The following is a 142,306-nucleotide window of genomic DNA, read 5'->3' as shown; positions in this document are numbered from 1 at the left end:
TGAAGCCTGCAAGTTAAATGAATTGTCAGTGATTCTGAATTTATCAAGATGGTAGATGGTTACAAGGAGCTGGATGCAGATATTAACAGATCGTGTTCACAGAGGTGGTTAAATGGGTGCCAAACTCTTACGAGTAAGCGTCACAGAAGCCCCCACTTCTGGAACCTGGGAAGTGAGAATACTAACCCATGTTAGAGAGTTCCAGGGGATGCTGAATCCTCAGAGGACACAGAAAAGCTAATCTGGAAGCGGGAATCTCAGAGGAAAACAGGTTTGTAGGCAGGAGGCTGGGGAGGGGACCGCAGCAGCAGAAAACCCTGACACTTCTTGTCCTTTATTTACCTTCCTCTCTACCTGCCGCTGGCCCGCGTTACACCAGCCCTCACAGCTAGAACACTCGCAGAAAAGGGAGCAAGCGCACCGGCTTTTTTCAACTCCCCGCGGAAGTACTCTCACCGGAACTCCTCCGTTTTTGCGCTTTCCCATTGGCGGAAGCTTCCGCCAGCTCCCAGTAGCTTCCGCCCACGACTAGGTTGGGCGGAGCTTTCCCTGGAAGTCACTTCCGCTAAACCCCGCCCCTCGTTCCCCTTTTGGCCACTTCCGGCATCGGGCCCCGCCCACTCCGTGTGGCCCCGCCCCCTTCCCGCCCCGGGCCGGCAACCCGGCCCCGCGGCGCCGCTTCCGGTGCGGGCCCCGCCCCGGCTGTGGCCCCCGGCTGCGGAGAACTCTGAAACGCAGCTGCCGCGCCGGGGCCTGAGTGACCGCCTCCTGCGCCGCCGGCGGACCCGGAGCGCCCCGCACAGGTAAGCCGCGCGGGGTCCGTCTGTCTCAGCCTGGGCAGGAGCGGGTGCTGTGGCAGGTGGAGGGAACGGAGGAGTAGAAGGGAAGGCAGGTGTGTAGCGGCAGACGTGAAGGCGCGGGCCGGCGGAGCACTGGGGGCCGCGGAGGAAAAGTGAGAGCGCTGGGAGGAGCCCAGAAGCGCCCTCGCCCATTAGGGTGATTTGAGATAAAGGGATGGGAAGAGTGAGGGGCCCTTGGAAACGGAGAGAGCAAAGATAAGGTGGCGTTGGGACGATCTAAGAAGAGCCAGCGGATTGGCTTGAGGGTGGAGGGGGGCTTGGTAGAGGTAAAAGGGATAGAGTTGGGTTGGGGGGATGTAAAGAATGGCGGGGTGATGGATGTATGGGGTAAAAGGGGGCTGGCAGAGGGATCTGAACGAAGGTAGAAGGAATGGTGGGCGAGGCGGGCTTCAAAGCTGCAAGGAGTCCGTTGCGCCCGTCTTGCAGGTCCGGGAACTTTAGGGGAAATGGGGGAGGGGGCCGTGTGAAGGGATGGAGTGGTTTAGATTTTTGAGACCTAAGTTTTCTAAAAGTAGGCAGGTGGTATTGTTGTTTGGATCTACTAGCTGCTTAGGCTCGGGGGGAAGATGGGCTCTTTGGGGGAGGGTGTACGCATCGAGTTGTAGAACTGAGTCATCTCAGTCTTCCTAAAGAGGCTGTGAGATACCCCCCCACCCCTCCCCGCTGGCGACAGCATACAGAGAAGATGGTGCCACAAGAGGAGAAACAGTTGTTCGATGACTGGCAGGACTTTTTTGAAAAATTATCCCGCTTGTGATCGATTGATGTTATAATGTTATAAGGAGAATGAAAATGACCACCGAATTCTTTACTTTTCCTTATTCTTTTGTTTACTTTTCTTTGATGCAGATTGTTTTTATCTTAAATGAACACTTTTGGCAACTGGATTTAACGTGGGTGTAAACCTTTTCATGCTTTGTTACGCTATAAAAAGGGCTATAGCAGAATGAAAGTATTGCTGCAGGCATAACTCACACTTTCTAAAGTGCGAAGAGAGGAAGTAGAGGCAGTAAGAGGCAAATTGGAATTTGAATTTTTCACAGAATGCAAAAGACGAACGAAGTGCTTCTAAGATTAAACAGAAAATGAAAATTAAAAAAAAAAATTTTTTTTTTGGTCTAGCTTTAAAAGTTGTACCTTTTCAATCTGTTAAAAAAAAATACATAAATCCAAGCAGTTGATTTTGCTAGGGGTGTGATTACTTCCCCGTGAGTTTTTGAAGATGCTAAGACATTTAGGTTTCTTTCTTTCTTTTAAGTCTTTCTGCCCAATCCTTAAACAGTGGAACAGGACATTTATCAAATGTATCAAGTCCCAACCTGTGCACCGCTGCTGCTGCTCTTACGTGCTGATAGTACTGCACGCCATGTTGCAAGTGCCGCTCACCTAAAATTTGCCCATGCATAGTGATCCATTCAGTTGCGGAGACTTGCTGAGGAAACATAACTCAAATGAGGTTTGCTGGGGGTGGTGGCCTGAAAAGGAGGAAGGGAAGAGGGGGGCTGGTTAGAGGAGGAGAGGGTGTGAAAGGGGTGTGTGTTTGGAGACTGATTGGTAAGAATGCTGATAAACCTGCCCCCAGAATACTTTTGGCCTGAAAGCCTTTCCTTTTTGTATTTGTCATAGAATGTCATAGAAGTGAATCAGAAAGAAAGGGGATGTGAAGAGACTGTTTTTAAAAAACTAGACTGTTTTTAAAAAGAAGCTTTAAAAAAAAATTAAAAAAATTTTTAAAGGAGCTTTGACTTGTTTAGATGATATTGATACCTGTTTCCAATTAATTAAAGCTTAAAAATCTCCAGAGGAATCCCCCCTCCCCCGTTTGTTTTTGAGTTGATGATTGCAATTTGAGAACTCTTGCCTCCTTTCGTGTTTCATTCTCTCATGTGGTTGAAATTGGATTCTTTTTGAGGCTATAATGTCCAGTTAGCATTGGCTCAGCCCACTCAAAAAGCAGGCTGGCCATTTATTCTGGGAAATTTTAAAAGTTTAAACCCAAGGGGAGTTTGCTAGGTTCTGCTCTTCTATGAGAAAAATCTTTGTGTCTGCCTGATAACTCTGTCTTGCTTTGATGGTAATATCTTTCTCTGATGGCCCTGGGAACATAAGCAATAGTCTCTTTCTTGTAGGCAGGCCTTTCTTTCCCTTTTTTATTGTGGTTTTCCTACTCACAACCTCTGTACAGTGCAAACCCAGTTGCTTTTTCAGTAATAAACAGATTAGTGTTTGATAATGTTGAGGAAGAGAGATCAGAACACAGATGTTTGCAGACTTCATGTCATCTAGGTTTACTTTGTTTTAAACCCGCCAGTTGTCCAGCACTACTGAGATTCATCCCATATTTCTCCTCTTAAATCCTGTTCCTCTTCCTCACACTTTTTCTTACCCACCTACCACCCCTCCCCAAACTCCCACTACTCAGGTTTACCGGCACATGTTTAATGTTCAGAATTCATGCCCTTTACTGGAGCAAAGAAGACATCTTTTTTCCCCTAAATTATTTGTGTATGTATTTTTGGCTGTGCTGGGTCATCGCTGCTACACTTTCTCTAGTTGCGGTGTGCGGGCCTCTCGTTATGGGCTTCTCTTGTTGCAGATCACTGGCTTCAGGGCACACGAGCTTCGGTAGTTGCGGCACGTGGGCTCAGTAGCTGTGGCTCCCAGGCTCTAGAGCCACAGGCTCAGTCGTTGTGGTGCACAGGCTTAGTTTCTCTGGGGCATGTGGGATCTTCCCAGACCAGGGATTGAACCCAGGTCTCCTGCCTTGGCCGGCAGATTCTTTACCACTGAGCCACCAGGGAAGCCCAGAAAACCTTTTTATACCTGTTTTACATCTTTTTTTTCCCCTTTCTTTCTCCTGTGTGGTTTCTATTAATCACATAAAGGTTTAGACCCCGTGTGCCTGTTGGGCTGTGCCCAGGTTCGGAGCCATGCCAGTTTGTGGGTGAAACTCGAGGCAGTGATGGAGCCACTGCACCCTCAGCAGAAGCAGCCGCCGCCGCCGCAGCCACCCCACCTGGCTCCTCGGCAGATGGATGCCAGAGAGAAGCAGGGGCAGCAGATGAGAGAAACCCCGTTCTTGTACACCCAGAAGCTGGTCACACAGCAGACTCACCTTTCTGCCACACCTGGGAGGCCTTCTGGCAGCCCTGCCCTGGGTCCCTCAGCCAGAGTTCCACCGGCCACTGCAGGGGCCCGAGTTTTTGAACAGAGCAAGGTGAACTCAGAGCCTGAGGAAGAGGAAGGAGGTTTGGAAGGTGAGGATGGGGATGATGAAGTTGCAGAGGTGCCTGAGAAACAGACCCAGGCTGCTTCAAAATATTTTCATGTGCAGAAGGTGGCTCGCCAAGACCCCAGAGCAGCTCCCTTACCTGGTCTGCTCCCAGCACCAGGGCTCGCACCCCATGGACAGCAAGCTAAAGAAGACCATACCAAAGATGCTTCGAAAACCTCCGCTTCAGTCTCTGCGGCAGGGCAGCCGGGCTGGAACCTGGATGAGCAGCTCAAGCAGGTCAGTCTTTCCTCTTGGGGGTTTTATTTGTTCCTCTGAAAGGCTAGCCAGGGAGGGGTACTGGACTGCCAGGGTGTGTGCCAGTCTGTGTCTTCTCAGCCTCCTTCAGTGACCAGCAGCCTAGACAGGGACACACCTTGAGTTTTTCCCTCATAGTTGTTTTCTTGATTAGAGCAGTGAAATGTGTAAGTTACTCCTAAAATAGATAGTTCCAGGTTTAATGGGAAAGATTGTCAATACAGTCTTTTTTGGGGAGGAGGGTTGAGGAAGAATGAAGTTGCAACTGTTATGAGGGATATCTAAAAATGAGATGTATGACTCCAATTTCAGTTTTTCTAGTAGTAGTATGATAAGAACTGTCTTGCCTAAGATAGTGTCTTAGCCCCAGGCTAACCCAGGATCAAGCTTTTTAAGGGCAATTATTTTGTTTTGCTGCTAAATGTGGCTGATGGGAAGCTGTTGCATTGTGTATATTTTCCAGCAAAGAGCCTTGTAGACATGATTTCATCTCACCCTTCTTAAACCTTCTCTGAAACATGGAAGGGTAAACCTCACAATTTTCTTTTTATTTTGCTGTGCTGCTCGGCTTGCAGGATCTTAGTTCCCCAACCAGGGATTGAACTCAGGCCAGGCACTGAAAGCACTGAGTCCTAAGCACTGGACCACCAGGGAGGCTCTCACAATTCTGTTTTAGCCAAGGCAAGCTTCAGTGATTCCTACACAAGGCAGAGCTTGAGAGTCATCTAGGGAGAGCTCCGGAATAGTTTTTAAAAATACAGACTCCAGGGTCCTAATGAATTAATTCAGGAGGCGGAGCCTAAGGACTCTGTGCTTTCTTCGCCTTCTGCTGCTTCTTGTCTTTCTGACTTGCCATGCTCCTTTTCTTCACCCAAAGAATGGGAGTGATGATCAGGTCTTCCAGGCCAAGTGACTTGGTGCGAAGGCAGGGAGTTCATAATAAAGCTGATAATATTTGGGTACTCCCTGTAAGCACATATACTTCTTTTTTTTCCCTGAAAAATACTTATTTATTTGGCTTTGTGGCTCTTAGTTGAGGCATGTGGGGTCTTTAGTTGTAGCATGTGAACTCTTAGTTGCCGTATGCAGGATCTAATTCCCTGACGAGGGATGGAACCTGGGCCCTCTGCGTTGGGAGCTCAGAGTCTTGGCCCCTGAACCTCCAGGGAAATGCGCAGCATATATACTTCTTGTGGTCCAATGATGCTGTTTAGAAATCAGTTGTGAAGAGCTATGGATTTACATAGAGCACCAAGAAGCCATATGAGAACGGTCCTTTGTAGGCTGAAAAATCAGCGTCTTTGTATCCAGGAGTCCTACCTATGCAGTTGATCTGAGCTTTACAGTAGCAGTGTTTGCAGTAGATTCCAGAGCCAGCAAAGTGGGTTCAAATACCCTCTCTTCCATCTGTTACCCTTGTGATCTTTCAGTAGGGCTCTTAATTCCTTTGAGCCCTCTGTGAAATAGAAATACCGAAGCGTACCTCCAAGGATGTTGTGAAGATTAACAGAACTAGCTCACGGTGGTAGCAGTGCCCCAGGTGCTTTTTCATGCACACAGTGCCATCCTCCGCTGCAGCTCCACAGACATGCTAGGAAGCAGGGGAGACACCGAGAGGCACAGAGGTTTCCCCTCTGATCACCAGGAAGGTGGTGGCAGAGCTCGGACTAGGATCAGAGAGTGCTAGCTTCCCCGACAGCAGCAGCCTGGCTGCCAGCCCAGACCCGCCTCCCGGCTGATTGCTTTGGTTTAGCAAAACATCTGTGACTTGCCGGCAGCCCCCGAACTGCTGTGTGGTTGGCAGAGTTCCACGCCGGCCGCTGAGTCAGCTCCTAGCGGGAGCCCGCCCTGACAGCACTGGGAAAGTTCAGGCCCGAGGCGGCTGGGCTGCCCCTGCCTTGGCAGCTGGCCAGCCTCTGCGTGTGTGCGGTCGTTCCTAGAAAGTGCAGCCTCGTGCGAGGAACAAGTGGAGCTCCAGTGCCTGTCTGTCTTCAGGAAGTGCAGCAGGTGTTGAGGTCAAGCCATGAGAGCGTTGAAGAAAGAAACTCTGCAGAAGTGGCCTGTGGGTGCACACGTGTGTGCCGTGGCCGGCACCCAGCGCCGGCTCTCAACAGCTTCAGCCCCGGGCCTGTGCGGCTCAGGGATCAGGAGGCTGGCTGTTGGCTTCTGAAACCTGAGTTCATTTTAAATTTCTGAGGCATGCTCACTAATTATAGACTGCCTGACAGAGCACTTGCCAGAATGTGTTTAAATGCCAGTGTGTGTGTGCTTAGTTGCTCAGTCGTATCTGACTCTTTGTGACCCCATGGACTGTAGCCCACCAGGCTCCTCTGCCCATGGGGATTCTCCAGGCAGGAATACTGGAGTGGGTTGCCATGCCCTCCTGCAGGGGATCTTCCCAACCCAGGGATCGAACCCAGGTCTCCCGCATTGCGGGCAGATTCTTTACCATCAGAGCCATGTAGCTGAAGCCTAATCTTTCACCCTAAATTTACCCTCCCCCTGAATTTGGAGATCAAGAGCTGGGTTAGGGGGTCACAGGGTAAGAATGACTTTAAACTTCAGACGTGCACGTTCTTTTCTCCTTTTGAATTTAAGTTTTCAACACTGATTTGGTCTATGCCCTCCCTTTGTCTAATCCTGCTTCTGAAAGTGGTAGTTAATGTGCTTGGGGATTTTAAAAACTTTTTAGTTGTGCTTTGGAAAGGGGACTAAAAAGATGATATTCCTAGGGAGAACCTGTAAAAACTATTACAAACTAAGACTAGCTTTTTAAAAATGTATTATTATTCCAAGTCTTGTTTCTTACACATTTAACTTCTAGAGAGCAGAAAAAGATCTTATTAATGTGTGACGGTGTCCATTCTGTTCGCTCACACAACAGACTTTTACAGAAGCTTCTTGGGTCAGGCCCGTACTCCGGGGGCTAAGGCCTCTGCTTCTCCCTTGAAGAGCTCTCCAGCTAGGTTTAGCAGAGGCAGTGTGGAAACCTCAAGGGGAATTGAGTCTTGGGTTGTAACAATTTTACTCTGTCCTGAGTCAGTTAAAGCCCAACTGCCCAATCTGAGCTCTGCTGCAGATATTTTAAAACAGTTTTGTTTCAGCTCTTCATACACCAAGATAAAGTTGATTTTGTCTGCAGCATAGCTAACATAGCTTGGTAAATCAACAGGAACACTCAGAAGTATTTTAGAAGATTTAAGGGTGCTGTGGGGGACTACAGCAGGCATCTGCCAACTACAAAGCAAAATTTGAAAAGTTTAAGGGCAAAAAAAAAAAAGAAAGAAAAGTTTAAGGGCTCCACAGCTTATCTTTTGTTTCTGAAATCATTTTATAGCCTGTAAAGCCAAAATTATTTGATGTTTTCTCCTTGAAGAAACTCTTAGAAAATAATTCATTCTGTATTCATGGTGGAATCCATTTAGATCAGTGTTACTCAAATGGAGACTATCTCCTCATCCCCTCCTGCTCCCAGGGGATGTTTGGCAATGTTGGGAGATATGTTTAGTTGTCATGACCGGGGCAGGTGGAGTTGTGCTGCTGGGACAGAGTGTGTAGTGGCCAGGGATACTGCCACACATCCTGCAATGCCTAGGACAATTCCCCACAACAAAGAATTACCTGGCCCCAAATGTCAGTAGTGCCAAGGCTGAGAAACCCTGCTCTAGATTGTGTAATTAGAAAGCGAACAGAGACACTCTGCTTTCATCAGACACTGCCCTAGATGCTTCCTTTGTGTCTTGATCTTGGTAACTGAAGTGTTTGGCAACCTGGAGTTTTCTTCACTTCTGATTTCAATATCCATGTTGAGTTTGTGTCTTCTCCCATCATCATGTGGGTGAACAGACTGTCCATTACTTGGAAAAGGATTGGGACCTACAAATTTATGCTCTGTCAGTGCGTTCTTCCAGCCCAATGTTTCATGGTATCTAAGATGTCAGTGTTGACTTGTGAGAGAACTTGGTTGCCCTTCTAGATGTGAACCCCAAAAGGTCAAGGCATAAATACTCAGCAACCTTGTTATGTATTAAGAGAGGTGATTATTAAGTCAGCATTAGTTTTGGAACCTAAAGATGTGGGTTTAGATCCTGTCTCCGCTGTTTGCTATAGCGCTTGAGATGGATGTCCTCTCCTACCATTCTGAACCCATGCTTCCATCTTTCCCAGAGGATGATACTCCTCTCTTGCTATCCCCGGGGAACAATTTTAAAGATATTACAAAGGTGGAGGAAGAGAATATGAGTGTGAAAAATCTTCCTAAAATGTATGCCATGATGCAAAGGTTAGGTTGAATTGTCACTAGCGCCTAAATGCTTTTTGAAGCTGTAACTTTTCAGTTTTTACTACCTTTAGAAGTACGATGTTGCATAAACCTTAGTGCTCTAAAACTGTGACCAAACTCTAGTATTCTGGGGTTCTCTGAAGCATTTCAGGATTATGTGAGCTAAAGCCATTGCATTTTTGAAGCTGCTTCTTTCCATGTTAGAATAGGGATATTTCTCCTTTAGGTAGAAGTAAGCTTTATGTTGAATTCTTAGAAATACTTGGTTAGGGACTTAATGACTCATCCCTTCATGTCTCTCTACTCCCATCCCTTCCTAATTTTCAGGACTTGTTCCATCAGTGAGCCCATTTCCCTGACTCTTTAAGTCTCCTTTAATCAGTAAATCTGCCCAATTCAGTTGCTACCAGGGAACGAGGAGTCAGTGTTTATTTTTTTAATTTTTGTTTACTTATCTTCTGGCTGCGCGGGGTGGCTTGTAGAATCTTAGTTCCCCAACCGGGGATCACACACAGGCCTCAGGAGCAAAAGCACAGAATCCTGACCACCGGCCTGCCAGGGAATTCCAGAGAAGTCACTTTTTAAAAGCTTTCTCTTGATTGCACATCTCCTTCCAGCGCGTTGTGTAGTCCAGACTGTCCTCCCACTTGCCATAACGAAGCTTCCAGAGGAATGGCTTGCACGCCTCACCTTGTTTGTCACCTTCTGCTCACTCCTCAACACACTTCCGTCTGGACTGTGTCTCTTGTGTATATATCCCTGAAGCTCCTCTGGGTAAGGCCTCCCATGGATCACCATGTTACTAAGCCCTGCCTGCCCTCACCTCCTGTGATTTCTCTGCAGTATTCAGGAGAGTTCAGTGGGCTCCTCTCCTTGAAACATTTTCTTTTTTGCTTTCTGTAGCCCCATCCGTTGGTTTATTTTCTGTGATCTCTTTCTCTTCTGTCTAAACCTCTAGAACTCCAAGTTCCTCACGGCTTAGTTTTAAACCCTCCTCTCTTTATGCTTCCCCTGGGCAATTTCTTTCACTTTCATGACTTTAAATACTACCCGCCATTGATTCCAATGTATATTGTTTGAGCCCATGTTTCCATTCTGAGTTCAGTGGGTGTTTTATTAGATGTTTTCCCAGCACCTCAAGTTTAATGTATATAACTCTTACTTTCTAACCTACTCCCCCACGATTATTTCCTCCTTTATTTTGCTTCACGGTAAAGGGCATTTCTACCCACTTGGTCATTCAGAAACGCTGACTGTCTTTGTATACCTCCTACTCTGTCACTCCATCTGGTGATGTCCATCACCAGGTCTTGTGAATTCTCTCATCTAAATATCTAGAATCCTGCCACTTCTTTCCTCCACCATCACCTGCTTAATCCCAGCGATTTACTGCTGTAGCTATCAACAAGTTTCTGTGTCTTCCTCCCCCAGTCTAATTCTCCACACAGCAGCTAGAGTGATCTAAAAACCAAATCAGATTATGTCACTCCTTTAATACCCTTCAAGTTTTTTGGCAGTTGGTGTAATTGTAAAAGCCAGAACCTGCATAATCTGATCCTGCCTGCCTCTCCAGCCTTATTTTTGCCAATATCCTGACCTATCACTGTACTCCAGCCACCCTGGCCTTTGCATATGCTGGTTTTTCTGCCTAAAATACTCCTCCCCAGCCTTCTGTTTTCACCTTAAACATCACTTTCTCAGAGGCACTATTAGTGTGGGTCATGTTCTACCTTGGAGATATGGCAGATTTGGTTGTGAATATCACTATGCAATAAAGTCACATGAATGTTTTGGTTTCCCGGTGCCTGTAAAAGTTGTGTTTACATTTTACTGTAGTCGGCTAAGTGTGCGGTAGCATTATGTCTAGAAGAAACAGTGTACATACCTTAATTTTAAAATGCTTTATTAAAAAAATGCCATAATCTGAGCCTTCAGCAAACTGTAACCTTTTTTGCAATAGTAATGTCAAAGATCACTGATCATAGATCACCATAACAAATATAACAGTGATGAAAAAATTTTTAATATTTTGAGAACTACCAAAATGTGACCCAGAAGACGTGAAGTGAGCAAAGGCTGTTGGGAAATGGCACCGATAGATGTGTTCAATGCGGGGTTGTCACAGACCTTCAATTTGTTAAAAAAAAAAATGCAGTATCAGCAAAGCACAGTAAAGCAGAGCACAGTAAAATGAGGTTTGCCTGTATTGGCTGTAACTGAACATTGTGCTTTTATATTTGTGTGGTTTATTTGTTTGATAGCTGATTCCTGTACTTAGTGGTGAGCGCCAAGAGGATGGGGATGTGTTCTGCTTATGTCTTGTGTCCCAGCACCGGCAGAATAATAGGAGCTATTATTATGCCCTGCATAAATATTTGTTTCTTCTACTTTCTTTTAATTTGCTCTGTTTTATTTTTTTATGTGAATAGTACCGTTTCATTTCTTTAAAAAAAAAAATACTATTTTTTAGAGCAGTTTTAGGCTCACAGCAAAAATTGAGCAGAAAGTACAGTGATTTTTTTCATACACTCCCTGCCCCCACACATGCCTAGCGTGCACCAGAGTGCTGCATTTGTTACAGTTGATGAACCAACAGTGACACATCATTATCACCCAGAGGCCATCGTTTTACACTAGGGTTCACTCTTGTTACACATTCTGTGGGTTTTGACAAACATGTGACATGAACCCACCATTATAGCAACATACAGACTAGTTTTGCTGCCCCCCAAATCCTCTGCTCCACCCATTCATACCAGCCTTTTCAGATTGACTTCTTTCACTTAGTATTAATAGTATGCATTTAAGTTTCCTCCATGTCTTTTCATGGCTTGATAGCACCTTTCTTTTTAGCACAAGTAATATTCCATTTTCTGGATGGCCACAGTTGATCCATTCATCTACTGAAGGACATCTTGGTTGCTTCTAAGTTTTGTCATGTATGAATAAAACTACCATAAACATCTGTGTATAGGTTTTTGGTAGATAGAAGTTTTGAACAACAAGGAGCACGGTTGTTGGATTGTGTTAAAAGAACGTGTTTAATTTTGTAAGAAACTGCCAAACTGTCTTCCAAGAGTGGCTGTACCCTTTTGCATTCCTACCAGTAGTGAATGAATTCCTGTTGCTTCACATCCTTATCAGCATGTGTTAGTATCAGTGTTGGGGATTTTTTTTAATTGACGTTTTCATTGAGATGATTGTATATCCACATGCAGTTCTAGGAAATAATTACGAGAGATCCTATACACTTTGTCCAGTTTCCCCAATGGTAACATTTCATAAAACTGTAATATATGATGACAACCTGAATCTTGACATTGATGGGATCCACTGATCTTATTTAGATTTCCTAAATTTTACTTGTATTCTGTGTGTCTGTCCTGCTTTTTAACCCTATTTCATTATGTGTTTGACAAATCTTCTGAAATTCTTGTTACTTAAAAAAAATGCATTTGAAGCTGCTGCTTTCTCTCAAGGTTGCGCTTTTGCTATATCCCACCAGTTTGGATGTGCTTCCATTGGTTAGTACAAAATCTTGGTTGTGATTGCTTCTTTAACCTGTGGGGTTTTTCAGAAGTATTTTTTAGTTTATGAATATGTGAGTTTTATCTTTTCAAAAATATAATTTTATAACTTATAATTAAGCTCTAACCATTGGTGTTAGAGAACTGGTGTAGTGTCAATTTTCTGGAATTCATTATGATGTCCTTTGTGTTGACCTTATATATGATCAGTTTTTATAAATTATTCATGTGTGCTTGGAAAGAATGTATGCTGTCTATTTGATAGACATGGGGTTGTATATCTGTTGGATCAAGCTTTTTAATTGTGTTATTCATGTCTTATCTTTAATTGTGTTATTCATGTCTTTCTTATCTTTACTAAGTTGTGTTTGTGTGACCACTTTCAGAAAGAGGTGAATTAAAATAATCCAGTATGAGACTGGCTTTCTTTTGGTTAGTATCTTGAGACCATATGTGAAAAACTTAAAAATCTCTGTCTTTTTTATTAGGTTAATTTAATCCATGTAGTTAGTGAAAGTGAAAGTTGCTTATGTCCCACGTTTTGCGACCCAGGCCAGAATCCTGGCGTGGGTCGCCTTTCCCTTCTCTAGGGGATCTTCCCAAGCCAGGGATCAAACCCAGTCCTCCTGCATTGCGGGCGGATTCTTTACCACCTGAGCTCTCAGGGAAGCCATGTAGTTAGTTATTAGGACTGGTGATGCCTGTTTACTGATTTCTGCCTTCTAACTTTGAATTTCCAGTTTAACTATGTTTTTACTTTGCTTCTTGTTTTTTCCTCTTCTGTCTTTTGTTCGTTTGATTGATTGGATTTTCTTTAATCAACCTTTTTCTCTTTTACTGGCTTAGAAATTACGCATTTTTTCTTTTAACCTCACCATTACTTCTTGCATGACATTCTTCCCCTTTGGCTGTCTTCTTTCCTTATGGCTCAGCTGGTAAAGAATCCGCCTGCAATGCAGGAGACATGGGTTCGATCCCTGGATTGAGAAGATCCCCTGGAGAAGGGAAAGGCTACCCACTCCAGTGTTCCGTCCTGGAGAATTCCATGGGCTGTATAGTCCATGGGGTGGCAAAGAGTCGGAAACGACTGAGCGACTTTCACGTTCGTCCTTTCCGTGTTTAGTAACTACATACAGTAAACTCAGTCTTGGTACTGAAAAAATTTCTTTTAGATATATATCTTCCTTTATCTTGCCTCTATTCTTGTACCATTGTTCATAGCTTTAGATTCTAGAGTGACCGTTATTTGCCTTAACACTTTGAGGATATGGTCCCATTTATCTCCTAATAACTATTTTTGCTATTGAGAAGTCTATTGTCAGTTTGTCACCTTTGTGAATCTTTTTTCCCTCTTTTTTAGCTTTAAATTTTTTTCTGACTCTGCTGTTGCCCTTGTATTATACTGGTGTTCTGGGTTTGAACATATTTTTATTTACCCCACCTGGGCCTTAATCTGCTCCTTCAACTTGATGTTTCCTTCCCACCTGGGCTCCTATTTTTCCTTGACCACTATTCTATGAGAAGTATTTGAACCTTCTCTTTAGCCTTCCTAGTAGCTTTTCTTGTATAACCTAATCTCTTTATGTCTTTCTCCTGCATTCTGGAATATTTTCACATTCTGTTTTCCAGTGTCTGATTCTCTCTTCAGCTCTGTCTATACTGCTTAACCAAAAAAGCAGTTATCTTAATATTGTGTTTTAATTTCTATTCTCTTTTTTGGTTTAAAAAAACAGCCTCTTCTTACCATATGGTTTCAATTTCTTCCTTTAGCTCTTTGAACTTCTTTAACTTTTAAAAAACTTTTTATGATGGGCTTGTTAAAAACTTTTTATTATGAGAATTTCATATATACAAAAGAAGGAAATGGTAATGAACCACCTGTGTCCTTTGCCCAGCTTTCAGCAGTTACCAGCATTCTGTCACTCTTTCAGCATGCTTGTTTTAAAGATGCTTTTAGATTATTATCTCTACTTTTCGGAGTGCAAGTTCTCCTTATGTCATGTCACTCTCCCCCCTGATGGTTTATTTCCTCTTGCAGCGGTTTGTTTTTGTTTTTCAACGTAAGCCTGTTTTGAGTTGGGATTAGTTTCCGTGGGATTCCCATGTGTTTTGGATTATGGAAGCATTCTGAAGGGGAGTTTTGTTTTCTCCTCTGCTGGGGCCCTACATATTTAGCTGGTTGCCATTGGTTTGAGGTGTGTGTATTTGGAGTCTTCATCTGTGCCTCCGCATCTGTATAGTCTGTGGGGTCACAAAGAGTCAGACACGACTGAGCGACTTACACTCCCTCTGTACCTGGCGAGAGCCCGAATTTCCATTTTCTTATGAACCCTCTTTTTCCGTGAGGCCCCTCGCAGATGGCAAGGTTCCTTGCTGCTTCTCCAGGTTGGTGAGCAGTTTTTTAGGCTCCAGTTCATGACGTGGGTGGGGCAGTGGTGTGGAAATACAGTCCTTCCTGGCCTCTAGCTTCAGGAATTTATCTCAGCTCTGGTTTTTGGCATGCAGGGGGCCTGTAGCCTGGACTCTTCTTCCTTAGGGGTGATTAAATCCCCAGTCCTCAGCCCTCTGCTTTTAAGAACTATATCTGGGTGCCTTCTCCCTTGAGTCCTTCAGCTTTGGCGCCTGCTCACTGGTTTCTCTGATTCCTCCCTTGTTGTTTATGACACAGTAGACTCCGCTTTCCTTCTTGGTTTCAAGCTTAGCTGCATGTGTAAGGGGTGTGGAGTGTTAAATTTTATCAAACATTTCTAGTGGGGTTTTCTTTGGAGACAAGAAGGAGGTAGAGTTGCTCTACATCAGATTATTCTCGCTCAAGATTTTGCTTGCTACTTCGGTTTTTCGTTGGTTTTTAATCGCTTCAGCATTTCTACCTCTCCTGTGCTGGGTGTCTGCCTTATTGCAGTGAGTTGTGTGAAGTAGGCCCTGATCGTCGCCCCCCTTTACATGTTTGTTTTATTTTACAGGTGAGGAAAGAAGGGTGAAATGGGCTACTTGTGGTCTCAGAGTTGGGAGGCTGGGCTGTGAGCACAGGTGGTCCAGCTTCTGCCTCCATGCCTCTTCTCTTAATATTCCAGAGAGAGCAGGGCAAACATAATCTTTTCTCAGTTGTTTCATTAGCTAAAAGTAACTATTTTTTCTGATTTTCCAAGTAATTCAGACACATTTTAGAAAATATGAAAATTTGTAAGGAAGGGACTTCCCTGGTAGTCCAGTGGCTAAGACTCCACACTCCCAATGCAGGGAGTTCTGGTTCAATCCCAGATTGGGAAACTAGATCCCACATGCCGCAGCTAAGACCCAGCACAGCCGAATAAATAAATATTTTTTAAAAAATTTGTATGGCAGAGGCCATCACAATATTGTAGAGTAATTAATCCTCCAATGAAATAAGTAAATTTTTAAAAATTTGTAAAGAAGAAAATATAGTCAACCACATAACTTCAGTATAAATGTTAACTTTTTTTGTATTGTGTGCTTTTTAAAAAATGCCTATTATAGGCACTTTGTTGTTGTTGTTTTATTTTTGTGTTCAGCTTTTATTACCTAATAGCCCATGAGCAATTTTTATAATTAAAATTTATTCTGAAGTGTTGTTTTAAAATAGTTTTATTTTTATAAAAGATATCACAAGTTATATTGACTCAATTTTTAAGATACAGAAACACATAAAGCAAAAGTCAGCCTAACCTTCCACAGGTCATTGTTTGGTCTATACCTTTGCAGAGTATTTTCTCTTCACAAATAACCTTTACTTGTTTTTAATAGATATAGAAGTTTTACAACTTAGTTTTTTACTCAGTATTATGACTATCTTTTCACACGTTTATAAAGATCTATTTATTAGTGTTTTTATATCATATCAGAATTATTGAAGTAATGTTGAATAGATGCTCATGAAAAATTGAAACAATATGGAAAAATACAGTAAAAATGCGGAGTAAACATGTATAGTTTTTAAAAATATAGTGTCTGGTTGCCTCCTTTGCTCTCTCCCAGCCGATCCTCCCATCCCAAGGGAGGCCGCAGTTAGGAATGAATCAGCCTCTGTGACTGTTTCTGTGTATTTACCTATTTAGTGTGTGACCACAGAATGTGTGAGTATATGTGTTAGGTATAAATGCAGACTGTGTTTGTAGATGCTGTTTGACCCTTTGCCCTTCTGTCTGTATTGCTGTGGTAGGCTGGATTAAATATTCTAGAAGTTAGAATCTGCTCACTCTGCAGGTATATGTATATGACTGTCTTTTCATATGTTTATTTGCCTTTTGTATTTGTTCTGTGACTTACCCTGCCTTTGCTCATTTTTCTTTTTTTTTAAAACTGAAAAACACAGGATTTACTCTAACACATTTTTAAGTATATAGTTATTATTATTAGCTCTAAGCACAGTGTTGTACAGCAGATCTTTAGAACTTTTCTCTTTTGCTTGACAAAGTTATACCCATTAAGCTTCCCATTTCTTAACCTCCCACCCCCGCCCCAGGCCCTGGTAACCACCATTCTACTTTTTCCTTTCTTTTCTTGAAATTTACTTATTTATTTGGCTGCACCACGTTATAGTTGCAGCCTGAGGGATCTTCAGTTGCGGCATGTGAACTTTTAGTTGTGGTATGTAGTTTCCTGACCCGGAATCAAAGCTGGGCTCCCTGCATTGGGAGCCCAGAGTCTTAACTGGTGGACCACCAAGGAAGTCCCCACCATTCTACTTTCTTCTTCACTGAGTTTACTTTAGATACTTCATACAAATGGAATCACACAGTATTTGTCCTTCTCAGAGTGGTTTATTTCACTTTATTTATGCTTATTTACATTTTGGTTGAAATGATTTTTTTTGTGCATGATATAAAATAAGAATCCATTTCTTGAATGTGGATATCCAGTTTTCCCAACAACATTTGTTGAAGGGACTGTCCTTTCTCCATTGTGTATTCTTGGCATCCTGTCAAAAATCAGTTGATCGTTGTGCATGGGTTTATTTCTGGGCTCTATATTCTGTTCTTTTGGTCTGTATGTCTGTCTTTATGCTGGTACCATACTATTTTATTATTGTAGCTTTGTAATATGTTGTGTAATCAGGATGTCTGCGGCCTCAGCTTTGTTCGTCTTTCTCGGGATTGTTTTAGCTATTGTGGTCCTTTGTGGTCCCAAAGAATTTTAGAATTGTTTTTTCTTTTTCTGTTAATATATGCCCTTGGGATTTTGGTCAGGGTTGCATTAAATCTGTAGATCACTTTTGGATAGCATGGACATTCTACAATGTTAAGTTCTTCCAATTCATGAACACAGGATGTATTTCCATTTATCTGTATCTCCTTTGTTTTCATTCAGTAATGTTTTGTAGTTTTCAGTGTACAAATCTTTAATCTCTTTAGTAAGATTCATTTTAGGTATTTTGTTCTGTTTGATCATTTGCAAAGTAAATGAGATTGCTTTTCTTAATTTCTTTTTCAGGTTGTTGTTAATTTACAGAAACAAAACTGATTTTTGTATGTTGATTGGGTATCCTGTAGAATTCATTTATTAGATCTAACAGTTTGTGAGTGTGTTGTATGTGTGGAATGTTTAAAGGTTTCTATTGATTCATGTAAGTGCGTGTCATCGGCCAGCAGAGGTAATGTTATTTTTTTCCTTTCCAGTTTGGATGCCTGTTTACTTCTTTTTCTTGCCTAATTGTTCTAGTTAGGGCTTCCAGTACTATGTTGAATAGAAGTGGTAAGAGTATGCATCATTGCCTTGTTCCTGATCTTAGAGGAAGAGCTTTTAGTTTTTCATCATTGAGTAGGATGTTAGCTAGAGACTCTTCATATATGGCCTTTAAAATGTTGAAACCATTCATTCTTTTCCTAGTTTGTTGAGTATTTTTATCATGGAATGGTGTTAAATTTTGTCAGTTTCTTTTTCTGCATCTCTTGAGATAATCTTGTGATTTTTATCCTTTGTTCAGTTAATGTGGTGTGGCACATTGATTGATTTTTGAATGTTGAATCATCCTTGCATTCCAGGGATCAATCCTACTTGGTCATGCTGTATGATCCTTTTAATGTGCTCTCAAATGTGGTTTGCTAGTAGTTTATTAAGGATTTTACATCTATATTCGTCAGATAGTTTTCTTGTAGTGGCTTTTTCCGGCTTTGGTATCAGGGTAGTACTGGCCTCATAAAATGAGTTTAGAAGTATTCCCTCCTCTTCAATTTTTGGGAAGAGTTTGGGAAGGATTGATGTTTTAATTCTCTAAATGTTTGGTAGAATTTACTTGTGAGGCTGTCCCTTCCAGGGCTTTTCTTTGTTGTGAGTTTTTGATTACGATGCAGTCTCCTTACTAATTGTAGGTCTCTTCAGGTTTTCTGTTTCTTCATGATTCAGTCTTGGTAGGTTGTAAGTTTCTGGGAAGGTATCCCTTTCTTGTAGGTTATCCAGCTTGCTTGCATATAATCATTCACGACAGGCTCTTACAACCCTTTATTTCTGTGGCATTGTCGTGATGTCTGCTGTTTCATTTCTGAATATGTCTTCTCTTTTTTTCTTAATTTAACTGAAAAGCTTTGTCAATTTTGTTTATCTTAAAAAAAACCTGTTAGTTTCATTGATGTTTTTCGGTTCTCTGTTTTGTTTATTTCTGCCCTAATCTTTATTATTTCCTTCCTTCTGCTAACTTTGGGCTTAGTCTGTTCTTCCTTTTCTGGCTCCTTGAAGTATAGTTAGGTTGTTTATTTGACATCTTTCTTACTTTTTAATGTAGATGTTTGTTACAACTATAAACTTCTGAGTACTGCTTTTGCTGCATTCCATGAGTTGTGGTATGCTGTATTCTGTGGCCTTTACTTGTTTTTTTCTGTTCTGTTATCTTTTCTTACTGATCTGTAGTAGCTCTTTTGCATATAGATCCTTGTCTTTGTGTTTCAAGTGTTTTTCTCAGTTGTTGCCTTTTCAGCTTAATTATAGTTCTTTCGCCTAGTAGTTTAAATTTTTGATGTTGCTAAACCTAGTTGACTTTTCCCTTTATGATTTCTGTTATACTTAAAAAGGCCCTCCCATCTCCCAAGATTATAAAATATATATATATATATGTTGTTATTTTATGGTTGTATTTTTATATGTGTATCTTAACTCCATCTAGAATTAGTGGGAAGGATGTGAAGTAGGGATTGAACTCTTTTAAGAAGCTGTGTTAAATGGCTACACAATGTTCTGTCACACGGAGAGAATTTTCGCAGGTTCCCTGTTCCCTTACTGTCACACTGTTAGGCTTCTGTGATTTTTTCTTATTATAAATAAGGATGTAGTGTGTTTCTAGTTGCTGCTTTCAGGTGGATTCATAGAACTGCACAGTCAGGAGGAGACTAAGAAGGCAAGGCAGTCTCCAGGCGCTTGCAGGTGCACGGCCTACATTAGCTTCTCGACCCCACACTCTTGGATCACTTGGCAGCCTTCTTCAAGTCATTTCCTCGGGTCTTCCTTGTGCCTTGGTTTTCTCATGTGAAAAATAAGGGTAGTAATACTACCTACCTCAGAGCATTGTGCTGAGGTTTAAATGTTTAATGCACATAAAATACTGGACTAGGGCCTGGGTTAGCAGTTATTATTAGTTGTTATTGCTGCTGTTGTTTTTATTGACATAGGTATTTTAAGGCAAGTGACTTTCAGAAAAGGTGCTGGTGTTTTCATATTTTCCTATGGGAATCTAGGAGATCCCATTGCCCCAGTCCCTTCTTATCACTGAATGTTATCATTGTTTAAAGCTTTTCTAATTGAATGTATGAACGAACTTCTTTTTTGCTGGCCCGGGATGGGGGGCGAACTACAGTCTCTTCCGTTATCTTCCTGAACTTTAAATTGTTTTCTCTCAGAAATGGCTTATATTGCCTTTTAGTTCCCTTTTATGGAGTCGTCCTTTAAAACTGGAAGTTCACCTGCTTTTCAGCATGATTCCCCCAGTCCACCCCCAACCAAATTCGTCGCTTGGCCCGAAGCGACTCTCCAAATGACGTTCCCTTGGCTTCTTTTTCAGGTACTGACGTCCATTTGAGCCCCTTCTGTCTGCCAGGCCCTGTGCCAGGGGCACAGGTGCCTCAGAGGAGTAAGTTACCATCTCCGTATGAGAGAGACTCAGCCTGGGAGAGGTGGCAGGCAGCGCAGGGGCAGCTGGCATCGGAGTTGCAATGTGTGCACCACAGTGCCATCCGCCTGTGGAGCGGGGGTGGGAGTGGGGTGGGCAGAGCCCTAGGAGAAGCTCTCAGATTGTCAATGGGGTTGATTTGTAAACGTAACACAACTATTCTGCCTGAGGAAACTTGCTCTGTAGAGTCCCAAACTTGAAGGGAAAGTTTTTGTTTTTATTTTTTTTACCTTATGAAGTAATTCATCATAGCATTTTTTAAAAAATTTGTTCTTTCTATACATTTAAAATATGTAGTTTGAAAAAAAAATTGTGAGAGCAATTTCTGAAGCACGGACTTCAGGCAGGTTTCTTGACCTCTTCAGGTCTCAGGGGAGGTGTTCTCCCGCTCGGCCCTCCCGCTCTGTCTTCCTGAGCTCTGCTGCGTGAAGGAATGTCAGCAACCGTTATGGACGGTCAGGTGGTTGGTAGCTAACAGGTTGAATAAGCTGTGCTGCCGACTCAAATACTGCAGAGAAAAGGAGCTGGAACTTTCCTGTGGGGCGCTCAGACTTTGCCTTGTCTGGGCCACTTCACTCTTCAGCATAGAGGTGTCCTCATCCCCAACAGTGCATTGGAGTTTTTCTTCCTCCTTTCTGTAGGAACACCCCATTTCTGGGCAGTCTTCTTGATTATGGCATGAAAGTGTGATTGTATGCCTAGATGGAAAGGCAGGACTGCCACCCTCTCTCCCTTGCTCCTCCCTTCCCCCTTTCTGCTGCTTAATCAGAAAAGGGTCCCTTGGCTCTTTTTCCAAGCCACCGAGTTTGAATTGACCTTTGTTGCGAGTAAGAACGTGGGGAAGCACTTTCTGGTTCCTGCTAAAGTTACCTGACAGCGGAAGGTGTGCATCTGATAATTATAACTCTAGTGCTTCCAAGGCCTGAGCCATTGAGCTAAGAGCAGTAATCCTGATCTTATCAGTAGGGTTTTGTAGTCCAACAGTGTTGCTTCTAACAGTATCTGTTTTACTTCCTGGGGCTCCCCTCTCCTTTCAGGATTCTCCTATAATCCTGCCCATTACCCCTTTGTGCCTGTCTCATTACCTCTTGGGATCAGTTAAAACTGGTGGGAGAGCAGAGGTGCTTTTTCTTTTCTTCTTGAGATCTGGGAATTGGACATTTAACATCACAACATTATCCACTTGTCCAGTAGCAGATAGTCACAAGTGTTAGGGGTAATACCTACAGAGACACAGGCAGAGCAAAGAGAAGGTAGTTCATGTGTTGCTTATTTTTAAAAAAGAACAGTACTAACAACAGCAGTATTCAGCTGGAATACTTTTGTTACACTTTATATTTCAAAATTACTAACTGATATCCTTGAGCTTGGGATCAGCCCTTTGAAGTCTACCCATGGAGCTGACTATGAGGTTCAAGTCCCAGGAATTTGCCCAGATGTGAACGGCGGGTGTGATTCAGAATCTATTAGATTATAGAGTAGACAGAAAGGAAACATGTTACTGTTGTGTTGCTTTCAGAAAACACCCAAGAATCTCTGTAAAGCTGTAGTGTGTGTGATGGTGTTCTAAGGACCGGACAGCTTCGTAGAGGTTTCAGAATATGGGGAACTCAAGTGAAGAGCTGGTAACTTAGCCTCTGTGTTTTAAACCTGAAGGAAAGGGTTAACTCTTGCCTTGGGGAAGAGTGAGGAATGGGGACTAAAATTGCTTTGGACATCTGAGCTGTGCTTTAATAAGATATTCCAGGTGGTCAAGGAGTAATCCTAAAATAGCCTAGATACTTAATTGCTTTTAAAGTCAGGCGCTCCTGTCTCTGGGGAGGCACAGCTCTAAGGAATGCAGTGCTGGCTCCTAAGGTCTTAGAGGCGTGGTCTGGTTGGGCTTTTTTTTTTTTTCTTCTTCCAAATCCCCAGTGAAAAAGCCCAAGGTATCTTTCTTGGGTCAGGAGACGCTGGTTAAATGTCTCTTCTCACTGGAAGTTTGGCAATAAGCCTTTGGCTCCTGCTGCTGCCAAGTGCTATAGCCTGGCTTCCTCCAGGGCTGTTGGATTGTTCTTGTCACCTGTAGCACACCCCCAGAGACGGTGGACTGCTTTCATTAGTGCTCCAAGGCGTCCTGCTCGGTCCCCTGCCCAGCGTCTCTCCATTTTCATTGGAACTGACTTTTCTCACATTAAGATTCAGATTCATCCTTCTTGTCCTGCTCCATCCCCTCCGTCCAGATCTAGCTGATTCTCTGACTTGGCTGGTCTAGAACAGTCGTTTCTCCCGGTTCTACTGCTCTCCCCACCCCCAACCCAGACTCTCAGTGTGGCCAGCCCCAGTGCTGGCTTTTCCTCTCAAATCTTCACTGCTGTTTACAAAAGTGATGTATTGACCTTGTGAATCATTACCGAGAAACATTAAAAACACATTTTATTAAGTGAAGAGTCATATTGCTGTCTTACCTGAAACACTAAATATTGTGATTATATTAGTTCATTATTCTATAATTTTAATGCAGTCTGAATTTTCTTTGTTGCGGGGATGGGTGGGGAGGAGAAGCAAGTGTTGGGTCATGACAGATGATGATTCAGCTGTTAATCTAGAGGAAATAAACAGTTTTTAAAATCATCTCTCTCTCTCTCCCCATTAGATTCTAACATCCAAGAAGTCAGAGGTTCTTATCTATCTTGTTCTCTTCCCCTTAGAACCTTTCACAGTATCTCGTATATCCTGGTGATCCAATGTTTGTATGTGAATGAATATAATGCAGAAATTGGAAAAAAGTGAAAATCTCCCATAAGTCCAGTCCAATTAGGTGGCTACAGACATTTGTATGTGTATATCATGCATTTTCCAACAAAAATGAGTGATTAAAATCAGCTAAAGCACTGATTTAATCATCTGTTTTCTGTTCAGAAAACATCCACAGCCTCCCCGCTCTTCACATTTCAGAGCTTAAATTTCCTCCTGGTATTCAAGGCATCTCACAGCCTCTTTCCACCTTAACTATTCAGACTTGCATCCTCTCTGCCAAAACATGCCTGTTTATCCCCCACTGCATGCTCATTGAGCCTGTAAACCTCTCAGCCCTTTCTTCCAGGCCAGCTTCGTCTCCACCTCTGAGCCACCTCCTTTCTTCCAGCTCCCTGGCACTTCGTGTTTTGGTACTTTGGCTTGCTCTGTCTATTAAATGCTGTGTGTGTTCAGCCTGTGTTTGTGGGAGAACTCCGGTGTGGGAACCACTTGGGGGGGGAGTGGTGATTCTCCTCAGCAGCCTGCACAGCTCTCTCAAGTGGGGCAGGTGCTCAGGAAAGCAGTGCTGAGTGAATGTCGTAGGCTGTTTGCTTCTCCTAGGGGCCCCGTCTCGCGTTGGATTCCACACCATGACATACCAGACAGACAGTCCTCTGGGGACAGGAAGCAGCCCACCTCCTGAGAAGGCCCACTCCATTACTGGGCTGTTCTGACTGTTGGAAAAGTCTTTCTTGTAATCAACCTGAAATCTTCTCTCGGTTAACTTCTGCTTAGTGACTCTCATTCTGCCCTCTGGGGCTTTAGAGGGAAAAGGGGAAAAAAGACAAGCCCTCTTCTTCTTCCACAAGGCAGCCTTTTCGATTTTCAAGGATGATGAATACATTTCCCCTTCCAGGGCTGAGGTGTTGAGGAGGCAGTATTTAAGTTTTGAGTGGCAGTTAGATCAGACTCTGATTGGTCATTCTTTTCAAGGCCTTTTATGAGCAGGCTGGGAGTGCTAGATGCCACATTCTTTCAGTCCCCTCAGAGCAATCAGAAAGAAAGGAGAGTCTCCCCTTCTCGCTCTCCTGCAAGGAAGGTGGGCAGCTCCTCTTAGCCAGGAGGTTCTGTTTGGAAGGTAGTGGTAAAAGGTGAGCTGTTCTTATTCTGGTACCTTCAGTAGTCCCAGATAAGTCCCTTGGGCAAGTGCTGTGTGAGGGCTGGGTTTCTGTTTGGCTGCACCTGCCAGATGAAACCAATGAGAAGAATCAAGGAGTAAAAGAATCTCCCATTGATAGAGCCGCCCAAGGCCAAGCAAGACCAGGCATTTGTAGGCATTCTGCATGTAGAGCATTGTTCTTCATTTCCTCCCTCCATCCCTCCCTGAGGTCCCACCCAGAACACTTTCGACTGTTCTTTGCACCCACGAGGCAGTGTGGTGGTGTACCACAGAGACAGGCAGACCTGGGCTTCAATGCTGATGCTACCACTGAGAAGCTCTGAGAATGCGGGCAAGGTGACTAACTTGCTCTGCGAGCCATTGTTTTCCCATTTCCAAATAACACCCTCTCCATTGTGGAATTAAGGGAGAAATTGCTTGGCTAGCTCCGGGTCCGGCCCTGGTTACACTGAAGATGTGTGGACGCTAGCTTCCTGCTCTGCTTTCTTCTTTCTCCAGCTTTCTTTCACAACCAATTTTGAGAGACTTATAGGCAAAACACTCTGTGGCCTCCCTGGGGGAAATGAGCTGAATGTGGGTATGGTAGGGAAAGCTAGCCTTAGGTGGGTATTTGGGAACAAACTGTCAGTTTCCTGTGAGCTCCTGGTGAGATCAAAGCTGGTAAAGTGAGCCCTCAAGTAAGGGAGGCTGAGAAGGTCGTAAATGGCAGCAAGCGGCCACTCTGGCTACTGTTGCTTCCGCACGTCTCTGGGCTGTTGAATCCTGGCTGCCTGCTGCCCACAGGGAACAAAGCCTCTTCCCCGGCTGCTTCAGCTGAAATGGTTTACGTGGGGGCCTCTCTTGATCTTTATTGAGCTGACTCTTCGGGGGTATATTTTCTCCACGTTCGCTTCTGCCATTCCGTGTGTTCCTCCTCCACCAGCTGCTGTCAGCCACACTCTACATTCAAGAATTCAGTCACTTCCGAGCTGAAAACTTCCCAGCAGCCACACCCACACCCTGTTGATAGGTAGAAACCTCCTGTACATAAACTTGAAGTGCGCAAGCGAGCTGTGTTTTGCAGCCATTGAGCAGAGTTAAGAACCAAGAAAATAACTTCTGAAGCCTGTAATCCTGCTAATGAAAGGAAGAGGGGAAGACAGGAGCTGTGGGGTTGGAAGTTCCATGGAGGAGCCCCTCCCTGTCTCTCAGCAGATGAGTCGGGGCTTTTCACGTGCTGGGGGCCAGGGATACCCTGACAGGATGCTTACAAACTGGGCACAGGCAGGGGCACAATAGAACACGAGGCCACACCGCCCAGAGGAGAACGCCACTGTGGGCAGAGGCTTCCCAGAGGAATCAGCCGGACTGTGAAGGGCAGGCAGGGTTTAGGAAGTACCCTCACCTCAGCCAGAAAATCCTGTGAATCAAGGTGGAACTTTAACTGTCTCAAGACAGAGCAATGCAGAGAGAGTGGACATGTCCCCGTCAGCCCCAACTGAATATTTTCAATTATAAAATGGTCCAGTTTTGCCTGGACAAAAGAAAATGCCTCCAGTCCCAGGCAGCTCTTTCCCTGTGTTTCCTTTAAACACTAAATGGACATTCCTATCTGAGGAATGGGTCAAACGGGGATTGCTCATAGGAATGTAGTATCCTGTTTCCATCCGGTTCTGACAAGCATTCTTGTCCTCCCTGGTCACCATCCTAGTGCATTTCAGGGTAAAATCACAGCTCAAGGCAGATTTTGAACCTGAGTGGTTCTCGGTGGGCCACGACTAGTCCACAATCTGACCGTCCCAGTGCTTGGACTGTCCTGTGACTCAGGCAGAGCTGGTGAAAACCAGTCACGACATCTCCATCCTCAAGGCCTTCTCCTCTGTTCCCAGAGCCGAACCCTTGCACTCGGGTGTTTATTTTCACACATAGTCACACCACTGGTAGCACTGGCACTGGCATGCTTGTTTGTACACTCCCTTCCTGCTGCGGAAAGCCCTGTCTGAGATTCTAGGCTGTGGATTCCTTCCTCCCTACCCAGCTGAGTTGTTAAATAGCTTCTGAGTGAGCATTCAGAGCGCCTTGAGGTTACTGTGATTAGCAAAAAAAGAAACTGTTTTTCCCTCTCTCTTGGTGACTGATAGAGAAAGAATCCTCCTGTGAACAGAATCAGCTTCAGATCTCTAGCTAGAGAGTTGGGAATTGAGCTGCCACGGTAAACAGCTGACATAACAGAAGCAGCAATGATCCCCCATTAAATGTCTTTCAGCTGATGGGGGCTCCCGGGATAATTGACTTTCCAGCAGGAATTACTGGCTCAAACGAAATCACTAGGCATTAGGGCGACCTGCTGCAGCCTTTGAAAGGAGACCGTAACTCTGTCTGGTTTTGCTGACCTGACAGGCATAATTCATCTTGATTATTCATTGTGCTAGTTGCCACCAGATGACACCAGGTTTCTGTTGACTGTAATTACAGCGTGGGTTTTAGCTTTTTTTTTTTTTGAAACAGTGTTCCACTTGGTTGTTGGCCTCCCTGAGCTGAAGGTGCTGTAGGAACGTTTCTACAGCCTCTGCCTGGGGAGATGATGTGAGCACAGCCAGATAGCATTTCCTGAGCACTTCCTTACACATGTCTTTCAGTAGATAAGCAGGGAAACAATTTGATGGAGCCTGTTTCATGTCAACTGACAGGGTGTCACTTCTTGGTTATCCTTAACCTGGTGTATGGTGAATTGCTGCTCTCACAAAGCTCAGCCCACTCCCCAGCCCGAGACGTCCTTCCCCAGCCACTTACACACCCCAGCCAGCTGGCTGGCACACGTGTGCTTGTGCATGTGGGCACTTTTGGCCCTGAGGGAGAGAAGAGAGAGTGATGGTCTCAGTGTGTCCAGTGCCATCCCTGGGTCCTTCACTGACAGGTGGGATGAGGTGAACAGGTGACTTCTGCTCTGACATTTCTTCCTCTCCACTAGCAGAGGGCCTTTCAGACTCTCCTGTGTGATATACGTGTCTGTATATTTTTTTGAAGAGGTGCTTAATTGGTTCAAATAATAAGTTAATGCCTTTTAACAATGATTATAGTTGATCAGATATTCACTGGAGCCTTAAAATTGTCAGGCAGTGTGTTGTGTGCTACAGGTACAAAGATGAAGACACTTTGCTTTCAAGGAGCTTACAGTATGTGGGGATGACAAATAATTCCAAAATAATATGTCATATTCTAAGCTCAAGATGAACAGAGAGTGCTTCCAGAGAACCTGTGCATCCGGCTGTGAAGGGAAAGCTCTAGGTAGAAGATGATGCCTGATTTGAGAAAGAAGAGTTACTCAACTGAATAAAAGCAGGAAGCAGATTTTAAGAACATAAACAAAAGCGTATTTGCCATTTCCTCCCAATCAGTTGAATGGTGTTGGTTTGACCTAATCAATTAAATTAGGATTAGGTTTTCATTACTTCTCTAATGAAAATGAACTTCACGCTAATGGAGCAGTCTCTTCTATATCTTGGGCGTAATCTCAGGCCCCGGGGGCCCTCATATCACTAGGCAGTTCTAATGACTAGAGTTAGGGCTTCTGGTGGTGAGGCTTGGCTGAGAGACCACAAGATCTTCGAGATCTTCATCTTGCTGCCTTTGACCCTTTATCTTCCACTGAAGTGTTGTGCACGAGGCCAGGCTAGGTATCTTCACAACATACCGTATAATTTGCAGGCACACCATAAAACATACAAACGTATGCCACACTGGACCTGCAGAAAAATGGTTCACCTCAGAATGATGGCTTCCGGAACATCAACTAGGGATGAGCCAGTTCTCAAAGCTAGGCCTTTGTGTCCCCTCTTCCAGGGTTATCAAGTATAAGTGGCACCTACTCCCCTCCAGCAAATGAAGACGATTCTTCTACCTGACTCCCTCTGGTATTGGAACCATAATTGAAAGCACAAAACCAAGATGTCCCTTTTAGGGGGGCAGAGGCAGTTACTCAAGCGGTCGGTCTTTCAGTGGGAGCCAGGAGAGCACAGTTGCTCAGGGTCCCCCTCTGTGCCCTAAAAGACTGCCTTGCCCCCTCACTCCCTGCCTACTGACCCTGCCTTCTGACCTCTTGCTTCGTTCCCCTTTAGAATGGTGGTTTGGCCTGGAGTGACGATGCAGATGGAGGCCGGGGAAGAGAGATCTCTCGTGATTTTGCCAAGGTCTGTGATGTTTCCTTCGTGATAACAGAAGGGGCTGTGCTGCAGTGGGTTATTGTATCTGCTCCCCAAGGAATGAGGATAGAAGTGGCCTGTGAGTCACATCTGTGGTCATTCAGATGGTTGTGTATCGCTGTTGTAAGACTTCCTACATAAGATGGAATTTATTTTCACTGTGGTGTGTTTTTTTCTTTTCTCTGGTGGGTTCGGAATCGCAGCTGTATGAACTGGACAGTGACCCGGAGAGGAAAGAGTTCCTGGATGACCTTTTCGTCTTTATGCAGAAGAGGGGTGAGTGTGCACCCTACTCATCATTTCAGTTCACTGAACATTTATTGAGTGCCCACTGTGTGCAGGTCACTCTTAGCCATCCTCCCTGTGGAGTGCCAGCATCTTAGCCCAGGAGGACAAGAGCCATTTATTGCCAGTTGGTCCCATACTTAGCTGAATAATTGACAGTCAGGTTGAAGAGGGCAGAGAGGGCCTGGGTAGAAAATGAATGGAATGATCATCCAAATTTGGTCCTGCTTTATTCTTGTCACTCTTCTGATTAACTGGTCTCTGGAGTCATTTCAAATTCAAATACACTTTTTTTCTTAGCCTTATAGTAAGTAGTCCTGGATATCACTTAAAACTCGTATATGGGGCTTCCTGCTGGTGCATCTGGCTTAATACAGACTTAGAATGGCCAATGAAAAAATGGAGGCCCTCCAGGTTGTGTTGGGAGGATTCTGAAATGATCCACAGGAAGGAAAAGCTAACTTTTTTTCCCCTTAGCCATTGGCTGTTTGACTTTTGCATCCACTGGCTTGGTTGGGGTGCTCCTGCAGTTTAAGTGTAGGGCACATAGACATCGCGCCTTCCTGCTTCTGGTCTTTGTCTCCTTCTCATTCTCCTGCACCCACCCACCCCCAGCCATCTCCACTTGGGACCATGGCATGTCTCAGTCTTAAGCCCACAGTGACTCAACTTCCTGGCTTTGTATTCTGTCACAGCAACGGGCTCACCAGCTGGCAGCCCTCAGGAAGCATGGTCAGAACCCCAGCCTCTCTAGGAGATAGTTCTCGGCAACCTGGGTGGCGACATCTTCTTCATCCTGAGGACAAAGCTTTAGGCGAGCTGCTCCTGCCCGCATGTTCCCGGGGACCCTGCCTGATTGTGTAGCCCTTGGTTTCTGTGTCAGCTCCTTTATTGAGACCTGGGAATGAAGTCCTCCTCTTTATTGTAGGTGGGGCTGTAATGACAGCCTCCAGCAATGAAAGATTCTGAGTTAACTCCTCTTCTTCCCTCTCTCCCTTTCCCCACCAACCTCATCCCTCTTTCTGTCCCCCTCCTTCCAAAGCCTCATTGCCTTCTTAGTAGTGTGCCTATTACCACTGGTTTGCTTGCAAAGGCAATCGAAAGTTTTGAGTCTCGGTTTCCCCTCATCTCCAACCCTATCAAAGCAGTCTAAGCAGCTCTAATTAGTTTACTCCTCCAACTGTTATCTGGAGCTGCATGTGTCAGTAAAAAACAAGAATATAATCCCGAAAGATAATGTGACTGGCAGCAATGAAACTCCCTGGTTGCCCTGAGAGAGAGAAATCCACTTAATACTTTGGTCTCCCCTTCCAATTACCTTTTAATTATTTACAAGCTCCACAAGCCCAGCTGGTGCAAACCCAGGAGCCGATCTCGTCTCAGAAGGGCTGCTATAGCAATATAGATTTTAATCAGCAGTGTGGCTCCACTGCTTTAGATTCTGCTTTATTGTTTTTCTCCCTTCCCAGAAGGATTTTTAAAGGAAAATGGAAGTTATAGCAGCCTAGCCAAGAGTGAAGATCCATAATTGTGTGTTTACTGCTCTGGGTCCCCACTAGGCGAGGCTCTCCTTGAGGGCGGCTGCTTTGTCATTTCTCCGTGTCCCCAGTGCCAGCACAGGGCCAGACCTGGGGGCAGCGACTGGGAGGAGCCCTGCTCAGGACACATTTCCTGTCGGAACAGTCCTGTTGGTTTTCCTAACTCAGCTGCCCCGGTGGTGGTGGGGAGCCTCCCCTCCCCCACCCCACCCCCAATTAGCTGCCTGTGATTGGAGGTCAGCAGTACAGAGGGATGTATGCTGAGTGTCCTGCTATTGCACAGCACTGGGGCTGCCAGACTGCGTCTAGTCTATTCCAGAGTGAACCCAAAGCAGAAGTGACTCTCTGTGATCCTGTCTATGTACGGTTATTCAGGCCCTGAGTAAATCTTTTTTCTTTCTTCAGCACTTACGTTCGGTATTTCACTATTTGCTAGTGTCAACAATAGAAGGGAAACAGTCGAGTCAGTTTTGGTACTTGTTAATTACTCTAGTATAAGGTTTCTCAGCCTCAGCATATTGATTTTGGGGACTGGATAGTCCTTTGTGGTGGGGCTCCTCCCCAGTCTTGATAACCAAAAATGTCTGCAGATATTATAAATGTCCCTGGAGGGACAAAAGTGTCCCCCTGTTTAGAACCACTGCCATAGAAGGGTAGGAAAGAAGTTGAAGTTCAGAAATTTCCTCTGCAGAGAAACTCTTCAGGGAAATCATCCTAGCTCCACTCAGAGAGCAGTTCCTGAGGGTGGCAGGGCCTGTGTCTGGCAATGGGAGGAACTTCCCGCCTGTAGCTGAGGGCCAGCGGAGTGGGTGCTGGTCCCCATCCAAGGCTGCAGTGCAGGGACCCGAGAGTTGCTGTAGCTCCAGCATGGCAAGAGTAGAGGCAGAAATGCAGTGGTGTATATGTGGTCCAGACAGGGCTGGAAGAACCCTCGTCTGGCCTAGATGAATCAGGTGGCATCAGATTGTGAAGAGCTGTGTTTGGCCAAGAAGGTAGCACTCCCAGTCTGTGACCTAGCCGAGTTATTGAAGGGAACACCCGGGGAGTGTCGCCAGAGCTGTGCTTTCAGGAAGCTCGCTGTGGCAAGCAGTGTGTAGTTGGGCTGAAGAGGGAAGACTGAGGCAAGGAGACTGTGGAGGTTAGGTTGTTCTCTTTAGAATCACAGTGATCTCCTCCCTGGAAGACTCATGTCTGATGGCCTAAATTTAGAATGAGTGGTTCAAGGGGACTGGGAGCAGTTTGTGCTTCTAACCATATGAAGCTTGCTGTCTTTCCTCTTTGCAGAATGGTGAGACCAAGGGCCCCTAGACATTTGTGATTTATTTGTCATTCCTACATTGGAGTCTGGGGCACTCAGGAGCCCACTTGTGTTAGCTGGCTGGGTGCAAGGAAGAGCCTCATAGACCTTGGCAGTGGGTCAGCAGCTCATCCTCCAGAGCTAAGATGAAGGATAAGCAGTTGATTTCAGAGGAGCCCCGGAAAGCAGCCATAAGCTGAAAGGCCCAGTGATGCCCACCTGGGCCGTGAGTGGGCTGGGCAGCTTTGACACAGAAGCTATACCACAGAGGAAGTGCACCGGGCTCCAGGGGAGGTGGCAACCAGCCCGTAGCCCCGAATGACTGGAGCTGCAGGTGATGAAATGGCTGTGCAGTGGGAGAGGGGCCTGGCCATAACTGCTGCTTTGTGCTGGGTCTCTCCGGCTTGTTAACATGTTTGGGTGAATTGACTGCAGCAGATGGGCCTTTCAGCTCAAGGTACCTTGGTTTCTAGCCCAGACTGGGTGACTTGTACCCTCGTGACCCCTTCCCCCACCCCCAGCAGAGAAACCTGCCCCAAAAGGCACTTGAGAAGAGGCCAAGGCAGTGCCCAGTCGGGCGCCTGTCCTGCCTGCCTCAGAACGGCTGCTGCAACCTGTGGAAGGCCTGTGGACTGAGGCAGGTGAAGCTGGGGCCAGCATCCATCCTGAGCAAACCCTTCTTCTTCCAGGGGCCACAGTTTCCTTATCTCTAAAAAGAGAAGGCTTCAGTTAGAGTCAATCTGGAAGTTTCTTCTGAGTTCTCTGTTCTGTATTATGTGTCCGTGGTTGTGTCTGTTGAGCTGTAAGCAAACAATGAGCCACCCTTCATAACCAAAATAGAAGAAAAGCCCCTTGAGCAGTTTTCTATTAAAATAGTTGTGTAAAAACTACACCAGGGAACCCCACCCCGCCGCCGAACCAAATGCTTCAGTCCCCTCCTTGCAGAATCATGTGTTTATTCTTTTGCTGAGTGAAGCCAGACTGAACTAAACAAGTTTCTTTTGCTTGTGCTTCCCACACAGACGTTTCTGTAGAAAGATGGGTTAGATTTCAGAACTCTGATGCCCCCTTTTCCTCACCTTTTGCCATGTGTACATGCTGGGTGTGTGTGTGTGTGTGTGTGTGTGTGTGTGTGTGTGTGTGTAAGACATACAATCACCTTCTTTTGAATAGTCAAATATTTGTAAACAAAATTCTTTGACTAATTTAACTCACTGTGGGTGATTTCTGAGGTGTTATTTATTCCCTGGTAGATTTTCCAGGGGGTACTATGGGCAAGGGGGGCAGGTGTTGATTTGAAAGTCTCATAAGCAAAGGCTTATGAACATTCTTCCCTCGTCACTGAGGGAGAAGAGCTTGTTCTCTTGTTCCCCAGGCAGTGAAGCTGAAGTATGATTTCATCAAAGAGGAGGAAAATGATTTTGCTGTTAATTTTATTATTGTTACCCTATGTACTTTACAGAACCCTTTCAACCCGTTATCTGATATACTGTTCCCCATAGCTCCACCTCTGTAGGATAGAGAGAGCAAAGGTTATCAGAGTAGCCATGAAGAACCAGCCCCCAGGTTAAATGACTCCCCTGAGGCCACAAAGCCGCTTTAGCACGTTTCCTCATCCCCAGGCCAGGATTCTTTGTCTCACCCGCACTGCCCCCTAGCACCAGCAGCTCCATAACTTCCCACTGGGGCAGTGGACAAGCCTCCGCTCTCCTTCAGCCTTCTAAGCCCCACAGGGACTGTGGCCCACCTCCACAGCTCAGGGCCCAGGAGGGTCTGACAGCATCCAGCTGATAAACATGGGGCACAGGTCTTCATGCAAGAAGAGTGTTCATCTCAGGGTGAGACAGCCTGTCTCTCAGGGAAGGGCAGATGTGACGGGTCACGGTGGCACAGAGGCTGCCGTCTGTCAAGGCAGGATTAGAGGGGCACGGGAAAAGCCCTAACAGCATCAAGGACCCCCTAACCAAGTGCCCGCAAGCGAGGATCTCTCCTCCAGCCCCTGTGCCAGCTTGGCACACCCGACGGAGGGCCTGCTTGGTCGCATGGAAGACAAGTTGTGTTAGGACTGCACTGGAGAATGGCCCTCCCTCCCCCACCAGTTCTGTTCAAGGCTGCACCCTGACCTTGGTTTTCCCAAATGGACTGTTGGATCTGTTTTTGATGTGTATATACAAAGAATTTACTGTGGGAAAGGGGCTTGGTCTGCCTCAAAGTGCAATTTGAGTGTTTTTCCTTCTGTTGTGTGCTTATCTATCCATCTCAGGCAAGGAAATGTTCGTGACATATATTGCTTTGCCTCTTGGTGGAGGGAGTTCCTCATATATTCTTTGTACCTTGCATTAAATGGTCTGTGCCATGGACACTCTTCCTGATAGACTAAAATATGTTTGTCTTTGTCAGATAAAATATGCTCTGGGGCTTCATTTTCCAACTTTATCCCCAAATGAAAGTCCAAAATACAAATCTTTGTCTCAGGATCAATCCTTTGCTTCAGGCCAGATCTTTTTCTCTCCCCAGGTGGTGGCTGATGTTCCAGTGCTAGGGTTCCCCTCCCACTTTTTTTTTTTTTTTCGTCTCTACCAGAGCTTCATTGCTGCATGTGGGCTTTCTCTAGTTGTGGCAAGCAGGGGCAGCTCTGTAATTGCAGTGCGCTGGCTGCTTATTAGGATGGCTTCTCTTGTTGCGGAGCACATGCTTTAGGGCATACAGGCTTCCGTAGTTGAGGCTCTCAGGTTCTAGAGCACCAGCATTAGTCGTGGCACACGGCGTAGCTGCCCCAAGGCATGTGGAATCTTCCTGGACCAGGGATTGAACCTGTGTCCCCTGCGTTGCAAAGTGGATTCTTAACCACTGGACCACCAGGGAAGCCCCATGTCCCCACTTTTAAATACCTTATTACTAACCAGTTATCCATGATAATAGGAAGAGATCCCTGGTTTTTGAAAGGCATGGTTAATTTGAATAACTCATTATTATCTTTAAATTCAGCCTCTTCCCCTTCAAAGTCATTGATTGGTACTTTTAGCACTTGGTAAAATTGGGTTGAGGGCTTCCCTGATAACTCAGTTGGTAAAGAATCTGCCTGCAATGGAGGAGACTGCGGTTCGATTCCTGGGTCAGGAAGATCCACTGGAGAAGGGATAGGCTACCCACTTCAGTATTCTTGGGCTTCCCTTGTGGCTCAACTGGTAAAGAATCTGCCTGCAAGTGGGAAACCTGGGTTCAGTCCCTGGGTTGGGAAGATCCCCTGGAGAAGGGAAAGGCTACCCACTAGCCTGGAGAATTCCATGGACTGATACTTTGGCCTCCTTTGTTCCAAAATGAGCCAGTATTCAGTAGGCCATCCAAGGACTGGTGTAGGGAAAGTCTGAAGAGAGAGTTTGACCCGCTTACACTGTGGGAACATCTGCTAGGTCTTGAGAGGCTAGAGGCACAGATGGGCAATGGAAGCTCAGACAGCCATGCACTGCTCAGGGAGAATGGCCTTGAGTTGTTGGGCCTCTCCCCAGTCACCCCTCCACCCTTCTCCTGGACAGCTCAGGCCGGTCTGTTGATCAGCAGCAGGTGAAGCAGAGACCCGACAGTCCACCTCCTTCTAACTCCTTAGTTTTCTTCTCTGAGCATAGTTTCTATGGGAGGAAACAGCACCACCATAGCCCTAGTTTTATTATCGGCCGTAGCAGAGTACAAGACTGCATGTGCTATTAAACTTCACCTAAAGCGGTTGGTCTGAGCTAGAGTATCAAGAAGGGTAGTGGGTCTGAAGTTAGCCTCTCAGATTGTGGTGCCTCCAGAACTCCACTCATTGCTGGTGGGACTATAAATGGGCATCACTACTGGAAATCTGTTCAGTGGTGTTTACTAAAGCTAAATGAATGCCAACCCTATTACCCAGCAGTTAAACCTCCAGGTGTATCCCCAATGGAAATGAAAGCTCTGGTTCACTAAAAGACACACGCAAGAGTATGCATAGCAACACCATTCATTATAGGCAAAAACGGGAAAGAACTGAAACATCCATCAGTAGTAGAATGGGCAACTAAATGGTGGCATAGTCCTCTGGTGCAGTAAATACCACACAGCAATAACAAAGAATGGATTACCGTTGTACCCAGCTGGGATGGCTCTCACAGGCCTAATGTGTAACACAAGAAGCCATTCACAGAAAACTGTATATACTGCATTCTTCGGTTTGTGTAAAGTTCAAGAAAATCACCTATAGTGATACAGGATAATGGTTACCTCTGAGTTGGGTGGTGAGTGGGTATTGATCGGGAAGGATAATGGAAGAGTTTTCTGGAGTGCTGGAGATGTTCTGTATTTTGCTGTGAGCAGTGGATAGTGGGGTGTACACAGCAGAAAAGATCTGGTGGGCTGTATCCTTAAGACACTCATCTAGGCTCTAGGCACTAAGCCCTGTGTCAGTCAGGCCTCCTCAGTGAGAGCTCGTGGTAGAGCGCTGAAGGGTGCGTGTAGGCCCAGTCCAGTATCGGGATATCTGCGCGTCGTCGCTCCACCCTGACTTGTAGACCAGTCAGCTCCACACACATGGCACGCCACCACTCCCTGCTGCCTAGTGTCCCAGTGGGAAATATTTTCTACATGAGCGAGTCACAGGCAAAATACCACCAGTCATTCCCCTACTTGTTCCTGGGGAGCAAGACTAGAGCTGGGCAGGAATTAATATGCAGAGGAGTAAGCAGGAGGCTTGCTTGCCTCTCTGCGTTCCCGCTTAAATGGGGACTTAACTCTTCTAGGCTCCCAGCTCTCTTGACATGCTGTGGAAATGATTAATGATCTTGTTCAAAGTCAGGAAAAGCAGCGAGGATCTTGGGCAGGGCCACGCCCTGGGTCCTGGGCTCTCACCCCTTCCTGTAGGCAGGAAGACAGCCATGTGCCTTCTGTCCTGGGTCCCTGCCCCCGATTGCTTCTGGTCATCCCTGGAACGTGCCCACTCTCTGTGGTGGGGAGGAAGCGGCCCTCCCCTAACCTGCCCACCATGCTCGAGGAGACCATCTCCCTGCTCCACCCTTGTCCCTGCTGTGCTGCGTTTCCAGTCCCGGTGCCAGGGAGGAGGCCGAGGACCAGGAGCAGGCTTTGCTTGGCTCCATCTGTGCTGACGGCTCCGGACAGCAGCACTAGGGCCAGCGCCCAGCGGCATGCCCACCTCCCAGGGTTAAAGCCCCCGGAGCCCCCAGCGGCTTCCCTGGGTCCCAGCCTCATAAAAGCCTTTTCCGCATCTCCCTCGGGCTGCTTCAGGCTCCTTGGCTGAAATCTGATAAGGGGCCTCTTTGTTGGAACTGTCAGTCTCCTTTATTGAGGAGGGAACTGGAGACCAGCGGCATTTCTTGGGGTACAGATAAGGCCCTGGATTGCTGTCAGAGGGACCATGATTAATTACCCTCAATCCAAGCGCCTGCTTTGATAGCAGTGACTGACAGCCCACAGGGTTTCCCGCAACGTGCTCCTGCCCACTCTGGGAGGCGTAACAGGGGGGCGGGGATTCGGGCCCCTGCAGGGCCAGTGCTGGTGACCCACGGAGAGTGCTCTGCAGTGGCTGCTGGCCTCCTTCCTGGCTCTCTGCAGGTTGCTTTAGCTTTTATTGTGGACGGAGGCCTGCTGTCTCTCAGGTGAAGAGGCTCTGTAGAGTAAGATGTAATCCAGCCCGTAGGGTCGGCCAGAAGCTCCCCTACTTCCCCCCACGGCTACGGGAAGAGGCATTGCTTATGGACTTGAACTTCAAGTTTTTATTCCTAGACTCATAGGACTTTGGAGCTGGAGTCATCTAGTCCAAATTCCCTGCTTCAGCCAGACAGGGAAACTGAGGCCTGAATATGTCAGTCTCCCGTCCCCACCCCCTAGTATGATGTTTTTGGATTTTTTTTCCTTGTTCAGGGAGGGAAACTCAGCTAAAAGTTCCTCTCCCCCTCTTTTCGTAGTTGAGTCTCTTTGGGACACAGGAGATGGCTGCTAGGTCCACTAAGCACAGGGCAGACCACAGAGCCAGACTAGCCTGAGGACCCTGCTTCTCTCTTAGTTGTCGAAAGAATCAAAACCAGGGCAGGTTTCATGTCCGATTGGCTGCTTAATGTGAGAAAGCCATGATGTCATCTAAAGTTGGCTTGCAGGGTATGGTCAGCTTTGTTTCTGGTGGGACTGAGGGGCCCCACCTGCCCTGGACGCTCCTTTTAGGGGTTTTGTGGAGGGCCATCCATGGGAGGAAAACACCTGTTCCTCTTACCTGCCGATTCCTGGAACTGGGGTGCTTGACCAGGCAGTAGGGCCCCTGCTGAGAGAAATCACGACCCCCGCCTGCCCAGAGTGGGGCTGGGTGGCAGAGCAGCCCTGGCGTAGGGGAGAGGTCACCCTGGGGACTCAGAATGCCACTTCGCTCCTAGCTCATGAGCTCCTAGCTCATGCCCGTTTCCCATGCCCCTGGGCAACTCCCAGCCTAACGCAGGCACTTGCTGTGTGACTATAAAGAGGCGAATATTTAGTGACATTTCCACATCTATGATGTTGTTCTCTTTGAAAGAAGTCATCTCAAATGACTAGACATTTAGTCCAGTGACTGCTCTGAGGGAATCTATAATTCCTCCCTGGGGAGTTGCCTTCAGAGGCAGTTTGAGCCCCACGAGGAAGTCTGTCATGCTTGATGGCCACACCTCATCTTCACACAAAATCAGTATAAACCGCCTGCTCACTTCGTCCTGTTTTCCTGGCTTGTTTCTTTGAATGACTGTTTCTAAAAATAAAACACACCCTTATATTTGAAGATCTACCACCTTGGAGAGAATCAAATGAAAATAGTATAAACTGAAAGCTATTCGCAAGTGGAGTTCCAAAGCCGTGTGTTAGCTGGCTCTCCAAGGAGACATTTCTGAAGGACAGCACACCCTCATCTGGGCAAGCCCAGCTTGGTGGTCACTGACTCAGCCATGCCTGTTCTGTGTATATCTCAAACCTGGCCACCTTCCCCTCTTTAACACTTGTCTCCCCTTCTCTGTGGCCCCAGTGAATGACTTCATGGTTTCTTTACCGTCTCAAAATCCCCAGCTCTCCATCCATTCCTGTGCTGCTGGTCCTCGTATTGTAAGACTCAGATGCCAAGGGCTAGAGTCCTCACTTCCCTAGTCTGTTTAATAAAGGTCGTGACACTCATGAACCTGCCAGTATCCAAGAAGAGAGGGTGACTTCTGTTCAGGGCTGTCAGCATTAGCCACTTAGAGCTAGTGGTGGACCCAGGCGGCCACACCACCGACAGGAGGAAATGCATTTAATATTCCCCGTTGGGTTAGCACAGAGCTGGTTGCTTTGACTCTGAGAAGCACATTGTTCAATCTGCATGGTAGTTTCGCGTATTAAACTTTATAATGTTCAAGACATGATGAAGGGAAAAACAGTCCCTGCTTTCATGGAGCTTACACTCCTCCTGGGATACCAGACAAGCATAAGTGAAATATGTGTAATTGTTTGTGGAACTTGTATTGGTTATAATAGATATTCGGAGAGGAAAGAAATATATTCGAACCAAGGTAGTTAGAAAATCTTTCCTGGAGAGAGTGAGCATTGAAGGCCCATATAAGGAGGATTTGAGCACATCATTTTAGAGTTGATAAAGAGGAAGAATAAAACCCAAAAAATAGAGGAGAAAGAATTTGGGTTGTGGGGTGAGGGTGAGAAGACCCAGCTGATTGAGTGAGAGTAAGTTATTGGAATGTTCTTGAGACACATCATACATAATCTTCTAAGTGGGGGCTTCCCTGGTGGCTTAGATGGTAAAGAAGCTGCCTGAAATGCAGGAGACCAGGGTTCAGTCCTTGGGTTGGGAAGATCCCCTGGGGGAGGGAATGCAACCCACTGTAGTATTTTTGCTTGGAGAATTCCGTGGACACAAGAGCCTGTTCAGCTATAGTCAGTGGGGTCGCAAAGAGTCTAAACTAGGAAGTGAGTAACGGGGTGAAAGTGGTGTTTTCATCAGATTGTCTGGCAGGAACATGCAGGTTGAGCGCGTGGATTCAAGGCTGCTGGGGCCTCTAATGGGGAGCCAGTGAGGGCCTGGCCCAGGGTGATGGCTGTAGAGAGCAAGCGAGCTTTGAAAGGTGCCTCAGAGGAGGAATCGGAGAGCCTCCAGACAACCTAAAGGTGAGGGAGAGAGAGGAGGACCAGTCTCCCTCTGAGGTTCCTGCCCAGGACCTCTCAGAGCGATGGTGTTGCTGAGTGAAGAGGCAAGGATGGGGAACGGGAGCTCGCCTAGGGGATGAAGGGGAGCTGAGTGTGAACATCAGACCTGGAAGTGAATGGGTCACATGTAAAGATGTTCTGGAAGCTTCTGGAATTGAGAGCTTCCGGGTCCTATGGGAGGGAACCTTGGAAGTGGTCCTCCCGGACTCTCAAGGCAAGGCCGTGAAGGCTCGGGCAGACCAGCCGCAGAGAAGGGAGACCTTAGCCCTGTTCTGCTGGGGGACCAATTTTGTTGCGTGAGACCTCTTGCTTAGGACGGGGATGAAGTCTGATGTGCAGACAGCACAGGGAGGCGTTAACCAGCATGCGCGCTGTTGTGTCTTAGGAGCATGCCGGCAGTCCTTTGGCATCTAACCAGTGATCCTTTGGATTCAGCTCCATGGCCTTTGTCAGGACAAAGGTCTTCGAGACCTCTGGCTCCCTCCTACACTGAGGAAAGCGGCCTGGGACCACCGCAGCAGTGCCATGTGTTTGCGCTCACGCTGCTGCTTCCTCATAATCGTGGGACCCTTCACTCTACTCTGGCTTGAATTACCCTATAAAAAGAGCGAGGGCAGCGTGCGAGGACTGAGATGAAAATGCCATTCCTTGAGGGGAGAGAAGCAGGAGCCGAAACAAACAGCCCTTCTCTAATCAAGCTGGCCTGACATCCACCAGGCAGTCAGTGAGACCGCAGCAAGCCAGAGTGGGGGTGGGAGGGGGTCTGGCGGGGGGGGGGGGTGGGCAACGCAGAGGAGGAGCAGCCGGTGTACAGTAAAAGGACTTGCCATCAAAAGGCAACAAGTCTCATACTGTGCCCCGGACGGTGACCCTTCCCGCTGGAATTCTCCCCTCTGACCTCCAGATCATTAATCCCGGGGCTGCCAAATGACAGTCATCCATCACGCCTCCTGACGAGCATCCCGGCTGCCCAAGAAAGGAGCCTGGCCGCGCCCTCCCTGCCGTCCCTGGGTGCTCATTAGTGGGCCTTCCTGCTCTGGGCCAGGTTTCCTAATCAAGTCCCTGACTCCTGTCACTTCCCTTCGGGGCCAGGGGGCGGAAGCAGCTCTGACCCTCCCTCTTTCAGAGGCCAGGGAGGGGGTGGAGTGATTAGTGGGGAGAGAATTGTTGAGTGGCTTTTCATCCCCTTGGAGACCTGTGTGCCCAGCAGCTCCTTTGACATGGTGGAGACACAGGAGAGGGAAAAAACCCATTTCTCTATCCTGCAGCAGGAGAAGAGATGAGGAGAAAACAAGGCAGGATGCAAATAAATTAAAGCACGGCTATAAACGGCGCTGAGAGCTGCAGAAGAGAAGCCCGGGGGCTGTCCAGGTGGACAGTGGGATCAGCCCTCCCCTGTGCAGAGGTCAGGAAAGAGTTAGTTCACTGGGGAGGCAGCCGAATGACTTCTGAAAGCTCTAGAGGACTGAGTTGCCAGATCATTCAGTTCAGTTCAGTCGCTCAGTCGTGTCTGACTCTTTGCGACCCCATGAAACACAGCACGCCAGGCCTCCCTGTCCATCACCAACTCCCAGAGTCCACCCAAACCCATGTCGATCGAGTCGGTGATGCCATCCAACCATCTCATCCTCTGTCGTCCCCTTCTCCTCTTGCCCTCAATCTTTCCCAACATCTGGGTCTTTTCAAATGAGTCAGCTCTTTGCATCAGGTGGCCAAAGTATTGGAGTTTCAGCTTCAATATCAGTCCTTCCAATGAACACCCAGGACTGATCTCCAAATCATTAGGAGTCATATTGCTAGCAAAAAATAAAATCTTTGAAGTCATGTAGTCTAGCTCTCTTATTTACAGCAGGGAACAGACCCAGAGAGGCCATGTGTTTTACCCAAGGCTACGCAGCCCGTGTGAGTTGGACCTGTCTTTCTGTTCTTCCGAGGAGACCTGGCAGCTAGTCTGATAGCTTCCAGGCTTTAGGAGTTTGACTCAAATTACCCTTCTGAGCATATTTGTGAACATATTTCCAACTCAGCAAAAGGTGGGCATGCACAGATGTCTTCTTTCTCTGCCTGAAGATGACCTATCCTTGTGTTTCTCTCCTTGCACCATTGCAGGGACCCCTATCAACCGAATCCCCATCATGGCCAAGCAGATCCTGGACCTGTACATGCTGTATAAGCTGGTGACGGAGAAGGGCGGCCTGGTGGAGATCATCAACAAGAAGATCTGGAGAGAGATCACCAAAGGCTTGAACCTGCCCACGTCCATCACCAGCGCGGCCTTCACCCTGAGGACCCAGTGAGTGGCCCGCGGAAAGGCGGCTGAGGCTTGCAAGAGGGAATTAACCTTGAGGCAAGGAAGGAAGGAAATTCCACCGTGTGGTGAGCAAGACGGGCGGAATGCCTGAAAGAGCCAGGAGCTTTCTGAGCTGAATCCCTCGGTCACCTAAGTAAACCTGAGAGTGCCTTTTCTCAGGCGTGTCCTGTGTGCTGTTGCTTCACCTTTCCGTGTTGTTTCACCTTTCCGTGTTGTTTCATTTCATTCATTCCGTTTCACTGGCAAGCCCACCAAGTAGGTTTTGTCCCTGTTTTCCAGATGACATGAACTAAGCCTCAGAGCCTAGATCGTTCAGTCAGGGCCGTATCAGCTAGTAAGCAGGCTGGGGTTCATACCTGGACTTCTGTCTCTGAAGTCCACAATCTTTCCAAGACATCTTCTCCTACACAGTACCCCCACTCTAAGCCTGGCCCTTTTTCTTGACATTCAGCTTACCCAGAGGAAAGCAGGCAGGCCTCCACTGGGATTAGTGACCTGTTTTTGTACCCATTTGAGTTAATTATAAGGGTGGCAGGAGCGGGGGGAGCATTGAAGAAGGGGGGCCAGAGGGCAATCTGTTCTTTGGGAGCTCGGGATGTTGCTCTGTGAAGAAGACAGAAGGATCAGCTGTGTGTGGCTTGGGTGGGCATGTTAAGGCCTTGCTGAAAAGTAGAAGGGTCTTATCTAATGAAATGGTTCCTGCAGAAGTTGGGAACGGAGTGACAGCCAGCAGAGCCGTCTCTCTCCCAAGGTTCTTAGGTAGAGAACTGCTTTCTTGGCGCATCTCACACGAAGCGGGACGGCACTTCTAGGCCTACACACAACAGGAAGAGTTGCGCCTGTCTGAACAGCTGACTCAGAACGGTTAGGAGATCGAGGAGCCAGAAGGACATTGCAAAACATGGCATTTCCCCTTTCTCCCAGGGCACTGGAAAGGCACCACACGGACACAGAACATTAGTGATGTTAGCTGTTTCCCTGATGAGCCATGACTCCAGTTCCAGCTGCACTTAGCCCTGGGTGCAGTTAGGGAGCCTGGGCTGGGGCGTCCCGCTATCCTGAGGGTTCCTCTTTCACCAAGTTCTCCAGGTTGTGCTCCTTTGTCCTGGAGGACAGAGCCTGCCCCACAGAGGCCCCTTGCAGAGGATCATCAGCTTATACTGGGCGGTCCTGGCACTGCATTTTGGGTGATCCTTCCTTCCTTCCTTCCCTCCATCCAGGTATATGAAATATCTCTATGCCTACGAGTGCGAGAAGAAAGCCTTGAGCTCCCCTGCTGAGCTGCAGGCGGCCATTGACGGCAACAGAAGGGAGGGTCGGCGACCCAGCTACAGTTCCTCCCTCTTCAGCTACTCACCCACCGCCGCCGCCGGGGCCCCTGCCCTCCTCTCCCCACCCAAGATCCGCTTCCCCATCCTTGGGCTGGGCTCCAGTGCTGGCACCAGTGCCAGTGGCTCTCGAATGTCCCCGGCAGCTCCTCTCAGGAAAGGTCTGCAGGGCTCCTGGGGGAGAAGGGGCACCAGGCTCCCCGGGTCCAGGGCGCAGGCGGGAGGGCGGGTTGTGGGCTGCGTCCAGCTCTGGTGCCTTTGTCAGGTGAGGGAGTCCCAGTGACCACCGTGCCCGTGCCAAATCGCCTGGCTGTGCCTGTCACTTTGGCTGGCCAGCAGGCCAGTACCCGGACGGCCACGCTGGAGCAGCTGCGGGAGCGGCTGGAGTCAGGGGAGCCTCCGGAGAAGAAGGTGTCCAGGCTGTCAGAAGAGGAGCAGCGCCTGGTGCAGCAGGCTTTCCAGCGCAACTTGTTCAACATGGCGCGGCAGCTGCCCATGAAGATCAGGATCAACGGCAGGGGTGAGCAGCAGCCTGTGCGCCAGGCCCCGGCTCCATTCAGGGTGGGTTCACGTCCGGGGACGGGGGTGGGGGCCTTCCAAGTTCTGCCCCCAGCCCTCTCACCCGATCTGCAGAAGGATCTAGAGACCAGGGAGTCACCTGGGGGTTCAGTGGCCACGGAGACCTCCATTCACCAAGCTGAGGTAACTTTCCAGGGTGCCTGCAGTTCCTCGGGCATGCCCTGTTCTGTAGCAAAAAGGAAAAGCAGTTGTTCAAGGAGAAGGAGCCGGAGACCCTCAGGGCCAGTTGCGGGGTCTTCCCTGCCCACCCCTGCCTTTTGATCTGTCTCAGTTTCAGGGCTCGCCTTTCCCCCACTGCCCCACCACCTGGAAGAAAGACTGCGCCCCACTCCCGAGGCCCAGCAAGGGGCCAGAGCTGCCTCAGGCCGGCAGCCAGTGGCCCTCAGGAGGGAAGGGAGGAGGAAATACAAGTTTGGCAGCATAATTGACATCTGTCCCTTGCCCTCCACATTTTTCAGATGCCCCACCTCATCCCTACAGCCACATAGCCCACACCCCTCATTCCTGTTTCTCCCCTTTCCCCCTCACACATTTCTTTGCCATTCTTGACTCTCTCAGGACAAACATGAGCAGGCTTGTGTTGGGGGAAAATCAGGTGTGAGGGAGCTGTGCACATTCCCAGGCAGCCCCTTCCTGTCCCACTCTCCCCTGGCGAGGAGCCCAAGGAAACTGGAGATGGTGGCCCAGAGCAGGGCTCTGCCCTATCCCCCTCTCAGGCCAGCTGCCCCTGGTCGTGCACAAGCCAGAGGCTGATAGATGAAGCAGCTCATCTGGAAGAATTCTTGGCGCTCGACATCAGGAACGGACAGAGTCGCAGGTGGGCCAGGCAGAGGCCTTGTGTGCCAGTGCCTGCCGCCTTCCGTAGACCGTGGATGGCTCAGATGGAGAGGGAGTGACAGGGACTGGATAGGCAGGCCCCCTCCTTGAGGACCTCCCAGTCTAATTAAGGGGAGGAGGGAGCCAGGCGAGTTCTCAGTGGATGGGGCTGGTCTTAGTGATCTCCTGACGCCGACCCCTCCCCCCATCCTGGCCCCCCATCTGGTGGATAATGGGTGCTCAGGGTTTGTTGAATCGCACTAAATGCATCAGTGCACAGCTGTGAGCCGAGGTCAGCCTCCTTCCCAATGTGACCCCTCTCTGAGAGCAGAGCGAGCTGGGGAAGTGAAGTGGGTCAGTGGAGAAAGCAAGCGATAGGATACTGACCAGCCTGGGTCTCCTGCCAGACCTTACACTGGGAGAAGGTTACACGGGTGCTTTCTAACTCTGGGAGGCCTCAGCCTGCTGTGGCCGGGCCGGGAGGGTGGCCAAGCCTCGGAGGGGACGACAAAACTGCCCAAGAGCTTGACCGGACCTGCCGTCTCCCTTGTCCCCAGCAGAGGACAGAGCAGAGGCCTCGGCGGCAGCACTGAACCTAACCACAAGCAGCATTGGGAGCATCAGCATGTCTGTGGACATCGATGGTACCACTTACGCAGGTGAGGGAGGTGCAGGCTGGCAGCCAGTCTCAGTGCGGCTCCCTGCAAGGCCCCCTCGCCCCCCTCCTGTCTGAACACCTTCCCAGGGGGCTTCCTTTCATGCTGTCTCAAAGTTCCGAAGGTCAAGTAGTTCTGGATGAGGAGGACTGAGGACTGCTAACAGGACTGCTAACTCCACCTGTGACGGAGTCATAGAGACCCCTTGTCTAAACCTTTTATGACCAATGGTTGGCTCGTTAATTAAAAGAAAGTCATTGCATGTAAGGAATCATAATCAACTCCATCCATGCCTTTAACATTGTATTGTAAACTAAATCGGGGCTTCCCAGTGGCACTAGTGGTAAAGAACCCACCTGCCAATGCAGGAGACATAAGAAACGTAGGTTCAATCCCTGGGTTGGGAAGATCCCCCGGAGGAGGGCATGGCTACCCGCTCCAGTAAACTTGCCTGGATAATGCCATGGACAGAGGAGCCTGGTGGGCTACACAAGCCATAGGGTCACCAAGAGTCGGACACCACTGAAGCGACTTAGCACGCATGCATGCGTAAGTTAAATGTGGCCACTGTTACAGTCTTCCGAAGCACAAGTCTCCTTTCTCTGACGGGTTCATCTCTAATCTTCCTAAACGTGGTCTGGGAACACTTCCCTTAGAGCCTTTGGGGCCTTTCAGCAAATTGACTGCCCGCCTTAGCAGCTTAGACGCACCTGCTGGCAGGGCAGTGTCGGCAGCAAGCGCACCTCCCCGCCTGGAGCCTCACCCAGAGTCAGGCAGCATGAGATGGTGAGGGACTGAACCCCTGCACCCATCTCTGCTCTCCCCATCTGCTCACACTGCCTTCTCCCCTCCCCGCTCGCTCAGGTGTGCTGTTTGCCCAGAAACCTGCAGTCCACCTCATCACAGGATCCGCCCCCCAGAGCCTCGGCAGCAGCTCAAGCAGCAGCAGCAGTTCTCACTGCTCGCCAAGTCCTACCTCATCCCGGGGCACCCCCAGTGCAGAGCCCTCCACCAGCTGGTCCCTCTGAGGGGCAGGACCCAGCTCTGCACTCCCCACTCTTCCTTCAAGAGCGGCGGAAGTTGATGCACAGAATTTACCTCATCTCACGGAGCCCACATCAGACACCATTTGGCCGGATGTTGAGAGTTTGGACATGTCCGTCTGCCCAGGCTCCATCAGGTCCTGCTGTACTCTAGAGGCAGGGAGAGGCTGGAGGGGCCTGACAGGGCAGCGTTGTCCAATCAGGGATTGTTCTGGAGAACTGGGCAGGGTCTGTGGGCGTCCAGCTTCCCCCAGGGCTCCCAGGCCCCCTCCCATCCCGGGCACAGTGTATCGACAATCTGTAAGCTGACACAGGGCTGGAGACTCTCCACACCCTTTCCCCTTTAATTTATTTCTCTTGCCCTGCCTTCTGCTATGACTCCAGGGTCGCTGGTCTCTTTCCCTGCTCAGCTCCCCCATCTTTAACTCCCACGTGGGGCTGCTTGGAGCCAAGAGCACACCTCTGTGGCCCTTCTCTGCTGAGCATGGGATGGGGTCCTCCCAGTCCACCTTGCCTACCATGTTTGGCTCCTGGAGTGTGGGCCCCTCAAATTCATGTCTTGAAGCAGTCCTCGGGGCCCCATACCCCTTTTTAATGGTTCCGAGCAAGGGCTGATAAGGGCAGTCCTCAGGACCCAGGGCCTGCTGGGGGTCTGCCCAGGGAGAGGCAGAGCCCCGGGGACGGCCCAGACAGGCCCTGGCACCCACCCCACTGGCCCTTTCCTGACCCACCCAAACCTCGTGCCTGCCCCCCCGCCCCCTCCATGGGTCCCTGCTGGCCAGCTCTCCCAGGAAACAGCCCGCTTGTCCCTCAGGCCCCTCCTTTCCTCGGCGAGGGGCCACCTCAGCCCCTACATCCCCAAACCTGCCAGTGTCAGGCTCATTGAAATACCTCAGATTTGTAATTGTTGACGTTTGATTCTTCAGGAAGTATTTGCATCTCTGAAATCTTTTTTATATGTGTTTGCTGACTTTTGTGGGTTTTTTTTACTTTAAAATTTTTATTGTTGTTACTGTAGTACCAAAGAAATGAAAGCAGATGTCCCCCAAAGCCGAGCAAATGGTTTGGTACCCCAGCCCCTCTGGCCCTTCCCCAAGTTCCCCCAGTGAAGAGGAGGGGGAGGCGGCAGGAGAGATGACTCAGGGATCACAGTGGCGGGAGGAGGTGGAATGGAGGGACCCCTCTCACGCAGGTTGGGTCCTGAAACCACACTGGGTGTCAGGATGGCCCTTGACCCATTTCCCACCAGAGTGGGGCAGTCCCTCATCGGGCCAGGGGCAGGGCATCTCCCCTTGACTCAGCATTCCCACCCCAGGGCAGGTGCAGGCATGGAGGCCATGAACCCTGCAGGGGTCGAGCTGCCCCAGAGGGTGAGGCGATGCTGAGAGAGCTGTCTCTCCTCTTGCACGCTGGGGTGAAACAGGCTGCTCCTGTGTCATGAAGAAGTGATTTTTACACACGGCTCTGCAGTGTTCACTAAAACCCTGCCCACTGTGACATTATCCGGCGGTAGCGGTGGGAGGCTGAGGTGGACCCAAGCCCACACATGCCCCACGCTCAGTCTGGCTAGGAAAGGAAAGGGAAATCAGACACTTGAGCCCAGATCACATACCTCAGCCCGATGAGCTGCAGCGTCACCGACTGCATCTCCTATCTCTCCCCTAGCCCCCAGCACCATCTCACACTCTCACACACACAGCCCCATCCGCTGGGGGCTGACCCTCTCCTGGCCTCACCAGGCCGGCACAGGGCTGAGGAGAGAGGGGCATCTGGTGTCTGTGTCAGGGAGGAGCCTGCTTGGCTGGCGCTGGGCCCGCTTGAAGGCATCACAGCCGTTTGGCCAGTGTGTCTTTCTCAGGACTTTGGTCACGAAGGATGGACCCTTGCCACCTGGAGGACACAGGGACCGTGTGCTGAGTCTTCCTGGTTGTTGGATCCTCTCCCTTTCCCTGGGCAGCTTGCCCAGCCTCACCCTCTCACCAAGGCCTCGCTGCCCTGAGGGGCAATAGCAGGGTCTCAACCTGAAAGCCAGAGGGTAGGCGTGCCGGCCAGTGCCCCCAGAATGGGGCCTTGGGCCAAGAAGAGCTCTCCGGACGGTGCAGCCCTGAGGTCACATGGCAGCCATTGACCGGGGCCACTTGGTCCCCTCCCCTTCCCCGTCTTGTATTTAACCAGGAAAAAAATGTGATAGCACATGGGTAGCCTAGGCAGTGGATGAATACCTCAGAAGTCCTCTTGCAGCAAGTGTCTGTATATGTTGTGGTTTTCTATCTACATGTTCTCGAATGTTTATATTTCAATAAACCTCTACCTCTTCACTCAAGCAGGACACAGGTGCTTTGGCTCTTTCATTTGACAGTAACAGGAAGAGGGCAAGGGACTTCGGAATAAAAGGGGCTAAATAAACTACTCCTCTGATCCCTTGATTTTTCCTGAACTTTCTCTTCACTGCTCACTCACTGTTTCTGCAAAGCGCTTACTCTCAGCCTGTCTTCTGTGTTAGCTGGGTGCCTCTGATATGCGTGACCACCTGCACTGACCCCTGGCATCACATCAGGGTCCCAGCAGGCACAGGGCCATGAGCAAGCCCTCTTTCAACTCCTGCTGAGTAAGTACAGTCCCCACACTTGCGGAGCTCACACTCTTGTCTGGAAGGCACACACAACTCTCGACAAAACATGATTGGAACCCATGGGCAGGTAAATGCTGGAGCAGCTCACTAGGGAATCCCTGGAAGGCTTCCTAGAGGTGGACACTTCAGCAGGAAGAATGAAGTTGCAAACTGAAGACATGAGGAAAAGCGGACAAACCGATCCATGTGGTATCAAAGGACCTGGCATTGGGAAACTGTGGATAGTATCGGTAGACAAAAGTGTGGCTGGGACCAGGATGGAGCCCAGGCTGAGGGACTTGGGCACTATCCTCTGAGCATCAGGACACTACTGACATGTTTTGAGGAGGGCATAGGCTTAGAGGCTTTTCTAGAAGGGTGACCTGGAACTGGGAGACATTCTAGTTGTGGACACCCTGGGACACTGCCACTGAAACTTAGGCCTAGACCCAGGCTGCTCAGCACTTTTCTCTACCGCAGTGCACATCCTGTGGGCACAACCTGGGACTAACAAAACTAAGAGAAACAGGCAGAGAGGTCAAGCGCTGGGCAGGTTTGTGATTGTCCTCCATCCATAACAGACACCTTGCCTGTCTGCAACCTTTCTCTGCCATTTTGAAGTGCTGGAAAGTGAGAGTGACATTGGGACAGTCTTGAACCTCTCACTGATATTTAAAAAATTTTTGAAAGAAATAACCAACCTTTTAGTACTTATTTACCCGTAATTGGGATAACACGTCACAACTTCCCGTGACACATCACAGGGCTCCCATGTGGAGATTCAGTGGGCCTGGTACAGGAGGAGGGCACCAGATAAGAAGCATGGTCCAAAGACACTGAAATAGAAACAACATGGAGTGAATGTGAAGTGACGCTGGGAGAAGTGGCAGCTGAGTAAAGGTCCAGTTAGAAATGGAGAATCCGGGAAGAGCAAGGCACCAGGCCTGCAGTTCCATTCCACTTTAACAGGAAAAAAAAAAAAAAAGATATATATATATATATATATATATATATATATATATATATATATATATATAATATCTAAGACCTTGAGAAGAGTTCTTCAAACTAGACCCTCCAAAAAAAGAGTTCATCAAAAGATACCAAAAAATAAAAAACTGGAAGGAGATACTTGTAATACAGAACTGACAAAGGAGTAGCGGTCAGAATTTTTTTTAATGTTTAATATAAAGACAAAAGCAGTCTTAAGATCAAACCAGTCAATCCTAAAGGAAATCAGGCCCTTATTGTACAGAGCGAAGTAAGTCAGAAAGAAAAACACTAATACAGTATATTAATGCATATATATGGAATTTACAAAGATGGGAACGATGACCCTATATGTGAGACAACAAAAGAGACACAGATGTAAAGAACAGACTTTTGGACTCTGGGAGAAGGCGAGGGTGGGATGATTTGAGAGAATAGCATTGAAACATGTATATATTATCATATGTGAAATAGATCGCCAGTTCGGGTTCGATGCATCAAACAGGGTGCTCAGGGCAGGTACACTGGGATGACCCTGAGGATTGGGATGGGGAGGGAGGGTCAGGATGGGGAACACATGTACACCCATGGCTGATTCATGTGAATGTATCACAAAAACCACCCCAACATTGTAAAGTAATTAGCCTCCAAGTAAAATAAAAAAAAAAAAAATCAGGCCTGAATATTCATTGGAAGGACTGATGCTGAAGCTGAAACTCCCAATACTTTGGCCACCTGATGTGAAGAACTGACTCATTGGAAAAGACCCTGATGCTGGGAAAGATTGAAGGCAGGAGAAGGGGATGACAGAGGATGAGGTGGTTGGATGGCATCACCAACTTGATGGAGATGAGTTTGAGCAAGCTTTGGGTATTGGTGATAGACAGTGAAGCCTGGTGTACTGCAGTCCATGGGGTCGCAAAGAGTCAGATACAACTGAGCAACTGAACTGAACTGGAGACAAAAGTGAAAAAAGAAAGCTTGAGCAGATGGGGCAAAGTCAAAAACAGATGTTCTGCAGAAGGGGAAATAAAATGACTGCACATCAGTGATCAGGGAAACATACAGAAAAAACATTCCCTGTCATCAGATTGTCACAAGCTGTAGTCTTAAAATACCAGGCCTTGGACTTCCCTGATGGTCCAGTGGTCCAAAACAAGAGACATTTGATCCCTGGTCCAGGAAGAGTACACACACTAAAGGACGATTAGACCTTTGCACCACAACTATGGAGACCTTACGCTATAGAGTGTGAGCACTGCAACAAGAAAAGTCACCGCAAGAGTAGCCTCTGCTCGCTGCAACTAGAGAGAGCCCGCCAGCAGCAATGAAGACCTGGTATGGCCGAAAAAAAATACACCAGGCCAAGATGGAGAGCTATGGGAGCTCTCAGATTGCTGGGAGGAGTGTAAATCAGCCTAACTCTGAAAGACACTTTGGCTTTTCCTAGTAAAATAGAACATGAACATGCCGTGGGGCCCAGCAATTCTGCTACCAGATTTGTACCCCAGAGGAAATCTGCACTTGTGCCCCAGAACGTAGGACGTGTGTAGCTGGCAGTGATAAGGAGGCTGTAAAAGTCCCAATTACTGAACACTGGTGTGGGCCAGGTGTGCTTTTAAGTTCTTTGCAGGAATTAACTCGTTTGCTCCTCTACACGTTTATGAGACGGGAGGTACGGAGAGGTTAACTAAGTAGCAATGAGGTTGCACAGCGGAGAGAGGAGCAGTCAGTGGCAACGGAACCCAGGGTCTGTGCCCTAACCACGAGCAAGGCAAAGCATTCTGTACTCCAGAGGCTCATGTAACACTAAACCCACAGATGTGTGAGGCAGTGACTTTGTTCATTCTGCGGATGAAGAAACTAAAGGGCAGAAATGTGCACGAGGGACATGTAGTGAACGGCAGGCTGGAAACAGACTCGTAACGCAGTTGTCCCACCTCTCCCGCATGTACCTATTTTCACTTAGGGCCGGGGTAACCCAGCGCGGTGATGAGAAGGAAGCAGAGCGTAGAGAGTGGGTCTGATTATCGCTCTGGCCCAATCGTCCCCACGCCGCGCACAGCAGGGAATCACCTGAGGGACTCCAGCATCCCGGGGACCAGCTTTCCCGGCCTCTACTTTCCCGGCCACTAGCCGCAGCCTCCCTCACCTCATTGGCCAGGGCTGGGTATGTGCTTTCCGCGCAGCCAATGGGGCGAGGGGGCGGGGCGACTGGGACAGTCGCTCGGCGAGTGGAGGGAAGTCCCCAGCGCAGACCGCGTCTCCGCCCGCGTTCCTGAGAAGTGGAGTGCAAGTTACTGCCCGCAGAGAAGGAGGGGTTGGTGGCCTGGGGCTTCTGGAAGAGAAGGTTTGTAGCCACCACCGGAAGGAAGGGGAGAAGGAACCGACCAGACCAGCAGGACTGGGAAGCGTGGGGCCACCCGGCTGCGCTTGGAGACGGCGAGTACAAAGCCCCGCAGCAGCCGGGACACAGGGACACCCAACAAGGCCAAGGGTGGTGGGGTGGTCTGTGCCAAGGGAACAAGCTGGAGCCGGGTCTAAGATAAGCCAGTGGAGGGCAATGTTCGGCCTCCAGGGAGGACCTTTGGGACAGGGGCCAGTCCTCTGGTTTGGAGGCATTGACGGTGTTTTCCCTGGTAAGGGATCCAAAAAGGTCCATGTGAGCAGAAAGGATGGGTATTTACTGTCCGACTCCAGAATGTGTGGAGAAGCCCGAGGGCAGTGAGACCTCAGGCTGGCCCCAGGAAGGGTCTGGAACCCAGAAGCACTGCCCATGGAAGGTATTTTGCCCTCCCAAAGACCAGCCCAACCTGCTGCCTGAGCTACAGAACAAAATGAGAGGACCAAACCAAAGGTCAAGTTTATGCCTTGTGCATACATGAGACCCCCTGGTGTGTGTGCTTAGTCGCTCAGTCTGTCAACTCTGCGACCCCATGGACTGTAGCCCGCCAGGCTCCTCTGTCCATGGGGATTCTCCAGGCAAGAATACTGGAGTGGGTTGCCATGCCCTCCTGCAGGGGATCTTCCCAACCCAGGGGTGGAACCCAGGTCTCCCATATTGCAGACAGATTCTTTACCATCTGAACCACTAAGGAAGCACAAGACCCCCTGGGCTGAAGCAAAATCTCTCTGTCCCAATTTAACTTTCTGAGACTTGTCAGCTCCATTTGCTCTTACTGAAATCCAGCTTTTTCCACAGAGAAAAACAGGGTCTCCAGTTTAGTTTTATGTGTCCAGTCTTCAGCCTTGGATGGATTACTCTTTTGTCCCAAGTCAAGTGGCCCTAGAAGGAGAACGTTGATTCAGTTGGGTTTGGTGCCCAGAGCTGGATCTCTCAATGGAGAATCTGGCAGCCCCCACAGTGGCCTGTTTATGTCAGGGATGGCAGAGAACATTTTGCAGAGGACAATGCTGGGGAAACAATCCCAGAGATGTTCTGTCCTGTCACCCTGCCAGAGTTACCCTCGGCAAAACCCTGCTTCATTTAAGGCAGTTGATGGAGGGAGTGTTCAGTGATGACATCAAGGAAGATTCTAGGGGCATGTGGCCCAGCTGACAGAGCTCTTTGAGAGAAGGAAGCATATAGGAAGGTAGGGAGGGAAGTTCAGAAAAAGAAAAACAGCCAGATGACCTCGAGGGGGATGTAACCCTAAGTGGTCTGGCCCGTGGGCATTGAAGGTGGCCCTGCTGTCAAGCTCAGAATAGACAGTGTGAAAGAAGAAACCACCCTTATGGGACAGGTTAGGGAACCAGGGGGCTTACGTGCTGTTTTGCTGTGTGACCTCAGGCAAGTTACTGCCCTATTCTGGGCAGTTTCTTATCTGTGAAATGGACACTGTAGACCACAAGTAAATGAAAACGCACTGTGAAAAGTCGAAAGCCCAGTGCCAAGGCAGTGAGACAGAGGGTCCTAGCCATCACTCAGCTGGCTCAGGGGCAATCAGTGAACCACCCAAGCCCCACAAGGATCCCAGAATCCCCACAGGCCACTCCCTGCCCAGCTCTACTCTGAGCCACAGGGTCCCTTTGGGAAAGGGCCAGGCAGTCCTCACCCATGAAGAGTCAGGAACCTTATGCCACATGAGCACTGCAGGCCCCATGGCAGGTGGGGGACAAAGACAGCCTCTGACTGTAGCTACCTACAATAGACTGACAGAGAGCTTGTCCTTGGGGGCTAAAGGCATAGCCACAGGGTCCTCCCCTCTCCCCAAGAGTCCTTGTTCCCGCTCCTTGGTTTCCTGAGGCCTGTCAGTCCAGATCCTCTGTGCTAGGACTGCCTGGATTCCGGGGGCTGGGCCGGGGGCTGACCTCAATCGCGTGCTGTAGGGCGAGGCTGTGAGCCTGTTCCCTGGTGGCTCTGGGCCTCAGTCTCCACACCACTTTTCTTCCCCAGCCTGGGCACTGGCCCTGGCCGCCAGCTTTTCTGAGATACTCCTCTCTTCTGTGGTTCCAGGGCTGTGGCTGAGGTCTGGGAGTGGATAAGGCAGAGGCTTCCCCCGACAGAGGGCACAGGGGCAGGGCAGGTACCAGGTATGGAGTAGCCTCAGGGAAGGCCGGGCAGCTGAGGAAGCCAGGTGAACTAGCTAAGGCCCACACTGGAAGGACCCTTCAGGCCCCTGACTTTCCCTCCAGTTTGCAGATGGAGAGACAAGGGCAGAGAGAGAAACTGGGCCTGGATCACACAGAGAGGTAGGGAGTGCCCCCCTGGAGAATCCCCAAATGATGCCTTCAGCTGAGAGCTGGCTGGAGGTGCCTGTCCTCCCAGCACTGGAGCCCTTGATGCTCGGAGCTGCACCAGCTCCTGTTTCCTGAGGACGCAGTTCCCAGCCTGAGGGTCCAGTGATGGACCTGCCCTGGTTTGCTCAGGATCCCCAGAGAGCAGCTGAGGCAAAGGAGCCCCCACCCAGCTCTTCCATGCAGAGTCATAAGGATGAGGCCCGATCACTGTTAGTAGGGTATCCAAGCACGAACAGTACATAAGCTCTAGGCTGTGAACATGCTACATTGTCTGTCATTGGTGGCTGCTCATTATATCCGATTGTTTCCTGAACTTAATAAGAAGTGGGAACAATGCTTTGTTGGTGGAACAATGGATAGATTATGTGGCTAAAGCCCCCCTACACAGTTGATCTTGGGTCTGTCTCTGGTTTTATGACTTTAATACTGATCCCCAAACTGGACCCCAGGTATAAGGAAGCTCAGGGGCACCAGAAATAGGCACGGTGATCCTCACATCTTCCTTCGAAGTAGGTACTGTCAGTATCCCCATTTTGCAGATGAAGAAACAGAGGTTTAGTGAAGGCAGACTTGTTCATGCTAACCTAGTCAGTTGGTGGTGGTCAGTTTTCTTCCCCTCCAAATTTTTCAGTGACTAAAAATTTCCCTGAATCCAAAAATATTGATGGGTGATACTCCCTCAGTGCTTCCTGTATGACTGATTCCACCCCACCGGAGAGCTGCCTGAGCGTAAGCCCAAGTCCCTAAATCCCCTTCAGTGTCCACATCCTTCCCTGTCTCCCCACATGCAGTCCCTGCACCAGGTCGGGGCCACAGAGCCTTGACCCTGAGGCATTTGCTTTGTGCCAGTGAGGACTGAGTGCCTGGTCTCCACCCAGGGCCACCCCGAGATGGAGCAAGGGCACCAAGGCTCAGATCTTGGCCCTCAGTAGAGACATCCTGATCCTGAGTCACAAGCCTTCTCTCCACCTCCATAGTTCACCCCACCTTCACCTCCCAGGTGGCCTCGGCCTCTGTCCCAGACCCTCTGTTTCCTGGGCACAAGGACCCAGTGTAGTCTTAGAGGGCCTGGCCCACACCATTTCATCCTCTGTCTGGGAGGCCCTACTTCCCGCCTCATCCCCAGCCCTGAGGGAGGGCAGCCAGGGCCAGCCAGGCCAGCTGTCACCTTCTGTGAGGGTGGGCAGGGGCCTGCTCCCAAGCTCTCCTCTCTGTCTCTGAGGGGGCCCACCCTGGACACTCCTTGGGTCCCATTGTGGGCCTCAGCTCTGGCAGCACCTGGGGCCTGGTGGGGACAGCAGGACCCTGGCCCCTTACCCTCATCCCATTCTGAACCTCATTAACCCAACCAAGGCCAGTGGGCCACTCCCCTGGGAAGCAAGCCATAAAGAGGTGGAGAGAGCATGACCGAGGGACAGCAACCCAGTGGGTAAACCAAATAGGGTCACGGTATCACCAGGAGTCAGAACCCCTGAGTCCCGCCAGCCCACTCCCAGTGCACAGATGGGGACCTGAGCCCAGAGTCAGCAGAGGGTTTGTCCAAGGCCAGCAGGCCACAGCCCATCTCTGTGTTCCTGAAAGCCTGCTGCCAAGAGACCCAGGGAGGATTCCACAGTGGCCTGCCCCACAGACAGTGGACTGGAGGCTGAGGGGAGTGGGCTTGGCTGGTGCCCACTCAGTAAATGCCAGTCTGGTCCCCAAAGAGAAGCCAAGCTGGGCCCAGACCTCCAACCGGCCTGGAGCCCACCTTGCCTGCACAGACTCTGGGAGGTCGCCTGGGTTCTCTGCTGGGGCCTGCCCCTTGGGAAGGGGGCTGGTGCCGAAGACTCAGGAACATCTGGGCTATTGGCCCCCCTTCTTGGCTGGCTGCACTGTCCCGGTTCTCACATTCCCTTCCTCAGGTGTGGGCAGACCTAGGTCATGCTCACTTGAGGGCACGGACCCTTGCCTCTAATAGCTCTCGTTACAGCTTCCAGGGCCAGCTGGACTCGGAGTCCCGCTCCTGCCCCCAGTCATCCCGTTCAGCCTGGAGTGCAAAGCCCTTGTCCATTTGTGAGCAGAAGGGCTGCCTCAGCCCAGGAGGCTCCCCACTCTGGACCTGAGCCCCCAGCTCTGCAGAGGCCCGGACAGGGAGTTTGGGACCTATTATGCAGACAGAAAATCTGAGGCCCTGTGAAGGGAAGGGGCTAGTCCCTATGACAGAGCTGGGGCTGCCTGCTTTTTTGCACCAGGTTCCTGGTTTCTGGCTTGGGGAAGACTCTAAAGCCTTCAGGAAGGGCTTCGTGGGAGTCCTGACTCCAGATGGGCCCCTCTTCCCCTGACCCCAGACAGCTCCCAGTTCCTTCCATCTTCCATCTGGATTCTGGCAGCCCTCTGGTTGTTTTTCTTCTCCAAAGCCTGCATCTTGCTCCTGTCGCTAGCCAGGGCCAGGCAAGGAAGGACAGATTGTAGCCCCATCTGAGGGGAACCTCACCCCCATCCTCTACCCCCACACAGGCTCCTCCATCTGGGCAGGGCCTGGCAGGCAGAGAGAAGCCCAATTTCCAACCTGGACTCCAATCTGCCTCCTCCACCCCTATGTGGATGAGGTGTCTGGGGGCTCACTAAGTGGCCCCTCCTGTGGACATGCCAGCCTCTGCAGCTGTGTCAGGATCCTGGAATTAAAGGAGGGGAAAAACAAGACAAAGAACATCTGGGTCCCCAAGATCCCAAGTCACATCCAACCCACCCAACAAGAAGGCACCAGGGGGACTTCCCTGGTGGTCCAGGACGAAGACTCCAAACTCCCAGTGCACGGGGCCCGGATTCCATCCCTGGTCAGGGAGCTGGATCTCACATGCTGAAACTAAGACCCAGCACAGCCAAATAAGCAATTTTTTTTTTTTTATATAAAAGGAAGAAGAAGAATGGAAAAGATTTTAAAAAGAAGGTAGCAGGAAGCACATTGGAAGGTGTCGTGGGTTGAACTGTACCCCCCGAAAGAAAAAGGTGTTTGCATTCTAACCCCCAATGCCCCAGAGTGGGACTTCAGTTGGAGTTGGGGTCTGTACGGAAGTACATTTAAAATGAGCTCATTAGAGTGGGCCCTGTGCTGTGCTCAGACACTCAGTCGTGTCTGACTCTTTGCAACCCCAGGGACTGTAAGCCAAAGAGGCTCCTCTGTCTATGGGATTTCCAGGCAAGAATGCTGGAGTGGATTGCCATTTCCTCTCCAGGGGATCTTCCTGACCTAGGGATCCAACCCTATAAATAGGGGAAATCTAAAAACACGGGTACAGAGAGAGTGCCTTATTCACGTGAAGGCAGAGGCTGGGGCGATGCCTCTATGAGCTAGAGTCTCAAAGACTGTCAGCATCCGCCAGGAGCTGGGGGTGCAGTGGGACTAGAGGCCCCCTCACAGCCTTTGAAGGAACCAACCCTGCCGACACCTTGATCTCAGACTCCAGCCTCCAGCGCTACGTTGGTAAGTTTCTGTAGGTTAAGTCCCACCTTGTACTGGGTTATGGCACCTCTTGGGGCTTCCCCCGTAGTTCAGCAGTAAAGAATTTGCCTGCCATGCAGTACCTGCAGGAGGTGCTGGTTTGATCTCTGGGTTGGGAAGATCCCCTGGAGGAGGACATGGCAACCCACTCCAGTATTCTTGCCTGGAGAAACCCATGGACAGAGGAGCCTGGTGGGCTATAGTTCATAGGGTCACAAAGAGTCGGGCACAACTGAAGTGACTTAGGAGGGAGGGTGGCAGCCCTAACAGGCTAACCCAGAGGGTACATAAGATCAAAGCCCCATGGCAGCTCTTTGGCCCTAAAGGGACCCTGATTCAGAAAGGGGACTTTTGCCTCAAAGCGGCCAGGCCTGCAGTACTGTGAAGTAACACTAGTAGCAGTGAAGTGTAACAATAGCCGCTAATATTTTAGGACTATGTGCCACGTGTCCAGCACAGCACTGAGCCTTTTACAGGCTTGTCCAGTTTAACCCTCACAGCCAGCTGCTGAGGGAGGAAAACTGTTACTCTTCTTGATTTTTACAGATGAGACCCAAAGAGGCTTCTCTGGTAGCTCAGATGGTAAAGAATCCACCTGCAATGCAGGAGACCTGGGTTCGATCCCTGGGTTGGGAAGATCCCCTGGAGAAGGGAAAGGCTACCCACTCCAGTATTCTGGCCTGGAGAATTCCATGGACTCTGGGGTCACAAAGAGTCAGACACAACTGAGCGACTTTCACTTCACTTCACTTCCCAGAGAGATGGAGTACACAATGTGGGCACATAATAGTGTAATGTGGGGTCAGGATTTAATAAGCTAGTGGTCAGGTTCCATAGCCCACAGTCTTTTTTTTTTTTTTTGCCTTCTTGGGCTTTTATTGTTGTGGTGCACCGATTTAGTTGCCCTGTGGCATGTGGCATCATAGTTCCCTGACCAGGGATCGAACCCGTGTCCCCTGCATTGGAAGGTGGATTCTTAAGCTCTATTTTGGGGATAGTGAAGCCCACAGAATCCTGGGATTGCAAAGGAAGACAGACTGAAGTAGAGACTCTGAGAAGAGGAGGGTGGAAGGAGCCTGAGGTGGGGGATGGGACTAGAGGTGGAGAGTGCTGGAGGCCCCAGGCACCCCTCACACCCCCTGCAGCCATGGGGTTGCAAAGAGTCAGACACGATTGATCGACTAAGCACAGCACACGGCACAGCCACCTTCTCTGGGGCCTGAGGCCAGCTCAGCGCTGCGGCGGAGACCCTCTGTCCCTCTGTTTCAGGCACAGCAGTCGAGCGACTCTGGTCCGGGTCCTGTCACACAGCACACATCCCATCCGGGTCCTCACAGTGCTCCACCCCCTGGCTCTCAGCCATCTCCTCAATGTCTGTATCTATTGCTCGGTGTCTGTGTGTGCGCGCATCTGGGAGGATGTGCGTGTCTCTGGGTGAGTGTCTGAGGTGTGTCTTGGTATGTGCGTGTGTCCCACTGTCTGTCTGCCTGTGCACGTGTGCATATGGCCAGGAGACTAAGGGAGGATGCTGGTCAGGAAGAGGCCCCCTCCAGGAGGAGCTGGAGTGGAAGTCAAGTGGACAGGGCCTGGGACCCCCAGGAGGAGCTGGAGTCGAAGTCAGGTGGACAGGGCCTGGGACCCCCGAGCCGGTGCTCTGGCCCCGTCCCACCCGTCACAGCAACTCCTCACCTACTCCACATTTCATCTGGATCAGGGACTATTCACAACACGCCCAGCTCCATGTCTCTCCTCTCTGGGCCTTTGCAATAGCTCTTCCTTCTTGTTGAAATGCCCTTAAAAAGGAAAAAAAAAAAAGGTTTCTAGCCATGCTTCATAGCATGTGGGCTCTTAGTTCCCCGACCAGGGGTCAAACCCACGCCCTCTGCATTGCACTCAGAGTCTTAACCTCTGGACTACCCTTTGAAGTCCTGAAATGCCCTTTTTGCTTTTGCTCCTTGAAGATGCCTGGTCATCCCTCAGTGAGGATTTTGAAGCCCAGAAGCCCCCTCTCTGGGGAAGACTTTGCTGTCTGCCGCCCCACCCGCAGCTCTGAGTGCCCCTCCCCTCATCAGGCACATTAAATTCTAACTGCCTGCCTGATGTGTGCCCCCTCCCATTCCAGAAGCTTTGGGGGGCAGGGAATGGTCTGCCCTGACTTCGGTTCTTCTGTGTATGAAAGAGGGCAGGTATGCAGTGGGTGGTTAGTGCATGCACACTGCATGAGACGACAAAGCGCGAGCGTGACTAGGAAGAGACAGAGGGAAAGAAGCGGAGCACAAAGCCAGGGGCATCCTGGGGTGGGGGAGGTTCATCAGCATGCCGGGGAGAGGCCGGACAGTGGAGATGAGAGTGGGAAAGGAGAGGAAAGGGGTGCACAGATTGCACGGATCTGGGGAGGCCAGACCTTTTTCTGCCTCTGAAGCCTCTGCGGTTCCTCCTCTGTAAATTTCAGGGCCACTGCTCCCTGCTGTCAGCATGCCCTCCGGTACTCAGCCACCTTCTCGTGAAGCCTGAGATGTGATTCTTGCCTCTGCAACTCTTTCCTGAGGGCACAGGGACCTGCTAGACCTTGAGTGTGCTAGTAGTAGGGATGGGGCGGTCTGGGCACCGCATGGACCTCAGATCACCTCGTTTTCACCCATGTTCAGTGATTCCCGTCCAAGTTGCATGGATGTTCTCACTATGTTCTGATGGCGGGGATGGGGAGTGGGGCAGACAGCTCCATCACGCCTCCCTGCACACATGAAGCCCTCTGTCCTGAGCACTTCCACTCGCAAGCATCCTGACTTGAGCTCCGCAGCTAAGGTTACCTCACCTCCCTCTGGCCTAGCCCTAGGCTGGCAGGTGGGGCTCAGCCATGAGGAGGGGATCCAGGACTTGTTGGCACTGACAGGTTTCCCACATGCTCCCAAGAATGATCCAGAATGTGGTATCCAGGAATACTGATACCTGGGAAAGGGCATCTGACCTTGGCCACATGATTTGGGGTTTGGGGCTCTAGTCTCCTCTCCTTTGCCTGTGTTGACAGAGGCTGGCCCACCTCCTGCCCACAGGCCATCCCACCAGTGTGAGAACAGCACCCGCTACCCAGCCCAGCTTGGACACTACAGGGTGGGCCAGCCTCCTGGCCCAGGGCTGCCCCAGCACTGCTAGCAGCACCAACTTCTCCCCAAGCAGCCAGACATGCTCTGCTTCCAGGGCCACACAAGGCTGTCTTTTCACCTTGCAGCTGCTCTTAGCAGGCTCCTAGCTGTTGGTGGCCCTGGCCCAGTTCCTCTGAGAGTCTCTTGTTCGCCTGTGTAGACCCCCACTCTGCCCCGAGTCATGATTCAGCCTCAGGGCCGGTGAGGGGCTCCCCTGCCTGGGATCTGTCTGCTCAGGCTAGCCCTTGGGCCTTTACCCCTGCAGCTCCCTCCTCCTGCGTTCCTGACCTCCACGTCGTCTGAGACTCAACTCTTCCAGGGCCCTCCTTTGACCATCACAGCCCACAGAGGCTTCTCAGAGCTCCAGGCTTCAACTCTGGACCAAATGATTTAAGGCTGGACAGTTCCTCGATGCCCACCAGCAGAGGGTGCTGTTTTGGTGGACCTACAATGTGAACGGTGCTCACCAGAGTAGAGCTGTGTAGGGGCCCTGCTCCAAGCTGTCCCTCCTGATCATTCTTTTCCATGGTGTCCTTAGGGCCCCTCAACATCAGGATCCCCAAGGACAGCAGGCCCCCCTGCTTCTCTTCCCGCAGCACAGGTGGGCACAGCCTGGCTGAGTTAGTACCTGGATTCCCTGCAGGGCTGACAAGTTCCCTGTTGTGGCCCCCCAGGGTGAGCATCAACAGCGGCTTCTGCAGGAAAGTTGAGCCCGTGGGCATCTCAGCTGCCCCCATCAAGACTCCATCTGGGCCCTGAGGCCATCCCACCATGGCTCCTGGCCTAGTACCAGCATCTCCTGCAGATACACTCAGTCTAGGGGCCCCTCCCAGTCTTCAGACCCACTGTTAGGGCCCTGAACAAGCTATTCCCTGCCCTCTCGACTGGTTTCCCATCTGAACCTGGAGAGGAGTCAGGTCTTCCCAAATGTAGGGAGAGGGTGTCCAGCATCTCCTGTGCCACCCTCCTTCCCTAGCTACTGCTCCAAGAATGAAGACCTGGGAATGAAGTATAGGGAGGGCTGAAGGTGTAGGGGGGCTAGTGTTCAGGGCCATACCAGGCTCCCACTTGAAGGGGGCCTCTGCTCATCCCTACCTCAGGGGCCCCCAGGGCCAGGGGACTGTCAGCTCATCTGATAGTCTGGCTCATCCGGTCCAGACACAGCTGGGCCTTTTCCACTTCTGTCTGCAGTAGCAGGAAAGTGGGAACAGAAGGGACTCTGCCCATCCTCTGCCACTCCACCCTCTCCCACCTCCCGGCACCATCACTGGGTCTTCTGTGTCCTTGTCTGGCCTCCTCCACTCCTCTGTCCCTGTGATTCCTACAGCTGGTGCTGCTGCTGCTCTAGGCAGACCTCAGAGCATTCCACCTGCTGGGTTGGTGGGGGCGTGGAGGGGAAGGGCTGAAGGCAGCACCAACCCCTAGAGAGGGTGGGTCCAGCCTCACCACACACATCCCCCACCCCCAGCAGGGCAGGGTCTGTAGCCCCTGATAAAGCAGGTCCTGCCTACCCCACCAGCTGTGATAAGCCTAGCTGGGAGCCCAGTAGGGACCTGTGCCCTGAGGCTCTGAGGAGCTGCCCAGCCGTTATCACTGCTAGCTCCAGATGTGAAACCCTCCACCTCCAGTTGGACTCAAGACACATCCCCTTTTCCACCCAGCTCCTCATGGTTCTGGAGCTCCAGGAAAAGTACAGGGGATGCTGTTGTGGGATGCTGGAGAGTTGACAGGCAGGTCAACTGGGTCCCCAGGGTCCCTCCTGGTCTGGTAGGGAGCCAGGGCTCTAGAAGGGTCAGTTGTGGGCTAAGACCCCCAGGCCACTAAAGGCTTAGGCTCCTAGGCCATTGAAGGTGGCTCCCATGGGGTGGGGGTGCTGGATATCTCCCCCAGAAGCCTCAGTTTGCATAACCTTCTCTGCCTCCCTGGGGACTGAAGCTTCACCAGGGCTGCCTGGGCTTCTGAGGAAACTCTCCTGTCCACTGAGCTGAAACCAACTACCTCCCTCCCTCCCTCTTACTCTCCTCGGGAGGGGAGGGGCAGAGTTTCCCCAGTCTGTCCTTTGCGTCTGTCTGCTGCTCCCAGCCTCACCAGACACCTCCGAGGGGTCCGTTCACTGATGACGCTTTCACCATGGTAGCCCTACTGGGGACTCCATTTCCCTGTCTCCTTTGGACGCCCTGGACCCTGACAAGATTTCTTCCTGAGAATATGACACCAGACGTGGGCCCCAGCCCTGACCATTCTGGGGTTTTCAGTCTAGTAAGGGGACTTTGTTTGCTCAGGCGACATCCTTGGGACTCTGGACCAGCAAGGAGGATCAGGGGGAGAGGACCAGAGTTTTACTTTCTGCTTCAGAGCCAGCAGCTCACTGGGCCCTGCTGAGTCCCAGCTCGCATTCCCCCCTCCGAAGCACCTGTGCTTGCTCAGACGGGCCTCCAGTGCTGCCCGCGGGCAGCCAGCTAGCTTGGCCCACTGCCACCTGCTCTCTGCCAACCACACCCTTCTCTGCCTCCAGGCTTGCTCAGGGGCCCTGTCTGAGCACCTGCCAGGAAAAGAGCAGCCAGGCCTCAGCAGGGGCACCAGAGACTGCCAAGCCCGCCTCCCCTACCTTCACCCGTATCCTTCAGTGGGGCTCAGTGGCAAGCACACTCCAGTGGCCAGGGGCAATGGGTGTGATGGGGACAGCAGGCAAGGCCAGGCATCAGTTCCTGGGGTTCTGCTTCCGTGGGTCCGACAGGACAGAGGGGAGGCCCTTCCTCAGATGTGGAAACTGAGGCCCTGGGGCTGAGCAGGCACTTAAACCCTTCAACCCCAACCTTTCGCCCAGTATGCTCCCTGGTGATTCAGATTTCAAATAAACACCAGCCTCAACCTCCTGAACAGTTCTCAGTTCCAACAGATTCCATGATCTGTGAGTGCTGACTATGGCCTGGCCAATGCTGAACAACTGCGGGTTCATTTGATCCTCCCGGGTTCGGGGTAGGGAGGCGCGGAAGTCCAGAGTTTGGGATTCATTTGCCCCAGGTCACACAGGTAGTCAGTCCACTGCGACCTGGGCCCACGTTCCCCCACTCTGCTGCTCTCCTTCCTAGTGTGGGAGTATAGCAGTGGCAGGGGCAAGGGAACATTTGGGGAGATGCTGCATTCTAGCTCTGATATAGGGGGTCAGAAGCCCTCAGTTCCAGCCCCTGCTTCAGCACCTCTCTAGCTTTCATGGCTTCACCTGGAGGATGGGGCCTTACCCACAACTGACCTGCCTACTCCTCACATACATTCCCAACCTGCCTCCGTCGGGATGTACCTCCACCCACCAGGCCCTCTCCCTTCTAGACACCTTGACTCTCCTCTCCGAACTCCAGGCTCAGGTTCCTATAGCTCTCTCCTCAGCTGTCCCCCTCGGGTTCACCATCACACAAATCATCTTCAAAATGGACCAGGAGGACCAGCTCATGGCACAGCACCCATAACTCCACCCTGGCTGGGTGCTCTCTGTCTTTCCCACTTAGAGGCAGGGACTCTCTATGGGCAGCCCCCAGCCATTACTGAGACCTTGAGCTTGCCTGGCTTGGTTTGAGGGTGAAGACTGAGGATTTATCACAGTAGTGAGTGGCACGGGCCAGGCCATTGAGCTTGTGTGGCCAGTGCAGAGAAAGCACAGCCACCAAGGGCTGCGGGAGCAGAGAGAAGGGCGCTTGACCCGCCCTGGGAACTCCCAGGAAGGCTTTCCCGAGGTGACCCTTGGGCTAAGGCCTGAAGGTGAATTAACTGTCCTGGAAAGGGCAGAGATGGATGTGGCACACCGAGCAAGAACAGCAGGACAAGGAGGGGGATCAGAAAAGCTGGGGTCTGGAGAGAGGTAAGTTGAGCCAAGAGCCCAGGGGGGCACAAGGGACATGAAAGGGGCTGGAGTTGCTGTGAGGCTCAGGTGGCTAGTGGCAGAGTGCGGGGCAGAGGTATCTCCTTGGTGTGGCACAGAAAAGACTGGGCGGGCACATGGGTTGAGGCTCTGAGAAAGAGCTTGGACCTAAGGGGTGGAGGATGTGGAGTAAACCTTCTCTGCAGGTGGCTCAGGCCCTGAGCTTCTCAGCCATCCACTGCCAAGGTCTCAGCCATCCAGCACTGGAGGAATGAGGGGTGTGGGTGTGTGAACTAGGGGTGAAGGAGTTGCCCATACTTTACTTTTTCCAAGTGCCTGAGACTCTGCCTCTCTTTCTTCTAGGTGCGAGTTCTTTTAGGAACAAAGAAACAAAAGAATGAGGCTCTAAGGTAGGATTTCAGGCAGGAGAGTTGCTGGACTTAAGATTGTAGAGAGGAAGTGACCCCATGGCCTAGCCTACCAGGCTCCTCTGTCCGTGGGATTTTTTAGGCAAGAATACTGGGGTCGGTTGCCGTTTCCTTCTCCAGGGGATCTTCCCGACCCAGGGATTGATCCCATGTTTCCTGCGTCTCTTGCATTGGCAGGCACATTCTTTACCACTGAGTCACCTGGGAAGCCCTCCTTTAAGTTAATTGCCTTCAATACTGCTACCAGAAAAGCCACATTCTGTTTGGCTGGGAGAGAATAGATACATGTACATGTATGGCTGAATCCCTTGTTGTTCACCTGAAACTATCACAACACTGTAAATTGGCTATACCCTAATACAAAATAAAAAGTTAAAAAAATAAATTATAATGCCAACCCTCTCCAAAAGTATAACCAGGAATTGAAAAGAGAAAAGAATTTTATAATTTTTTAATTCTTTGGTTGCACTGGGTCTTCATTGCTGCATTCGGGCTTTCTCTAGTTGCGGTGAGTGGGAGCTACTCTTCCTTGGGGTGCACGGTCTTCTCATTGCTTGGCTTCTCTTGCAGAGCAAAGGCTCGAGGTGCACAGGTTTCCGTAGTTGCAGTTCTGGGGTTCTAGAGCTCTGGCTCTAGCTCCAAGACATGTGGAATCTTCCTGGACCAGGGATTGAACCTATGTCCCCTGCATTGGCAGATGGATTCTTATCCACTGTGCCACCAGGGAAGTCCTCTATTTTACTTTTGAAACAGAAAGCTCTGTTTTTTTCCTGGGTTCTCCATGGTAGGAGGGCCAGTGGGAAGAGGGCCCGACTTACCCCCTCAGAGCCTGGTGCCCACAGCAGGGCTAGGGACAGAAACCTCTCTGAGCTGCTCCTCCCTCAGCTGCCAATGTGATCCAGGCTTCCAGGAGCCACAGGATCTGCGGGCAGCACAAAGGTGGTCCTCCCACCGCGACTGAGTGGATGAAACCCTTAGATGAAACCTGGCTGTTGTGGCCACAGGCCATGGGCCAAGCTTCGAGGCCCACGCAAGAATGGCAATTCGGACTCCTAAAGGCCCAGGATCTAGGGGCACAGGCTTCCAGGCTCTCGGGCACCAACTGCACACTAGAAGCGGTTCCTGAATTTTTATACTGGGGAGTTGGGTGCATTTGGTTGGAGGGGGACCGGGAGCCGCTTTCAGGCTGCAGTAGTATAGCAAGCACCCCGTTTTTATTTAACTTCGGTTGTTTACTTCCAGTAGGGATGGTGGAACTAGTGGAGATTTTGGGGGTACTAAGCACTCGCTCGAGCCACGCCGTCAGACACCAGTTTAAAGAAGAACCAAAGGTTAGACACTGGAGAGCTCCTTACTCCGAGGGGGCGGCTCCGCTCCTGCAGAGCTTGGTTGGCAGGGAGGCTAAGCCTCGCGTCACGGGCGCGCCCAGCTCTCATTGGGGCGGGACCAGGACTGGGCCACGGAGAAGGCTGGCGGGTACCCGGCTTCCGCGGTGTGGTCCGCCGGGGAGGGGCGGGGTCTGCAGAGATGCTGTGTCCCTGGCGTGGCGCGGGGACAATTAGAGGCCGCTTCGCTTAGCGACGCCAGCGAGAGCCCGGGGGCGGGGAGCGCACGCTCGCAAACCTAAAAGACCCGACCTCACTTTTGTCATCTGGAAAACAAGGCCTGGTTAACCGGCCCTGGCCGAGAGCGGAACTCTAGGTGGGCGGGGTTTTGGTGAGCCGCGGTAGAGAGGTTCAGCGAGAGACTCGGGGCGAAATTGCAGCCCATTCTGGCCGCGGCGGAGCGCAGGGCATTTCTTTGGTAGGGGCTTATGAACTGAGAAACAATGCTGGTCCACTTACTGGCATCCTCCAAGGATGCTCTAGGAAAAGGACACACACACCACCATCCCCTTTCTTCCAGACCCCGTCCTATCATCACAGACCCCGCGTACAAGACTGTCCGATATCGGCTCAAACTGCTGTGCACCTACACTGGGGCTTGGGTGTGCCGCCACGGCTTGAAAAAAAATAACCTGCACAAAGAATAAGGTCTCATTTGCTTCTTCCACATAACCGGTAGTTGGGACCGTCTGCTCCAGTCTCCGTGATCTTTAGCCCCCTCCTGGGCCCCGGAGCCAGGCGTTGCGCTCAAGCCCCGCCTGGTTTTCACCGAGGCGACAGCGAAACAATGCCCTCCTCCCGGCGCGCAGGAAGGGACAGACAGGCACAGGCGGGATTGGGGCTCCAGCTTTGGGCTCTCGGAGCCGTCCGCCACGGGCTGGGCCCCCGTCGCGTCTTTAGGGCCTACGTGCGACGCGACACGGTGGGAGGGCGGACCGCGGTCAAGGACTTCCCCTCGACCCTAGAGGAACCAGGTTCTGCCGCTGCTCCACGGAGCCGTACAGAGAAGACAGGTCCTCCAGAGCCTTCGAGTCGGGGGTTAGAGCGGCTTCGGGGCTGAGCCAGGTCTAGCCCGGGCTGAGGACGGCTGCGTCACGCGAGGGGCGGGGCTGCCACGGGCGGAGGCCGGAGCCGGAAGCGGAAGAGGCGCTCGGAGCTGGGAGTGGGGCCTAGCAGCAGCCTGAGCCTGGGAGACCGTGAGTGTGGGGCCCGGGCCCGCGACGGGAGCAGTGGAGGGCGGTGAGTCGGCGGGGAGGGCGCGCTAGGTGTGGGTCCCGGGGCTCTTGGTTCGGTCTCGGGCTACTCCCTTTCGTTTTCTTCTCGGCCCTTCTCAGGCCGCGGCCCCGACCTCTCACCCCTGACCCGCCGCTTCTTCCCCAGAGGGCGATTACCACAGACCCCGACCGCTCGCTCCCGCGAGTCGGCATCCGAGCGTGAGAGGCCTGAGGCCCCTGCAGAGATCCATTCAGTTTTGGCCCTGTAGCCTGCCCGCGGAGTGGGGTCGGGGCCCTACCTGGAATACCCTGGAGGGGCTTTCAGCCCTCCCCCTCCCCTCCCCCTGGCTCGAGGCTTAGTTCGCAGACACCTTCCCCGCGCGGCTTGGAGTTTGATTCCAGCCCAAGCTGGCCTGCCTCCCCCCACCCCCACCCGCCCACCCCAGGTCTCCCCTCGCATCCACTGGCGGCGGTTACGGGGGACGGGGCTCTGAGATCTCTGGGACCCGAGCGACAGGAAGGGACGCGAGCGAGGGCCGCAGGCCCCCTGCTTGTTTTGTTGTGATGATGGATCCGCTCCAGCCCTGAGAAGGGGCCAGGCCCAGCTGACAGTACAAATGCCCGGGCTGCTCCTCGCTCCGGGAGTCTCTGTGCTTTAGTTCCGGGTGCGGGTGTCCTGGCGTAGGGCTGGGGTGGGAATCGCCTGAGCCAGGGCTCCGTCGAAGCGGAGTTGGCAGCCTTCCAGCTCCCCTCCTCCATGCCCTTGAAAAGGAGGAGCGTTTCACCCGGTGGTGGCGGCTTGCAAGGTGGCAGGTTTGAGGTTGCAGTGGTGGGGCAGCGTCAGCCAGAAATAACCGTGGGGCGCTGGGGTGGCAGGGATCCGGGAGGGCAGCCGCTGACCTGGCTGGCTGCTCTTCTTGTCAGCCCAGTTCTCTGGCCAGGAGCAGCAAATGAGATGTAAGCCTGTGCTCAGAGAAAAGCTGGCATCCTCTGCCTGGTTTTCTTCGCATTACCTTTTTCTTCATTGTGCAGAGCAGAGCCTTCCAGAGCATAATTGTGGCCCTTACCTTCTTTTAACAACCTGTTTGCAGAGATCTAAGAATTAGAGATAATTGACGAGAAATGGGCCCTAGAGCCCTAGCTGGAAATAATGAGCATCTGATATTTCCAATATTTCAGCTGCCTAGCACGTGTTAAAGGAAGTTATATTCTCTATGATTGCTTTGTGTGTGGTGTTTTATATAGCTCTTATACTTGTCCTCTCTTTTGCCAAGTTGGCTGGGAGGTCGTGTTATCTCCTTTTTCCAGATACGGTAACCAAGGCCCAGAGTGACTTGTAAAAGGTTAAGAGACCAGTAAGCAGCAGCACTGGGATTTTGTTCAGGGTTTTCTACCCAGAGCTCTCCCCTATGGTTCCTTGGAAGGGACTTTTAAAATGTCCTTAGGTGGCGCTAGTGGTAAAGAACCCGGCTGCCAGTGCAGGAGATGTAAGAGACGCAGGTTCCATCCCTGGGTGGGGAAGATCCCCTGGAGGAGGGCATGGCAACCACTCCAGTATTCTTGCCTGGAGAATCCCATGGACAGAGCAGCCTGGCAGGCTACAGCCCATAGGGTCACAGAGTCAGACATGACTGAATTGACTTAGCATGCGCACATGCAATGCTCTTAAGGCATTTAACACAGAGTTACCTGGAACCTTTTTAATGTTGTTAGTGAAAAGCTGCCTTCAGTACGTCTTGTGGGCCCAGACCTGTGCTAGGCATTTGACCTTAAGGCATGTACTAGGCATGTTACTTACAGGGTGGCATAATTTAATCCTCACAGAGCTATCCCCGTGTTGCAAGAGGAAGCTGAAGGTTGCAGTGGTTTAATAACTTGCTTAAAGGCACAAGCTGGAAATGGCAGTGCCAGGATTCAGATTGACTTCTCTCTGACTTTGAAGCTATGCTGTTTCCATTAACGTGACCGTGTCTGTACATGAATCTTGTAGGTCCCAGGAGGGAGTCTTTGGCCTGTTGTGAACTAGACCAGGTCCTCCAGGTCTGATGCTTTGCCCAGTGAGGATGGGCAGTGCCTTTGTTCTGATCACTGGAGCATCTTCCGTGTCACTTAGTGAGATGTGAGATACTGCCTTCATTCCATTGCTTGGGGACCTGACCCAGCCATAATGGCAGGGAAACAGTGAAACATTAATCTGCTGATAACCAAAACAGAGCTGCAGTCTGAGCTCTTGAGCTGTTACAAAATATTTAGGGTTTTGAGTGATTTGTAAAAGGTTAAGAGACCAGTAAGCAGCAGCACTGGGATTTTGTTCAGGGTTTTCTACCCAGAGCTCTCCCCTATGGTTCTTTGGAAGGGACTTTTAAAATGTCCTTAGGTGGCACTAGTGGTAAAGAACCCGCCTGCCAGTGCAGGAGATTTAAGAGATGCAGGTTCCATCCCTGGGTGGAGAAGATCACCTGGAGAAGGGCATGGCAACCACTCCAGTATTCAAGGGTTGCTGGGGCCTAGACTTTCAGGTGGAGGGCAGAAGACAGCTGCTAGCCAGGAGATTGAGGGCAGTGACTTTCCTGGGATCCCAGGAAAGCTCCCAGGTGTTTTGTCAGATATGCTTTGGTGACCTGCTCATTCAAGGAGAGCTGTTCCATCCTTTTCTCCTCCAGACAGACCCTTCTCATGAGATGGGGCAGCCTCAATGGATTTTCCAAAAATGTGCTTCATCGGGCAAGCCCCGGACTGACCACCATTGGTTGACTATGGCCAAGTGAAGGATTGGGAGGGAGGCTGGCTACAGTCTCTGACCGAGCCCTCCCAAGGAGGCAGTATCGTGTTTTGGGGTACGGGTGGAACGGGGAGCTGGCCTCACAGACCACATGGCTGAACCAACCTGGCAATTTCCTGTGGTGAATGTAAATTCCCACTGAACTAGGAGTAATGGGGTGGGGCCCTTTTGGCCTGCCTCTCTGAACATAGAGCCTGTCAGACAGACAGCCTTCTGGCTCCTCCTGAGATGGGCGCAGAAGAGGGTACTGGAGCAGGGGATTTAGAGGAGGGAACAGTAATGGTCCTGCTGGGGGTGAGGCACTGCCTGGGCATGGCACCAGTGGCAGGTGGTCTAAGGGTGCGAAATAGGCCTCAGGCAACTAACTTGGTTGCTCTGAAGACACCTGGCATCTTTGCTGATTCTGAGACTGAATTTAGACCAACAAGGGCTGGATAGACCCCCATGTCTGCTTGACCAGACCCTCAGGTGGGCTTGGGAATGTTTTGGGGCCCCTCTTTGTCCGAGGACTAGTCTGCTCATTTCTGCCTGTGGCTCCTCACACTGATTTGTAGTCCTTACTCCCTTGAGTGGCGTACAGTTCAGGGCCTCAGCCAGGCAACTTGGCTTCTCAAACTCGAGGTCTTTCACCCCTTGCTCCTGCGTGTTGGCTCCCTGCCAGCAGCCTTTTGACTCTGACCTCTGGCTCAACAGAACAGGCCCTTCCTAGGACCCTACAGACGAGCAGGAGGGAGCTGAGCATGAGAGGCTCCCTTTCTTCCTGGGGGTCTTCTGTGGTGGTGCTCACCAGCCCCTTCCTGCATTCGGTCTCAACACCGGTCCTGGCTACCTGGTTCCCTGAGTGCTCAGGCCACTAGGCCAGAGCTGTGCTGGGGAGGCAGCTGTTTGTTTGTTCACCAGTAGAGAAGGGTGTTACCCATTGTCTGCTGTTTGACCAGTGTGACCTCAGAGTTCTTCATCACTTCATAAACCCCTGGGAGGGGCTGCCCCCAAACAGAACAATGGGCCTCTTCAGGAGTGCCTAGGCAGCCCAGTGGCTGGCTGCATGTTCAGCAGGGCTTTCTGTTTCCGTGGCCCAGATGCATCACTGTAAGCGATACCGCTCCCCTGAGCCAGACCCATACCTGAGCTACCGATGGAAGAGGAGGCGGTCTTACAGTCGGGAACACGAAGGGAGATTGCGATACCCGTCTCGAAGGGAGCCACCACCGCGGAGATCTCGGTCTAGAAGGTGAGAGGGAGTTAGGTGGGAAGGGAGGACCCCTTCCCCCTTGGGCTGGGGAGATGGTCTGGAGGCTTGTGACCCCTGGGCCTCTTCAGGCGGCTGCGCCTCTGCTTGGCTGCACGTGGGTCACCACCCTGCCCTCTCCCGTCTCCTCCTCTGATCTCAGCTGCATCCCCTGGCCTTCGTTCACCGCCATCCTGCCACCCCTTCTTTGTCTGTCTTTGAGTCTTCCTTCTCCTAACATGTTCCCCCGTTTTGTAGGCCAGCATCTCCCCTCCTAACCTCTGAGCCTTCCTCAGTGTGGGTTAGGAACATAATCTCAGCCCTTTCCAGAGGTTGGTCTCTGGTCTTATCTCCGCCCCTAGGCCAAACTTACAGTCTTAGCAGGCCACCGAGAGCTCTGTGATAGGGGAGCCCTCAGAGGCCCTCTGCCACGCTACCCGGCCCCCCCCCCGCCCCCATGCTCTGCCTCTTGCTGCCCTGGAAGGATGCCTTCAGGAGCCCCAGGTCTGGAGACTGGAGTTCACATACACGTGCTCCCCCTCCCCACCTCCCATAGTCCAGATGCCTCTGCTCCAACAGACGACCCTTGTGAGCCCTTTGCAAGCACCCCACCACAAGTTTTGCCTGGCAGCAGGAGCCTGCTTGGGGGGAGGAAATTCTGACCAGTGACTCTTGGCAGCCATGACCGCTTGCCCTACCAGAGGAGATACCGGGAGCACCGTGACAGTGACACATACCGGTGTGAAGACCGAAGCCCATCCTTTGGAGAGGACTACTATGGATCTTCACGTTGCCATCATCGCCGGCGATCACGGGAGAGGGAGCCGTACCGGACCCGCAAGCATGCCCACCACTGCCACAAACGCCGCACCAGGTCTTGTAGCAGCGCCTCCTCGGTGAGTGGTGGCCAGAGTGTGCTGGCTGGGGCTTGAAGGCCTCGTCTCTTTCTAGCCTTCTCTCAGGTGGCTGGTCTGGGTGAGTACTGCCAGCCGTACGCACGCGCGTTTGGTGTGTGTGTGTGTGTGTGTATGTGTTGTCTGGTCCAGTTGCAGGGCTGAGCAGGGGCCCAGCTCCTCTGTCTTCTGGCCCACTGGCAATGGCAGCTTAGGGGTTCTGGTTCCGGCGCTGGCTGGCCTCTGGCCTCCCTGTCTCCACACTGCTCCAGGCACAGGTCACGTGTGTGAGTGGCCAGGGTCACTTCTTCAGGATCCTTCATAGGGTTGCTGGTATGTGGTCCGGAGCTGTTTGACCTGGTCCTTCCCACCCAGAGATTGCCCCGCCACGCGGCTGAGTGCTCTGACTGGCGTGGACTGCGTCCACCTCTGCAGTCTCCTCTCCACACCCCTCACCAGAGGCCTGGAGGCTGGAGTGCCCATGGGCGGAGGGCTGGGTCCGTCCGTCAGTGAGCCTGGACTGGGACCTGCCCTCTGACCTTCAGGCTTGCCCTCTTCAGTCTAGCCTCTTCATGTGAGGGGCAGTCAAGGCGAGGGGGATGAGCTGCCTGTGGGGCGGGGCAGAAAGGCCCCAGCTCCAGGCCGTGTCCAGTTGCAGGTCACACGCCCAGAGCAGGGCCTGGAAGCATTCTTCTTGCGGAGTGTTGTACAGATCTCTGCTGAGACCAGGAACCTGCTCTGCGCTCAGCTCTCTGGGAAGGAAGGCCAGTTTGTGTCTTGGAGGGTATATGCCGTCTTGTCTTCCCTTCCCAGCCCCCTGCCTTGGCTCCCTGGCTCCCGGCTGCGAGGCCCTGAGGAGTGGTGGTGCGGCAGTGGAGGGGGGCCAGGTGTCTCTCTGCCGAGCTTTCCCGTGACTTCTCTGAGTGGCCGTGGGTTGAGGGTTGACTGGGCACGCGGCATGGCCTGGTGCCCTCTCTGCACACTGCCACAGGTGTGTGGCTCTGCTTCTTCTCTTTTTGGTGCCCTTTGTTGTCATGAGGCTCAAGTTGGGTCTGGCCTGTGAGTCGCCTCGGTGCCAAGGCCAGGGCAGGAGCTGGCTTGGGGCCTGTGTGGGCCGTTGTGGTGGTAGGCCTTGGAGAGTCGGCCGGCCCAGAGGATCCAGCGCTCCTTCTCTGCTCGAGGCTGGTGGTGCAAGGGCTGCCGACAGAAGGCTGGTTCTGCTGGTGATGCTGAGTCTGGCCACAGATGCTGTCTAGGGGCAGGTGGCAGCTGTCGGGCATGTGCAGGACCGCGTGGGCAGACAGACTGGGCATTCTGCAGCTGAACCAGAGTGGCCTCTGACCGTTCTGGATGATCTGACCAAGGCTCGGCCCGCCGTCTTCTTGCACCCTTCTCACTGCGTCTTCACCCTGGCCGAAGCCGACACGGGAGGGCCGGGAGGGGGAGACTCAGTGGAGGAGGGAGTCAGGCCTGCGACTCTCCACATGGCCCGGCCCCTTAGCAGCAGAGGCTGGGCGTCTTTCTGAGCATTTGCGGCGCCTTTCTTTTAGATAATGTCCGAGTTTTCTTTACATACCTGTAGCTGTTTTTACTTTTCTGTTTTTGAAGTCAGTTTGTGTCTTGACGTGTCCCTTGCAATATCCCTATCGTTATATATGCTGTGTGCCTTATGAAATGCTGGGATCTGGAAAATCCAATCAACCAACCCACCGGCTCCTCACCGTCTCCACCTCTGCCTTTGACTGACACCTCAATCTGTCAATCGGAACCGCCTACCATGCGATTGGTCGGATGGCGTTTCGGGGGGCGGTGCATGCAGAGAAGCCAACAGAGCAGTAAGCGCAGCAGCCGGAGTGTGGAAGATGACAAGGAGGGCCACCTGGTGTGCCGGATCGGCGATTGGCTCCAAGAGCGATGTACAGCCACCTTTCGTAAAACTTTACCTCTCTACTTTCTATCCCCCTTGTTAGACGAGACCTCTCCTGCCCGAGGGGCCGCTATTGCGCGTGGTGCCTTAGAGGGGCCACCAGTAATTGCCTGAATGACACAGACTCTAGCAGCTTCTGTTTTTAAGAGTGTAGCAGTGAGAAAGAAACCTTTTATGTTTTTGAGAATTTGAATGCTGTGAACTTGCAGGAGCTGCCAGCCCTCCGTCCTCCAGGCTCTCATGCCCTGTTTCTTTTCTCTTCTAGATGAGATCGTGGGGAACCTGGGTGAAGGCACCTTTGGCAAGGTGGTGGAGTGCTTGGACCATGCCAGGTGAGCTTTCTTCCTGGGAAGAGCTGGCCCGAGGTTCTTGAAGGTGGTGGCAGAGCTTACCTTTTTCTCTCTGAAGAGTAGCACCAAACTCCTGTGCATGTTGGGTTTTTGCTGATCCCCTAAAATAGGGAGAAATTCCTGGAATTCCTGGGCATGTGGCATCTCTGCTTTAGAACTGTTGGTCACTGAATGGTGCTGTTCCAGTTTCCCCACTTCCTCAGGGCTGTGGTGGAGATCAGAACAGGGCAAGACCCCGGCCCCTCCATGGTCTGGATCTGCTTCCTGTGAGCTCTTTTTAGCGGCCTGGCAGGGGTTTGGGCATACTGCTGAGCCCAACTCAAGCATGAGCCTCCACCGTCTGGAGGTCTGCCTGAGAGGCAATGCAGGCCCCCGTTGAGAGGAGCAAGACCCTGGGCTTTCTCGCCAAGTGGGCTGCTGCCTTCTGCAGCGTGGCTAGAGTGTGCTCGGGTAGAGCAGGGGTACACCTGTGTGTGTTGGGATCCTGCTGGGGGTCCCTTGCCCCCTTATAGACTGAAGAGTGAAAAATTTTTTTGTCCCTTGCCATTCCTTGAGACCAGAACCCTTGCCTCCTCTCCCTTAGGCTGGGAGGCTGCCGCCTGCGAACCCACTGCCTTTGAGCCTTAAATGGCCTCTCTTTGGTGTGGCACTTTGGCCAGAAAGTGCTTGTGTCCTTGCTGTCTCATTTGAGCCATGTGTTGCCTGTACGTGACTCTTGTATGATTTTAGGGATGAAGAAATATGCTCAGGGTCCGCCTGTATCCCCCAGCTCTCGAATGGAGGAGCTGGGTACTGCTGTACTTGGCGCTTCCACGTTGAGGGGTGCCTGGAAAGGACAGTTAAGCCTAGCAATTCAGCCCGCCATGTGACCCCAATTTAAGGTGGTGATTATTACCAACGAAGCCTCCCTGGGCACCCAGTTCCCATTTAAACACCCTTCAGACCCCTTGCGGCCCAAGAAGTTAGGGCTGGGGCCAGTGGGCGTAGGGACACGCAGAGCATACAGTGGTAGAGGTGGCAGATGTGAGAGCTGTGCCGCCTGGGGCTCTCTGTGCTGTCACTCTGAGCAGCTAGGTGGGAAGCGAGCCTTTGAAGTCACTAAAGGGCAGGCCCAGAGTTCAGGGAACCTGTAGGGAGTCCAGAGGGAGTTGGCCAGTGGGCTTGTTGTGAGAAGGCAGAATTCAGTTCCACATAAGGACGGGCCGCCCAACTCTGGCAGTAGCTGTGTGGAAGTGATGAGCTTGTCTCAAGGGTCGGAATGCTATTAAGGGATGCTGTTCCAGGAGTCTGGAGTTACAGCTTTTCCTCTGAGGTCCTTTCCTACCCTGAAAATCTGGAAAAATGGGATGAGAAAAATGCGTGGTATTCTAGAAGATGCCTCTGCCCTTCGACCTGTGAACCTTTCTGGCACCAAGGCCAGCTTCCCAGAGGCCTTAGGCCACACCCTTGTGGGCCAGGGCTTATCACTCTAGTTTCCCACTGGGCATCTGAGCACTGGCTCTCCCTTCCTGAGAGTGTTGCGCCTGGTAGCCTAACTGCCCCAGTTATTCTCTGCTGGGCACCTGCTCGTGGCATATAGGGGTAGTTCTGGGGGTAAGATGGGAGGTGTGGAGCAGGAGTTATTAAAATCCTCATTGGACACTGAATAAGGGTTCCTGGCACTCGGGGGTCTCTGACAAATGCCATGGCTGGTATTGAGGCAGGTGGGGCCAAGAGGTTCGCTGAGGGATCAGTCCTGGGGTTCAGTGAGGGGAAGAGCCTCTGCTGGCCCCTTTCCCTCCTGCCAGGCTCTCACACCCTCCTGGAAGCCCAGGAGGAGCAGTTTGTGTAGAGTTGGTGATGTGTTCAGGAAAGTCAGCAGGTGCAGCAGAGGGTTCTGAGTGGGTGGCCTAGCCAGGGTCAGACTGACTGGACTCCAGGTCAGGTAACTGAGCAAGCTCTAGGGCTGGTGCTGGTCAGCAGGATAGGGCTCTGTTCTCTGCCCACTCCCCCCAGGAGCTGGCAGCAGCTGAGATCATAAAAACCTAAGACTGGCACGGTTGTCAATAGCAGCTTTGTATTGCACAGGTAGAGGTCTGGAGTTGTGTGGGGCAGGCTGGGCATCAAGAGTCTGCTGTCTTCAGGGCAGCCCTGTTCCTGGAGTCCTAAGTAGCATTTGCCAGGAGTCGCTGGGTTGGGGTGGAGGGTGGGGGAAGGGCTGCATAGCTTTTCATGAGGACTGCTGCTTCCTTCCCCGGTCCAGAGGGAAGTCTCAGGTTGCCCTGAAGATCATCCGCAACGTAGGCAAGTACCGGGAGGCCGCCCGGCTAGAAATCAACGTTCTCAAGAAGATCAAGGAGAAGGACAAAGAGAACAAGTTGTGAGTGTCGGCAGGGAATGGGTGGGAAGCTTCCTAGGGGTCAGTGTTTTGCCGGGTTGGCACCATGCCTTCTCCCAGCAGCCAGAGCCGGGGGAGTCCGGCGAGTGAGTCTTGCTGGAAGGAACATCTGGGTTTCAGTCTAAGCTCCACTGCAATCAGCTCTCTGTTCTGAGGTGGCCTCCTTGCCCTGCATTTGTGAATTAGAGGCTTCACTGGGTTGTGGTGGGCATTAGACAAGATATAAACCCAAAACTGTTCAGGGTGCTCATATAGTCAGAGATAACCGAAGAAGCACACAGACACGGAGCATTCCCCTCCGCTAAGCACTGTGCTGAGCCCTGCAGACTCAGGAAGCTCGGCAGAGGGCACTCGTCCTGTGGAGTGGCCTGGTTAAGTCATCTCTCTCTGAGAGCAGGGACTGTGCCCATAGTTTTCTTTCTCTTTGTGAATCTGCATCCTGTGTGTGACCCAGCAGCCTGGGAGGGAGTGGGGACTGTCTTCACCTGAGGAAGCAGGTGGGCAGCCAGCCCCCAGCACAGACCCTGAGCCCCATCCGTCCTTCTCCAGCCTGTGCGTCTTGATGTCTGACTGGTTCAACTTCCACGGTCACATGTGCATCGCCTTTGAGCTCCTGGGCAAGAACACCTTTGAGTTCCTAAAGGAGAATAACTTCCAGCCTTACCCTCTACCACATGTCCGGCACATGGCCTACCAGCTCTGCCACGCCCTTAGATGTAAGTTCCCACCTCAAGTGGAGCAGGGGGAGCCTCCTGTCTGCAGCAGAGGCACCTGGTGGCCCTGCCCTCCCATCAGGTGCTCCAACACATTGCTGACTGTTCTGCTGGGCCTGAGACACTAGGGCCCCTTTGGTTGAAAGGCCTTCAAGTAGGAATCTGTGACGATGGAGAGGCTGCAGTCCCCTCCAGGGGCCTGCGGAGCTGGCCTCTGACCCCAGGCTCTCCAGAAGAGAAGGGAGAGAGCTGCTCTAGGATTAGCCCCGTACCATCCCCATGCCTACCTTCCTGCATAAGATGAAGAGGTCGCAGACTGACCTGGTAGATCCCACCCACAGATCCTGTCACACAGACACCATGTCTCACCATCATTTCCCATCTGTCCGCCAGTCTCTAAGGTGGTACCTGTGCTCAGTGCTGCAGGATTTGTAGTGCTTGAAACAGGTTGGAAAGGCTCACTGGAGAGGAGGTGGTTAGACCTAGAGCTAGACTAGCAGGGTCTGCATAGATGGCGGGACTGGGGAGAGCGTTCCAAGCCAGGTGAGCCACCCAGCGCTGGCGCAGAGCCTGGCATGTGCTGCAGCTCACTGTGGTGAAGAGAGGGCCCATGTAAAGAGAGACGGGCTACACCGTCGGGAGGGTCTTGAGTGCCAGATGGGAAAAGTGATGAGTGGCAGGGTACAACCGTCGGTGGGACATGGTTGGAGGGAAAAGGTAGACGTCCCCCTGCTCGGGGATGAGGGGAGAAAGGCAGGACTGGCTTCATTGTTTCATAGGGAGCCCTGTGCTTGGTTTAATGCTCTCCTACTACTATCTTTAGATTCTAAGTAACTTTTGAATAAGGAGACCTACATTTTCATTTTGCCTTGGGCCTTGCAAATTATGTAGCAGGTGCTGGGGAGAGGGAACCACCCCAAGACTGATCCTGCAGCTTTGGTGAGAGACCTGGTCCCCTGCAGACAGATGGAAGGAGGTTTTCTAAATGGAAGGCATCTCCCCTGCCCCCTCAAGAATTAGAACCCTCTGAGTTCATAAGTACAGAGAACCCCTGAGAGGGAAGCCCTGGCAGAGGCAGTGTGCCACTGCTGGGGTTAGGGGCTGAGGGCTCCAGCAGGCTGGCTCTGGAGGAGGGAGCTGGCCTAGAGCTGGCAGGAGGGCCAGAGAGGAAGCCCAGGTTTTCAGTGTCTGCTTCCCTCCTCTCCTGCTCCCCCAGTTCTACATGAGAACCAACTGACCCACACAGACTTGAAGCCAGAGAACATCCTATTCGTGAATTCTGAGTTTGAAACCCTCTACAATGAGCACAAGGTATTTATTGGTGGGGTAAAGATTGAGGCCCTGTTCGAGGAGTCGGTTACCTACCAGTACAGACTTCTGACCTGGCTCCCCTTCCCTGCCCTTCAGAGCTGTGAGGAGAAGTCAGTGAAGAACACCAGCATCCGAGTGGCTGACTTCGGCAGTGCTACCTTTGACCATGAGCATCACACGACCATCGTGGCCACCCGTCACTATCGTCCACCTGAGGTGATCCTTGGTGAGTGACTGCAGCTCCGAGCCCAATAAAGCAGGCACTGGTTGGCAGGCTATGAAAATGGAGTGTGGTGCTTGTCCACACCTGGAGCCAGTGTCTTAACTCTGTGGTTGTTGACTTGGTCTTAAGAAAGGGACTTCTACTGGGTTTGGGCCAGGAGTCTTGCCAGACAGCGTGGTAGCTGCCCTGTGACCTCTAGTCTGGGAGCACAGAGCGGAGTCTCATAGCCCACCCCATCTTGGCTTTCAGAGCTGGGCTGGGCACAGCCCTGCGATGTCTGGAGCATCGGCTGCATTCTCTTTGAGTACTACCGGGGCTTCACACTCTTCCAGGTAAGGCCTCTCCCTCATCACCCCCCAACCCTAAGCTGCAGAGGCCTGGTGTGGGAGGGACCCCCACCCACCCATCAGCATGTTGTGAGATTAGACTCCTGAGGGTTGTAGATGCTTGGGAAGGAAGAGGTCAGTCAGGGTAGCTGGAACACTCAGGGACTCCTGCAGTCAGTCATCAGGGACGGAGAACTGGGGTGGGAGGAGTGTTCCAGGCAAGGGGCACAGCGTGAGTGAGGGCACGGAGATGGGCCGGGGCAGGGCACTTTCTGGGGAGAGGGAGGAACTAGCCAGAATGAGTCCTCATGCAGCACACTGGAAGGGTTGAGAAGTCACCCTGAGGGAAGAGGCTGGCTTTCTCCCTGGTCCCAGGCTGCCACATCAGAAAGGCTGCAGCTGCTATCCCATTGGTGGGTTTGTACCTCCTGGGGCAGGGAGAAACCTTGACCGTCTTTCTTATCCCTTATACTCTGAGGGACCTTGAGGGGGTGGAGGCTGTCATGATTCCCACTTGCTGTGTCCCTCACCCTTCCACAGACCCACGAGAACCGAGAGCATTTGGTGATGATGGAGAAGATCCTAGGGCCCATCCCATCACACATGATCCACCGGACAAGGTAAGGATGTGTCTCGGAGTGACCTGGCTGAGCTGTTGCCCAGACCTTCCTGCTGGGTCAGGCCAGGGTCCCCTGCCTTGCTTCGCTGCTCTTCTCTGCACTGCTGCTCTTTCTGGCTTTAAGACTCCACCCTTCCTGTCTTTTGTTTTCAGGAAGCAGAAATATTTCTACAAGGGGGGCCTGGTTTGGGATGAGAACAGTTCTGATGGCCGGTATGTGAAGGAGAACTGCAAACCTCTGAAGGTCAGTTTCTGGCTTCCCTCAGCTCAACTCATGCCAAGGAGACCCCAGGCACTGGGCAGAGGCCAGACAGCTAAAAATGGCCTCCTCGTTCCAGCTCTGTGGGAGCCTGTGCCCAAGGCTGCCAGGTGCTGGCAGTGAGGCTTCTTGCAAACTGAACTAGAGGGGCCCTTAGCTCTTCCCCTTCCCCACAGGGTGGCTCTGATGTAATCAGGGGGCATCCGAAGAGCCAGATATCCGAGACCCTGTTACTTCCCATTCCCTTTTTTCTCACCTGGCAGGACTGAGGGGGGGGTGAGGGAAGACCTAGACATGGCCAGGAAGCCTCTGTCAACTGCATTTGGTGCTTGGACAAGTGAATTTCACAGAGGTGCTGTGTACCCACCTGTCAGAACTTTGCACATGGGGGCAGAGGCATCAAGTCAGCAAGATACCCGGTAGCCTGACAAAGTTCAGAGCAGACATGATTATAGGCGCGAAAAGCAAAGAGCTGTTCCTTGTCCAGGAGGGCAGTAGTCATCCTCCAGGGGGGCATGCTGCCTCCTCTGCCATGCAGCAAGGCTTCCCAGAGGCAAGGGGACCGGCTGTGGCTTCCCATGGCCCGCCATCACACTGAGGCACCTTGTGTCCCTGAGCAGAGTTACATGCTCCAAGACACTCTGGAGCACGTGCAGCTGTTTGACCTGATGAGGAGGATGTTAGAATTTGACCCTGCCCAGCGCATCACACTGGCGGAGGCCCTGCTGCACCCCTTCTTTGCTGGTCTGACCCCTGAGGAGCGGTCCTTCCACACCAGCCGCAACCCAAGCAGATGACAGGCGTGTAGCCACTGCACCGGAGATGGAGAGCGGGACTGGACTGCCCGGCCCCTTTCCTCCAACCTCTACCACCGGCCCCAGGGCCAGAGCCACGCAGTGAACAGTGCAATGTGAAGGAAGGCAGGAGCCTGCAGGGGAGGAGACCTGATGCCCAGCTGCCAGAAAGCACAGATTTGACCCAAGCTATTTATATGTTGTAAAGTTATAATAAAGTGTTTCTTACTGTTTGTAACCCCTGGTACCAGTTTGTCCATCTCCAGGCTCCTTGCCTTCTCCCCTCCCTACCTTATTAATAAAGTCTTTCTTAGCGGTGCTGCTTGTGGAGAGCTACGTGTGAACTGGGCCAGGCCCGGAAAGGCTAGCCAGCAGCTCGGGTGTCCCCCTGAGCCCAGGAGAGCAGCGGTAGGCCTGCTCAAGTCTGGAAAGGCACCTGGGCCTGTCCTGCGCCCGCTTCCCTGCTGGCCCCTGTGCCTCTCAGCCCCAAAGAAATGCCAGGACTGGCCCACCAGCTTGACCTTTCCTTCCAGCCCTGTCTGGCTGAGACATCAGGCTGTGTATGCCCAATAACTGGCTTGCTGAGGTCAAGTGTGAGGATCAAGGCAGGTTCTCAGGGCTGGGGATCCAGTGCCTCACTGCACTGCGGCCCACACAGCAGTGTACCACAGCACACAGGATTCCTGTCGTCAGCTTTATTTTAGTGCTGGTTTTTGGTTCCCCAAGAGCTGCATGAGTTTTGGCCACCTGACGGGCCCCGTGGGAGCTGGGCACTGTGGGTAGGATGCCTCTGAAAAGAGGTGAAGATGGAGGAATCATGCCATCTTTACCACCACTGGGGAAGGCCCAGGCTGAGGGCAGGAAGAGGCTCCAGTGCTGCCTGGGGAGAAAATAGAGGCTTGGGCACCAACTCCCAGTGGCCCCTCAACACAAGGCCATCAGCCACAGGGTCACCATGACTCACTGGAGCAAGCAGAGTCTTCCGGGCCAGGGTTCTAGCTTGCTTTTCACTGGACCCATTGAGGGGACCTCACTGCATTAACAGGCAGCCAGAGCCTGTTGAGTGGTTGCTTACTAAAATGCCTGTAACCCAGCATTGCTCCTCAAACTACGGCCCCACCTCTAAAGAGAGGGCCTCATTCAGGAGCTTCTCGGCCCTGAGAGTGAGCAGAGGTTCAGGAAGGATACACAGCATGGGATTCACAGTCACTGGCCTCCCTCTACTGCTGGAGACTATCTGAGGGAGGCTGGGAGGAAAGGAGGGACCAGCCCTCTCTGCCCTGCCTAATCTTCCCCAGCTATGCTCCTATAAGGAAAGTGATAAGTATCCTGAAACCCAGGGTACCAGGGCCTACCCTGCATCCATGATCCTTGGCAAGCCCTTCCACTCAACCCCTTAACCATACTGGGTGGGCATAGAGCAGAAGGAAGCCTGAAGCCCTGAAAAAGGCTTTAAAGCACAAGCCTCTGCAAGGGCCCCTCTCGGGAACTTCAGGACATGGCTCCCGTTCTGCCAACTTCCAGGGCCTGTGAATATCTAGGGGCTCAGTGCCTTAGGATCTGAGCAGCACTGTGTTCCTAAGGCTGAGGCCCACCAGCTAGCTCATCCAGAACTAGCCTCATTTTGGCATCTGTGAGACAGGGTGCTGGCCCTGAGCCTACACATCTAGAGAGGACAATCAAAGGGTTCAAGGCCCAGACACTAAAAGCTGGGGGGGTGGGGGGGTGGGAGGGACATGCGCCCACAGCTGCAAAGGACCATTTCAGGGGAAGGGCAGAGGGGGCAGGAGAGTAGGGGTCTGGGTGCAGGCAAAGAGGAGGGGGCGTGGTGGCTTAGGACAGAAGCACCAGGCTCCCCCAGGGGCCTCCCCAATACTGAACATTAAAGCTGCACCCTGAGGGGGCTGGCCCCAGACTAGGCAAAGGCTCAGTCCCCAGCTAGAGAGTATGGGATTGGGGGGCACTGCTGGCAAGATGGGCACTGTGGTTCTACAGTAACATAAGCTTATACTACCTGTGCTGAAGACAACAGAAAAACAGTTAAAAAAAAAAAAATCCCAATACAGTAATACCATTCAGACGCCACCCTGGCCGCCCCCTTCCCTGCCTCTCAGACTGATGGAGTGGAAAGGAGGAAGGACCCTTGGGGGAAAAAAAAGTCTAGCATAAAACTTGATCAGCTCAGGAGAAAGGGTCAAAGGCCCCATCATCTTACGGTGGGGCTCGGGGAAGGCCTCAAAGCCCTCAAACTGAACCGAAAATGCAAGTCTGCCCTCTAGCGGACAGCGGCAGCGCAGCCAGTTCTACACGATCAGAGGAAGGGCCGCTTGGGTGGAGGAAGCAGGGGAGACAAAGCCACAAGCTCTGAACCAGAGCAAGCACAGACCCCCAAACAGGACTGCCCCACCCCGTGAGGCATCGGCCCAGGCCCAGTGGCTGTAAACCTGACGTGTACGGTCTGTGAGCTGCCTATGTCTGTAAACAAAGCCCCACCTGACCATGCAGGGGGCCGAGTGTAGAGATGCCTGGAGCCACTGTGCACTTAAGCCTGCCACTCGCCCCGTGCCCCCAGCAGGGAAGCCTTCCCTGGCTCAGGGCACATGACAGGTCAGTTTTAGATATGATCTGTTCTTTCAAAGAAACAAAATGAAAAGAGAAGAAATTCAACAACAAGGTCCATGAAGCTTCACATCCTTAAGGCGTTCGCTGTCAAGTTCAGTGTCAGGAGCAGAAGGGGACTACGAGGTCCAGCCCAGCCAGAGCCCTTCTAGGCAGAGTGCAGTGGGATGACAAACTTGCAGCCGAAGGGCGAGTGGTAGTTGATGCCCACCTCCTGGAAGACCTGCTGGGGAATGCCGATGTCGCACAAATAGACACGGCCTGCATGCTCCCCCAGAGGCAGAGGCAGGCCCAGAGCCAGCGACCACTTGGCATCGATGCCCTGTTCACCTTCATGCACAGGAGGGTCTATGCTGAGTACTGGTGCCCGGTTCTGGTTGGCCCAGGCCACAGCTGCCTTGTACCAGGGCTGATCCCGCAGGAAGGCATTCTCGGGGCAATCCAGACAGTTGATCACCAGGTCCACAGGGCTAGTGGGCAGATCTGCAGGTGGAAAGAGTGCCATCTGTAACCCCTATAAAGTAGAGAGCAGTCCAGACTGGGACAAGAACCTCGGTGACCCCAACCAAGAGTGTCTTATTCAGACACCACTCCAATGCCTCTGCAGAGGCCAGGCTTTTCAAGGTTGGGCTGGGACTCAGGCTCCAGGAGTTCCAAGACCTGGTTGGGCTGGGTGCTGGAGACCAAGGGTATGTCAGCCCAATGGACCACTGTCCTCGTGGAGCTCCCAGGCTGAAGCACTGTCGTGCTGGGTGAGCAGAGCTCAGGACATGAGGCGCCTGCCTCGTCTGCACATCTAACTTCCCGGTAAATTATAAGCTCTGGGAAGGTGGGCTCTATTACCAAGTCAGCCTTGAGGGGGAGGATGTGACCAGGGCCCAGGAGAATTGGGCTGACTGCCATTTGCTGTCTAGCCCAAGAAGTGTGAATAGGCAAGAGCGTGCTCACTCTATACCGGGCTGGCCTGCTCCCACACTGGCCTTGCTGGTCCCCTATTATAGAAATGAGTCCTTCTTGCAGCCCAAACTTAAGAACAGGGAAGGAATCTCTCACTTCTCCCAGGTGTTTAAAAAGGCTTCTCTGCTCTCACCAAGCCTCTGGCACAGTGTAAGAACAGATGGCTCAATAAGCACGTAAGTCCTGACCAGCCTAAGAGGTTAAACTGAGACTAGCGGAAATCAGACCAAACTCAAGGGTAAACATCCTGGAGCAACTGGGATAGGAAGCCTTGTGGGCAGCTAAGGAAGAATAACTGCCTGAAAAAGGGCATCATATTACAGCTCTTATGAGGGGGAATCCACATATGAGAACCCCTCCCCAGGTCTCAGCCTTAAGTACTAACATACCTCAATTAAGAGTCTCAGAACAGGCCACCACAGGTGGGGATGGGGGTGTCCCTGTGAGCCCTGAGGCTTTTAAGAGTGGGAATGGCATCTTCCCTTCGAGTTAAGAGACTGAGGTTCTGGCCCTATCTTGCCATCTGATCCCTGGCAAGGCCCTTTCTCTGGGCCACATTTACTTGCTCCACTTCTCCCCTGTTCTCATTTCAACCCACTCCAATCAGACCACGCTTCACTGTACCACTGAAAACTGCTCCTGTCAAGATCACTAGGGGCGTCCACACCGCTGGATCCAGCAGTCAAGTCTTTGAGTCTGAGTGAGATGGAGAGTCACTTTAGGAATAAGTAGCAGAAAGATATAATCCAGCTCGGGTTCCAGACGATCATTACGTCTGTTGTTTGAGCGCAGACTGTAGACGTACACAGAATTATTAAGGCTGTTGTAATAATTGGATCGAGAAGTGATGGTGGCTGAAGACTTCAGATGAAGTCTCGATCTCCATCTGAACTCAACCTAGAAAGGCTTGCTGACACAGCTGCTCACACCCTCTTTTCTTTACTTGTCTTCCAGGTACCAGACTCTCCAGGCTTTCCTTCTCCCCACTCTTTCCCTGTCTCTTAGCTGGTCCCTTAAACTTCTATCCAAAGAACTCACTCTAACAACCTATCTAGTCTCTCTTCCTAGACGATACCTTATCCAGGCTCATTACAGCTTTAAATACCACCTCCCCACACTTGTAACTCCAGACTGGATCCCTTCTCTTAACTCCAGACTCATCTCCATCAATCAACATTTCCACCTGCCTATCCAAAGGGCATCTCCAACTGAGCTTCTGCTCTTCTTCCCCAAACCTCTCCCAGCTCTTCCCATCTCAGTGATGGCACCTCCATCCTTCCAGTTACTCAGGTTAAGAACCTTGGAGTCATTCTTTACCCTTCTCTTTCTCTTATCCTTTACATCCAATCTATAAACTCTTATCTTCAATACTGCTTCAGAAACTAACCACCTTTCATCACTTTCATGCTGTCTCAGCCACCATCACTTCTTATTCTAATTATTACAACAGCCTTAATAATTCTGTGTACATCTACAGTCTGCGCTCAAACAACAGACGTAATGATCGTCTGGAACCCAAGCTGGATTATATCTTTCTGCTACTTATTCCTAAAGTGACTCTCCATCTCACTCAGACTAACAGTTGAAGCCTTGCATAAAGACCCACAGGCCCTGTATAATGGGCCCCGAAATTAAGTCTACCGCTTCCCTCCACCCAGCCCTCCAACATTCTCGAGCTCCCTTCCCTGTTTTATTTGTCTCCATAACACTTACTACCATCTGACCTGAGAGAAATGTCACTTGTCATCTGTCCTAACCAGAATGTAAGCTCCACAAAAGCATGGATTAAGAAAAAAAAAAAAATCTATCGCCATATCCCCAGTGTCAGGAACAGCGCCCATTCTGTACTTATCTGTGAAATGAATAAATGGATCCCCACCTCTCCATCTGAGTGGTGGGAGGAGGAGGAAGGTGAAGGGATGGGAAATAGGCAAGTCGACACCAAAGGTATTTATTTCCTTAAGACTCTAAGACTACTCATGAGCAAAGTGCTCTTTACCCCTGTGGTGCTTTTCCGCCTGTCGCCACTGGGTGGCGCCACCAGACCATGAAAGCACTGAGGGCTCCCCAACCCTGTGCGAGGGCTCACCTTTGAGGCTAGACACTTGTTGGCCTTGGGTCTTGCTGAAGAGAGACAGCTCATTGGTAATGGATTCCAGCATCTTCACGAAGTTGGGCAGAAAGAGGATGACCTGGACATCGTGGTTGGCTAGATGCCTTCCACAACTGATACCCTGAGCCCCCTTCACGTGAGGCCCACATAGCAGGGCCACTGTAGGCCTCTGGTGAACGTTTTTGGGATTCAGCCTGGAACAGAAGGTAAAGAAGCATCATCAGCCAAGACCTGCCAAACCTTTGCCCCCTATACTGGTATACTGGACACCCCCTGGCACCTGCTGCTCTCAGGGCCAAGGTTCTAGAGGGGAGGACAAAGTCCACTACAGGCCAAGCTCACAGGGTGGGCTTCCCACTGTCCCAGACTTCATGTTTGGGTCCTCTTAGGTGGCGCTAGTGGTAAAGAACCCACCTGCCAATTCAGGAGACATGAGACCTGGGTTCGATCCCCGGGTCGGGAAGATCCCCTGGAGGAGGGTATGGCAACCCACTCCAGTATTCTTGCCTGGAGAATCCCATGGACAGAGGAGCCTGGCGGGCTACAGTCCACAGAGTCGCAAAGAGTCAGACATGACTGAGGCGGCTTAACACGCACTAGGTAGTTCACTTGACCTTGTTCGGTGAAACACCACTGCCAGAACACTGCTTGCTAACCAAGAACACTTTCTGTTCTACACACTGTAGGACCTATAACATCAAACACTTCTCGGCTAAGAGGTTTTCCCACCTCTGCGGCCTCCTTGACTCTTCTTCCCCAGTGTGCCTGCTCCGCTGCAGCAAGACTGGTCTCATCACTCTCTCTGGCACCTGAAGGCTCTTTCTTGCTTCTGCTCAAACTACTTCACCTGCCCAGAGAGCCCCTCACTTACAAATCTCTGACCCACTCCTTCTAGGGTTACTCTGGCTCAATTCCTAAGAGACTCACAGCAAGTACCAAAGAGGGTAGCTGTAAATCATACTCAATTAGTTGCGAGTCCAAGTTCTCGTCTCTGAGCTGCCAGTAAGCTAATAAAGGCAACGCTGGAGCTACTACATTTCATAGACTGCTGGGTGAATGAGTGGATGTAAAGCACTCTGAATAGGAACCAACACAGAAAGGGCTCAACTGATGCTGGTATCATTATAGTTCTGGTCACAGAGAAGGTAGAAGGCTAATGGCTCCCCGGCTGGGAGCTGCGTTGGACACTCACTTCTGATGAAGTCACTTTCTTATGCCATTCAAAGTGGAGACACCCCCCCACACCCCAAAAGAAAGGCTGAGACCCCTCTGGTCCAGAGAAGCCGTAAATAAGGGAGTTAAAATTAGCCCTAGAGCTATGCCCAACTCCCAGACAGTGCTGTCTGCCCCTGGGCAGGAAGGCAGGGGAGATGAACAGCCAGAAAGAGGCTTAGGTCCCTGCTTGGGGTGGAGCAGGGACAGTCACTTATGGGTTTTCCCCAAAGAGAGGAAGACAGATGTTGTCAAGCCAAAGAGGAAACCCTCTCCAAATAAATTCAGGGGCATTCGGTGATGTACTTTCATATACACCAAGTCATTCATTTCGCTCCACCATGTTTGCATCGTAAGGAAATATACGGTGAGTACTTCTTCCTGCTCACAGATAACTGCAGAGTTCATCTGACTCGCCCGGGTTTATTCCCTAAATGAACTCTTCCTCTCACAGAGGCATGCCCCATCCGAGAACTCAAAGCAGACCAGACACCCACAGACCCAACGGCAGGGGTCAGAGTCCAGGCACTGGAGACCGAGCTTCACCGTGAGCCACCAGTGTCATGTGGGCCAAGTCCTTCTGCTCTCTTGAGCCCTAGCTTGCTCATTTTAAAACCCGGTCTACTACTTACCTTCGAGGTGAAGCAATGGGGAGCAAATTAAATGCTATTGTGAAGGCACAGTGAAAAAATGCATGATACTTAACATACCATGGTATTTAACATCACTTAACAGATGATGCTGTTAAAGTGCTGCGCTCAATATGCCAGCAAATTTGGAAAACTCAGCAGTGGACACAGGACTGGAAAAGGTCAGTTTTCATTCCAATCCCAAAGAAAAGCAGTGCCAAAGAATGCTCAAACTACCACACAATTGCACTCATCTCACACGCTAGCAAAGTAATGCTTAAAATTCTCCAAGCCAGGCTTCAGCAGTACGTGAACCGAGAACTTCCAGATGTTCAAGCTGGATTTAGAAAAGGCAGAGGAACCAGAGATCAAATCATTAACATCCACTGGATCATAGAAAAAGCAAGAGAGTTCCAGAAAAACATCTACTTCTGCTTCATTGACTACACCAAAGCCTTTGACTGTGTGGATTACAACAAACTGTGGAAAATTCTTAAAGAGATGGGAATATCAGACCACCTGACCTGACTCCTAAAAAATCTGTATGCAGGTCAAGAAGCAAGTTAGAACCGGACATGGAACAACAGACTGGTTCCAAATTAGGAAAGGAGTACATCAAGGCTATACACTGTCACCCTGCTTATTTAACTTATATGCAGGGTACACTATGCAAAATGCTGGGTTGGTGAAGTACAAGCTGGAATCAAGACTGCTGGGAGAAATATCAATAACCTCACATATGCAGATGATACCACGCTTATGGCAAAGAAAACAAAGAGGAACTAAAGAGCCTCTTGATGAAAGTGAAAGAGGAGAGTGAAAAAGCTGACTTAAAACTCAATATTCAGAAAACTAAGATCATGGCATCTGGTCCCATCACTTCATGGCAAACAGACGGGGAAATAATGGAAACAGTGAGAGACTTTATTCTTTTGGGTTCCAAAATCACTGCAGATGGTGACTGCAGCCACGGAATTAAAAGACGCTTGCTCCTTGGAACAAAAGCTATGACAAACCTAGTCAGTGTATTAAAAAGCAGAGACATTACTTTGCCAACAAAGGTCTGTCTAGTCAGCTATGGTTTTTCCAGTAGTTATGTATGGATGTGAGAGTTGGACCATAAAGAAGGTGCCAGAGAACTCATGTTTTTGAACTGTGGTATTGGAGAAGACTTTTGAGAGTCCCTTGGACTGCAAGGAGATCAAACCAGTCAATCCTAAAGGAAATCAATCCTGAATATTCATTGGAAGGACTGATGCTGAAGCTGAAGTTCCAATCAACAGTTTGGCCACCTGATGCCAAGAGCCAACTCGTTAGAACGGACAGATGCTGGGAAAGATTGAAGGCAGGAGGAAAAGGGGACAACAGAGGACGAGATGGTTGGATGGCATCACCAACTCAATGAACGTGAGTTTGAGCAAGCTCCAGGAGTTGGTGAAGGACAGGGAAGCCTGGTGTGCTGCAGTCCATGGGGTCGCAAAGAGTCGGACATCACTGAGCAACAATTAACAAACATGAAAGTGATTATGGAGGTATCTTCTTCAAAGGAAAGCCAGCAACTGGTGCAAAGAACAGTACTGTTAGCCCTTCTGAAAGCTCAGACACTGAGAGAACAGACGGGCACAAGGACAGTCAACCACAAGAAGCTGACCAAAGAGGAATGGACTTGAGAAGGACATTCAGGTCCTGCCCTCAAACTGCTATTTCTGGGAAGCCACTTAATGGTCTCAAATACTTCCAGGAAGAGCTTATTCCAAGGGTTGCCCCTATGGCTGCTCTGGGAGGAGGTTCAACAGTCAGCAGACCCAAGAGCATGCTATACTGCAGAGGGCAACTTGCACTATGTCCTCCTTTGCGTCTCCATTGGCTCTTCCCCAGCACAGGCCAGGCCAGAGATCCGGGTGGGAAAGCCGGCCTGAGTCAAGGGGCAAGGTGGATGAACACAACTCTACAGGGAGAGGAGTGGAGAAGCAAGGAGGGGAAACCTCACTGTCAGTGTGATCACCTTAGCCACAACCCTCCCACAAGACTAGCAATGTCCTCCTCTTCGCTGACAAACCCAGCAGACACCTGTCCACCTTAAATGTGCTTGCTCGCTCAGCATCAGCACTGCTAACCATCCCTTTATTCCTCACACACCATTTCTTTGGTTCTTAAGCCTTGCCCTCTTGGTTCTCTTACCTCTCTGGCTTTAAACTTTCTTAGCTACTTTGGAAGGCTCATCTCTTAACTAGGCTTTAATGCTGATGTTTCCCAGAATTCCATCCCAGGCCCTTTCCTCCCTTCATACCTTCTCCTTAAAGGAGCCTGCCTATTCTTATACCACGTACCAGCTATGACTTCCGATCTCTATCTTCTGCTCAGACCTTTTTCTAAACTTCAGATCCAGATTGCTAATAGTCCACCTGCATATCTCACAGTCCTAAACTCAACATATCCAAAACAAAGCCTACCACCTCCTCCATGCCTGCTCCTCTGCCCACGTTCCTTATCACAGTGACTGCTGTCACTGTCTAGCCCAGTATCCAGGCTAGGATGCTTTAAGTTCAGTGATCACTGACACTATTTTCAATCAGCTTTCATATCCACTCAATACCCTGCCCTCTTGATTCTACCTTAAAAAGCTCCCTAGTCTACCCACTTCTCTGATCCCCGCCCTCCCTACTTGGGATTAGCATCACCTGGCCCCTGGCTCAGTTTTCTGTTACAATTTTCTAACTGGTCTCATGGCCGCCAATCTTGTCTCTGCTAATCTACTCAGCCAAAGTTTTTAAAACACAAAACTAATCATGTTATAGCATTACTGAAGTACCCTCAGCAGTTCCCTATCACTCAGCTGTACCAAAACTGGGTCTCTGGAGGTTCTTAGAAGGCAAGCTTCTGCTAGTTGGCAGGAGTCTTAAGAGTCAACTGCTACCAGGAAGGAAGAATCAAAGAGTGGTTTGTTGGAGAAGAGGCTTCCCAAGTGGTGCTAGTGGTAAAAAAAAAAAACCGCTTGCCAACAATGCAGGAGACATTAAGAGACACGAGTTCAATCCCTGGGTTGGGAAGATCCCCTGGAGGAGGGCATGGCAACCCACTCCAGTATTTTTGCCTGGAATCCACATGGACAGAGGAGCCGGAGGAGGGGGCTACAGTCCATGGGGTCACAAAGAGTCAGACACAACTGAGCATGCATAAGCATTGGAAGAATAATGAGGACTCCCAGGACAGGGTGAGAATGGCAAACAAAAGCTGTGTAGCGTCCAGGAAAGTGACTTCACACAGACTCACGTTAGAAGAGCAACAGCAGAACCCCTGCGTGTGTGAGGCACCATGGTGGTGCCAAGGCAGAGCAGCGTCATCCCACACTCAGCCCCCACCCACCTGGGGGCATTTACCTGTTGGGTCCTCCGAGCAGGGTCAATGCCATCTGACTGGCACACACGCCTGTCATCTCCAGTCTCCGCTCCAGAGTCAAGCCATGCTTCTCAGCCACAGCCAACAGCTTTTTATGCAGCTCGTAGGAAATACTTGGGACAACCAGGCCAGAGTCTGCAGTTTGAAAGGACGTGAGGAAAAAGGCAAAGTGATCACAGGAAATCAGTTCTTCAAATAGTGAAGTTGATCCACGAAAGCCAAGACTTCAAGACTGACCCTCTTCAGCCCATCTGCATAGTCCAAGACAAAGGCATGCTATGCAGCTCTCCAGAGCTCAAGCAGTGGATATGGAACTATGTAACAACCTGTTCAGGCTACCACAAAGCCGGGGTGAACTTAACCTCTAAGTTTACCTTTAGACCATGAAGGCCAAATCCACCAACATGTACCTGGTACTGTCAAGAAAAGGCTGCCAACCACATTAAAACATGCTTTTCTCAAAGTAGGGGAAATGCCACTCCCAGCTGTGAGGTTTTCCTCATAAGCAGACCCCTTATTCTTGCCTAGAGGGGAACAGACACTAGCTAACCCTCCTGACCCTCTGGTCCCCGCTATTCACTTTTCAGGCAGGATGACCTGTCCATCCAACCTGCTCCCCACATCCTCCTCCTCCTACTCTACTCTATTTACCCTTCTGTTTGGCCAAAGAAATTCAACTAGAAACTTGCTTTCTCGAATAATTTGTTGTTTTCTCCCCTTTTGGGTGACTGTAACCTAAAACTCTTACCAAAGAGAAAGAGTACATGGAAAGTAACCTATGGTTTCCTTTAAGCTACTCAGAAGAAATCTTTTACTCACTATAAACGAATTGCAACTCTATAAAGGTTAGGGCAAATCACAGTCACTGAAAGTACACCATCAAAAATACGTGGTTTTACAAGGTCAAAGTCTTCAGCAGCTTGGTACACTTCAAGTCTAGAGCCTTACATGTCCAGTAGCAAGGTGCTGTTTCAGAGCCCAGAAAACCAGGATAGGAAAGAAACAGCAAAGTCAAAAATTGTGATCTTTTGCCTTGACATCCAATGCCACCTTACAAAGGTTAAAGCCACTGGACTGGCCCCAAGGGAGCAAACTCTCTGCCTGGAAGACCGAGAAACACAGGTTCCAATCAGCAAGTTATCAAGGGATTTTGCATGTATCTAGTTTTGTCTGGATGGATCACATGCCCCCCACACCACTTTAAAAATGTATCTGCTGCTGGCATGTGGGATCTAGTTCCTTGACCAGGGATGTACTCTGGGGCCCCTGGATTGGATGTGTGGAGTCTTAACCACTGGACGCTCACCGAAGTCCCTCAGGTGCCTTTTTAGATCCTGTGTCCTCATCTGTACTGGACTGTAAACCCCTCTGAGTAGGGAAATAAGACTCTTCCTTCCTCGACCCCCGCCTCAGTTCTGTCATCTCAGCTGTATTTATTTACCAAAAGAGGCAAGATCTCATTAGGTACTCAAATGTATAAAACTCTAAGGCAGAAGTTTTCATCAGAAAGTTCATCACCATCCTGTTGGTTCCAGAGCCCTGTAGAGAAAAATTTCTCTTCCTCACTGATGATTTCAGGAGAAATTTCCTGAGGTTCTATCAGTTATCCAGTCCTGCCTACATAGATCCCTAAAACCACAGAGAATCAGGCTGTGGCTATACATTTTAACAACAGAAACCCAAGCATAAAGACTGAACTTACAGTACCCACGTCTGTATTCTCTCAAGGAAAGGCAAAATAATAATGTAATAATAAAAACCATCTCCATGTCAAAATGAACACTATCCTGTTGGTTAACTGAGCTCCTCCACCTGTCTGAGTCCTAATCCTGCTGGGGGCAGACATGACAGGCAGTGAGCCTCGCCTCGCCCCTTCTGAAATGTGAGCCGTTGACACCCCAGATGCTGATGCTGGAGGCTGTAGCCTGATTGCATGTCAACAGCTGATTAAACAGCCATTTATTATGGTCGGTTTCAGACATGCACATATTATCAGAACTAATTGGGAACCACTGATAGCAGTGTGAAAAGGGTGAATGAATTCTCAGGAATCCTAAGACACTAACAACCCTAAACCTGTCAGACAAGTCACGCACCTGCCTACTTCAAACACCCTCTTCACCTGCAGAGTCACGCAAGGCGAGCTTCCCCTTCAGTCTGTGCAGCTCTTTGCCTACTTATTCCCTTTCTGGTGAATCTGAAACAGGCCAGGGCAGTGCATCCTGTGCCTGGCACTCCACTAACCAAACTTCCTTTCTGGAACTAGGTCTTGCGTGACACATGCAGGTGCCTCCTCTCCAGTTTTGAGGGCTCTCCAGGGGCAGGCTGAGCATTTTCTGCTTTCTCCTCACAGTTCTTACAGGCACAAGACTGATGGTACAGCGGGAAGAGAGCTTACCCTACTCTAGATGGCTGGCTACTGCAGCTGGAAACCATGTCTATAATATCTCACTGATTTGTGCCAGGGGGAAGGGGCCCTGATGAACTGGCACATTTTGTAGCCCAGGGAAGGATCTGGCCAGGAATCCTTTCTGTTCAGTCTACCAGTCACGGCATCCAGGACTTCACCGTACTCTACTCTATCTCTAAAGGAACATGCCAGCACCACAAAATGTTCCTTTTCAACATTTACGCACAAAGTCCAACAGGCAGCCTGGCTTATCAGAAACAGGCAGAGGGAATAAAATAAACTCCGAAGGAAGGACACCAAGAACATAGCGTGTGAAGTGCAGACAATAACACTGCCGAAGCCTGAACATGGGCCAAGCCCAGTTATGTTTGGGTTGGAAGGTGGATGTTAATTGTTTGGGAACCAAGGCAATAACATTAGTGGGTAGGGCTTCTCAATATTAATATGTTCTTTACAGCTGTCGGTGAAATAAGAGAGATATAATTATAGCCAGTTCGTGACAAGCAGAGCCCTTCTTAGGATCTAATTAACCTCAGGGTATCAAGGAAAATGGCTTAAGCACACCCAGTACAGGTCAGGAGAGAAGACGCTTCCTCCCCGCACAGCTCGCCCCACAGATAGAGGCAGGGCATCATGTACGCTGCCCCTTCTTCCTGTCTCTGTCACTTTCACACTGCTCCTTTCAGCACACACCATCTGGGGCCTTTCCCTCCCTTATGGACACGCGGACATGTCCTCACACCCTCAGAAGCCTTCCAGTGCCATGCACGTCAAGTCTTCCTCCACAGCCTCTGCATGTACATCCCTCCCACTCCTTCAAACCTCCCAGCCCTTCTGTTGTGTAACAAGGCTCCCACGGCAAAGTGTCCTCTCCAGTCCAAACTCAATCCTCACACTGGCAGGGCCTTGTACTTGGAAAGGCTGTGTGTATCCCATGTCTTCTCAATGAGGACCAGAGCTCAGTTACAGGCACAGGGACTTCTCTAGCAGTATGAATTTTTATTCCACCCTGTGGTGGTCACATAACTGGGTGGTCATATCATGCGTTCCTTTTTGGAGTATAAAACCACTGGTAAATTCACACCTTCAGACCCACAATGTACAGACAGCCTCTGTAGACATATATTAAGGCTGCCATAAAACGCAATTTGGTGTCAGGTGTACCTTTGAAAGAAGAATTTGTTACAAGAAAGCTAAACACTCCTAATACTCTTTATAAGAGTCCACAAGGCCTCCCATGATCTGGCCCCGCATACTACAGCTCCTTTACCTTGGAGCTCAACCCTAGAGGCTCGAGGCTTCTGGCTGCCTTCTGGGTCCTGAGTGCTCCAGGTTCCGTGTGGGCTTAGGAAGCTCACTCCCTCGCGCGCTCCCCCTCTTCTGGCGCTCTCCTCTCTCTCCCAACGCTCCTCCACACCACACGTGGCTGACTCCTCCTTCTTCAGGTCTCAGTTTAAATACCCCTCAGTCTCAGCGTGTTGCTTACTTCCTTCAGTGTGCTTAATGCAGTTTGTGAATAACCTGTGCCTTCCTCTGGACTATCTACTCTGCTAGACTGTAAGCGCCACGCAGGCAGGAGCTCTGTCTGCCTTGCTCACTGCCATATCCCCTTTCCCACCGCGCCTTCAGTGCTAGCACAGTGCCTAGTGGAGGGGCTACAGAAGCGTGTGCTGAATTCACGAATGGATGGGAAGGAAACCTGTACAACAGCCTCGGGGCATTCCATTCTGCAGCTGGATAAGAGTCCAGCTGTAACCAAAGGCAAGTGTGGGTAAGATGTTTCTGACTCCCCACTTGTTCCTTCCTCCAGTAACAATAAGACCAACCTCCTAGCCTCACTGGACCTCATTCCTTCAGATTAAAGCTCTAGTGGAACAAGCTTTGGATTCAAGAGGTAAAGGACTTCCTGACAAAGATGACTCATTGATTACAAAGGGGAAAGTATCTTTACAAAGAAGAAATCTGTTGGACAACACCTTACCAAGTGATCAAACTTGCCTCAGGGAAGGACAAACTGATGCTGTGTCCTCTCACCATGTGATACCCCGCAAGAGACAGAGCACCACCAAACTCTGGGGAAAATGTTTAACAAGAAACACATCGGAAGGAAACAATCAATATATCAAAACTAAGGGGTATTCTATAAATCAACTGGTCTAGACTCTTCACAAATGTCAGTATCACAAAAGACAACAAAAGTTGTGGGAACTGTCCTGATTAAAGGACATGAAAGAGACCTGACAAATAAATGTAACACGCAATGGTTGATTAAAAATACAACTATAAAGGACGCAATTGGGACAACAGGAAAGCTTTGCATATGAAATATATATTAGATAATACGTCTGTATTAATTTTAAATTTTCTGAGGGCAAACCTGTAGTGTGACTGAAGAGAGCAACATCTTGTTGAATACATACGTAAGCAGGGGTGAAACGTAAAAAACGAAATATAATGAGTTCAACTAAATCTCAGGTTGTTCAGGGGTGTGTGTCCATTTCTATAAAGTAAATGTAGCAAAATGTTAACTGGTGAATCTAAATTTGTTCATTATATTATTCTAGTAACTTTTCTGAAATTTTGAATTTTTTTCAATATAAAAAGTTGGGGAGGGACTTCCCTAGTGGTCCAGTGTGGCTGGGACTCCATGCTCCCAATGAGGAGGGCCCAGGTTTTATCCCTGATCAGGGAACTAGATCCCACATGGCCACAACCAAGGTCCAGCACAACCACAAATAAATAAAAAAATGTTTTAAAGGTGGGGAGAAAAAAGAAAGATCCAAATATGATCAACAAATGTTTACAAATGTAATAATACATCAAGCCAGTGGTAGGGTGGGGAATGGCAGGAAACAGAATAAATAGAAAGAATATGAGAACAAACCACATTCTTAGTCTTACAATCTAGCTGGAAGAAAAAAATATATGTGTGCAAATCCCAGAGAACACAAAACTGTGTTAGCCTGACCACAAGTGTAAAATGTGGATTTCAAGCCAGGAGTTGCAGGTAGTGTGAAACCCTCAATCTGAACCACACTTGAAAGACAGGCAGAATCCTAGTCACAGTGATAAGAGAGAGAGCACACTGGGGTGGGGGAGGGGCTATGAACAAATCCAGGGGCTGGAACGGGTGTGGCAGGAGCAGATGAAAACTCCCTGCCAGGAGTCCAAGGCCCACAGGAGGACTAGCTTAGGGTGGTGGGCGGGGCCAGACGTCAGAAGGCATTATAAGCCGGGTTGTTTCATACAGGATGATGTTATATAGAACTAATTTCAAGAGACAAAGGGAGCCTGCAGGGTAGCACCATAAACTAGAAGATCATGACAATTTCAAGGGCCACACATGAAGAAGAGACTCTGGAGTCAATGAACACTGAGGATAAAGGTAAACTCCTTGTCAAAACTGCTGCAAAGAAATCAGTGTCTATTAAATTAGAAAAAAATGGCCTCCAGGGTTCTTTCTAGTCATGAATTTTTATGAGAAGGAAGAGGCAAAGATAGCCACAAAGTTTCACGCTGGACACTTAAAAGAATAGTGATTCCACTAAAAGAAATGGGAATACTAAGGAGTAAAAGATATGGGTGGGAGTGAATAACTAACTTAGCTCTGATATACTGAATTCAAGCAGGATGGTGGATACACTGAAATCAAACTCGTTCCTTGCTCTGGCTAGACACTTGTGGCTGTGAAATGGCAAAGAGCATATAATAGCAAAAAAGTCACATTTGCAGAGACCAATTCAGTTTTTAAAATGACAAACTGGTACCTTGATCAAAACTCAGGTGTCAGGCCATAATGTGATGGCTCCAGAACCCCAGCCCTTAGTTTGAACTTAAACTCAAAACTCTGGGACTTCCCTGGCAGCACAGGGGACAGGAATCTGCCTGCCAATGTTGGGGACACGTGTTTGATCCCTGGTCTGGGAAAATCCCACATGCTGCAGGGCAACTAAGCCCACAACAATTGATGTCTGCACACCTAGAGCCCATGCTCCACAACAAGAAACCACCCAACGAGAAGCTTGCACATCGCAACAAAGAGTAGCCCCTGCTTGCCACAGCTAGAGAAGGCTTGCACACAGCAAAGAAGACCCAGCGCAACCAAAAACAAATAAATTTTAAAATAAATACATAAAACCGTATAACAGTGTAATCCCAGAGATGTTACGAAAACTGTGATAAGCATATGAAGAGCTTAGAATGGTGCCCAGGATACAGTTGATACCCCCGAACATCCAATACTATGACATCGATCATAATGTTTCTCCTTCCCCTCCCCTTTCTGCCACCTCTAAATCTTGCATACACCTCCATAATTTACTTGTTTACATATCTGGTTACCCTATACCCTAAGGCCCCTGAGGTGATGGACAATGACTTATCCAGAGGATCCAGAAAAATTAGTGCCTAGTAAAAATTTTATAAATGTTGATGCTTTGAAGTAACTTTACTGTGAATGTCTCTGCAACTCACACTACTGACTGAACAATAATTATAAGCTGGGCACTGCACTAGCTGCTTTCTACATTTCCTTGACAGGAAAGCAGGATTTATTGGTGAGCATGAGTATGGAGGGGCAGCGCCAAGGCTCTTGTGAGTGCAGGGCCCACCATTTGTCCAGAGGGCCACGATTAGGGATGTATCTGACCCCACAACCATTCAAGAGCCGCTTTTCTGCCACCATGTTTTCAAATTCATCCACATTAAACTTAGCAAGTCCCCAATTCTTGGAGATATGGATCTTCTGGCGGCCAAGGAACTTGAATGTGGTCTTGCAGAGGGCCTCAATCACATGCTCCTTGTTCTGAAGCCTGGTATGAATGGACATCATGGCTTGGCCAGTGTGGACCCTGGTCACTGTGCCCTGGGGCTTTCCAAAGGCACCTAACATACAAGTCTGGAGCCTAGACTGATGACAGCATGGCCGTCACGAACGTCTACTGGAAAGGGCTATCTTCAAGGCCCCTTAGGGCAACACGCTGCACACACTACCAGGGAGGGCGCTGTTTGCAGCCACTGCACACCAGGCCCCCGGGGGAAGCGGGAAAAACAGCACGGTCAGCTTGATTGGCTGCAATCACATGACCTCATTTAAATGACAAGTAGTATCCCTTTGTAGATAAGGAAATAGGTTCAGGAGTCCCCACATGGCTACATAACTCAATTCTCTGACCCTACAGAAGCCTCTTCACTGAAGCCTTTAATGATTAGCACGTCCCTTAGTGTGGCAACACTACTATTTGCTTTCTTAGGGCTCAGCCAAAAAGCACTGCAGGAAGAAAATCACAAAAACATGTAGACTTGGCCTATTCTAAATTCATGCAATCTAACTACAACCAGACTCTCATCGCCATTAATGCCCCGCACATACTATGCCTTTGAATCCTCTTGCTCATTCAACCCTCTTCAATCTGTTTTCAATCATGAAATCCTATCAAATTCCCCTTTGTCACTTCTCTCACATGTCTGTCTTCTTTTCTACTCCTAAGTCCAAACTCCTGACACATGAGTTGTGTCATCAGCCTCACTTTTCTTCCTGCTCTGGTCTCTCTCCTTAAATTTTAACCTGAATTCTATATAAGACCTGTCTTCCTAAAGACTAATAAATCTTTCTAAAACAGATTTTTGGATCATGTCTTTTTCAGAATCCTTCAGTTGCTCTTCATGGCCATAAAACAGGGGACAGCATTAGCACATGAGGCTCTCTCTGCTCTGGTCTAAAGCTGTTTTCAACTCCCACTCCTCCCTCCACCTGCCACAAAAATCTCTACCCTGGTCAAACCAGCCAACAGCCAATCTCCCACACAGCCCTTTACTCACACTCTGCACCAGCATCTGCCCAGCCTACCCATAAATGTCTTCCTCTTCCTCTCTGATGAAATCTTGCCCAAGACTGTTTCAAGGCTTCTGCCCTGCCCCTTCTATGAAGCTTTCCCTGATCACCCCACCTTCAGGACCTCTTCTGCCTCTCAACACCCCATGGATTTAATGTCCACATTCTCACTGGACTTCAAGCATATATGGTATCTTTCCATTTCCCAGTACATCTTAACAACATGGGTGCAAGGACTGTCTTAGAGTGACTTACACATAATAAGCACAGCATTTTGACTGGCCCAAACTATCTTAAATATGACTTTTACAATATTATTACTGTTGAGCAAAGATTCTTCTCTGAAGACTTATCACTCTCCTAACTGGTGTTCTTCGGGGACCTCTCACCTCTGAACATAAGAGTGCTCACACACACCTTGCATTCTATAGCCAAACTTAACTAACATGTCTGCCGCCGCTGGCTACTATTATTTAGCAGGGTAGGTCCAAGCTGGAGCAGTGTCCGGCAATCTGCTGGAGACAGGAGCGCAGTTCAAGGACCCAGAGGGGCTTTCCAGAGAGAAAAGATTTGGGTTAAACAAAGAGCTAAATTTAGTTGCTTCCTGAATGTGTTTTCCCAATCAATAGACCTTTTTTAACACTGCCCCCACCACACACACAGTTGGCAAAGAGTACTGCCAAGAGGAATATGAGCAAGGAGAGAATAACAGCTTAGAAACTGTTGACACCACTTAGCATGCAGCCAATGTGTAGGATATCAGCAGCGAGCTGCCAGATTCCTGACACCCAAACCATTACCAAATGGGTAGTAAACATGTTGTTCTTTTGCAACTCTGGGTATTAGCAGGAAATAGGTTTGGAGTTCTAGGACGTGAATGCCACAGGCTAGACTGGGGAGCAAGCCAAGCCACTCTTCACAATTGCTGATCTAAGTTGGTCTACTTATAAGGGAAGAAAAGAGAAAAGACTATATTATAATCTAAGTGCCATTACACTATCCTTCTCATATCCTTCTTTCTCTTTTAACTTATCTACATTCAGAAAAGGAAAAGAAAAGTGACAGATAAGGTTTGTAAGTGCCCTTGCCTCTCTGGACCTCAATGTCCTCAACCTGCAAAAATGAGAAAATTACATTAGGTGATCAAGTAATCTAACTTTTTTGGTCCTAGCTTGTTTCCCCACATTTTCCAGACAGTTTGCCTCATTGGCAATGGCACCCCACTCCAGTACTCTTGCCTGGAAAATCCCAGGGATGGAGGAGCCTGGTGGGCTGCAGTCCATGGGGTCGCTGAGGGTCGGACACGACTGAGTGACTTCACTTTCACTTTTCACTTTCATGCATTGGAGAAGGAAATGGCAACCCACTCCAGTGTTCTTGCCTGGAGAATCTCAGGGACGGGGGAGCCTGGTGGGCTGCCGTCTATGGGGTCGCAGAGTCGGACACGACTGAAGTGACTTAGCAGCAGCAGCCTTATTCTTATACTAACATTTGGATAGGAGATCCAACTGGAAAAGTGCCCCCAGGCAGGCACTATGTGAATAACACTGAGTAAAAACCTGCTTCAAGACTTGTGCCTTGAAGCCGGAGCGGAGACAAATCACTTGTGGGAGAAATTGCTCAGCAAGATAACTGCGTGCTCGCTCTGTTTCCAGCACAGACCCTGCCTGACAAAAGGACTTCAATTTCACTCCTTATCACTGCTGAGAACAAAGAGAAAAACCAGACAGATGACGCTACAGGACCTCTTCTCCCCTCACTGTCGACGCTCCAGTGAAATCCAACTGGCTGCGACACACCACAAGCAGCCATACCTGAGTTCTTGGCCAACGTCTAGCACATGTGCTCTGCAGTATGTCTGTTAATCACAATTGTGATTTAAAAATATAAGAGGAGGGAACTTTCATTTCTTTCATTAAATTAAACAAAGTGTGAAGACTAAGCTGGGAAAATGAAGTACACAGTAAGAAAAAGTTCCCACCTCTCCTGTTGTCTACCTTGGTAAATGTTTTTTTAGGTTCTTTTGGATCTGAGAATCTTTCCTGATTTTTGCAGCTACTGTCTCCCTTTTAGCCACTTCACTCTGAGGCAGGCCATAATCTCCCCAAGCTTAGGAACCTCCGGGAAGTCACATACAACATGAGCCAACCACCTCAGCTTCCAGAGATTTACCAGTAGAAGCAGCTTATTTTGTCACTGAGGGCAGTAAAAAGGAGAGCAGTTAAAAATGGATGGGTGGCAGGATCTGAGTATATTGCTAGCCTGCTGAATGAAGTTATTTGCCTTAACACAGGTGGTTAAAAAGAAAAAAAAAGAAAAAATTAAAGGAATCCATCAAGTCACACTGCTGGTGTCACTTAAGTAATCTATGTTAGCAAAGAGGCATGCCTATCAGAGTCTGAAAGGTTAAGAAAGACTACTAATTTCTATCTTTTACTGACAATCTGCTTATTTTCTTTTCACATGGAACCTTTCACACACAGCAAAACCCAATACAACAGAGCCCCGCTGATGTCTACAAAAATGCCACACCGTATCTGATTTTCCCCAAAATGAAATTATGCTGTCTCCATAAATCTCCCGTAACTGCTACTAGCTTTCAAGCTACTGCTACCCTATTTTCAAGACTTCAAGCCAAAATGATTATTATCCTTATTAAAATGAACATGATTCCCCCTTTAGCTCCCAAATCACTCAATAACGATAGTTTCTATTTGTATTCCAAGAAGCCAAGTTAATAGGTTTGGGCGGAAGGGACAGAGACAGGGATGACACAGACCACCTGTCCCACAGCTGCCTCAAAGGCCACATTTGAAGAAAAGATTCTTATGCTAAAAGAGAGATAAAGACTTTAAAATTACTGAGCTAACAGACACAGTGACCTATACATAACTACCAAGGTACCAAGTATAGGTACTACTACAAGACTAATGTCATTGAACTTTACGACTAGCTCCTCAATGACCAGGGCCAGCAGGAGATGAGGACAGTATAGTACACAAAGGTAATTTATGGAAACCCTACTTTTAGCCAATGGTTTCAACCACTCAGCTCTGACCATTTCCTACCCCAGCAAACAACCATTGCAACAGAGCTGAAATTCTGGTAAAATCTACAGGCAGTAATAGGAAAGCCAAAGTGAAAACAGATCTAACTATGTATGTCAAGCTAAAGAGTTAGCCTCTATGCCTTTAGTTGTTAACCATAACCTACTTAATAAACGACAGACCAGATCGGCCAGGCACAGGATATAAATGGATATGTAGAAAAATCAGCCCCCATCCCAATCGAGCAGTAAGCAGGATGATAAATTGGCCACAATCTCTAAAAGATGATATAATGGGCCAATGACCATGCCACTTAAGCCACTTCCTACTACAAGACTCTGACTCAGAATCTGCATCACTCTGTTTCAAGCACCAAAAAAAAGTGTGGCGGGGGTGAGGAATAGCCAGTGGGGTGTGGGGTTAACGTACCTGTGCAGAATTCCTTGCTCACACTGTGGGGCACTGTGATCCGACGGTAGACAATGGGCTCTGACTCCAGGATGTTCTCATCGTGGCGGTACCGAGCAGGCCTCTCGTTTGGGATGCCCCGGGAACGGGTACCACTTCTCCTCTCATAGGTATCAATTTCCTCAAACACAGCTGCCTTGTCAAAAAGGGCCAAGTTCCCTTCAAAATCAAAATCTGTGTCTGGGATCTCCTCAATATCATCCCCAAAACACTCATCATCTTTATTCTTCATCTGGCCATTCTTTAAGCCACTTTTCTTTGGAGTTGCCTGGTTTGGGTGCCTGCTACTGGATGACCCTGCAGAAAAAAACAGGGACTAAAGTCAGTATGCTCACACAAAGTGCTCCGTGGAGAACACAAATTACCACAAATCTCATGGAAGAGTAGATTTCATAAAGTACCCAAGTAACAGTGAATATGAAATACACAGTACTCCTGAAAATCTGAAGTTCTGAGCTTCATAAAGGAATTGGTAATGATCAAGGCTTTTTTGACAACTGACTATATCAAAAAAGTGGAGGGCAAGAATACAGCAGTCTCTCCACACAAGTCCAGGTGGTCTGATTCTGAATGTCTAGCCATTGATTAAGAGAAATAACCAGAGTAAAAGAAGGCCAAGTCCTCATAGCTTGAAGTTCAAAGAAAGATTCTGTCCAACTGGCTCTGAATTCCATGCTTACCAAGCAAGCCATTTTCTGATTTTTTAACTCAGTCTCAGGCTAGACCTCAGCAGGAAGGGAATCCCTGGGTTTAGACAGATTACAGATCTTGAGACGGATATACATCTGCCACTATAAGTTGATGTATTCTGACTTACAGGCCTGTGTTTAGATCTTCTGGTGACCTCTTTTCTTAAAATTTTATCACTCTGGGTTAGCAATTTCTGAACCATCAAATGATGACAAGGACCATACTGACGTAATCCTGTAGAGGCCACACCAAGGTGCATATCAACACCACAGCACTCAAGTCACTCTCTGTCTCTGAGACTCTATCTGGCCACCACATGTCAGTCAATTACTCCTCCAGCAGCAAAGACCCCACAGAATTCTCCAAACCACACCTTCCCAGAGAATCCTGAACTGAATTTATAGTTTGATCCCCATCTGACCACCCCAAAAGGATGAACCAGGTGACTGGTATGCCAAATGGAACCTTCAACATAGTCTGAATAAACATAATGTACTTCTTTTTGTAAGACTGAGCGCCTCAATTTTTAAAACACTCAAGCAGAGACTGGGATGATCATGAGCAAACCCCCTCATACAGATCATCCCAACTATACTGCTCTAACTTCTCACAGCAACTCCCTTCTATCCAGTGCACCATGAGTCAGGAGACCTAGGACCTAGTTTCAGTTCTGTTATTAACAAGTTATATAATCTTATATCTATCATTCAACTTCTCAATTTTCTTGTATGTAAAATGCTCACTGTGGTACCCCTAACAGGGTTTCTAGTACACAGCAGTCGGTCAATAAATATTTAACAAATAAATCCACATCAGCAAGATTAATTACAATAATTATTCTGCAAGATGTATACTATGCATATGTAACTCATGTCTAAATCTTCCTCGTGCCAAATATTGACATGGAAAAGGGCTATGCTGGCAGTAAAGATGAGATTTAGGCCTCAGAGAAAAATCGAAGGCTGACCAAAATTATAAAAGGAAGGAAGTGGCTGAGTCACTATAAAAAGCTGAGATTACGAACCACTGAGAGGCTTGTCGAAGTGTGGGTGAAGTTCTAGTTTCAATAATTTGACAAAAACATTTAATGAGAGCATTTTGTGTGCAACAGCTAAGTACCTGGAATACAGTACATAATCAAGACAAGTTACCCGTAAGGAGGGAGAGATATAATAACTAAAATAAAATAAAATGAGAAGTTTACATAAAGTGCTATAGAAGCACGGATGAGAAAACAGAGCTGGATTAGGAATGGGAGAGAACAAGCATGAAAATACACGGTCAGGATAACACCATTAGCAATATTTGCAAGCAAGGCAAGAGAAAAAGTCCAGTTTGCGGACTGTCATTGTACTGCCTCTATATTAAGTCAATATTATTAAGTCAACATTAGGACATAGGTCTTTGGCCCAGTGGTCTCTCTCCAGTGGTTGTGTGCACACCCAGGAGGGCAAAGGACAACCCACTGATGACCCACAAAGGATGATGTGGGGAAAAGATACTGAGTATTTTATTTACTTTTTCTTCTAACTAAAAAGAGGAACCTAAGGCACAGATGGAAATCAGCACCCTTAAGAAGTTTCACACTACCCAGTCACTGGCAGTATTTGAGCTACCTGAGGAATGAGCAATGTTCCATAACAACAAGTGGATTTACATCAAAATGTTTCAACTGTTGTAAAATACACATAACATACAATTTACCATTTAAACCATTCTGAGTGTACAGTTCAACAGTATTAAGTACATTCATGCCGTACAACTATATACATTTTTAACTACTGAAGCATACAAAAATGAGTAAGTGGCTTTAAAAGATACCTTTAAAAAAAAACTATGCAATAAAGATAATGCCAATAACGCAACCATAAGGGAACCAAAGAATGGCAGAGATAACACTTCCTCTATTCCTCTTACAGGCCTTCTTTAACCAGAGTGTTTTTAAAAATTAACCAGACCTAAGAAGATAGCCTCCAAAATTAAAAAATAAACAAAGTTATTCCAAACATGAATCAATATGGATTACCACTTCACCCTAAGTGTATACTCTTTATCATAACCCTGGGGCCAAATCCAGCCCAAACATCACCTGCTTCTGTAAATAACGTTTTATGGGTATATGGTCACATTCCTTTGTTTACATATTGTCTAAGGCTACAAAGACAAAGTTAAATGTTTGAGACAGAGACATTATGGCCTATAAACCCTTAAATATTTAATATCTCACCCTTTATAGAAGAAGTTTGCTCACTCTGCTCTACATCATGCCTCTCAGAGGTATTTTCTCCAGCTAAGACTGCCATTAAAATTAAAAAGGAAAAATATTTTTTTCTTGAAATTAACTGAACTTAACCAGAATTCTCTGAATCTCTGTTTTACTCAAGGTGTTAAGTCTGTCACTTGTCATTCAGATCTGCCAGCCAACACCACGCCTACACCATAAGCATACCAAAAAAACCCCACCTCTGATGAATTTAAAAATCAAAACAGCCACATCAAAAAACAAAAACCCCCAAACAAACAAACAAAACTCAGGTTATAAAAGAAAGGGAAACCTGAGACTAACCTATGAGAAAGAAAGGGAACCATCAAAAACTACGCCAAGCATGCTGCGTGACTGAAAAGGACAGGAAGATGAAGTTGTCAACAACAATACAAGAGGGAGCATGAGGCAAGGACTTCAGAGGAAAGGCGTTCAGTCAAGTGCAGCGTGAACTGACATTAAACTGTCCTGAACCTATCTCAGTGACAGATGAAGACAAGCAATTAATCAATGGGAAAGAAGACAGAGGAAAAGCAGCAAAACAGGAGACCATTGGTGGCTTGACACAAACTACAAACATAACTCACAAACCCACAGTTCTTACTTTAGAAAGCATCAGCTATTTTCTCATGTTCCCGCTGAATACAGAACTTCCATTCACTCATTTGACAGAGATACACTAAGGATCAGCTATGCTCCAAATGCTTTTAATAAAGCAGAGAGCAAAAAAAATAATTTCCTTCTAAGAGGAAATACTATGACATCACATATTAGCAAGAAAAAGATAAAGAGAATGTAAGGTAAATTAAAGGCAGGCTAACATGCTTAGTTGTCCCTTATTCTTCCCTTCCCTCATACTTTAAAAAAAATATTAGGAAGTCCTAGGGGAATAAACTATCTCAAAACTTGGCTTACTCACCCCAAAGGGCCTGGCTCTGTATTAGACTGGCCTTTGGCCCCTGGGAGAGAAAAGCACTTCCCTTGGAAAAGATAAACAGTGCTTCCCAGATTTCTTCACCTTTCAATTACCAGGGCCAAGTGTGTTAAGACTAGAGGCTGGCCGCCTTCCTGTGCCATTTTGCTGCCAGTCTTTGGCACAGAGGCTCTTTGGCCAGGATAACTTATAACAAACCCATTGTTGTGTAACACTCAGTGCTACTTATTTATTGGAGTTTGTCACACACATATTGTAAAGGGGAACTCTGTCCTGCACTTAGCACGCTAAAGGGCACTTGAAGGTCAAATTACAAACGTTTTAGTGCCAGTCTCAATGGGCTTTATGAGGAGGTTCCTGAGAGTATCTAGTACCTTCTTTTCAACTCCCAAATTCTAGACCCTAGTAATCAATCAACCTCTTGGGTTCCAGCAGCAGCACCAGGGTTTTCAAGTTTGCTGGATATATGAAGCACATCCAAGGAGGTAATGAAGTCACATTAGGACCTCAGAAGGACCATGAAAACTTAGCAAAAAATAATCTTAGGACCTTAGATGGTGGGATCACTGTTACATTAAACAGACCACATAAGAGGACTTAAGAGGTTTCCCTCTGCTCTGTGGAACTAATGTTCCATTCACCTACTTGACAAATAATCAAGTGTTAGTTCAGCAATCACGGTTATAGAAACTATTCTTTATAACCACCCTCTCAACTCTCAACCTAAAAGAAGAGATTAAAATCTGCCCGTGCTAACTCTCTCATCAATGTTGGATTAGGTAACTAGAACCAACAAATCCTTCAACAACTCATTACTAACTTTGAGAGACAGTTAAAAGCCAGAATTTATGAGAAATTATATTTTTATAGCTTTATCAATCTACTAGTCTCAACATCAATCTACACACACCAGAAAAAACCTGATTTATAGCTCTCTAATGAAAAAAATACTTAATCTCCATTTCCATCAATGGAAAAAAACATTAATAATCTACAGTTGTGGTGGGAAGAAACCAATATACTTCCTTGACATCCTTAAAATGCTACATAAATGCTAAATCAGTCAATTCCCAGCAGACCTTTCTTCTTATTTTACAGGGTTTGCTGATTAAATAAATTTACTCTGCTTTCCATCACAAACCAATTCTATCACATCCAATCACCGAACTCCCAGGCCATGGCCATCTTCCACACAAATCTGGATTCAAAATAAATTTTTGGAAACAGAACCCAACATTTTACTGTCCATGATCTCTTAACCTTATTTACATGCAGTAATAATCTAGGAAATGAGAATGGATCAAACAGCAAAAGCAAAAGAAGCATCAACCAACCAGAGTATACTTCTGAGAGTGACCCCACTTTTTACTAGATCAGAGTGACTTATTAAAGATCAAATAAATTACTTGTTTTGAAGTTAACTGTACTCTTCAAAAGAGTTGCTATAACTGTTAGTATCAGGGGAAAAAAGAAAAAGAAAGAAACTGATAGTTTCACCATACATCCAGCAATCATACTCATGGGTATTTACCCAACTCATCTAAAAAGTCCTGTCCACATAAAACCTGCACACAAATATTTACAGCAGCTTTGTTCATAATCACCAGAAGCTAGAAGCAACCAAGATGTCCTTCAAAAGGTAAATGGATAAACAAACTGTGTTATATCCATACAATGGAATATTATTCATCAATAAAAGGAAATAAGCTATCATGCCACAAAAAGACATGGATGAATCTTAAATAAATAATGTTAAGTGAAAGAAGCTACTCTGAAAAGGCTATATACTGTGTGATTTAAATTATGTGATTAGAAAAGGCAAAACTACAGAGGTAGATGGTAAAAAGATCAGTAGCTGTTTGGAGGAGGGTTGCGGCAGGCAGTCAGGGAGGGAAAAAGGGAAGGACTAAATAGGTGAAACACAAGGAATTCTGCTTAGTATTGTAAAGATATTAGATATAAGATATGTATTTGTTAAAACCCACAGAACTTTTTCTAGAGTACAGAGTGAGCCTTAATGTATGCAAAAGAGGGAGGAGTTTGGAGGATCCCCAGATGGGATGCAGAATGCAGGGAAACAATCTGTTATAAACACATGAAACAAATCAATGAAGGGAATGGGGGTATACCTTAGGGTTAGTACCGTAATTCTGATACATATACTGGAATTGAATAATTTAAGTCAGATGGCAGATAGTATGGGTTTCTCACAGCTGGAGGGAGAGGTTACAGATGAGGAGGAGGCTAGAATGATCCATGTGGTAATGGATTAAACTTGGTCACATCATGAACTCATTTAGCTTAATCTAGTAGTGATGGTTACATATAGAAGTATTTATAGATATATGTATCTATGCTGGTTAAGTATACACATATATATTTTCCTGCTCTGTCAGCCTTTGAAAGGGTGACACCCGGTAGCAAGGAGCACACCTAGTACCTAGACAGCAGTTTGTAATGCCATTCTCCAATAAAAGGAGACAGGACTCCCTGGAGACATGGCTGAGTCTAGGGCTGGGGCAGGAAATATAGAAGATAAACCTGGAGCATCCTGTAGTGGTAGATAGTAAGAAGTACTGGGGGAGGGGGAACCCATCCACAATGATGAGAGCATGTCCAAGGGACACAGAAGCCAACTGCAAGAGCTCACAGTGGCCAAAGTCGGAACAACTTGATTACCAAAATAAAGTGGCATTGAATTATAAGCCAAAGTGTAAAATAAACACTTGTAAGTCCCTGTTGTTGTAGTTCAACTGCTAAGTTATGTCAGACTCTCAGCCACCCCAAGGAACTGCAGCCGACCAGGCTCCTTCTGACATGGGATTTCCCAGGCAAGAACACTAGAGTGGATTACAGTTTCCTTCTCCAGGGGACCTTCTCCACCCAGGGATCGAACCTACGTCTCCTGCATTGCAGGTGGATTCTTTACCGCTTAGCCACCAGAGAAGCCCTGTAAGTCCATACTGATAAAAATAAATAACTGAACAAATAAATGAGAAAGAAGAGACGTATCTCTAGTGGAGAAGAATTCCAAGTAACTTATGTAGATAGTCTGCATAACTCTCCACTCCTTAGGTGTGAGCTGCACATACTGACTTCAAAGAGAAATCTGACACACACCACCTCAATCAGGCAATCAACGTCAGTGTCAGAAGAAATACAATGTGGGACTTCCCTGGCGGTCCAGTGGTTAAGCATCCACCTGGCAATGCAGGGCACATCAATTCTACCCCTGGCCCAGGAAGATCCCACAAGCCACGGGGAAACTAAGCCCGTGAGCAGCAACTACGAGCCCACGTGCTGCAACTACTGAGGCCTGCACGCCCAGGAGCCTGTGCTTCGCAAGACAAGCCACCACCATGGGAAGCCTGCCCGAAGAACACGAGAGTAGCCCCCATGCTCTGCAACTAGAGAAAGCCTGCCTGCAGCGACAAGACCGAGGGCAGCCAAGAAAAAAAGTCGTATCATGCTGACGGCACACACTATTGATATGGTGCAATGAAAATGACACCCTCTCTATGTGTCTTCCTTCCCAAAACACATAACCTCAGTCTAATCATGAGAAAAAAACATCAAATACCAACTGAGGAATATGCTACAAAATATCTAACCAGTACTCATCAAAACTGTCTAGATCATCAAAAACAGTGAAAGTCTGAGAAACCGTAAGAGCCAAGAGAAGACGTGACTACTAAATGTAACGTGGCGTGCTGGATGAAAGCCTGTAACAAGGACATTAGGTAAAAACTAAGGGAATCTGAATAAAATATAGACTTTGGTTAATGTATCAAAACCGGTTCATTAAATGTAACAGATGTACCACAGTAATGTAAGATATTACTAATGGGGAAAATATGTAGGAAAAAATAATTTGAAAATTGCTAATGAAGATTATCTTCCTGCATGAGAGATTATAAACTGCTTGAACATTCAAACTTTTAACAAGCAAGCCAATTTTTTGGTAAAGAAAAAAGGCGTTTTTTTGTTTTGTTTTAAAGAAAGAATAAAGAAACAGAGAAGGTTAAAGTCTAAATGGGAAAAGTCATTTTCTACCCAAGCATTCTACAGTTTTTCAAAGGACAGAGAAGAATTAACAATTCAATTTCAGTCTCAGGTCAACTCAGATAGTTATTTAAGAAGCACTGAAGGAAAAGTGCCTTGAAATACCTTTTTAAAAAAAAATTTTTCCCCCAAATTTCAATAGTTTATACTCATGGAAATCAGGCATCTTCAAAACTTAAAAAATTTTGGCTTCTGAAGGGCCACATAAATTTCTAGTGAATCTGTTATAATTCACTACTATAACATTATTCCAATAAATACATGAAAGAGCATACCTGACTCAGGGTGAATTAACTACAGTTCTGTAATAAGCAAACGGCACTCAACAATTTGTCAGTACCACGCAGAACTGGACATCCACACACATCAGTGTATGCTCTCCTTGGTGGACTGGCAGGGAGAGTGAACACAGTAAATTTAAAACTGTCAGTCTGTCAGAAACTGTAAGATCACAGAGATGTCTAGGCCCATCCCTTCCTCTCCTCTAACTGAGGATGGGAGGTAAACCACAAGAACAAAACGTATTCAAGAATCCCCTAGAACAGCCTGAATGCAGGTTCAACTCAGACATCACTACCATTTACCAGATCAAAAACATCACTTCTGTCTATGTGAACTCGAGCCAGATCACTGACATTTTTTGAAGAAAAGGAAGTGCTGGGAGAGGGCAAGGAGCAGGTGTGAGCCTCAACAGCTTATTTCCTTTCCCTTTAACATCTTGAGGAAATAGCACCGGAATAAAAGAACCATGCTATATTTTTGTGAAACCCTGCCAGGATCTTTTATTAGAGTAATAAAGGACTTATTTAAAGAACAGCAGTGGATAAGTGGACATGAAACATCAAGCTAAGAAAACACATTAACTTAATCCAACTTACAAGAGTTGTGCCGACGACGGAAGCTTTTGGACTGACTCAAGGATTCCGTGTGCCTGTCCACATAGCTCTTTGAGCACTGTTGCTGCTGGGGAGAGATGGCAACATCTTGGCTCTTCACATCTGTCCTCTTGGGGATGTTCTGAGGGACACTGCTCGAAGAGGCTGGCTTCTTGACCAACTTGCCTGTGCCATTTTGATTGATACCAACTTGGCAACCAACACCAGAGGAGCCTAATTCTGTCTGATGAAGATCTCCAAAATGTTGGGTTTCTCCAGGGCCTGGTATCTCCAGAATTTTTAATTCTGTAATGTCACCTGCCCTGAAATACATAAAAGAGTCCAAGTCTCAAAACTAAAATAGTGATAACAGTGATGAAACTGAGATCATCAGCAACAAGCCACACCTTTGGAGGGCTTCATTTCAATGAGTCATCAAAGGCAAAACCTAAAAAAGATGGTGGCGTACTTAAAGACAAGACTTAGCCACCAACATTCAATGGACACAGCACTGACCTTTAAAAGAGACCTATTGTTATATCGTATACTAATACATGTATATGGAATCTAGAAAGATGGAACTGATGAACCTATCTACAGAGCAGCAACGGAGACACAGACATTGAGAACAGGCAATATGGACACGGCTAAGGCGGGGAGGGAGGAGGGTGTGATGTATGGAGAGAGTAACACGGAAACATACATTACCATATGTAAAACAGAGAGCCAATGGGAACGTGCTGAATGACTCAGGGAACTCAAACCGGGCTCCGTAACAACTAGAGGGGTGGGATGGGGAGGGAAGTCGGTGGGAGGTGCAAGTGGGAGGGGACATAGGTAAACCTACAGCTGATTTATGTTGACATTTGGTAGAAACCAACACAATACTGTAAAGCAATTATCCTTCAATTAAAAATAAATAAATTTTTTAGAAAAGAAACAAAAATAAATTAAAACCTTAGAAAAGGAAAACAAAAAAGAGACCTATTGTTAAGGGAGTGGGAAACGGATGGACTGGGCATTTCAGGTTAGTAGATACGAACTATTACATATGCATGGACGGACAACAAGGTCCTACTGTATAGCACAGGGAACTATAGTCAATATCCTGGGATAAACCATAATAGAAAAGAACATAGAAAAGAATGTGTGTGTGTTACTGAGTCACTTCGCTGTACAGCAGAAATTAACACAACATTGCAAATCAACTATACTTCAATAAAGAGACCTATTGTTCATCATAAAACCATCATTAATATCTTAGATTTCTAGAATGCTTAATGGTTTTTTTCATTCATTTACCTACCTGCTCACTCAAAAGGTATACACAGAGTACTTACTATGTGGTAACCCCCGTAGTAGAAGCGGGGTATATAAAGACGAAAAGTAACATATGCTCACACAGAACTCGAAGTCTGTTCAGCAGAAAATTCAAGTAGGTAATCAAAAGTGTTGAATACTATGACAGAGGTGTGTACTGGGGACTAGAGCCTCCCAGAGCAAAATACATGTTAGTCTGGTAGAGATGGATGAAGCACTTAAGCCAAGTCTGGTTGGGGAGGGAAAATAAGAGTTGGCCAAGCAGAGTATGGGAGGGAAAGGGGCACCTTAAGCCAAGGCTCAGAGACTGAGGCCATGTGAGGAACTGCAAATGTTACTGTTGTTACTGTAAATGTTATAGCGTTACTAAAGAGACAAATGCTTGTAGAGGGCCATCAGAAGCTAAGGCTGAAGAGAAAATTAGGGATCAGATCATAATCACACTGGGCTTTTCTGGTGTCTATAAGAACAGTGAAGAAACTAGAGGCAGGGGCACCAGTTAGGAGATGAGGCAGAAATAAGAGGGGATGTATAAGATCATGGCATCTGGTCCCATCACTTCACGGGAAATAGATGGGGAAACAGTGTCAGACTTAATTTTGGGGGGCTCCAAAATCACTGCAGATGGTGACTGCAGCCATGAAATTAAAAGACGGTTACTCCTTGGAAGAACAGTTAAGACCAACCTAGACAGCATATTGAAAAGCAGAGACATTACTTTGCCAACAAAGGTCCATCTAGTCAAGGCTATGGTTTTTCCAGTGGTCATGTATGGATGTGAGAGTTGGACTGTGAAGAAAACTGAGCGCTGAAGAATTGATGCTTTTGAACTGTGGTGTTGGAGAAGACTCTTGAGAGTCCCTTGGACTGCAAGGAGAGATCCAACTAGTCCATTCTAAAGGCGATCAGCCCTGGGATTTCTTTGGAGGGAATGATGCTGAAGCTGAAACTCCAGTACTCTGGCCACCTGATGCGAAGAGTTGACTCATTGGAAAAGACTCTGATGGTGGGAGGGATTGGGGGCAGGAGGAGAAGGGGACGACTGAGGATGAGATGGCTGGATGGCATCACTGACTCGATGGACATGAGTCTGAGTGGACTTCGGGAGTTGGTGATGGACAGGAGGCCTGGCGTGCTGCGATTCATGGGGTCACAGAGTCGGACACGACTGAGCGACTGAACTGAACTGATACAGCAAGCGACAAGGCAAAGAGAGAAAGGAGGATGGAACCAAAAAAAACATTTGGAATCCAAAGAATTTGGTGACTAACTGAACATGAAGATCAAGAGAACGAAGAATTCATTATGATTCCTAAGTTTCTAACCTGGGTGAAAGGTGTCCTTAGTCAGGGAAATACAGTGGACTAGTGGCAAATGCAAGGTGTGTGCGCTTAGGGGAGGAGTGTTTTTACTATGGGAGAGGCCTGGGAAAGTTAGAAAGTGATGAGAAGAGAGACAGTATAAAGGTTGAAAGGGAAGACACAAAAGAAAAGGGGTAGGGTCTCAAAGGATACAGAAAACGATAACACAAAGCATATGTGATAAGGTTAGCCTTGAACACGAAGGGTATACCTTCTGTGAAGACTTCAGAGGAGGTAAGCAATAAGGAGGGATACACACCTACAGAAAAGGTTAGGTCTGGGTGTTGTTTAGGAAGTCAAGGAAGCTCTTGCCAGAAAGTGTTTTTTTAAAAAAACGTTAAGAAAGGAAGGTTTCTGTGAAACTTGTGAAAAGAGGGATGTGAGGACAACATCTAAGCTTGAGATCTATTGGCAAACACTAACGAAAAAATACATTCCTATAGCTAAGGACTTTAGCTACTAGTTAGAGTGTGTCTCTGGAGATAAATTATAATACAAATCTACAAAGAGAGATAGTTATGTGGGGGGACGGGAGGGGGGAATCAATAAAGGCTTTACATATAAGAAAGAACAAATAATACAAAACTGAGAAAGGAAATCTGAAACCGTAAAAGAAAACAAAAAGATGATTCTAAATCTGACACATTTAAATATAATATTGCATGTCTGACAGAGATAAGAAAAATGTTTCACAAACCCTGAATCATCAGCTGAAAGCTAATCACTACACAAAGTCTGCTGAAACAGCAACAGAACTAGAAGATCTAAGGTGGTAAAATCTACCCCCTGACAAAAGTAGTCCTAAGCAAGAGAATATTGGCAATGAGACCTAGGTCAAGCTCCGCAGATCACCAGACTGGATTTGAAGAGTCAGTTAGGACACTCACCTGAAAGTGACTTCTGGCACAAGGCACTTCACTCCGTTGTGGAAAGGCCGGGTGAGAGAAATCGTCTGGCTGACCTGATCCACTGCTGACACTCTTCCCTGATAGACACCCAAGCTATCTCCACAGTTGATGGACACAATACTACCCAGCCAATCTGTAGCCATGTTTCAGATGTGAGATTTCCGTGGAGAGAAGGAATCATGCAGTGTACCTTGAGAAACAGACAAATCTCCAGTAAAATTTAGCAAACACTGTATCAGGTTATATAATAGGTGCTGCTTAATAACACATATTCTATCACAACCTTAACTGAGGTAATAAAGCATTAAAAATAAAGCTTTTTTTTTCCCCACTAGGAGTAAGCATACTGATGAATAAGCAATATCATTACGTATATAGTTCTTTTAAGTACTTTCAACCATATGTACTAGCTACTTACCTAGACATCATTTAAATGATAATAAAAAATCCTGGACAAAATTTATTTTGAAAGTTGACTGAAGGCATTACAGAACACTAAACCTAACAACTACGGGACATAGACTCTTTTCCAGTTCACCAACATATGCTGGGCCTTAAACTAGTATCAATTCATTTCAAAGGACTGAAATCTGACAGAGTATACTTTTTGTCCAAAACCAGAATTAAATTTGAATTCGATAATAAGATTTTTCAAATCTCTCCAAATAACTGTAAATAGAGCAAAACATCTCTACATAACCAATGAGTCAAAGAAGAAATCAAAAGGACAGTTAGAAAATAGTCCAATGTTTGGGAACGCATGTACACCCGTGGTGGATTCATGTCAATGTATGGCAAAACCAATACAGTATTGTAAAGTAAAATAAAGTAAAAATTAAAATTAAAAAAAGAAAACAGTCCAAAGTCAAGGAAAATGAAAATAGAACACATCAACATTTGTGGGATGTGCTTAAAAAAGTGTCTGAAAAGAAATTTATATATTTATATTTTCTAATATAAATGCTTATATCAAAAAGGAAGAAAGGTTTAAAACCAATGATTGAAGCTTCCATCTTAAGAAGCTAGGCAAAACGGAGCAAATTAACCAAAGGTATTAGAAAGAAACCAAAGAGTAGAAATCAATGAAATAAGAAACAAGAAAAATACACAAAACCAAAAATCTGTTCTCTTGAAAATATCAACGAGGCTGATAAATCCCTAGCTAGAATAACCAAGAAAAAGAGAGAGAACATATATTGTCAATGTCAGGAATGAACAACAGGACATTACAGGCATTAAAAAGATAGTTTTATGTCAGTAAATTTGACAACTCGGATGAAACAAAGAAATTCCTTGAAAAACAAGTTACCAAAAGTGATACAGGTGTAAAACAGACACAATCACTAACACAAAAAAGCTAGAAATAGATCCATACAAATATGCCTAACTGATTTTTGACAAAGTGGAAAAGTAATTCAAAGGAGGTAATGTAGTTTTTAACAACAAACGGTAATGGACAAAAATTACTAGAACTGATAAAACAAATTCAGCAAGGTGACAAGATACAATTAACATACAGAAACTGGCTGCATTTCTTTACACTAATAGTGAAATATCAGAAAGGGATATCAACAGACAATCCTTTTTAAAAATCACATCAAAAAAGATTAAAAATAAAAACTTCAGAATAAACCTCATCAAGGAAGTGAAAGACGCTGAGAACTACAGAACACTAATAAAGGTAACTGAAGATGATTCAAAGAAATGGAAAGATATCCCATGCTCTTAGACTGAGAGAATTCATATTGTTAAAGTGGCCATAATTATCCAAAACAATCTACAGATTTAACGTGATACCTATCAAGTTACTCATGATATTTTTCACAGAACTAGAACAAACAATCCTAATATTTATATGGAACCATCAGTTCAGTTCAGTCACTCAGTTATGTCCGACTCTTTGCAACCCCATGGAGTGCAGCATGCCAGGCCTCCGTGTCCATCACCAACTCCCAGAGTTTACCCAAACTCATTTCCATTGAGTCGGTGATGCCATCTAACCACCTCATCCTGTTGTCCCCTTCTCCTCCCGCCTTCAGTCTTTGCCAGGATCAGGGTCTTTTCCAATGAGTCAGTTCTTTGCATCAGGTGGCCACAGTATTGGAGCTTCAGCTTCAGCATCAGTCCTTCCAATGAATATTCAGAACTGATTTCCTTTAGGATGCACTGGTTTGATCTCCTTGCAGTCCAAGGGACTCTCAAGAGTTTTCTCCAACACCACAGTTCAAAAGCATCAATTCTTCAGCGCTCAGCTTTCTTTAGAGTCCAACTCTCACATCCATACCTGACTACCAGAAAAACCACAGCTTTGACTAGACGGACCTTCGTTGGCAAAGTAATGTCTCTGCTTTTTAATATGCTGTCTAGGTTGGTCATAACTTTTCTTCCAAGGAGCAAGCATCTTTCAATTTCATGGCTGCAGTCACCATCTACAGTGATTTCAGAGTCCAAAGAGAATTAAGTCTGTCACTGTTTCCACTGCTTCCCCATCTATTTGCCATGAAGTGATGGAACCAGATGCCATGATCTTAAGTTTTCTGAATGTTGAGTTTTAAGCCAACTTTTTCACTCTCCTCTTTCAATTTCATCAAGAAGCTCTTTAGTTCTTCGTTTTCTGCCATAAGGGTGGTGTCATCGGCATATCTGAGGTTATTGATATTTCTCCCAGCAATCTTGATTCCAGCTCTTGCTTCATCCAGTCTGGCATTTCTCATGATGTACTCTGCATATAACTTAAATAAGCAGGCAACTGCAGCCTTGACATATTCCTCTCTCAATGTGGAACCGTCTGTTGTTCCATATCCAGTTCTAACTGTTGCTTCCTGACCTGCATATTTCCTCAGATTTCTCAGGAGGCAGCTCAGGTGGTCTGGTATTCCCATCTCTTTAAGAATTTTCCACAATTTGTTGTGATCCACACAGTCAAAGGCTTTGGCATAGTCAATAAAGCAGAAATAGATGTTTTTCTGGAACTCTCTTGGTTTTTCGATGATCCAACAAGACACTGGTGATTTGATCTCTGGTTCTTCTGCCTTTTCCAAATCCAGCTTGAACATCTGGAAGTTCACAGTTCACGTACTGTTGAAGCCTGGCTTGGAGAATTTTGAGCATTACGTTGCTAGCATGTGAGATGAGTGCAATTGTACAGTAGTTTGAGCATTCTTTGGCACTGACTTTGTTTGGGATTGGAATGAAAACTGACCTTTCCCAATCCTCGGGCCACTGGTGAGTTTTCCAAACTTGCTGGCATATTGAGTGCAGTACTTTCACAGCATCATCTTTTAGGATGTGAAACAGCTCAACTGGAATGCCATCACCTCCACTAGCTTTGTTTGTAGTGATGCTTCCTAAGGCCCACTTGACTTCACATTCCAGGATGTCTGGCTCTAGGTGAGTGATCACACCACCGTGGTTATCTGGGTTATGAATATCTTTTTTGTATAGTTCTCCTGTGCATTCTTGCCACCTCTTCTGAATATCTTCTGCTTCTGTTAGGTCCATACAATTTCTGTCCTTATTGTGCCCATCTTTGCATGAAATGTTCCCTTGGTATCTCTAATTTTCTTGAAGAGATCTCTAGTCTTTCCCATTCTATTGTTTGTCTCTATTTCTTTGCTTTGATCACTGAAGAAGGCTTTCTTATCTCTCCTGCTATTCTTTGGAACTCTGCAGTCAAATGGGTTTATCTTTCCTTTTCTCCTTTGCCTTTAGCTTCTCTTCTTTTCTCAGCTATTTATAAGGCCTCAGACAACCATTTTGCCTTTTTGCATTTCTTTTCCTTCGGGATGGTTTTGACCACTGCCTCGTGTACAACGTCACAAATGTTAGGTCCATGAATCAAGGCAAATTGGAAGTGGTCAAACAGGAGACGGCAAGAGCAAACATCAACATTTTAGGAATCCGAGAACTAAAATGGACTGGAGTGGGTGAATTTAACTCAGATGACCATTATATCTACTACTGTGGGCAAGAATCCCTTAGAAGAAATGGAATAGCTATCATAGAAACAAGAGAGTCCAAAATGCAGTACTTGGATGCAATCTCAGACAGACAGAATGATCTCTGTTCCTTTTCAAGGCTTAACCTGGTACTCTGTTACAATAGGTGGGGTGGGGGTGGTGGGATGTTCAAGAGGGAGGAGACATTTTAGGAGTTTAACCTGGTACTCTCACAAATAGTGGGGTGGGGGTGGGCAGGAGGTTCAAGAGGGAGGGGATATATGTATAACAGATGATTTATGCTGTTGTATGGCAGAAACCAACACAACGTTGTAAAGCAGTTATCCTCCAACTAAAAACAAAATTTTAAAAAAGTGCTTCCAATATTATCTCCTAGAAACAGTATTATCTCTATCAGATTCAGTTCAGTTCAGTTCAGTCACTCAGCCATGTCCGACTCTTTGCGACCCTATGAATCGCAGCACTCCAGGCCTCCCTGCTCATCACCAACTCCCGGAGTTCACTCAGACTCACGTCCATCGAGTCAGTGATGCCATCCAGCCATCTCATCCTCTGTCGTCCCCTTCTCCTCCTGCCCCCAATCCCTCCCAGCATCAGAGTCTTTTCCAAAGAGTCAACTCTTCACTTGAGGTGGCCAAAGTACTGGAGCTTCAGCTTTAGCATCAGTCCTTCCAAAGAAATCCCAGGGCTGATCTCCTTCAGAATGGACTGGCTGGATCTGCTTGCAGTCCAAGGGACTCTCAAGAGTCTTCTCCAACACCACAGTTCAAAAGCATCAATTCTTCAGCGCTCAATTTCTTCACAGTCCAACTCTCACATCCATACATGACCACTGGAAAAACCATAGCCTTGACTAGACGGACCTTTGTTGGCAAAGTAATGTCTCTGCTTTTCAATATGCTATCTAGGTTGGTCATAACTTTCCTTCCAAGGAGTAAGTGTCTTTTAATTTCATGGCTGCAATCACCATCTGCAGTGATTTTGGAGTCCCCCAAAATTAAGTCTGACACTGTTTCCACTGTTTGCCCATCTATTTCCCATGAAGTGATGGGACTGGATGCCATGATCTTCGTTTTCTGAATGTTGAGCTTTAAGCCAACTTTTTCACTCTCCTCTTTCACTTTCAGCAAGAGGCTTTTTAGTTCCTCTTCACTTTCTGCCATAAGGGTGGTGTCATCTGCATATCTGAAGTTATTGACATTTCTTCCCCTATCTTGATTCCAGCTTGTGCTTCTTCCAGCCCAGCATTTCTCATGATGTACTCTGCATATAAGTTAAATAAGCAGGGTGACAATATACAGCCTTGACGTACTTCTTTTCCTATTTGGAACCAGTCTGTCGTTCCTGTCCAGTTCTAACTGTTGCTTCCTGACCTGCATATAGATTTCTCAAGAGGCAGGCCAGGTGGTCTGATATTCCCATCTCTTTCAGAATTTTCCGGAAAATTCAGAATTTCGGAAAATTCTGAAAATTCTATCAGATTACTTATCACATTTTTTTTATTGACTGCTTTTTGTTCCTATCTGCCCACTGCACACATCATCTCCCAATGTGAGATGATGTGTGAGAAACTCCTTTAAGGACTCATAATGTCATTACTAATGTGAATGACTAAATTTCTGATTATTTCGCTAAAATGTTATGAGTAATAACCAAATTATCCATATTATCTTCGGGTATAAAATGCACATTTGTGCCCCATCTGTGTTTCTATTTTTTTACATTAAAATTTCAAAAGCAAAAAAAAGATGTTTAAATATATGTGTGTGTATATATACATACACACATATACAGTTGAATGTTACTCAGCCACAAAAAGAATGGAATAATGACATTTGCAGCTACATGGATGGACCTAGAGATGATCATACTAAGCAAAATAAGTCAGAGAGACAAATACCATGTGATATCACTTGAATGTGGAATCTAAAATATGCTACAAATGAACAGATCTATGAAACAGAAATAAACTCACAGACACAGAGAACAGACTTGTAGTTGCCAAGGAGGAGAGGAGGTGGGGCAGGGAAGAACTGGGAATTTAGGATTAGCAGATGCCAACTATTATACATAGCAGAGACAAACAACACGGTGCTACTGTGCAGCACAAGGAACTATGTCCAGTATCCTGTGATAAACCACAATAGAAGAGGTAATGGAAAAGAATGTATACATGACTCAATCACTTTGCTGTACAGCAAAAATCAACACACTATAAATCAACTGTAAATAAATTTTTTTTAAGTTGAACAAATTATATAAATAAAAGGAATGAAAGGGCTGCAGTAAAAACATCAGATAAAAGATTAAGGCAAAAACATTAAAAGAGTTAATTCATGCCTAAACAATATATATTATCACTGAGGGTACAACTCACTAATAATAATATATTGCTATAATTTTCCATTTAGGTAATATGATTATGTCAAAACATAATATAGAATATAAAACAAGTATATAAAATATTCAAGAATAAATTTTTAAAGTCAATAGAAGAGAATTAATACAATCTTCTGTAATGAATCAAGCAACAAAACAAGTATTTTTAAAAATAAAATAATCTAGATACTGAGTTTAATAATCTTATCAGGCTTTGTATTTCCAATGAAAGAATACAAATACCGTATACCTTGCTTCAGTTGTTAAGACAAATGGTAATGGATATTCATCAGTAGAAAATCAACCCTGATTTAAGTTTCATAATTTATATACACATTTAATCAAAATGGGTCATAGACTTAAACCTAAAATGTCAAACTATAAAACTTTTAGGAAAAACATAAGAGAAGCCTTCAGGATCTAGGGTGAAGCAATGACTTCTTCGACTGGACACCAAAAGTATGACCTATTAAGGAGAAACTGATCAGACTTCTTGAAAATGAAAAACTTTCATTCTGCAAAAGGATCTGTCTTTTTTAAAAAAGTTACAGACTGGAAAAAAATATTTACAAATCATATGTATGACAAAGACTAATGACCAGTATCTAGAATACACAAATAGAACTCTCAAAACTCAGTGATGGAAAAAAAAAAAATCCAATCCATAGTGGGCAAAAGACACAAAAGACATTTCAACAAAGAACTAAACAGATGGCAAATAAGTACATGAAAAGATGTTCAACATCACTACATTAACCACTAGGGAAATGCAAGCTAAAACCACAATGATACACTACATGCCCACTAGAACAGCTAAAATAAAAAACACTGACAACACCAAGTACAAATAAGGATGTGGAAAAATTGAGTAACTCATACATTCATACATACTCATATATTCATACACAGCTGATGGAACTACTAAATGCTGCAGCCATTTTTTTATTTAAAAAAAAAAAAAAAAGCCTAAACATGCAGACATCTCTGGTGGTCCAGAGGTTAAGAATCTGCCTGCCAATGCAGGGGACACAAGTTTGATGCCTGGTCCAGGAGGATTCCACATGCTGTGGGGCAATTAAGCTCATCTCCACAACTCCTAAGCCAGCACAGTGCAACCACAGAAAGCCTGCACGCAGCAACAAAGACCCAGTGCAGCCAAAAAATAAATAAATAGCCAAAATGGGGGCTATTAAAAAAAAAACAAACCTAAACACGCAACTCACGTGACCTAGCAGTTGTACGACTGGTCATTTATCTCAGAGAATGGAAGACTTAACTCACAAAAAAACCTGTACTTGAATGTTTATATCAGGTTTACTTCTAATAGACTCAAACTGGAACAGGCTAGATGACTTTCCATGTGTCAAAGGTTAAACACAAACCGTAGTATGGAGAAAAAGTGAAAAGAGCCAACCCCCAAAGATTACATTCTTTATGATTCCATTTGTGTAATATTCTTGAAATGACAGCTATAGAAACGGAGAAGAGAAGAGTGGTTCCCAGGAGTGAGAGAAGGGCCAGAGACACAAGGAGAACAGGGATGGCTATAAATGAGCAACATGAGGGATCCCTGTGGTTAGGGAAACATTCTGCCTCTTGACCATATGATCTCAATATCCTGGTAGTGACACTGTACTATTGTTTTGAAAGATGTTACCAATAGGGAAAACCAGGCAGGATATATGGAATCTCTCTGTCTTATTTCTTATAAGTACATATGGATCTACAGCTATCTCAAACAAAAAGGTAAAAAAAAAAGAAAAATCAATGTCTTCTACCACATTAACAAAGCAAATGGGAAATCATGTATGATCACATCAACAAATGCAGAAAGATAATCTGACAAAATTCAACATCATCCATGATATAAAAAAGGAGCAGCAGCATCTATAAAACAATTATAGATAACATCATATTAATGGTGAAACAATGAATTCTTTCCCCCGAAGACTGGGACAAGGCAAGAATATCAACTCTCACCAGCTCTACTTCTTATTCAACATTATATTATAGGTATTAGCTACTGCAGTAAGAAAAAGAAATAAAAAGCATAACTACTGGAAATGAAGATGTATAGTTGTTTTTATTTGTAAACTTTATTGTTGACTGTGCATGTAGAGAACCCTAGGGAATGTAACCCCTCCCAAAAAACCCTACTAGTATGAAACTTTAGCAGGGCTTCCCAGGTGGCGCTAGTGGTAAAGAACTGCCTGCCAGTGCAGGAGACATAAGAGACATGGGTTCGATCCCTGGGTCGGGAAGATCCCCTTCCCTGGAGGGGGATGTGGCAACCCACTCCAGTATTCTTGCCTGGAGAATCCCATGGACAGATGAGCCTGGCGGGCTACAGTCCACGGGGTCACAAAGAGTTGGACACAACTGAAGCAACTGATCATGACTTTAGCAAGATCACAGGATACATGCTCAATATAAAATAAACAACTGTATTTTATATAACAGGAACAAACAACTGAAAATAAAACTTCAAAATACTATTTAAAATAGCGCTAAAAAACACAAAAACTTAGGAACATATCTAATGAAAAATGTGCTGGACCTCTATGATAAAAACTACAAAAGATTGCTGAGAAACAGGAAGAGAAGATCTAAATAAATGGAGAGATATACACATTCACAGACTGAAGAGCTTAATGTTGTCAAGTCTCCTCAAGTTGGTCTGCAGATCAAATATAAATAAAGATCCCAGTTGGCCTTTTTGGAGAAACTGGAAAACTGGTCCTAAAATCTATATGGAAATGCAAAATACTTAGAACAGCCAAAACAATCATATAAAAGAAAAACAAAGGCAGTTGTTTTACACTATCTTATTTCAAGTTTTACTGTAAAACTATAGAAATTAATGTGGTACTGGTGTGAGGAGATAACCAGACGAACCAAACAAAGTTTAGAAACAGACCTAGACACACATGGTTAACTGACTTCTGATCACAAGGTATCAACATAAATCAATGGAAAAATCAAAAAGTATTTTTCAATAAATGGTGCTAGACCAACTGGATATATACGAGAAAAAATATCTTTCTATTCCTATCCCATACCAGATACAAAAAATTAATTCAAAATAAACTATCTAAATATAAAAGTTGGAGAAGGAAATGGCAACCCACTCCAGTACTCTTGCCCAGAGAATCCCATGGACGGAGGAGCCTGCTGGGCTACAGTCCACAGGGTCACAGAGTCGGACATGACTGAGTGACTTCACTTTCATTACAATATAAAAGTTAAAACTAAAGCTACTGAGGGGAAAAAAAAAACAGAACATCTAAGTGACCCTACAGTAGAGAAAGATTTCTTAGACAAAACTGAAATACGTAGTACTAATCATAAAAGAAAAAAATCTGATGAATTAGATTTCATCAAAATTTAAAAGTCCTGCTCATCAAAAATCATCATTAAAGAATACAAATGGAAGACGTGTCAAAAAAAAAGACGCTGGGAGGCAACTAGAGCAGTCTATTTAAGAGACAGTGGTAAGCTGGAATAGGTAGAAGCAATGGAGAAGGGAAAAAGTTGAGATTCAAGACCAAGACTGATATAGGTGATGGCCTGAATTTGGTAATGATTTAATATAGTAATAGGTAACAGAAAGGGGTGGGGGGAAATCACCCTTAATAAAATAAAAGGTGAATGGAACACATGTAATCCCACGACCTTTACACACATACCATCATACTGTGTAACAATAGCAGCAGCTAGTATTTATTGCTCATTTACTATGTCTCAGGACTGAGTTAAAACTTTAAGGGCCTTCTTTAGGGGTCTTCAATCTTCATGACAACCCTATGAGACGATTACTTTACTAACCCATTTTACAGATGGGGAATTTACAACAGAGAGATTATAGTGGATATTTACACACTTATAATCAGAGCATAAAGGCAGCTTCTTAGTAAAATAGCATATTCACCATGTGTATGTGCTATTCCACTGCATTCACATGGCAGTTTTCTCCTCAGTGGACATTTAGATAATTCAGTTTTTCACAATTATAGTTAATGCAGCAATGATCAATTTCATTCAGTGCTTATCTTGAATAATTTTCTCAAGATAAAGCCTCAGTCAGTCAAAATGTAAAACCACCTAGATTTGATTACAATACACCATAGTAGAAAACTATCTTTTCTCCAAAACAAATCATTTTCAATTTTTTTTCAAACCGAATCATGCTCTGGATGGGTTAAGATAATCATACATTTAAAACAAAGGTACTGTAAAAAAAAAAAAATTTAGGGAGGTATTCCATATAATCTAGCCCCATTTCAACATCATCCCAATGAAGGCTACCTCCAAAGATCAAGAATTTCAAGAAAACTCCCAGATTTATGATGGCAAAAAGATGTTTCTGCCCTCTATTATAACCACACCAAAACAAGAAAAGAAAAAAAGAAAAGGAAAGTCACAGTTAAGGAGAAAATATTCCCAATAGATAGGATCCAGAATTTATAAGGAATATTTACAAATAAATAGAAAGAAAACATCAGTTTCTTAAAGCAGGCAAAAGAAGCTATATGAATAGTCAATAAACATATGAAAAGCTGTTCAACATCATTAATTATCAGGGAAATGTGAACTGAAACATAATGAGACACCCAAATGTCCAACATGGATGAATGCATAAACATTCCATAAAAATGGAGTATCATTCAGTCTTTAAAAAGGAAGGTTTTGATATATGTTACAACATAGATGAACCTTGAAGACATTAAGTGAAAATGAAGTAAGACACAGAAGGACATATCTTATATGATTCCACTCACATGAGGTCTCTAGAATAGTCAACCTCACAGGGGCAGAAAGGTTTCCAGGGCCTGGGAGAGCACAGAAATGAAGTGTTACTATTTCAAAGGTACAAAGTTTCAGTTTGATATGATAAAAAAGTTCATGATGGTAATGATTGCATGACAATGTGAGTGCACTCAATGCCACTGAACTGTACACTTAAAAACTGTTAAAATGATACATTTTATCATTTGTATGTAAATGATAAAATGTATACCTTATCATACAAATGATAAAATGTATACTTTACCACAATTTTAAAAAGTATTAGACTGGGAAAAGACCACCATAGATATTATATCCACTACTACAGATCAAAAATGAAAGCACCAAATGTCTGTGATAATGCAAAGCACTGGAACAACTCTTAACTGCTGATAGTGTAAAACGATACAAGCACTCTGGAAGAGAGGTTAGCAGTTTCTTATAATATTAAATATATATCTGTGACCCAAAATTTCCTGTCTAGGATTTACCCAGGAGAAATAAAAACATATATTAACAAAAAGACTTGTATACAAGTGTACAAAGTACCTTTATAACAGTCAGAAACTAGAAACGAGGAGAGAGGAAACAAATCATGGTATTAATTATACCACAGAACACCACTTAACAATAAAAAAGAACAAACTACTTATGCTACTAATACAAGGTTGATGATACTCAAAAACTGAAAGTGACAAAGATACATTTATATGAGCATATTTATAAGAATTTCTACAAGAGTAACTATAGTGAGAAAAATCCGAAGTCGTCCACCTATAGGGTGGAAAATTGACTAGAAAGAGGCAGAGGGACTCGTGGAGTAAAGAAAATGTTCTTTGTTTTTACTGATGCAGTAGTTACAAGGATGTACACATCTAGCAAAATTTACTGAATTGGGCATTTAACATCTGTGCATTATTATTGTATGCAAGCTGTATCTTAATTTTTTTAAAAAAGGAGGAAAACTACATGCAGCCAACATAACCAGTATAGTATGACACAGAATATTTAGTCATTCCTTCAATAAGAAGAGATTAATTACCCAGAAAGGTTTTCTATAAAACATAAAGATGAAAACTCACACACTGGACAATGCCCGCAAAGATTTCTATTAGGCATCTCATAAATGTCCAAAACAGAATTCTTAATTTCTTTAGCCTAACACTCAACATCCCCCAATTTGTTCCTTCCCAAGCTTCTCTCACAGCTTTTCAGGTGGCTCAGAAGTAAAGAATCCACCTGCCAAGGCAGAACATGTGGGTTAGATCCGTGGGTTGGGAAGAGCCCTTGGAGGAGGAAATGGTTACCCACTCCAGTATTCTTGCCTGGAAAAATCCCATGGACAGAGGAGCCTGGCCAGCTGACAGTCCTTGGGGGTCACAAAAAGTTGGACACAACTTAGCGACTGAGCCTCAAGCTTTTCCCATCTCAATAAATGGCATCAACATACACTATACTGCTTAGACAAAGGGGAAAAAAAGTCAGGAGTCTTCTTGATTCCTTTCTTGTCCTTCATCCCATACACTCAATTCATCAATAAGCCCTATCATCACTACTTCAAAGATAAGTCCATCTCTCTCCACCTCCACTGCCACTTACCTACTCTAAGTCACTATCATCTCATAATTGCAGCAGTCCCGTTGTATCTCTGCCTCGACTTCCGCCCCTCTAATTCTTTCTCTACACTGCAGCCAGAGTAAATTTTAAAATGTAAATCAGTTGTCATGATTCTGCTTAACCTCCTTTCCACAGACTGCAAGCCCTACACAATCCCATTTCTACCAGCCTCTACAGACAACTTCCTCTCTCACCACTCCTTTTCCCTGTTCTCCAGACAAACTGACCTTATCACTGTTCCTCAAATACATCATCAAGCTCGTTCCCTCCAAAATTCTGCACCAGGTATTTTCAGAACACTCTTTCCTCAGTTATATGAATGGCTAGTTCTGTCTTTCAGTTACCTTCAAAAATGTCACCACACTAAAGAGGCCTTCCCTGGCTACCCAATTTAATGTGGCTAAACTCCCTATCACTCTCCAACACTTTGTTATAATTTCAAAATGACTCACCATATGAATTATCTTATTTATATTGTATGTGTCACCCCAACAGAACGTAAGCTCCACGAGGGCAAGGGACCTTGTCTGTTTTGTTCAGACAATAAGATTGCCTCTAGAATGGAAGAGGAACTCAGTAAATAGTAATTCAATCAAAGGAGACATAATAAACCTAACAGAAGTTAATCACTCAAAATCTAGAGTTATCTAAATATTTATATCTAAATGCCTTAGCTCTCCTTGGAAATGGTTCCAAAAACACAATATCCCTAAGCGTATTCTATGTGAAATTCTATGTAAGATATGAAACCTAACACTGCTCTACACACAAAGGGAAGTCAGCAAACAGCAGGTGACATAGGGGCTTCCCTAGTGCTTAGCGGTAAAGAATCTGCCTGCCAGTGCCCCAGACCCGAGGTTGACCCCTATGTCAGGAAGATCCCCTGGAGAAGGAAACGGCAACTCACTCGAGTATTCTTGCCTGGGAAATCCCATGGACAGAGGAGCCTGAGAGGATACAGTCCATGGAGTGGCAAACAGTCAGACACAACTTAGCGACTAAACAACAATAACAAACAATATTAAGCATAAAATGAAACACTGGCATAGCTGTTCCACAAAAAATAGAAAAGAAATAGAATAACATTTTAAACAGTTTTCAAATATTAATTTCAGAAATATATCTACATGAAACATAAGTCTAAAAAAAGAAAAACAGTAGAAATATATTTAAAGGAGCATAAAAAGCACTCCTTCAGTTAAAAAAAAAAAAAAAAAAGAAGAGTGTCTCATTAGAAACACAAAAACCTAAAGACAAACTCCAGTAGTTCTCTATTACTAAACTGAGCAAGTATCACGAAACTATGCTGACAGAACAGACAATAAAAGAAACAATGCATTAGCAGGCTCATCCATAATTTTTTTTTTTTAACTACAGAGTATTTCAAACATATACAAAGGTAGACAGAACAGCATAATCACTCATACTCATCACTGAGTTGCAACAATTATCAATTTATCTCAAGGAATTTAAGAAATCAAGTGAATTTCCAATGCAACACAATTTCCACGACACTGATGATGGAGAAAGGCACAAAACAGCCATGATTTTATGCTTATTTTCCCTTTCCTGATGGACCTGTGTCTACTTAATGCCACAAAATATGAAGTTCCTTTCCTATCATTTATACTCCATCATAATCCTACTTTGATGATTACTTTAGATTGATGCAAAACGAAAAGCTGTAACTGGCCGTAAACCAATCAGATGGGGAAAGACTTCTACTTCTACTTCTCCATTCAACATGTATCTTTAAGACACTGATACTACACATACAAGTTTATATTATGTCAATAATAACTAATAAGTAGGATTTTTAATAGTTTTAAAGAAAATTTCTTTATTAACTGAAAACAGTAAATCTAAAACAAGTGGAGTGCCAACATGGGGATTTCTAATCAGATGAACACCCTAAGGGAGAACACACCCAAATCAAGACACAGTATTTTGAACACCCAGAAGGTTCCACTGTGTTCCCACAAAGGTAGCCATTATTCTGATATCTATCACAAAAGAGTCATTTACCTGTTTTTGAACTTCATATAAATGGAATCATAAAAGTTCTCTCAAAGTGTGGCCTTCTTTTGCTCAATGCTACACCTGGGAGAGTCACCCTTGTTGCATGTAGCAGCAATTCATTCTTTCCTGTGGCTATATAGTATTCCATTACATAACTATGCCTCAATGTATTTATCCATCGTAGTCCTGATAGATGGACTATTTCCAGTTTGGGGGCCATTATGAACAGAGAATTAAACAGTTTTGTATATACCTTTGTAGTGGACAAATGTACCCATTTATGCTGGACACATTACAAAGCAGTAGACACAGGTTCAATCCCTGGGTTAGGAAGATCCCCTGGAGGAGGAAACAGCAACCCAGTCCAGTATTCTTGCCTGGAAAATTCCATGGAGAGAGGAGCCTAGCAGGCGACAGTCCATGGGTCGCAATGAGCTGGACACGACTGAGCAACTGAGCACACGATGATTCTGCTCAAATGCTATTAGGATTTCCAGACTACCAAATGCCACACTATGAGAAGCTACCGAACCATTTCTCTTGTAAGAAGCCTTTAGATAACAAAGTCAGGTAGACCGAAATGGTCTTCCACTCATCATGCAATTAAAGTAGCTGTCAGAAACGATTCAAAAGCAAATTGCTGATTACAGAGCTACAAACTTCCATCTCATCCACATCTGACAGAACTCTTCAGCATTCAGATCCAATCCTTTGAACTGCTGCTGCTGCTTAGTAACTTCAGTCATGTCTGACTCTGTGCGACCCCATAAACGGTAGCCCACCAGGCTCCGCCGTCCCTGGGATTCTCCAGGCAAGAACACTGGAGTGGGTTGCCATTTCCTTTTCCAATGCATGCAAGTGAAAAGTGAAAGTGAAGTCGCTCAGTCATGTCCGATTAGTAGCGACCCCACGGACTGCAGCCCACCAGGTTCCTCCGTCCATGGGATTTTCCAGGCAAGAGTACTGGAGTGGCTAAGGACAATTAAATCAACAATTATGGATAAGTGGTTAGTTATGGATTTCTGAAAAACTAGGTATCTATGTAGAAACGTGTCTATAGAATCAAAAGCTTGGAAATGACAGAGATCTTGAAAGAAACCATCTACTAGTACAATCCTAGTACTAAGTCCCTATCTTCCACAAAAGGCAGCATAGTGAAAAAAGCACGGGCTTCTGAAGTCAGACATTAAAGGCCAGAATTATGAGCAAATTATCCTAATCTGAGTCTCAACTGTCTCAATTATAAAATGGGAAGTAGAGTTGACCCTCGAACAACATGGGCTTGAATGGTGCAGGTCCACTTAAAACACCTATTTCCTTCACCAAATACAACAGTACTACACGACGGGCAGTTGCCTGAATGTGAGATGCAGAACCACAGATACAGAAGAACCATGTATACAGAGGGCCAACTATAGGTTATTCTCAGATTTTCAACTTTGCAGACGGTTGGAGGCCCTGGCCCCCAACTGTTCAAGAGTCAACTGTATACCAATTAAACAATCTCACAGAACCACTGTGAAGATTAAATGAGATAATCTATATAATTTTTACCATATACCAAATTTTACTTCAAATGTCTCCCTTTTTTGGCGGGGGGGCAGCTTGCAGGATTTCTGTTCCCTGACCAGGGATCAAACTCATTCCCCTTGCAGTGGAAGAGCAGAGTCTTAACCACTGGGCCACCAGGGAAGTCCTACAAACACCTCCTTTCTTTTCACAGAAGGAATACTGGCCAAATAGGGGATTCAAGCTAAGGCCCTAGAAAATTATACTACGAGGGTCACCTTCCGTCTCACCTGAAAAACTACAAAAATGCCTAAATTACCTCTACAACATCTTGGAAATGAAGTCTCAATCTTCAAAGTGGAATACACACATCCTTAGGAGTACACAAAGACATGGAAGCAAGGGAATCAACTTCCACCCTACTCTATCATGAAGCTGATCTGCCTAGATAGCAAATAAAGACTTTCAACCATAAAGTTTATTACTTTAAAACAGGAGTCAGAAAACTACACCCATGTACCAAACCTGGCCCACTGCTAACAAAGCAGAATTGGAACAGAACCTAGTACAGCTCTCTGCTTACTGTCTGTGGCTGTTTCTGCACGTCAATGAGAGAACTGAGTAGTACTAACGGAGACCACATGGCCCACAAAGCCTACCAGCAAGCCCTTTACAGAAAAACTTTGCTGACTCCTGTTTCAGGATACAGTTCTGTGGGGTGCATACAAGTTCAAAAAGAAAAAAGAAAATAAGAAATTCCCAGAAAGATAAAATTACCAAAACTGACTCAAAAAGTAAAAAAAAAAAAAAAAATCCAGACAGACTTACACCAAGTAAAGAAATTGAATGAGTAATTTTAAAATCTTCCCACACGAAAAAGCCCAGGCGCAGAAGACTTTGCTGGTAAACTCTATCAAACGTAAAGAAAAAAATAATTACCAATTCTACATAAATTCTTTCAGAAGACAGCAGAATAACGTTTCCCAACTCACATTATGAGGGTAATTTTACTCTTGATACTGAGTCCAGTCCAAAGACATCACAGGAAGAGGAAACCTCAGACCAATATTCCTCATAAAAAATTTTAATATCAGCAAATTGAATTCAGCAATATATAGAAAGTAGGATACACCAAGATTCAACAGAATCCATTCTAGGAACACAAGACTGGCTTAACATCTGAAAATCAGGTAATGTAATACACCATTTATACACAGTCATATCTTCAAGGGCTTTTATATATAAAAAAGATTATCTATATACTTTTAAAGCATCAAATTACTATTAGATTTAGAAAACTTTGTATTTATTTCTCAAAAGTCAATATTTACAACCTAACAGAAATTACATACTAAACCATTTTCAATTAAATGTTTAAATTACTTAAATTTATGATGACCCTTCCATTTCATTAAACTACACTGGGCAAATGAGATTAACCAGATGATACTTTCTCTCTTCACTTCATTAGGCAACAAATTTGATAAGAACACTCTTCAGATAAGGCTTCAAATACACACTGCATATAAAAAAGTGACAGATCCTCAACACTGATCACCAAATTCCCAGCTGTAATTGTATCCATAAAACAAATCCCTACTGACACAGATGCCCAAAGTCATGCCGTCACCTAATTTAACCACAATAGGGCAAATCTCCCACCCCATCTCACCCACCAGGTCACCAGAAAAGACTCAAATGCCTTGCCAAAATTCGGACAGATTATCATTACAGATACTGTACTCCTTTGGGATACTAATATGGATGTCATGTCCTGTTGTTCTGATTGAAGAATTCTAATAACCCTGCTCCTGTAGTTGATAACAGAAAAATGCTGTATTTTCCACCTTGCATTACTTACGAATCCTGGACTCTCAAGAATCTTAACTAAACATTTTCTAGTCCAGTGTTTTTCAAACTACAGTTCTTTAGCAGTCAGACCCATTACAGGTCAGAATCAGTTTAGTGAGTTACAATCAACTTTTTTTTTTTTCTTTCAATGAAATAGAAAATGTCAGAGGGTACCACACACATAGAAGGCAAATTTTTGTTTCCTGTGTACACACTCTATGCATGCAGGGGTCACAAAGAGTCAGAATGCAAAATACATTAACTGTGGGTCACAGGTCAAAAAAGTTAGAGACACTCTATTAGTCCCACAGTCCTCAAGAAGGCTTCAACAAAAGATTCTTAGCACTCAAAGAATTATGGTTTTTGTAACCATTTCCATTTCATACAGAGAAACCAAAAAATAGGAATTCTGTGCTTAGTACATTTAATCTTTCATTCATAAATAAAAGACTAGACTCCATCAGGTTTCCAGCTGAAATAGTGACCTGCTCAGAGGCAGTCACTTAAGTTTTGATGGGATTAAGACCTTTATTTGACAGAGCGCAAACTGAAATCCGTTTAGTCTGTGGCTAGGAAAGTTAAGTCGCTCAGTCGTGTCCGACTCTTTGCGACCCGGTGGACTGTAGCCCACCAGGCTCCTCCACCCCATAGGAAAGAGAACCAAAACCAATCTGGGTCTCGAGATTCTCATCTGTTACTCCAGGAGAGGGCTGTTTGGACTCCTTCCACCTCTGAAATTGGGAGGTTTGTTGACAACCAACTGGCCAAGCAGGTGAGGACTATGCCTCCCCCACACCAAAACACTTGAACCATTCAACAAGTCAATTACTGATCAATTCAACCAATATTACACAAAGAGTACCGATAATAAGAAACTAAGACTTTCACTAACAACAGTAAAGAATCAAGGGGAATTAAGTCTCCAGGAATAGCAGAAGCTGCCCCCTGCCAGGTATCACTAATTTCTCAGCCACCCTCTCCTCTCAGACTCCAGTTCATCTCCGTCCCCCAGATATCTGTCATGGATGTGGTACTCGCGTTCTTCCCTGCCACCGTTCTCCACTGTGCAAAAGGAAACTGGGGCAGGGAGCAATGAGGGGGTGGGCTACAGGAGCCATTAACAAAGCTAAACCAAGAGCCTAGGCCGCTAATGCCTCACACCTCCCACAATTCCTCGACTGCTGAGAGTCCCGTTCCCTCGACCTCCACCTCAAACCATGCCCCGGAGGCAAGTCCTAGTAATGGGCCCCCGCGCACCCGAAGCGGCCCCTATCTCGAACCCTCCGCTCTTGAAGTCTGCAAGGCCTGGAACCACGAAGCCTAAAAGCAAACTCTCCGGCAACCCCGGAAGACCCCTCCCATGAGCGCCCACCAGCCACCCGCCCCCCCTCGTCGCGCCTACCTCTACGCCTCCAAGCCTACGCCTCCTCGGTTCACCACACCAAGCCTGCCTCGAAGCGCCGCAACACCCTGAAACTAAGGGTCTTCTTCACACCCACCCCCACAGCGACGGCCGCCGCCGGAAGCGCCCTGCGTCTCCACGCCACCGTCATGAGGTCACTTCCGGCGCGACGCTTCGGAACCCGGTGGCGGGGCGCCCGGGAAATTTGAGAGTTTAGAAACAATAACTACTAGGACCAGCTGTGTGGCCTTCCAGAACCGCGCCTGCTAGGCCTAGTTCCCTGTGCCCCGGCTACCTATACCGGGTGGAGTCTGGGTTCGAGTTGGAGTCCTGCCTGCGTCCCAGGCTTGGTTGCTGGGGAGCTCTCTTCCCTCTCGTAGTATTGATGGAAAGCTCCGACTTTCCTTCCAGTTCCTCTTATGTTAATCGCCGAACCAGAGCGGAAGACTTTGGCTAGGAGGCTGCCTCTGTTCTCATGGCCCCTATCCTCGATCAGTTGCAGCTGTGGGATGCAATTAGTAGACCCCCGTGATGGATTAAAGGGAAAAAATTTCCTTCGTGGTCTTCGTGGTTGATCTTCAAAGTTTATCAGCTTCAGCTCGTTTGGGGCTTAGTGTCAGCCAAACTATGCTTGAATACCTTTCCCCACTCCCACCCCTAGTACTCAGTACATGGGAAAGTGCCACTCTCCTTCCTGTGGCATTTTAGATCGCCCTGATTTTGAAAAAAGCGGCCGTTTAGGATCAAGACTGAATGTAATGAGGAAGTTTATAGTTGCCAAGGTCATCTTGAAGCCTGACACCTGGTTTAGGAACCACTGCTTGAGCAGGCAGCATAGAGGAGGGCAGGGGTTCCAAATTTGGCTCTGCAAAATAAGTCGAAGAACTTTAAAATTTTTTCTGTTTTCAAGAACTGTCCCTTTCCTTCCTCCGACACTAAAGATTCCGTTTTAGTAGGTCTGGAGAGTCCATGGCATCTGTTATTTTAAAGGTTTCTTTCAGTCAATTCTTAGCAAACTAAGGTTTGGGAACCCCTGGTGTATCAGACTCAGAGTTGAATCTTTGCTCTACCTTTTCTTTTTAATTATTATTATCATTTTACAAAGGAGCTGTGCCTCTCTGGAAATAATAGCTAACAGTTACTGTGAAATTACTGAGATTTGCTGACCATGATTGATATTCCACACACACACACAAAAGGTTGTTAATTCTCTTGTACCTCCCTTTGGTTATGGTTCTGTGTATGTGTGCTACCTTGCTTCAGTATAATCCACTCCAAATTATTTTTTAAATGCACAGGAGAATCAACCTTTCATCTTGTTCTCTGTAGCAAACACTGCTGTAACCCCAGAGGTCAGTTGGATATTACGCCTACTCTTGCATCCCCATCACCTTGCAATGCTGCTGCTAAGTCGCTTCAGTTGTGTCCGACTCTGCCCGACCACATGGACTGCAGTCTACCAGGCTCCTCCATCCATGGAATTTCTGGGCAAGAGTACTGGAGTGGGGTGCCATTGCCTTCTCCGATCACCTTGCACAGTTCAGTTCAGTTCAGTTGCTCAGTTGTGTCCGACTCTTTGGGACCCCATGAATCGCAGCAGGCCAGGCCTCCCTGTCCATCACCAACTCCGGGAGTTCACTCAGACTCACGTCCATCGAGTCAGTGATGCCATCCAGCCATCTCATCCTCTGTCGTCCCCTTCTTCTCCTGCCCCCAATCCCTCCCAGCATCAAAGTCTTTTCCAGTGAGTCAACTCTTCGCATGAGGTGGCCAAAGTACTGGAGTTTCAGCTTTAACATCATTCCTTCCAAAGAAATCCCAGGGTTGATCTCACAGTGCCTGCCAAATAGTAGGTTCTAAAATAAATGTGTATTGAATGAATGAAAGGATTATCCAGAGATCCTCTATATAGACTTTCCCTGGAACTCAAACTGGGAGTCTCTAGTCAGATCTGAAGTCTGAGCTGGTCAGCCACTAAACTTTGGAAAAGATCAACAACTGCCTTAATTCAACTAAATGAATTGCTCTGCTTAGAGAATTCTGCTGCATTGTTTTGGAACTTTGACCTCATGGAAAGATCAATCACCCAGATTTTTAAGTTTCTTAAAACTCTTAAGAATTGTTGAGTTTCTCCTTTGATCTACAGAGAATGGCAAATACATTCAGAATTAGAATGGAGAATCATTGTTTCACACAGTTTTACACAAATGGTATGTTTTCTCAGCAGAATTGGGGATGTTTACTAATTGCACAAAAAATTCAGATTAAAGATCAGCATCTTATAGAGTTAGGGAAGCCAGGGAGTTATGCTATAAAGTCCTTCCAAACTCCTTGTCCTTGCTACAACCACCATATATACAGACTGACTCAGTGTGTTAAAACTGAACACCGATTGGGATAAATACACACTATGTGCCTGAAACATACTGTTGTACAAGATAGCAAAGAAGCTATCAAAAACTACTACATTTTTATTAAAATAACTCAGATGCCAACTTGAAGAGGCTCCCATTGGTCAAAAGTAGGACAGTATGGGCATCAATAATAACAGTAGAAATTCATCAAATATATTAAGATCCATGTGTCACTAATGATAATTTTTGAAAACTTAATTGGAAACATATTTAACTGCACACCTGGTGCTCTCACTCCTATTCAAGAGAAATGAAAAATCTATATTAAAAAAAAACCAACAGTACACGAATGTGCTTGGGAGCCTGAGACTGGCAGTAGGCATTACCATCCCAGGACAACATTTTGCCATCCAGAAAAAGTTACATAGAGTTTGGAAGAGGAGGAATCCAGGCTGATTACAACAGAGGCACTTTTTATGGTTATACCCATTTGAGGATTTTCATCGGCAAAAACCATACTAGAAATTGATTTCAGAACTCCTCTACCTTATAGCAATTGATAGCATATAAAATTGCTTACTAATAGCATAGAGAAACAGTTGTTTTTTTTTTAAGTACAGAGACTTTCCTCGTGGTCCAGTGGTTAAGAATCAGCCTGCCAATTCAGGAGATAAGGGCTCGAACGATTCCAGATCTGGGAAGATTCCACATGCTGTGGGACAAATAAGCCCATGCACCGCAACTACTGAGCCCACACTATAGAGCCTCATGCTCCACAACAAGAGAAGCCCCCCGCAATGAGAGGCCCAGGCACTGCCACTAGTGAGCAGCCCCCACTTGCCACTACCAGAGAAAGCCCACTCACAGCCGTGAGGACCCAGCACAACCAAAAAGAAAATTAAAATAAATTTTAAAATATAAAGAAAATTCTCATTCCGTAGTTCTTTGATTGGTTCAGGAAACATTTGTAGAGGAGCTGCCTACTAAGTGTCCCACACTGTGCTAGGTACTGGGATAGGAATAAAGCACTGCTTTCAAGGTGCTTACATTCTAGAAGGAAAAGCAAAGAACTACAGATGAGCATGATACAAAAGCACAGAGCACCAGGAAAGCACATAAAACAAGGAAGTGGGAGAAGCAGATACAGACAGGGGAGCACGGGGTTTCCTAGATATGACATCTGAGCTGATGTACAAAGGATGAACAGGGATTAATTAGTGAAACTTGGAGAAAGATCATTTCAGTGAAGGGAGAGTTGCATAGAAGGCCAAGGAAATGTGCGTTAGCACAGCCCACCCAGGGAAACACAGGGAGTTCAGCTTGGAAGGAGCATAAATATAAAGGGAGGAGGTGATGATAGATAGATCCAGAAAGTTAGGCAGGAGCCAGATCCAAGAGAGCCTTCCATGCCATCAAGAGCTTGGATTTATGCCAAGGGCAATGGGAAACAAATGCAGAATTTTAAGCAAAGAAATGTCCTGGTCAGACTTATGTTATGGAGAATGGACTTAAGAGAAACAAAACTGGTGGGAGTGAGATCAGATGAGAAATGGCAATAATTCACACCAAGGCATTAGTAAGTCAGGCTGACAAGGAGAAGACAGTTTATAACAATGTTTGGGAGAAGTAGAATCAATGCCTAGGTTTATGGCTAAGACTGAAGATTGTTTGATTGTGCTGTTTGCTCAGATACTGAATAGAAGAGGAATGAAGATCTTATAGATAAACAGTAAGATGATAAATTCTGGTCTGCTAATGTTGCATTTAAGGTACTGTGGGAGCAGTTAAAATCCTTAGATTTGGGACACTGGCAGCCTTGCCCTTGACCCACGCTATAGGTACTTTCTGCTCTGATTTTCCTTTCCTGTGGTGTTCAAGTGACAGCCTGCTCAGAGCTCACACCCCTCCTTCCAGACCTGCTCCATTTTGCCTTCCTAGGATTCCCTAACTGTCTCCCAAATGGTTCCAAGCTCACTTTCAGCCTGTAGACAAGCCTCTTCCCTAAGCCTGTCTTCCTGATGGTGAACCTCACCATCATACAACGCCCCCAAGCCCAAGGAGTAGCCAGAAATGGGACTACTTGGGAGGAGTGAGGCTGGAGAGTGAAAATTCAGGCTGAGATGAACACATGTGTGAACATGAGAAACCCCTCACCACAGAAGGGAGCGGGAAGAAAGGAGGAAGGGATGGGGACCTCCATGTATCCTCTGGCCCTGGCCATGCACATGCTAGGAGTAGGTCATTTTATAGTCTGGAACGTGTGGCCATCTCGTGGGAAACTGGATATATAGATCTGGAGCTCAGGAGAGAGATATGAGGTTTAGAATTCATCAATAAATCAGGCAGTAATTGAATTTCCAATAATGGAGTATCCAAGGATAACACATAGCATAAGAAGGGTCAAAGGCCAAAGAAAGAACTTCGAAGGACACCAACATTTACAGGATACACACAGGAAGTAAGTGTTTTGGGGATAATTTTTTGTAGGTAAAGCCAGTGAACAGGACCCACTTGCCTTTCCTGACCTATGCTGCTAAGTCACTTCAGTCATGTCCGACTCTGTGCGACCCCATAGACAGCAGCCCACCAGGCTCCCCCGTCCCTGGGATTCTCCAGGCAAGAACACTGGAGTGGGTTGCTATTTACTTCTCCAATGCATGCAAGTGAAAAGTGAAAGTGAAGTTGCTCAGTCATGTCCGACTCCTATCCACCCCATGGACTGTAGCCCACCAGGCTCCTCTGTCCATGGGATTTTCCAGGCAAGAGTACTGGAGTGGGGTGCCGTTGCCTTCTCCGTTCGTGACTATAGGAAGGAGCAATTGTTTTAACAAGACTTGCTTCTGCCTTAATGTGCTTTTGGCCACCCTAACAGTCTCTATCAAGCAGGAGTACTGGAGTGGGTTGCCATTTCCTTCTCCAGGGGATCTTCCCGACTCAGGGACAGAACCCGGGTCTCCTGCATTCCAGGCAGACGCTTTAACCTCTGAGCCACCAGGGAAGCCCCGCTATCAAGGATATCAACCATCAAAGAAATAAACAAAGTCTTAGATCAGTAACAGCACAATACTCATCTATAGTTCTTGACTTAACAGTACCTGTCATGGAGTTCTAGAATGGTAGAGATGAAAGGAAACCTTTGAAATTATCTACTTCATCCCCCATTGTATGGGTAAGGGCTTAGTAAATTAATGGTGGATTCAACACTGGGACTCGGGTCTCCATGACTTATATGTAGGCAGAACATGCCCCAG

General features: G+C 47.4%; 3 protein-coding genes and 1 non-coding gene across 6 annotated transcripts; 2 read left to right on the top strand and 2 right to left on the bottom strand.

The window, feature by feature from the left end:
- Window positions 1-3,822: 3,822 nt before the first annotated feature.
- ARID3B (AT-rich interaction domain 3B) lies at window positions 3,823-46,514 on the top strand. 2 transcript variants are annotated; one of them, XM_068991409.1, is made up of 8 exons: window positions 3,823-4,371; window positions 28,310-28,381; window positions 28,597-28,669; window positions 41,807-41,990; window positions 43,229-43,497; window positions 43,602-43,856; window positions 45,292-45,390; window positions 46,252-46,514. In XM_068991409.1, exons 1-8 carry the CDS (start codon window positions 3,823-3,825, stop codon window positions 46,413-46,415), a joined length of 1,665 nt encoding a protein of 554 aa, XP_068847510.1. In that variant the 3' UTR covers window positions 46,416-46,514. The 2 variants fall into 2 exon arrangements, with proteins under 2 accessions (XP_068847510.1, XP_068847511.1); XM_068991410.1 differs by having other exon boundaries at window positions 45,289-45,390.
- Window positions 46,515-68,218: 21,704 nt separating this feature from the next.
- Window positions 68,219-82,324, top strand: CLK3 (CDC like kinase 3). Of its 2 annotated transcripts, XM_068991589.1 has the most exons (13): window positions 68,219-68,303; window positions 72,140-72,291; window positions 72,968-73,184; window positions 75,001-75,097; window positions 75,374-75,440; window positions 77,701-77,817; window positions 78,385-78,551; window positions 79,765-79,859; window positions 79,956-80,085; window positions 80,332-80,414; window positions 80,949-81,028; window positions 81,181-81,271; window positions 81,907-82,324. In XM_068991589.1, exons 2-13 carry the CDS (start codon window positions 72,140-72,142, stop codon window positions 82,081-82,083), a joined length of 1,473 nt encoding a protein of 490 aa, XP_068847690.1. In that variant the 5' UTR covers window positions 68,219-68,303; the 3' UTR covers window positions 82,084-82,324. The 2 variants fall into 2 exon arrangements, with proteins under 2 accessions (XP_068847690.1, XP_068847691.1); XM_068991590.1 differs by lacking the exons at window positions 68,219-68,303; window positions 72,140-72,291; window positions 75,001-75,097 and having other exon boundaries at window positions 73,094-73,184.
- Window positions 82,325-84,815: 2,491 nt separating this feature from the next.
- EDC3 (enhancer of mRNA decapping 3) lies at window positions 84,816-136,799 on the bottom strand. The gene is made up of 7 exons (XM_068991411.1): window positions 136,702-136,799; window positions 117,160-117,370; window positions 113,595-113,914; window positions 104,729-105,064; window positions 92,991-93,144; window positions 87,746-87,963; window positions 84,816-85,182 (listed from the first exon to the last, which is right to left on the bottom strand). The coding sequence occupies exons 2-7, from the start codon at window positions 117,321-117,323 to the stop codon at window positions 84,848-84,850; spliced, it is 1,527 nt and encodes a 508-aa protein (XP_068847512.1). The 5' UTR covers window positions 117,324-117,370; window positions 136,702-136,799; the 3' UTR covers window positions 84,816-84,847.
- On the bottom strand, window positions 100,368-100,496 carry LOC138095574 (small nucleolar RNA SNORA70). The gene has a single exon (XR_011146330.1). It is a non-coding gene; the product is annotated as a small nucleolar RNA SNORA70 (small nucleolar RNA).
- Window positions 136,800-142,306: the final 5,507 nt, after the last annotated feature.

This window comes from Capricornis sumatraensis, chromosome 19 (genome assembly GCF_032405125.1).
Source record: "Capricornis sumatraensis isolate serow.1 chromosome 19, serow.2, whole genome shotgun sequence".
In the NCBI taxonomy this organism is placed as follows: Eukaryota; Metazoa; Chordata; class Mammalia; order Artiodactyla; family Bovidae; genus Capricornis; species Capricornis sumatraensis.
Note: the sequence above shows the minus strand (reverse complement) of the source record. Positions and strands in the feature narration are given on the sequence as shown.

Excerpts from the sequence above, each read along its gene's own strand:
- CLK3 (XM_068991589.1), top strand. The coding sequence starts at position 72,140 with ATGCATCACTGTAAGCGATACCGCTCCCCTGAGCCAGACCCATACCTG. Across the intron at positions 73,185-75,000 it reads CTTGTAGCAGCGCCTCCTCG|AGAAGCCAACAGAGCAGTAA; the intron begins GTGAGTGGTGGC and ends CGGTGCATGCAG. Across the intron at positions 81,029-81,180 it reads CACATGATCCACCGGACAAG|GAAGCAGAAATATTTCTACA; the intron begins GTAAGGATGTGT and ends TTTTGTTTTCAG.
- EDC3 (XM_068991411.1), bottom strand. The coding sequence starts at position 117,323 with ATGGCTACAGATTGGCTGGGTAGTATTGTGTCCATCAACTGTGGAGAT. Across the intron at positions 113,915-117,159 it reads GTGCCAGAAGTCACTTTCAG|GGCAGGTGACATTACAGAAT; the intron begins GTGAGTGTCCTA and ends TATGTATTTCAG. Across the intron at positions 87,964-92,990 it reads CTGCTCGGAGGACCCAACAG|GCTGAATCCCAAAAACGTTC; the intron begins GTAAATGCCCCC and ends CTTCTGTTCCAG.
- ARID3B (XM_068991410.1), top strand. The coding sequence starts at position 3,823 with ATGGAGCCACTGCACCCTCAGCAGAAGCAGCCGCCGCCGCCGCAGCCA. Across the intron at positions 4,372-28,309 it reads TGGATGAGCAGCTCAAGCAG|AATGGTGGTTTGGCCTGGAG; the intron begins GTCAGTCTTTCC and ends GTTCCCCTTTAG. Across the intron at positions 45,391-46,251 it reads CGATGGTACCACTTACGCAG|GTGTGCTGTTTGCCCAGAAA; the intron begins GTGAGGGAGGTG and ends CCGCTCGCTCAG.